This window comes from Schistocerca cancellata, chromosome 2 (assembly GCF_023864275.1).
Source record: "Schistocerca cancellata isolate TAMUIC-IGC-003103 chromosome 2, iqSchCanc2.1, whole genome shotgun sequence".
NCBI classification, from domain to species: domain Eukaryota; kingdom Metazoa; phylum Arthropoda; class Insecta; order Orthoptera; family Acrididae; genus Schistocerca; species Schistocerca cancellata.
Genome location: NC_064627.1, coordinates 814,323,751 through 814,467,929, shown reverse-complemented (window position 1 = coordinate 814,467,929; position 144,179 = coordinate 814,323,751). Strand labels below are relative to the sequence as shown.

At 43.7% G+C, this 144,179-nt stretch overlaps 1 protein-coding gene and 1 non-coding gene across 2 annotated transcripts; one reads left to right on the top strand and one right to left on the bottom strand.

Moving 5' to 3' along the window:
• Nucleotides 1-9,642: 9,642 nt before the first annotated feature.
• Trnas-cga (transfer RNA serine (anticodon CGA)) lies at nucleotides 9,643-9,716 on the bottom strand. Its single transcript has one exon. It is a non-coding gene; the product is annotated as a tRNA-Ser (tRNA).
• Nucleotides 9,717-43,629: 33,913 nt separating this feature from the next.
• On the top strand, nucleotides 43,630-103,655 carry LOC126158859 (acyl-CoA Delta-9 desaturase-like). Its single transcript, XM_049916472.1, has 5 exons — nucleotides 43,630-43,843; nucleotides 48,492-48,622; nucleotides 86,404-86,609; nucleotides 91,550-91,735; nucleotides 103,322-103,655. Exons 1-5 carry the CDS (start codon nucleotides 43,630-43,632, stop codon nucleotides 103,653-103,655), a joined length of 1,071 nt encoding a protein of 356 aa, XP_049772429.1.
• The last annotated feature ends 40,524 nt before the right edge of the window (nucleotides 103,656-144,179 follow it).

Below are 144,179 nucleotides of genomic sequence, written 5' to 3'. Positions count from 1 at the left end.
ACCTTATCTGCATCGTCATGAATAACACAAAGCAACACGCTTCCCACACTCAGTATTACCAACACGTAATACACTGAAGACACACAACATGCCAGAATGAAAAGGTGGCAATGTGTGTGAAGAAAGATAACCATTCCAATGAGACGATTGAAACTATTCCTTTTGGTCCTGGAAGTTAACAATACCATTCGATCACACAGCGCAAGCTTTCACGATCGGTTTTTGTATTCTTGTTGGCTTTGTTCAGTGGTCCCGGGACTAAGGCCCGTATTACACTGAAAAAGATCTTTGACAAAGATCTTTGTCAGAGATTTTGTCAAACTTTTTTGACCAAACTACTTCTCTGGAGTCAACATTATATAGTAAAATTTTTCGTCGTAGGTATTCGAGGATGGATACTAAACAGTTAATGCCCTGTACAACAGAGTATGTTGGTGGCGAGCCCATTGCTTGAAAGGAAAAAGAAATAGGAACAATTGTGCGTGAAACCGTGGACAGTGGGAAGAGAAGCTCGAAGTGCTTACAGAATTGCTTCGTGAGCGACAATGTGAGGACATAAAGAACAACGAAACTTATTTGAGAATGGGAGAACAAACATTTCAATTTGCCATTTGCAAACACGAAATTCATTTGAGAAATATCATTTCTTAATTTCATTCAACATAATCGATGTTTTTAGAAGGCAAGTAACCGTGTCATTTGTGATTTAAATAATGAAACACTGTATTAGATACGTATCTTTTCATATTCAATATCACACCTTTCGAGAATTTATTCTTATTACCAAGAGCAAATATTTACATAGGCATTTTAAGTGGAGTTTGTATGTTGTTGCCATGCAGCTGTATTTCTGTGATTTTTGTTCTCTCTCGATATATCGCATAAAATACCTTATAAATAGTTGTGATTGTTAATGAGAATAACTCTTACAAAGCATCGTTCAGAGTATGAAAACATATGTAACTGGTGCAGTGTCTTTTTATTTAAATCATGAATGCCATTTCTACAAAAGATCTTCCCATGGTAAAAAGCAATAGGCGAAAGTTATTCCATCTTTCAAAAGAGTACTTGAACCCCACATGGTACCATTTCACATATTATTCCAGAACGTCCGCAGCTCGTGGTCGTGCGGTAGCGTTCTCGGTTCCCGCGCCCGGGTTCCCGAGTTCGATTCCCGGCGGGGTCAGGGATTTTCTCTGCCTCGTGATGACTGGGTGTTGTGTGCTGTCCTTAGGTTTGTTAGGTTTAAGTAGTTCTAAGTTCTAGGGGACTGATGACCTCAGAAGTTATGTCCCATAGTGCTCAGAGCCATTTGAACCATTTTTTTTGTACACTTTGATAATATTTGGTTTTTCCCATCTCCATGTCCTTCCACATCCTCTTGTTCTATAAGTAAGCTTAATATGAACCACAGGGCTGCCGCTTCGAATACAGATGATTGATTCAGCTATTTCTTCACAAGATTCTAACCGTTTTTACAGTTTCCGCACTCAGCATGATTTATGCTACGAAGAATGTCGTATATTCATACTTTACAATGATCACTATGGCGGTAATTATCAAATATACTTAGACGTGATTTTATACACTCTGGTGAAAAAAAGTCATGGAATAGCGATATGAACATAGACAGATGGCGGTACTATCGCGTACACAAGGTATAAAGGGCCAGTGCTTTGGCAGAATTGACATTTGTACGGAGACGATTAACGTGAAAACTTTACCGGTGTGATTGTGGCCGCACGATGGGAATTAACAGGCTTTGAACGCGGACAAGTGGGACATATCATTTCGGAAAGCGTTAGGCAATTCGATATTCCGAGATCCACAGTGTCAAGAGTGCGCCGAGAACACAAAATTTCAGGCGTTACCTCTCACCACGGACAACGCAGTGGCCGACGGCCTTCACTTAACGACCGAGAGCAGGTTAGTGCTAACAGACAACCAACACTGCGTGAAATATCGGCAGAAATCAATGTGGGACGTACGACGAACGTACCTGCTAGGACGGTGTGGCGAAACGTGGAGTTAATGGGCCATGGCAGCAGATGACTGACGTGTCTTTGCTAACAGCACGACACCGCCTGCAGCGCCTCTCCTGGGCTCGTGACGGTACCCGTTGGATGCTGGACGACTGAAAAGTCGTGGCCTGGTCACATGAGTGCAGATTTCTGTTGGTAAGAGCTGATGATAGGGTTCGAATGCAGCGCAGACCCCATGAAGACATAGACCCAAGTTGTCAACAAGGCACTGTGCAAGCTGGTGGTGGCTCCATAATGATATGGACTGTGTTTAACGGAATGACTAGGTCCTCTCGTCCATCTGAAGCGCTCGTTGACTTCAAATGGTTATGTTCGGTTACTTGGAGACTATTTGCAGCCTTTCATGGACGTAATGCTCCCAAATGACGATGTAATTTTTAGACATGGCAAAGCGCCCTGTCACTGGGTCACAAATTATTGTTGGCCGTTGGTTTGAAGAACATTCTGGACGATTCGAGCGAATGATTTCGCCATACATATCGCCCGACATGAATCCCATCGAATATGTAAGGGACATAATCGAAAAGTCAGTTCGTGCACAAAATGCTGCAGCGGCAATATTTTCGCGACAGTCGACGGCTCTAGAGGCATAATGGGGCAATATTTCTGCAGAGGATTTCCAACGACTTGTTGAGTCCATGCCACGTCTAGCTGCTACACTACGCCAGGCAAAGCAGTTCCGACACGATGTTAGGAGATATCCTTTGTGTATCTCAGTGAATAGAATGCATCACTGGCACAGGTAATTTTTATAGACGGGTTAAAATATGCAATCGTTAAACCTCTTATTAAGGAAAGTGACAAGACAGACTTAAGCAATTACCGACCTTTTTTTCTAAGTGACATCTTTTTCTAAAATGTTCGAAAAAGTATTGTACTCAAGAGTAGTCTTACACTCAAGTAGAAACAAATTGCTTGACATGCCACAGTTTGGATTCCAGAAGAGTTTCCTAACTGAGCTATTTATACATTCACTCATAATATAATATAAGCCTTAAATAATAAAATATCGACAGCTGGATTTTTTGTGATCTTTCCAAGGCGTTTGATTGTGTAGTTCATGTTACTCTCTTAGAAAAAGTCAAGTTTTATAGGAACGATGTCTTTACACACAGCTGGTTTGAATCATACTTAACAAATATAATTAGAAAAGTTGTGTTTGATAATTCAGACAATGTTGAAAGGATAGAAAATTTTAGTGACTGGGGAGAAATGACACTGGAGTCCCACAGGAGACTACTCCTATTCAATAAATATGTGAATGACCATCCACTAAACATTCAACAAGCAGAATTGATACTTTTCTCAGACGATGTTAGTGCTATAATAAACCCTATTAGAGAGAAAGTAAAGAAAGGGGATTACAAAGACTTATAAAGTGGTTCTTAGAAAATCGACTCTCCTCGAATTTTGAGAAAGCACATTTATTCAGTTCTGTACGAGAAATAGTCATACTGACAACTGAGGAAGTACATGAGCAGGAGTCAATAAATAGGGTACAATGTTTCAAATTTTTGGGTGTACATATTAATGAAAACTTGAACTGGAAGCAGCATGTTACTGAGCTACTCCGACAAAAAGTTCAGCTACTTTTTTTCATCGTATAACTGCTAATGTTGGAACCAAACGTATTAACCTCCTGACATATTTTGCATATTCCACTCAATAATGTCTCATGGAATAATTTTGTGGGGTAACTCACCACTTGGAAAGAATGTATTGATTCCACAAAAGCTGGCAGTAAGGATAATATGTGTTGTTCATCCACTTCATGTGGGTACCTCTTCAAGGAGCTAGGAATTTTAACTGCGCCGTCACAATACGTATATTCGATGAAGAAATTTGTCATTCCATCACAGTTTAAGAAGAACAGTGAGGTCCAAAAAATAACATGAAATGTCTGAAATGTAACAAAATAATTTTTAAATATAATTTAGCAGCATTTCTCTTGGACAACTCTTTTTATTCCGTGGACGAGTTATATATTGTTTTTAACTGCAGATGCATGAGTAGGACAAAGAAATTGTGTATTCATCAATGTTATCTCTAAGTACGTATACATATCCTGTAAACTGACTCGTTTCAGCTTATTTCAATAAAAGAATCGTTCAAATGATCTATGGAAGATGTAACTAACTAACTAACCACATCTCAGAACCTTTCAGTTTCGCCCTCTTCTATTTTTCTTGTGACCCGTACTGTACATTCATGCAATGACGTGCTCCCCAAACCTACAATCTTATAAACGTCTTCCACAGTTCTAGGTCAATATTGAATACCAGAACAGTGTCTTCGGTGTAAAGTGCTTTCTTCTACACGCAGATTATCTTCTGGCGCCTTATTCGCTTCTGCCACACGCTGCAGTCACGCTTCTTCGATGTCGATACGTCCACTTCTTTCGATATTTTCCACAAATTTTAATGTTTAGCAACTGTCATTCTTATTTCTGCAACTATTTACGCAATTTATCCATACTTTCGTTCAAAATTGCTTTAACGATTGCTTTGTAGCTGTTTTCTTCAACGCTTACGCCTTTTTGAAATTTTCTTTCAGTACAATCACTACTTCTGCAGAGTAGAACGTAAACAACACTATTTATAACCTGCAACACATTTTAAACTTGCATTTTTGTCAAGTAAAGCACGCCTCAATTGATCAAGAGAAATAATGTATATTACTAACATGTTTTCATCCTTTGTCTCACTATTCTCCCAATTTATAAAATCTTATTGCGACTTACACGTTACAGAACACTAACGGTACGAAATTTAAGAAAGAAAATACTCGTCCAGTATGTCAAGAATTAACGCCACTTCGTCTCGTCATAGAAAGAAGGGCGCCTTTCTTGTGAATCCTTTTTACTTCAACCGCCAGTAGTAGGACATTTTTAAGTTATACTGCGCAATGATTGTCCATATTCCACAGCAATAGGTATAATTGACTTGCGATTTCGTATACAAGTGCCTTAACAAGCAATACCAGCGGTACATGACAAACGCGGTATTGTTCGGTTATTTGACGTGTTGAAGCCCTGTTCGAGATTTATAAAGTGTACCTGTACCTGTTCGTTTATTTCTTACTTTGCTGAAATGGATGATATTGTGAAGTTTCTATTGCAGTGAAGTTAAACATTAGTCACTCGATTTGTGAAACCGAATCTAGTTTTGATACCACGTAATATGGACATTCAACCCATTCCTTCATTCCTTACGTTGTTAAGTGGATTTCCGTTTCCTTTTTTTTTTTCTTTCTTTTTACAGTTCGTAGGAGATAAGGGGGCTGTTCACCTATGATGAATCTGGGAACAGAATGTGTCTTGTGGTGTGTTTTTGACCTGGGGATGCGAACACAGCGCATGGTTAAACGAGTATACCATCGAAATTTCACATTCAGTTCGTCAATCCAGCATGCTGATTCCTACGTGGCAAACGTGCGCTTCACCTGATATATTCTGTGAGCAGTTCTGTGTCACTCAGAAAAATGAGAGGCACTGGTTAAGGCAATGGACTTTATTTAGGGGGAGTATGGTTAACATCCCATCAGACCGTCCAGACTTACAATGTCTGATCAAAAGTATCCGGACAGCTCAGTGTATAGCGTAATTGGCAACTAGATGACGCGAGAAACGAACCCGCCAGTACAAAAGGAGCAGGGGTTGCGTTATCAGTAAAGAAGCAGTAACTGAAGAATGATTTGGTCAGAAGAGTACACTGTCTTCTGACGTGGACTAGTCAGTGGATGTTACCTCTGTAACAGATCCATCTTGGACATTTTAACTCTTCTAAAGCTGCCCAAGTCGACAATTGGTGGTGTGATTGTCGAATAGAAACGCGAAGGAATCACCACAGCCAGACCATGACCCGGCACACGTTATGCACTGACGGACAGCAACCGTCGAGAGTTGCTGAGGATGGTTGCAAGAAACTAGACTATGTGATCAAAAGTATCCGGACACAAGGCTGAAAATTTCGTGGCACCCTCCATCGGTAATGCTGGAATTCAATATTGTGTTGGCCCACCATTAGCCATGATGACAGCTTCCACTCTTCCAGGGATACATTCAACCAGGTGCTGGAAGGTTTCTTATGGAATGGCAGCCCATTGTACATAGAGTGCTGCACTGAGGAGAAGTATCGATGTCGGTCGGTGAGGCCTGGCACGAACTTGGCGTTTCAAAACATCCCAACGGTGTTCTTTAGGGTTCAGGTCAGGACTCTGTGCAGGCCAGAGCATTACAGGGATGTTATTGTCACGTAACTACTCCGCCACAGGCCCTGCGTTATGAACAGGTGCTCGATCGTGTTGAAAGATGCAATCGCCATCCCCGAATTGCTCTTCAACAGGGGGAAGCAAGAAGGTTCTTAAAACATCCATGCAGGCCTGTGCTGTGATATTGCCACGCATAACAACAAGGGTTGCAAGTCCTCTCCATGAAGAACACGACCACACCATAACACCGCCGCCTCTGAATTTTACTGTTGGCACCACACACGCTGGCAGATAACGTTCACTGGATATTCGCCGTACCCACTCCCTCCTATCGGATCGCCACATTGTTTACCGTGATTCGCCACTCCACACAACGTTTTTCCACTGTTCAATCGTCTAACGTTTACGCTCCTTACACCAAGCGAGGCGTCGTTTGGCATTTACCGGCGTGATGTGTGGCTTATGAGCAGCCGCTAGACCATCAAATCCAGGTTTTCTCACCTCCTGCCTAATATCATAGTACTTGCAGTGGATCGTGATGCAGTCTGTAATTTCTGTGTGATGGTCTGGATAGATGTCAGCGTATTACACATTACAACCTTCAACTGTCGGCAGTCTCTGTCAGTCAACAGACGAGGTCGGCCTGTACGCTTTTGTGTTTTACGTGTCCCTTCACGTTTCCACTTCACTATCACGTCGGAAACAGTGTACGTAGGGATGTTTAGGAGAGTGGAAATCTCGCGTACAGAAGTATGACACAAGTGATACCCAATCACCTGACCACGTTCGAAGTCCGTGAGTTCCGCGGAGCGCCCTATTCTGCTTTCTCGCGATGTCTAATGACTACTGAGGTCGCTGATATGGAGTACCTGCACAATGCACCTAATATGAAAAACGTATGTTTTTGGGGGTGTAGGGATGCTTTTTATCTCATAGTGTATATGGATTGGGTTGGGTTATTTGGGGAAGGAGACCAGACAGCGAAGTCATTGGTCTCATCGGATTAGAGAGAATGGGGAAGGAAGTCGGCCGTGCCCTTTCAAAGGAACCATCCCGGCATTTGCCTGGAGCGATTTAGGGAAATCACGGAAAACCTAAATCAGGATGGCCGGACGCGGGATTGAACCGTCGTCCTCCCGAATGCGAGTCCAGAGTCTAACCACTGCGCCACCTCGCTCGGTCATAGTGTATATGCAGTCAGCGCAAGGAATCACTCGTGAGTTAGAAATTGCTTGCTACCAGCAGTCCATCTAGCACAAAGTGCGTGCGTACGTAATAAAAGAAATTGGAGTGCAATGATCCTGCATCTCATCATGATCCACATGTTTCTATAGTTAGTGATCAGCAAAGCTTGAGGTGACATAAGTAACGAGGTCACTGGACAGTGGCCAGCAAGAAACGAGTAATCTGGAGTATATATTTCTCCGTAGATTTTCTTGGTCATTTCACCTGAATGACAGGATGATTCCTTCAACTAGGCCACAGTGGATTTCTTTACGCTTTGATAACAACCAAGCTTATATTCCGTCAGTTTGACGATGCAGAGGAAGGGTTAAAATTTAAAACTTTGTTCCATTTCCTTGCTTCATGAAGTGACCTTGCGACATTGAACATACCAGTTTCCGTCAGAATATTGGAAGTTAAACAACGTCAGACTCGAATGGATAAGCCTGAGTTACGGCACCAGCTTTTAGCAGCTTTCCCTGTGCCTTTACAGCATGGGTGAATTTCCTGATCGCTACACTTTGTCCCAGTGTCCTGGATTAAATATCAAACCTCAGCGCAATGTCTGATGATATGATGGCACGTGACACTGTTGATGGTGAATAGTCCGTCGGATGCAGACATTGTATCAGCGGCGCACTTGTTGCTGTTCGAGAGGAATAGGCTTTGTGCCGGCGCCGGGTCTCACCCCCTCCCTTCTCTCATCGTCATCCAACAGAAACATGACACCTCACACACACTCACTAAAATCACCTGTATTTATCAGGTACACCCAAACACACAACTTTCACAGTTCGCGAAGGGAAGATGCCACTGTGCGCGAATGGAAACCCTTTATAATTATGTGGCTGAACCTGCCCTTCGCGTTATCCCTGTCAGCGATGCCATACGACTTAACGTGTACCAGAAGTCGAGCGTGAATTTTGTACGTCACTGATTTTTCTCATGAAATCGAACTGCTGTATTTGGAAATATACAGACGTTTCCATTGTTTCACTGTGAGCGACTCACACGGAAACATTCCATTTCCTTGTATTCAGTCTTCTATGCGTTGTTCAGCTATCGCCTGCAAGCTAAGCTACTTCTTTATGAAGCGCATAAAATTGAACTACCACATCTCTACAAGTGGAAAAGTGGTAACTCGAATGTGGTGTTTACATTGTATTTTTCCATTATACGTGCATAACATAGGAAGTGCTTCATTGTGAGCGTACATAAGCTTACTCAGTTCCGCTGAAAAAAAAATGCTCATGACACGGCTTTTATTCGTAATACCTCAAAACCGTTACACAATGTCTACTGTTATTTCGTTACCGACATGGAATTATCAGATATCTGATAGGCATTCTCAGAGTGCGGAAGAGTACTAACATATGCTTCTCTCTCTATTGTTGTCATGATTTTAACCGAGGAGAATATAGTGCTTGCAAGACCCGGTTTACTACCTTAATAGCTTTTCAGCTAGTTAAGCTGTACATTTCCCTTAGCGAAGCGCTGTCTGTGTCGAGAATCCGCGTCGAAAGAGGCTGCACACGGACCTGCGCTGTTCTCGTGATGTTTTTCACGCTCGTTTGGGCGAGTAATCGCTCGCCACTCTCCTGTCCTTCTCAAGAACAATATAAACAGGATGTGTGTTAAAGAGTCACTGAACGTGTTTTTGATGGCTACTTGAAGACATTGAACTTTAAAGAAAGTAAAAACATAGAGAAAAAGGGCTCAAATATACGTATATTCTGTCTCCTTCTTTGGTTATTAAATCAATTACTCTTAAAAAAGGTCTATCTCCTTGTTTTAAAATAAGCATAAATTCAAAAGTCAGAAACAACTCGATCTATTCGTTACTGAATCCATCTCGATTCACGTGCTGAAAATACGTTTATCGAAAGTTGCGGTCCTGAAACGGACACCATGGCAGAAAGCAGCATGTTAGTAATCAGGTAGAATTCATGATTAGGAATACTAAATAAAATTACTGTAGTAGTCATAGTGCTACTAAATCACAGCTTTGATATACAAGTGAAAAAGTTTATCATTATTATATTTTTCAACATTCTTCGTGTTGTATTACATTGCTTTACAAATAATATATAACAATCATTCCAGAATGAGATTTTCACTCTGCAGCGGAGTGTGCGCTGATATGAAACTTCCTGGCAGATTAAAACTGTGCGCCCGACCGAGACTCGAACTCGGGACCTTTGCCTTTCGCGGGCAAGTGCTCTACCACTGAGCTACCGAAGCACGACTCACGGCCGGTACTCACAGCTTTACTTCTGCCAGTACCTCGTCTCCTACCTTCCAAACTCTACAGAAGCTCTCCTGCGAACCTTGCAGAACTAGCACTCCTGAAAGAAAGGATATTGCAGTTTTAATCTGCCAGGAAGTTTCATATCAGCGCACACTCCGCTGCAGAGTGAAAATCTCATTCTGCAAACATCCCCCAGGCTGTGGCTAAGCCATGTCTCCGCAATATCCTTTCTTTCAGGAGTGCTAGTTCTGCAAGGTTCGCAGGAGAGCTTCTGTAAAGTTTGGAAGGTAGGAGACGAGGTACTGGCAGAAGTACAGCTGTGAGTACCGGCCGTGAGTCGTGCTTCGGTAGCTCAGTGGTAGAGCACTTGCCTGCGAAAGGCAAAGGTCCCGAGTTCGAGTCTCGGTCGGGCACACAGTTTTAATCTGCCAGGAAGTTTTAATATATATAACAATGTTCACCTGCAGATTATACTTATACCTAACAGTCGGGGTCATTTTTTTCCGTTTTATACAGATCTCCAAAGCATTATGTTTATTTTAAAGTAGTCCGCCCCAGTAGCTGAGTGGTCAGCGTGACGGATTGCCGTCCTCCGGGCCCGGGTTCGATTCCCGGCTGGGTCGGAGATTTTCTCCGCTCAGGGACTGGGTGTTGTGTTGTGTTCCTCATCATTTCATCCCCATCCGGCGTGCAGGTCGCCCAATGTGGCGCCGAATGTAATAAGACCTGCGCCAAGGCGGCCGGACCTGCCCCGCGAGGGGCATCCCGGCCAATGACGCCAAACGCTCATCATCATCATTTTAAAGTAGACACAATCGGCGACTATACTACCAGTATCAGAAACATGAGTAATGATTCTGTGCGATAGATATTTTCACTTTCATGTAGATGAATGAAGATTAAATTGTTGTTGTGTTGTTGTTGTTGCTATGGTCCTCAGCCCGAAGGGTGATCTGATGCAGCTCTCCAGGCTACTCTACCCTGTGCTGACCTCTACATATCTGAATAAATTCCGTTTGAACCTTCTTACTGTGTTATCTCTGGTCCCCCTCGACAATTTTTATTCCACACACTTCCCTCCATTACTAAATTGATGATTCCTTAATGTCTCAGAATGTGTCCTATCAAATTATTCCTTCTTTATTTAAATTACACCACAAATTTCTTTTCTCTCCAGTTCCATTCTGTGCTTCCTCATTAATTACGTTATCCACCCATCTAATATTCAGCATTTTTCCGTAGCGCCGCTTTCAACAGCTTTCGTTCTCTTCTTCTCTGAACAGTTTATCATCCACGTTGTGCTTCGACACAAGACTACACTCCTGACAAATACCTGTAGAAGAGGACTCCTAACACTTAAATTTATATTCGTTGTTAACCTATTTCTCTTCTTCGGAAACGCTTTTCTTGGCATTGCCACTCTACTCGCGCGTTTTATATCCTCTCTACTTCGGCCATCATCAGTTATTTCAGTGCCCAATCAGCAAAACTCATCTGTTACTTCTAGTATCTCATTTCCTAACCTAATTCGCCCAGCAGTGCCTGAGTTAATTCGTCTACATTCCATTATCCTCGGTTTACTTTTGTTGATGTTCATCTCATGTCCTCCTTTCAAGACAATGTCCATTCCACTCAACTGCTCTTCCCTTTGTTGTTTCTGGTAGAACTTTACATTGTCATCTGCAAACCCCACTTTTTATATTTCTTCTCCCTAAACTTTAATTTCTGCACCAAATTTTTCTTTTGTTTCTTTGTAAATCTACAGAGGGTACCAGAGGAATTTCAGTCGTTATAAACATGTCGAAGTGTGATAAATCGCTAATTTACTGCGTTTCATAGTTCCAGATTCTATGTTTTTCAGGCGTTTTTTTTTCTTACTTTTGCGCACTAGGAAGTCCTGTCGCAATGCTGTAGCAGCGTATTTTCCGTAATACAGACATGTTAGTACGATCAGGTGCAGCACAAAACCTCAGAAATGGTGTTGGCTGTCCCTTCTTTTCCTACAACGGAATAGGAAAAAATTATGATATCTAAATAGTGACACTTATCTCAAACCAGCTAAATGGCCTTACAATTACGTCTTCCAAGCTTTAAGGTTCATTCGAGATATGCAATACAATTGTTAAGATGCCTATGAAACGCTTGTACCGAATCCACAATACTCTTGGACGCTACCTGTCTGCACCAGCGGTGTATTGAAATTCAGGTGGGGCTGGGAGATGACCCCAACAGTGACGGATGAAATGGCTGTACGAAGGTCAGGACGAAGCATCGCTTCCTTCAATTGGCCGTGGGTTTAGTGTTGTGATGGTGACTGGAATCGACAGGCGGACCACTAGTAAGACATCCCTGAATAAATAGCACTTCTATTCACGTTATGTACAGAGATGTGGTCGCCAATGGAGTGGTCTTTGGCTTCAGAATGACGTAGTGAGCCACAGAAACTCAGCAAGCCACCGTCAGCAGGACCGCCCGGGTATCGGCGTGTATAGGTGGCGTCACCCGCCGATGCCAGCAGTAGCTGTCAGGGACACAGACCAGAGCGTAGCGACAGGGCACCCAGCCAGCTACCATCCGGACTCGATTACATGGCTCGCTACGAAGTTGGATGCTGACTCAGCAGTGTGAAGATGTCAGGTAGCTTGCATACAATGTTCTGTTCAGACGGGTGCCTGTAGCTTCTGGAGCCCAAGTTCAGAGCAGATGACTCGCTGCATCGCCGTGTACTACGAAAGTCTTCATCTCAGAACTGGACTGGCGGCGTAGCTCGGCGTCATGTACACCCGCGGGTACTACCAGAGATCATCAGAAAGCAATGAAAGAGAGGGTATGAATGAAGTAGCATTTATGCAAATCAGGGCAGCTAGAATTTTCCTCTCGCCAGTACATTCACCCGGAAGCCAAAAAAAAAGACAGTGCAGTCGTTCGTCGCCGTAAAGGAATACCGACATCTCTTGGTCTGCTTCCCTCATTCACTCAGCTTTTCTGGATGCCCCGCCATAGATGAAAAGTGTTTCAACTTCATTTTTCAGAAGCGGTGGTGGGTGTATTTTGTAATGCCATTGTACTAAATAAGTATTCTTGCACTTTTAACATGTCTTCTTACTTCATGGAGCATCGTCACCGTAATAATGGCACCTCTCTCCCTATAACGACATTTTGCTACATTGGCGCCAGATATTTCAATGTTACAGACTAGGGCGTGGCGCAACAGCTCTCCCTCTGACAACGAAATCCAGCCTCTGGATTTGCACCCGATTACATATCTTGACAAAAAATATCTGAACCTATGTTGTACAAGTTGATATAATAATATAAAATGATTATAAGTTTTCTCCTCTCCCTCTTTCTCTAATTTAGCATCAACCACATGGTTCCATGGTTACTCCTTAACCTACCTTATCCCACATCGTCATCTAACCAACTAGTGAAACAAATTGCTAGAACTCTTCTTTCTCAACGAATCCCTGTAACCAACAATTTAATAGCGAAGAGTTTCACTCAGTTGTTTCTCACGCTGGCATTCCTCCTTGTTTATTAGGTGGCTTCTCATTTACTTCTCACTTCACAAATCATTATTCGCTACAGGCAACCCAATCCATTGGTAGTACATAAACTGGGAGTTCATGGATTGGGATGCTTCTCACCTGAGGTAGATGCAGGTCACACAAAGCAAAATGAGAACCGCAGCAGAACCACAAACTGAGGCACTCAAGGTTGTATTGTTATTGCGCTGCCTATTGCATTACCCAAGGAGACCTTTTCATAGGGCACCCACAAATATACATGACCATTCCCACAAAATGAAGAAACCGCAACGGTTGTTGGTTCAACAACTGTTGCGATTTTCTTCATTTTGTGAAATGTTTCACTACTGCCGAGCATGCTAAAACATTTGTTCAGTAGTAACACGTTCCTTCTACGAGGCTATAAACTTATACGATGAATGTAGGAGGTCTGGCTTTAAAGTGTTACTTAGATACATCTTGCTCTGGCTTAATGAGTTGGCTAATGATCTTTCTGGCCAATACAAAGGGGATTCTGTCATATTTATTATAGTTCTTTCACTGATGATAACTGGGAGACAGAACGGCGTGCTCACTATGTAACACGTTATACCATTGACCAGTATTCCACTACCTTGTAATTCCAAACTACTCACTTCCTTCCCTTGAGCTTTCTTTCTTCCTAACAGTTCACAACTATTACCCCTGAGTAAACACAGAACAAAACAGATCTGTCATCAGAATGTCCCTTTGACATCCTTCCTGGCAAAGAGCAGTCCAGATTTGAGTTGTTGGTTCCATAGCGCATCCACTACTTCATCCCCAAAGAGATGCAATATCATCAGAATTATCATACTCATTCTAGAGGTTCTGAGTGGTAATAAGTGGGGAAGAAATTTCCAAAATTAACAAAGTGCTATGTAACCTCACCGTAATAAGATGACATCATTGTCATATCAGAACAGACGGCTACTTCATTCATCCCAGTCCATTAGTACCTACTGGCATCATCTGAGTGCGTAAGGCACTACATGTACCTTCCATTAATCAGATTCCTTTTTCTTCCTCTTCTTCTTAACTTTAACTTTCCTCACTGGTAACAAAACTGTCACTTGTGGTGAAGTGTCTCAAATACCCTTGGCTTAAAAAGTCCTATGTGAAAAATAGAAGCTCTTGTCAGTAACTGTAATTTCAAATCCATAGGAGATGCCATTTCTATGACTTGCTATGGTCCTTGACACAGAATAAGAAACATTTTCGTTTTGCTCTTTGATGTGTTGAGGACCACCCTCATAATCCACTGACTGGTTTCATACTCAGGTAGCTTAACAGCAAGTCGTCCAATTTGTTCTTTCCATTCAGGCACTTTCGTATTCACTTTCTTCACCCATTTACACACATTCCGCAATGTGTTCGCAAGTTCTTTTCTTGATTCCCCATTTTTCCCAGCTTCAGGCTAAATCACTTTGAAATGTGACGCCATCTTTCTTCCATATGCCATCTCAGTACAGCAAAGGCCAACACTGTCAAGTACTTTAGAATTGCACAAACTTATGGCAAAAAGGCACATAAATTTCCCATTCATTTTGATGACTGTTTACGCTGCTCAATCAGCTTGGACATGAAGTTGGTGCCTACACTGTAATTATTGTGACAGGAATATTAAACTTTAATAACCAGTAGTTTATCATTGCATGTGCCACTATACTCGCTTATTGATTCAGGATTGCAAACCATTGCAATGTAATGTGAAGAGTATTGTGTGACGGTTAATAAATAGTGGTTACCCTATGATGTTAGGTTGAAAGGACCCATAATGTCCAACACCACCATTTCAAACTTCTTTGATGCCTCCAGTAATTTTTGCAGTGGTATTTGTTGATGACTGAGATCATAAAGTTGTGCACATAGTATGCAACTCCTCACATACTGGTCAACGTCCAGCCTTCTTGTCGTCCACCTGTGAGGCTCAGCTATTTGAGTCAGTTGACCTGTGCCTTCTGTGTCCTGCTAATGCTTGATCAATCTCTTTCTTCAACTCTTTGCCTTTCAAAGCTATGAGTACCACAATGCTTGGCATAAACTTCCTAATCCTACAAAACAGCTCATTGTGCATCACAAAGTGCAGCTGTGTACTAAATAACTGGCTGTCTGTGTCAGCAATATGCACCTCCTGCCACTGTGCTAAGCTTCCAACAGGCACTTCCACGATCCCAATATTTTTGCTCAAGCCATCAGCACTGCTGTTTCCTACCAATTTGTGTACTTCCACATCAGCGAATTCACTCGATCTTAGTGCTTAATGAGTTAATCAGCTTGAAGGATCTTTCTATCTTAATAATCACTTTAATACTGCATGGTCCGTTATATGAGGCTCTGAATTTCATATCATACAGGCAACAATAGAAATAGGTAATAACATATATATAACACTCAACTTCTATGTGGCTGAGTAATTCCGCTTAGCTTTATTCAGCTGCTTTGATGGATATGCCAGTGTGTGTTACTTGCCATTTATATCCTGACCCAGCATACATCCGGCTGCCTGGTTACTTGGCTACAGGGTAGGATGAATTTGTTTTCATACTTCTGTAAATTTAATTCTGGGCCTGCTACTAACGTCTCTTCCAGTTTCTTGAATGCAGTTTGGGAGCTGGTTGTCCACTGTGATTTCACACCTATTTTAACTGGTGAGTTAATGGTTCAACAATTTCAGGAAACTCCTTGACAATTTTCTATAGCAATTACATAGGCCTAAAAATGATTGATGTTGTTCTACTGTTTGTAACAGTAAGAAACCATGGAGAGCACATATCAGTCTTGAGCCAGTCTTCACACCATCTCAGCTGCTCAAATGACCTAGATAGTTTATCACTGTTGATGTGGAACAACACCTTCTGTACTTAATGTTGACTATGTCAAACACAACGTTTTAATCACTTCTTCTAGATGCTGTGCATGCTCCTCTGAATCTTTAGAAAACATAATAATATTGTCTAACAGGTCTAAATAGATTATGTCCAAATGAACATCACAATAAAGTACCACTTCTGTCATTTGGATGTGGGGTGAGAATGGTAGTAGTGAGTGGAATCGAACAGCAAACTAGTAGTAACACATTCCTGAATAAATTAGTTTTCTATTCATGTTAGTCACTGAGATGTGATCAGCGCTGAGGTGAAGGCTGTTGGCCCGGGATAATATTGTGAGCCGCTAAAGCTCAGGGAGCCACCTTTAGCTTGACTGTAATAAATGGCAACCATGTCCCAGCTTCTCCCCACCTCAGGCCTTGAAACTGGAATACAGCACAATGAAGGGTAGTACTTCAGCCATAGCCTCCAGCATGATCAATATCAAAGGCATGCACCCACCCTGCCTAGTGGCCAGTGACAATGCAATCCACATGGACCCAGACTGCAGTGACACGGTACCCAGGCAGCTGCTAGCCCATATGCAAACTAATATCTCATCAAGGAGGTGGACAACCTCATTAAGTAGTCACCCTGTAGGTCAGTCAGCAATCTGAAGACGCTGGATAACCTGTGTACTATTTTCTGCTCAGGCCACCTATAGATTCTGAAGCCTAAGTCACAAGGAGGTGACTGTTTGCGTTACACACACTGAAAACAGTTTCTGTCTTGAAATTAGAGGCTGACATTGATGGTGTAGATCTGCATCGTGTATATACCTGGATACTGTTGGAGAACATCTGAGCATGCTGAGGGACAGAGTCCAGATCAAGTACTACACTCCTGGAAATGGAAAAAAGAACACATTGACACCGGTGTGTCAGACCCACCATACTTGCTCCGGACACTGCGAGAGGGCTGTACAAGCAATGATCACACGCACGGCACAGCGGACACACCAGGAACCGCGGTGTTGGCCGTCGAATGGCGCTAGCTGCGCAGCATTTGTGCACCGCCGCCGTCAGTGTCAGCCAGTTTGCCGTGGCATACGGAGCTCCATCGCAGTCTTTAACACTGGTAGCATGCCGCGACAGCGTGGATGTGAAACCGTATGTGCAGTTGACGGACTTTGAGCGAGGGCGTATAGTGGGCATGCGGGAGGCCGGGTGGACGTACCGCCGAATTGCTCAACACGTGGGGCGTGAGGTCTCCACAGTACATCGGTGTTGTCGCCAGTGGTCGGCGGAAGGTGCACGTGCCCGTCGACCTGGGACCGGACCGCAGCGACGCACGGATGCACGCCAAACCCGTAGGATCCTACGCAGTGCCGTAGGGGACCGCACCGCCACTTCCCAGCAAATTAGGGACACTGTTGCTCCTGGGGTATCGGCGAGGACCATTCGCAACCGTCTCCATGAAGCTGGGCTACGGTCCCGCACACCGTTAGGCCGTCTTCCGCTCACGCCCCAACATCGTGCAGCCCGCCTCCAGTGGTGTCGCGACAGGCGTGAATGGAGGGACGAATGGAGACGTGTCGTCTTCAGCGATGAGAGTCGCTTCTGCCTTGGTGCCAATGATGGTCGTATGCGTGTTTGGCGCCGTGCAGGTGAGCGCCACAATCAGGACTGCATACGACCGAGGCACACAGGGCCAACACCCGGCATCATGGTGTGGGGAGCGATCTCCTACACTGGCCGTACACCACTGGTGATCGTCGAGGGGACACTGAATAGTGCACGGTACATCCAAACCGTCATCGAACCCATCGTTCTACCATTCCTAGACCGGCAAGGGAACTTGCTGTTCCAACAGGACAATGCACGTCCGTATGTATCCCGTGCCACCCAACGTGCTCTAGAAGGTGTAAGTCAACTACCCTGGCCAGCAAGATCTCCGGATCTGTCCCCCATTGAGCATGTTTGGGACTGGATGAAGCGTCGTCTCACGCGGTCTGCACGTCCAGCATGAACGCTGGTCCAACTGAGGCGCCAGGTGGAAATGGCATGGCAAGCCGTTCCACAGGACTACACCCAGCATCTCTACGATCGTCTCCATGGGAGAATAGCAGCCTGCATTGCTGCGAAAGGTGGATATACACTGTACTAGTGCCGACATTGTGCATGCTCTGTTGCCTGTGTCTATGTGCCTGTGGTTCTGTCAGTGTGATCATGTGATGTATCTGACCCCAGGAATGTGTCAATAAAGTTTCCCCTTCCTGGGACAATGAATTCACGGTGTTCTTATTTCAATTTCCAGGAGTGTATTTATGTGAACCAGGCAGGCGAGTGTTTACCTCTTGACGCCATTTTGGCCATGAAATGAAAACAAGTTAGCATGCTTACTCGCCTCTGTGAATACAACTGCTAGTTACTTCACTTGGCTTGCTTTTCTGTAAGGTTAAAAATGGCTCTGAGCACTATGGGACTTAACTGCTGAGGTCATCAGTCCCCTAGAACTTAGAACTACTTAAACCTAATTAACCCAAGGACATCACACACATCCATGCCCGAGGCAGGATTCGAACCTGTGACCGTAGCGGTCGCGCGGTTCCAGACTGTAGCGCCTAGAACCAATCGGCCACACCGGCCGGCTTTTCTATAAGGTTAGCTATACTGGACGTCCTGTCGCAAGCGAAAGATGTCTCAACTTCAATTTTGAGAAGGGGTGGCAGGCGTATTTTGCAGCATCAGTCTACTGAATAAGTACTCTTGCACTCTGAATCTGTGTTCTTACCTCATATTTTGAGGTCCCCATAATGACATGACCTCTCTCCCTATTATTAACGCGACTGCAGATTGATTCTCAAATGCCGGACGGGGTGGCCGAGCGGTTCTAGGCGCTACAGTCTGGAACCGCGCGACTGCTATGGTCGCAGGTTTGAATCCTGTCTCGGGCATGGATGTGTGTGATGTCCTTAGGTTAGTTAGGTTTAAGTAGTTCTAAGTTCTAGGGGACTGATGACCATAGCTGTTAAGTCCCATAGTGCTCAGAGCTAAGAGAATTAACAACTTATAACAATTACCGCACATTAGTGCAGGCGTCTGTATGTGATAGATATATGCTGCAGTGCCTCATATCGAGGGAAAATAAAAATAAAATAACCACAGCTTGAAATTTTGGGTGACGAATTTAATGAAATTCGGCATAAAGAACGAAATTGCACTTACAAAGAAAGAATTTATTTTGCAAATTATGGCATGTTTCAAACGCAGAAAATGCTTGTATCAGTTTGATGCAGAACCAGTAACGCCATTGTGTAATTAAATTACCCTGAGCAGCAATACAGTGCTTATGGCAACAGGGATGTCATTTATATCGACCTCCTCAGTCAATTCCACTCGAAAACGACCTATAACAACAGAGACAGGACAGCCTCTTTCTAAATGATCCAATTCATGGACTTCTTAAGGTTTAAATCGAGCTGTGACTTAACGTGGGTCAAAACACTTCTGTTATCAACTTTCAGGATCAACAGGGACGCATCTGTGAAGAGAAAGGTTGTCCACCGATCTGCAGTTCAGTGTTGATGTTGACGCGTCCACTGCGAACGTTACTCCTACGACTGCTGGCAAAAGGTGCACATGTACCGATCGACTACCACTCTCTACGTCACCTCTTAGTGCTTTCCTCAGCGTCTGCAGGTCAAATGTGCCTTGATTGGCTCAAAAACAGAACCAGAAAAAAATTTTTGTTACCTGCCGACTGACTGTAACTGGACAACGCTTATCCGCCAAGTGTAGCACAGCCTCAGTTGGCCTTGAGATATCACACAAATTTTTAATCATTGAATTTGACGATTTTCCGTCATAGACATACTCGTGTACTACACTCCTGGAAATTGAAATAAGAACACCGTGAATTCATTGTCCCAGGAAGGGGAAACTTTATTGACACATTCCTGGGGTCAGATACATCACATGATCACACTGACAGAACCACAGGCACATAGACACAGGCAACAGAGCATGCACAATGTCGGCACTAGTACAGTGTATATCCACCTTTCGCAGCAATGCAGGCTGCTATTCTCCCATGGAGACGATCGTAGAGATGCTGGATGTAGTCCTGTGGAACGGCTTGCCATGCCATTTCCACCTGGCGCCTCAGTTGGACCAGCGTTCGTGCTGGACGTGCAGACCGCGTGAGACGACGCTTCATCCAGTCCCAAACATGCTCAATGGGGGACAGATCCGGAGATCTTGCTGGCCAGGGTAGTTGACTTACACCTTCTACAGCACGTTGGGTGGCACGGGATACATGCGGACGTGCATTGTCCTGTTGGAACAGCAAGTTCCCTTGCCGGTCTAGGAATGGTAGAACGATGGGTTCGATGACGGTTTGGATGTACCGTGCACTATTCAGTGTCCCCTCGACGATCACCAGTGGTGTACGGCCAGTGTAGGAGATCGCTCCCCACACCATGATGCTGGGTGTTGGCCCTGTGTGCCTCGGTCGTATGCAGTCCTGATTGTGGCGCTCACCTGCACGGCGCCAAACACGCATACGACCATCATTGGCACCAAGGCAGAAGCGACTCTCATCGCTGAAGACGACACGTCTCCATTCGTCCCTCCATTCACGCCTGTCGCGACACCACTGGAGGCGGGCTGCACGATGTTGGGGCGTGAGCGGAAGACGGCCTAACGGTGTGCGGGACCGTAGCCCAGCTTCATGGAGACGGTTGCGAATGGTCCTCGCCGATACCCCAGGAGCAACAGTGTCCCTAATTTGCTGGGAAGTGGCGGTGCGGTCCCCTACGGCACTGCGTAGGATCCTACGGTCTTGGCGTGCATCCGTGCGTCGCTGCGATCCGGTCCCAGGTCGACGGGCACGTGCACCTTCCGCCGACCACTGGCGACAACATCGATGTACTGTGGAGACCTCACGCCCCACGTGTTGAGCAATTCGGCGGTACGTCCACCCGGCCTCCCGCATGCCCACTATACGCCCTCGCTCAAAGTCCGTCAACTGCACATACGGTTCACGTCCACGCTGTCGCGGCATGCTACCAGTGTTAAAGACTGCGATGGAGCTCCGTATGCCACGGCAAACTGGCTGACACTGACGGCGGCGGTGCACAAATGCTGCGCAGCTAGCGCCATTCGACGGCCAACACCGCGGTTCCTGGTGTGTCCGCTGTGCCGTGCGTGTGATCATTGCTTGTACAGCCCTCTCGCAGTGTCCGGAGCAAGTATGGTGGGTCTGACACACCGGTGTCAATGTGTTCTTTTTTCCATTTCCAGGAGTGTATATAACCATGTATCCGGATACCCATATACTACGACGAATTGACCACTAGACGTCACGAGAAGCGAACCAGACATTACAAAACGAGGCGGGAAGCACTGTGTTGTCAGCAGACACGCGGTAACAGCAGAACGGGTTGGCCGGGAGAGCTCAGTGACTTCGAATACGGATAAGTCATTGGATGTCACCCCGTCGGTGAGTTGATTATGAAGTGGAAACGCGAAGGGAAAACCAAAACTACATTGAGACCAGGCAGACCTTATGTACTGACGGGCAGGGACCGCCGAGCTCTGCGACAGCGTGTGCTGCCACGTACTGCCAGGAACTCCATATCAGCGAGCTCAGTAGTCATTAGACATCGCGAGAGAGCAGAATGTGGCGCTCCACAGAACTCACGAACTTCCAACATGGTCAGATGATTGGGTGTCACTTGTGTCATACGTCTGTACGCGAGACTTCCACACTCCTAAACATCCCTAGGTCCTTTGTTTCCGATGTGATAGTGAAGTGGAAACATGAAAGGACACGTACAGTACAAAATTGTACAGGCCGACATCGTCTGTTGACTGTCAGAGACTGCCGACAGTTGAAGAGGGTCGTAATGTGTAACAGGCAGACATCTATCCAGACCATCACACAGGAATTGCAGACTGCATCAGGATACACTGCAAGTAGTATGACAGTTAGGTGGAAGGTGAGAAAACTACGATTTGATGGTCGAGCGGCTGCTCATAAGCTACACATCACGCCGGTAAATGCCAAACGACGCCTCCCTTGGTGTAAGGAGCGTAATCATTCGATGACTGAACAGTGGAAGAACGTTGTGTGGAGTGACGAATCACGGTACACAATGTGGCGATCCGGGTAGCAGAGAGTGGGTACGGTGAATGTGCAGTGAACGTCATCTGAGAGCGTGTGTAGTGCCAACAGCAAAATTCAGAGGTGGTGGTGTAACGGTGTGGTCACGTTTTTCATGGAGGGGGCTTGCAACCCTTGTTGTTTTGCGTGGCACTATCACAGCACAGATCTACGTTGATGTTTCAAGCACCTTCTTGCTTCCCACTGTAGAAAAGCAATTCGGGGATGGTGACTGCATCTTTCAACACGATCGAGCACCTGGTCATAACGCCCGGCCTGTGGCGGAGTGGTTACACGACAATAACATCCCTGTAATGAACTGGCCTCCACAGAGTCCTGACCTGAATCCTACAGAGCACCTTTTGGATGTTTTCGAGCGTCGACTTCATGCCAGGCCCCACTGACCGACATCGTTACCTCTCCTCAGTACAGCACTTCCTGAAGAATAGGCTGCCATTCCCCAAGAAAACTTTCAGCACCTGATTGAACGTATGCCTGCGACAGTGGACGCTGTCATCAAGGCTAAGGGTGGGCCGACACCATACTGAATTCCAGCATTACCGATGGAAGCCGCCACGAACTTGTGTGTCATTTTCAGTCAGGTGTCCGGATACTTTTGACCATATAGTGTATCACGTATCTCTATGAAGTCTCTGCGTGATACTGAGATACTCCTGTAGGCAGCAAGATCCTCAGAATAGCTGTGGGACCAGCTTGGATGTCAGTTCCGGCATAGTTCCAGTATTCAGGATATCAAGGTTCAGTTGCAGCTGTAGCCCTTCTTGTTTCAGGGGAGGATGGATCAGCTTTGTGACACCTATCTGCGAAAAACATCTTCTAACGTAGGCTCGCAACAGCAGAAGTTATAAAGCACACTCGAGTTTGCGACCAGTGACAGCGGCATAAACTCGCTGATGTCATTTCTCTCTGTTAGTGGTACTGCATCATATGAGGGAGTGTAATGCGCGCTGCTGAATCAATGCATGCATCAAGACCAGACGTGGTGCAACGTCATACACATAAGTGAGCCCACACTGCCAATTCCTTTGTTAATTTGACCAAGACACCAAGGAATTAATGGCATTTAGTTGCTAGTGAGCATTGACTTACATCAACAAGGAAAGTTGAAAAGCTGTGCTGGGCAGGGATTCGAACCAGAGTCTCCTGCTCACTAGGCAGATGTTGTGACCACCAAGCCATCCCGCCGGCTGCGGTGGCCGTGCGGTTCTGGCGCTGCAGTCTGGAACCGCGGGACTGCTACGGTCGCAGGTTCGAATCCTGCCTCGGGCATGGATGTGTGTGATGTCCTTAGGTTAGTTAGGTTTAATTAGTTCTAAGTTCTAGGGGACTGATGACCTAAGATGTTAAGTCCCATAGTGCTCAGAGCCATTTGAACCAAGCCATCCGGACACAGTGATCATCGCAAGTGCACGGACTACCCTAGCAAGTCTCCAGTAAGATCAAAATTCTCAGTTTGTCCACATACTATTAATGTAGTGTGCTGAAAATTATCCACATTACTCGCAGTGACTCGCCGATTCCCGTAAAGGTTCGAGCGAGGGATCATTGGCCAAGCTCACTTAATTAATTATATGTGCCGTCTGTTCTTTCGGACATGGCTAAAAGAAGAGACACAACATATAACATGTTTATCTGAACTGAGTTTTTAATCAATGAAGTAACATCACATAACCTCTTAACCCGTGAAGCTTCATTTCGTTTCTCCCTCCCCTTCTCAATGCTTCAATTTCAAGTATAGCGCAATAGGTCTCAAGAATGATAGCGCCACGGGCTTATTCCTTGAATAGTAAGTATTCGTCTTTGATGCGTCTCTTAGCTCTCGGACGATCTCGGTAAATCCCTTTCGATGTCTAGTCACTGAAGCAACATAAAAACAATAGAGGTATGAACATTTAGTATAGGACGTCTTGCTATACTGCATGAGCTGCACTTCAAAAGTGCTTATTTGCCAGACCGGTACTGTGCCTTCCAGGCCGTCATCAGTGATATCTGCTACAGAGGATGAACCACAAACGTATGCATACGTATGTCGATGACACGAGAACGTTTTGTACACATTGTGCCAAGGTTGGCACTACGTGTCTTTCGTAAGCGCTATGTTAAGTATGAAAGTGGAGCGAGTTGTTTGTTGCGCCTCGAGCCGGTATATAACGGCCATTTGGAAAGGCGGGAGGAGATGGTTCTTAGCCGTCAGCCGGGACAGGCGGCCGTGTTTTCTGTGGTTGGTTGTGGCGTGTGAAGTAGTAGCCGTGACGTGTGCAACGGAGTGCTCAGTTATACTGTATAGGCGCAGTGGTCGTCAAAGCGTCTGTCTACCAGAAACACCTTCCAACGCAGCGTCGTAGCAGCAGAAGCTGTAAGCATATTGGTGTTTGTGGCCAGTCGTAGCTACATAAGAAGGTATGTATCATTCTGTCTGTATTACAGTGTACTGCTGAATACTGTATAGCATACTGACAGATTACTGTACTCCGATTGAACAAGGATGGTTGTGATAAGCATACGCTTTTTCATGTCGAGTTAGATAATCGGTGATCACCGCCAGTGGTACGGATGCAGTGTTTTAAGCCGGTCTCTGACTAAGCCCGTTTTTGTTTATGTTCATATTATTGTTGACTTCAAATGGTTCAACTGGCTCTGAGCACTATGGGACTTAGCATCAGAGGTCATCAGTCCCCTACAACTTAGAACTACTTAAACTAACCAAAGGTTCAAATGGTTCAAATGGCTCTGAGCACCATGCGACTTAACTTCTGAGGTCATTAGTCGCCTAGAACTTAGAACTAATTAAACCTAACTAACCTAAGGACATCACACACATCCATGCCCGAGGCAGGATTCGAACCTGCGACCGTAGCAGTCCCGCGGTTCCGGACTGCGCGCCTAGAACCACTAGACCACCGCGGCCGGCAACTAACCTAAGGACATCACACACATCCATGCCCGAGGCAGGATTCGAACCTGCGACCGTAGCAGTCGCGCAGTTCCGGACTGAAGCGCCTAGAACCGCTTGGCCACCGCCGCCGGCTATTGTTGACTTCCGAGTCCTTTCTTATTCCTCTAGTATGTTTTAGTGATTTTTTTTTTCAATTTAATTGTTTCTGAACAATAAATATTGTGATAACTGCCTTTTCCGGTGCCTGATTGTGACCCACCTATAGCCGTTAAGCTTACATATGGGGAACGTTAAGTTGGTATTATCAGTTAGTTTCTAGATATTTTGAAACTGGCAAGTACGAAGGTGAATACAAACTGCGACGATTTAAATACGTTTCAATTAATTTAAATGGGCGCGTGACCAAGAAAGCCGAATTCCCGATTTGACACACAAGGTGAGGCTGCTAAGACAGGCCACCCAACAAACATCCAGACTAAATAAGTAGTGGGTGAGTCAGGAGGAAAGATGATAGTATCAGTGATTTTGAACAAAAAACGTCAGATGAAGGTATTTCCCGTTCTTAACAGTTTCCGAGGAAACAGGTGATAACAGTGGGATGCAGGAGAAATGCAGGTGATGCTCAATGTAGCAGTGTGCTCTAATGTTTTGTTTGATTGTGCACATGATGTTCAAAAAGTCCATCAATTGCAGTGCTTTTTGCAGTTCTATGTACAACTGCTGTGTTGTAGATCTGATTTTACTCATACGGTCCTCTACTTGAACACATGCATGTAAAATCGGGCCAAAAGGTTCCCCCTTTGTGTTCACTCTGCGCTTGTAGACTTCGGTCTTAAAAGAACCCCGTAGACAGTAATCTAATGGAATAAGGTCGAGTGGCCTCGGTGGCCAAGAAATGATTTCTCTGTGACCGATCCAACGCCCAGGATACGTTTCGTTCTGTGAGCTCTCATGGAATTAACAACTTTCTGTTATACTGGGGTAATCCAGAAGGCATGTTTCTGCTTCTCGCTTCCGTTATATTATATGTGAATTCTGGTGAAGAAGGGCGTGCTACTGACGTTCATTCTTTTCAAACAGCTGTATGTCTAATACGGTTAAGGAGAGAGCAAACGTTCATTTAAAGTTTCTTTTGTTCAGAATCACCTGTCATCCTCAAAGGACATACATTTCCTCCTGACTCACCATGTATATCGAGGTGTGATTTTCACGAAGCTATAGCGGACAATGCGGTGAATTACCAAATGTTCGAAAGTAATTTTTATAGTTTACGGTTGTCGAATTACGACGTCAAGTTTTTTTTATGGAACCATGTGCTTTTTCTGTGGCATTTGAAAGTAGTTTCTAAGAGAACTTCAGAGACATAACTTGCGCGGCACTTCATCAAATAGCAGCAAGATAACGGCGCCGCAAGCCACAGTCCCTCCATAAGGAGAAGAGATTGCATAAACGCGTGCCCTATTATACTTAACGTAAGCAAACACGTAACCTTGATGCGGTACGCGTGTTTCTTATCACAGCTGTCGTACCAAGTGCTCAGAATGTTTATCCTTAGCACTGCCACACTGTGTAAAGTAGTTCTCGAGAAAAAACGCTGAACGTTGAATCTCATCTGGAGTTAATGGTATTATAAGCCCGTGTTATAAGGTTGTTCATACCTTCGGGAGACGTCGGTGTTTCCTAATAGGTCTCTTGTTTTAATTTTCGCCTCAGATAAAAGTACAGAAATGTTAAGTTTGCTGAGCGTGCGGATCACTTTACGTTTTCTGTACGCCCGTCCCATTGGTCTCCAAATGTTCTAATAAGAGAGTCATTAAGTGCATCTGCGTATGTGAAGTACATCCACCTTGTTCGTGTACGGTCGGAAAAAGACCGGCCTCCGTGACATTACCGAGAGGGAGACCATCGTGTTCGACATATTGCTCTGGTGCATCGTAGCGCATCTTCAACAGCAATCTGACCAGCAGTTGGCACCGCAATGACACAACGAACTGTTACAGATCGGTCACTTCAAGGGCAGCTCCAAGCCAGACGCCCTGTAGCGCGCACTCCACCGAGACCAAACCACCGCCATTTCCGAATTCAGTGGTGTCAGGTGAGAGCTCATTGGAGGGCAGGATGGAGGTATGTTTTGTGGTGAAATTTGGTCCTGCCTCGGTGCCACTGATGGTCGTTTCTTGGTTAGAAGGCCTGCAAGCAACCGGTCTTCGTGCTAGACACAGAGGACCAACACATGGGTTGGGTTGTTTTTGGGGAAGGAGCCCAAACAGCGAGGTCATCGGCCTCATCGGATTAGGGAAGGGCGGGGAAGAAAGCCGGCTGTGCCCTTTCAAATGAGCCATCCCGGCATTAACCTGGAACGATTTAGGGAAATCACGTAAAACCTAAATCAGGATGGCCGGACGCGGGATTAAACCGTCGTCCTCCCGAATGCTAACCACTGTGCCACCTCGCTGGAGTTACGGTTTAGGGTGCAAATTCGTATGACAGCAGGTGCAATTTTATGGTCCACCCTTCACCAAATCGTGTAAAATAATGAGTAAAATTATTGAATAAAAATGTGAAAATCAAATTCATCACTTTTTTGTGTGAAAAACGTGTACATTTACTTCAGGTCGTGTTCCCAAGCAGCGTTTGCGGTTCCTAAGTGAGAACGCATACACAGTTTAGTGCCGGAGAATGCGGCTTCTCTGATTGTTTCGCAACAATACGGGGGTCGTTTGTGCGCCGGCTCACGGCGGTAGATGCGCTGAAACCTTTTAAGCATGTGCGGAGCAAGTTTTGTCGACCAATCACAGCGCTTGCTGGTACGTATGCGACCCCAGGCATCATTAAATGTTAAACTTGCTTTGTCAGTGCACTACCTATTTCATGAGTCGATTTTTGACCTTCAAGTTGTTTTAATTCATCTCTAAACCAAAGACTATTGATACTTCGGAAGGGGGGGGGGGAGGGGGGTTATTGGGAACATGGAACTTGCATTAAAGAAGCTTTCAGTTCCCATGGGTTTCCCTCTAAAATTTAAAGTTACTGTGCTCTTGACTGACTAGGGGTCCGCCATTGATTTTCGACTGAAGAAGGGGTCCACCAGCTGAAAAGGTTGGGAAGCCCTGCTCTACAGAATTTCGACATATTGCCTTGGCCTGCTCGATCAGCAGATCTGTCTCCAAACGAGCACATATGTGACATCATCGGACGACAACTGCAGCGTCAGCCATAGACAACATTAACAAACTTGACCGACCAAGTGCAAAAAAAATGGTTCAAATGGTTCTGAGCACTATGGGACTTAACATCTATGGTCATCAGTCCCCTAGAACTTAGAACTACTTAAACCTAACTAACCTAAGGACAGCACACAACACCCAGCCATCACGAGGCAGGGAAAATCGCTGACCCCGCCGGGAATCGAACCCGGGAACCCGGGTGTGGGAAGCAAGAACGCTACCGCACGACCACGAGATGCGGGCGACCAAGTGCAACAGACATGGAACTCCATGCCACAAACTGATAAGCGGCAAATTTGCAACACAATGCATACTCGTTTTTGTGCTTGTAGTCAACAGTCTGGCGGTAACACCGGTTATTTGTGTGCCAGTATTTGATATTCGCAATGGCTTATCTCGCACTTATGTTAAACTATGATCTTGCAATATTAATCGCTTAAATGTGTAAAGTAAATTAATTTATTCCCTAAATTTCATTACTCTATATTAATTTTTTTTTATTTTTTTGGGTTTCGTTTTTTTATCCGTCAGTGTATCTTATCAAGTCCCATACACGTTATGTCGTTGAAGTTCTCATAGGAGCTTCTTTCAGATGCCACAGAGTAAAGATATAGTTCCATTAGGAAAAAAACAAAGTATGGAAATTTGCCATACTGTCCGCTATAACGTAGCGAAAACTGGACCTCGATATACTTATTCATGATGGGTATATTTCGGGTGGTCTGTCTTAGTTGCCACACTCTGTACTAAGAGAAGTTGTTGAAAAGCTGCCCTGACAACAATAGCGGCAGAGAAGGAAATTTAAGTTGATTGTTCAAAATTGCTAACGTTTTCTTTAATGTTTTAAGCTGTTGGTCAGCCATGTAAAGGTTTATAACTGGTGTGTTTGAACTGAGCCCTGAACCAGCATATGTTAACTAGGTAAATAAATGTTCACATACAAAATTTTTTCTGTTGACCGGAGAAGCGCTTGAAAAGTTTAAGTGTTGTTTGTTCTAATTGAGCCACGAATCGTCAGACGTTAAATGTCTAAACAATTGTCAAAACATTTCCATATCGATAAGCTACGTAATGTACCGATGCTCATTTTACATTTGATTCAAAGTCAAAACATAACTACTATGTCTCTGAATGGTGGTAGTCAAGTCAGTGCGGCTAGACATGTAGGCAGTATATTTCTTTGTCGACGAATTACGTGATGTACGATGGTCATTTCATATTCCATGACGGACAACAATTTTATCAACCAGAGTACAGAACTATTCTTAATTTTCGTGCCGTTGCATAAAACCGCAAGAAAATGATTCACAACCAGTTTTTTCACCCTGAGTCTTATAAGAGTATGGTGTACAGCCTTTTTGTTGTTCTGTTAGCGCCAAATTACTTATTCATATTGCTTTCTACACAAATACGTGTCACTGCATAATGATTATTCGTTGTATATACAGCTCGTGTTCAACCTGCATTTAATATGTGAAATACCTGAAGATGGTTGTTATTTATGACCGAAACTAGATAGCGGTCATACATTAATTTTCTTACGTAAATGCGATCTAGTCACTAAAAATTTTTGTAAAAAAATTTAAATTTTAACAAATAACATAGCGATCCTTTTCACCACTCTTGATAATGTCAGAGATTACTACTGTTAAATAAATCTTTTTATTTATTTATTTTAAATTTTTTTGAACCAATGGTCAAGTCAGGCTAAATTATTTCTATATGCACGTGTTATAGTAGCAGTAGTAGGTCGCAATAATTGTGTCGAACATACCTCTCCTTGTTTTGATGACACCATTTTTTCTTCTTTCTCTCTTATTCACGTTAAGCGAAGCCGAATCTACCACTTTACAGCTACATCATCATGTGAATACGTGGGCAGAAAATAATCAAGTAGCAGAAGATATATCGGATACTTTTTGGTAGCTTTAAAGGACCAATGTTGTCGTTTATTCTTTTTCACAGCTCAACACAACGTCGTATACCGAAGACAGAGTTCCTGAAATAATATCCCGATTCGGAATTTTTATTTTTTTATTTTGGGAGTCATAGCCAGAACTATCAGTCATTCGAGTTTCAAAGAATGACGTATGTGGAAGAAATTCACTATTGATTGATGCTGCTGCTCATTTGATCTGGAGATGGTCCACACATTTTTGCACTTGTTATCTGGAAATAAACTTACATGTACGGTATCCCTAGAGGACTGCTTTATTACTATTAAGATCACATCTTTATCCGTTGAACACACTCCCTCAGGGCTAAAGTTTTATGCAACACCGCTCCTGTCTTCCATCCCCCAGCAATTCTAGAGTCTATAAGCCATCACAAAAAATATTCTAGGACTGGGCGGTGGGCGAGCCTTGATGGCAGTGAAAATATACTTTTAAAAAATCAGACGTCCTCTTTGCTTTTGAACCAGGAGTGATATGTCCATACATAATTATTATAAAAGTTTCTAGGTAACAATAGATTTAGACTAGTAATTACGTGAAACCAGCAATAAGGCTAGAGACAGATTGAATGTGTACTGTAACTATAATTATAAAGACAGAGAGGGAAGCAGAAAGTCAGAAAATTATATACAGTACATGTTGTTGTTGTGGTCTTCAGTCCTGAGACTGGTTTGATGCAGCTCTCCATGCTACTCTGTCCTGTGCAAGCTTCCTCATCTCCCAGTACCTACTGCGGTCTACATCCTTCTGCATCTGCTTAGTGTATTCATCTCTTGGTCTCCCTCTACGATTTTTACCCTCCTCGCTGCCCTCCAGTGCTAAATTGGTGATCCCTTGATGCCTCAGAACATGTCCTACCAACCGATCCCTTCTTCTCGTCAAGATTTGCCACAGGCTCCTCCTCTCCCCAATTCTATTCAATACCTCCTCATTAGTTATGTGATCTACCCATCTAATCTTCAACATTCTTCTGTAGCACCACATTTCGAAAGCTTCTATTCTCTTCTTGTCTAAACTATTTATCGTCCACGTTTTACTTCCATACTACATGGCTACACTCCATACAAATACTTTCAGAAACGACTTCGTGACATTTAAATCTATACTCGATGTTAACAAATTTTTCTTCTTCAGAAACGCTTTCCTTGCCATTGCCAGTCTACATTTTATAACCTCTCTACTTCGACCATCATCAGCTATTTTGCTCCCCAAATAGCAAAACTCCTTTACTACTTTAAGTGTCTCATTTCCTAATCTAATTCCCTCAGCATCACACGACTTAATTAGACTACATTCCATTATCCTCGTTTTGCTTTTGTTGATGTTCATCTTATACCCTCCTTTCAAGACACTGTCCACTCCGTTCAACTGCTCTACCAGGTCCTTTGCTGTCTCTGACAGAATTACAATGTCATCGGTGAACCTCAAAGTTTTTATTTATTCTCCATGGATTTTAATTCCTACTCCAAATTTTTTTTTGTTTCCTTTACTGCTTGCTCAATATACAGATTGAATAACATCGGGTATAGGCTACAACCCTGTCTCACTCCCTTCCCAACCGCTGCTTCTCTTTCAAACCCCTCGACTCTTATAACTGCCATCTGCTTTCTGTACAAATTGAAAATAGCATTTCGCTACCTGTATTTTACCCCTGCCACCTTCAGAATTTGAAAGAGAGTATTCCAATAAACATTGTCAAAAGCTTTCTCTAAGTCTACAAATGCTAGAAACGTAGGTTTGCCTTTCCTTAATCTTTCTTCTAAGATAAGTCGTAGGGTTAGTCTTGCCTCACGTGTTCCAACATTTCTACGGAATCCAAACTTTTCTTCTTCGAGGTCGGCTTCTATCAGTTTTTCCATTCGTCTGTAAAGAATTCGCATTAGTACTTTGCAGCTGTGACTTATTAAACTGATAGCTCGGTAATTTTCACATCTGTCAACACCTGCTTTCTTTGAGATTGGAATTATTATATTCTTCTTGAAGTCTGAGGGTATTACGCCTGTCACATACATCTTGCTCACCAGATGGTAGAGTTTTGTCAGGACTGGCTCTCCCAAGGCTGTCAGTAGTTCTAAAGGAATGTTGTCTACTCCCGGGACCTTGTTTCGACTTAGGTCTTTTAGTGCTCTGTCAGACTCTTCACGCAGTATCATATCTCCCATTTCGTCTTCATCTACATCCTCTTCCATTCCTATAATAGTGTCCTCAAGCACATCGCCTTTGTATAGACCCTCTATACACTCCTTCCACCTTTCTGCTTTCCCTTTTTTGCTTAGAACTGGGTTTCCATCAAAGCTCTTGATATTCACGCAAGTGGTTCTCTTACCTCCAAAGGTCTGTTTAATTTTCCTGTAGGCAGTATCTATCTGACCTGTAGTGAGATAAGCCTCTACATCCTTACATTCGTCTTCTAGCCATCCCTGCTTAGCCTTTTTGCACTTCCTGTCGATCTCATTTTTGAGACGTTTGTATTCCTTTTTACCTGCTTCACTTGCTGCATTTTTATATTTTCTCCTTTCATCAATTAAATTCAATATTTCTTCTGTTACCCAAGGATTTCTACTAGCCCTCGTCTTTTTACCTATTTGATCCTCTGCTGCCTTCACTATTTCATCCCTCAAAGCTACCCATTCTTCTTCTACTGTATTTCCTTCCCCCATTCCTGTCAATTGTTCCCTTATGCTCTCCCCGAAACTCCGTACAACCTCTGGTTCTTTCAGTTTATCCAGGTCCCATCTCCTTAAATTCCCACCTTTTTGTAGTTTCTTCAGTTTTAATCTACAGTTCATAACCAATAGATTGTGGACAGAGTCCACATCTGCCCCTGGAAATGTCTTACAATTTAAAAGCTGGTTCCTAAATCTCTGTCTTACCATTATATAATCTATCTGATACCTTTTAGTATCTCCAGGGTTCTTCCATGTATACAACCTTCTTTCATGATTCTTGAACCAAGTGTTAGCTATGATTAAGTTATGCTCTGCACAAAATTCTACTAGACGGCTTTCTCTTTCATTTCTTACCCCCTTTCCATATTCACCTACTATGTTTCCTTCTCTCCCTTTTCCTACTCTCGAATTCCAGTCACCCATGACTATTAAATTTTCGTCTCCCTTCACTACCTGAATAATTTCTTTTATCTCATCATACATTTCATCAATTTGTTCGTCATCTGCGGAGCTAGTTGGCATATAAGGGTATTTGAAAATTGTTTTCCCAAGAAAATAGTTAAACATAATTCCAAGAAAACATATAAAAAACCTTGGCCAACTATCTAACAGCAAGAGGGAGTACTGACCCCAAAATTGTGCAATATTATAAAAACTATTGTGCGGTACTAAGAAAAGTTATTTAAAAGTCCAGAAGCATGTGTATCATGTCTGAGATCAGTAACTCTGATAATAAAATTAAAGCAATTTGGAATATTATTGAAAGGGAAACAGAGCAACCAAGAGCACAGGAAGACTTTAGTCCAATAAAACTGAATTATAAGTGTACTAACAAACAATCAGAAATTGAAAATATTTTCAATAATCATTTTTTAAATGTTGTTGAGAAAATAGGATCTAGATCTTCACTAGAAGAGGCAAGGCTACTAACAGAAGAGGCCATACCTGTGCAGTTTGAAACAACTGTATTTCCACCAACCTCTCCCTCTGAAATCAGTATGATAATAAACTCACTGAAAAGTAAAAGCTCTTACGGAATTGATGGCATTTCCAGCAAGGTACTTAAAGTTTGTTCCCCACAGATAAGTAGGATTCTCAGCCACGTATGTAATAGCTCTTTGGAGCAGGGTGTTTTCCCCGATAGACTGAAATATGCCATTGTAAAACCATTGCATAAAAAGGGGGATACGTCGGATGTCAACAACTACCGCCCAATCTCTCTTTTGACAGCTCTGTCAAAAATTTTTGAGAAAGTAATGTATTCAAGAGTAGCCTCCCATATTTGTAAAAATAAAGTACTAACAAAATGTCAGTTTGGTTTTCAGAAAGAGTTTTCAACAGAAAATGCTATATACGCTTTCACTGATCAAATATCAAATGCTCTGAATGACCGGACATCACCCATTGGAATTTTTTATGATCTCTCAAAGGCCTTTGATTGTGTAAATCATGGAATTCTTTTAGATAAGCTAAATCATTATGGTTTGAGGGGGGCAGTGCACAAATGGTTTAATTCATACTTAGCTGGAAGAATGCAGAAAGTTGAAATAAGTGGTTCATGTAATGTTAAAACAACAGCTGATTCCTCAAACTGGGGGGCTATCAGATACGGGGTCCCACAGGGTTCGGTCTGAGGTCCTTTACTGTTCTTCATATACATTAATGACTTACCATTCCACATTGATGAAGATGCAAAGTTAGTTCTTTTTGCTGATGATACAAAAACCAAGAACTAAGTTATGTAATTGTAAATGATGTTTTTCACAAAATTATTAAGTGGTTCTCAGCAAACGGACTCTCTTTAAATTTTGATAAAACACAATATATACAGTTCTGTACAGTAAATGACACAACTCCAGTAATAAATATAGACTTTGAACAGAAGTCTGTAGCTAAGGTAGAATTTTCAAAATGTTTAGGTGTGTCCATTGATGAGAGGTTAAACTGGAAGCAACACATTGATGGTCTGCTGATACGTCTGAGTTCAGCTATGTATGCTATTAGGGTTATTGCAAATTTTAGTGATAAGAATCTCAGTAAATTAGCTTACTATGCCTACTTTCATCCACTGCTTTCGTATGGCATCATATTCTGGGGTAATTAATCGTTTAGTAGAAAAGTATTCATTGCTGAAAAACGTGTAATCAGAATAATTGCTGGTGCCCACCAACAGTCATCCTGCAGACACCTATGTAAGGATCTAGGGATCTTCACAGTAACCTCACAGTATATATATTCACTTATGAAATTTGTTGTTAATAATCCAACCTAGTTCAAAAGTAATAGCAGTGTGCATAGCTATAACACCAGGAGAAAGGATGATCTTCACTATACAGGGTTAAATCTGACTTTGGCACAGAAAGGGGTAAATTATGCTGCCACAAAAGTCTTTGGTCACCTAACAAACAGCATCAAAAGCCTGACAGATAGCCAACCAACATTTAAAAATAAATTAAAAGAATTTCTAGATGACAACTCCTTCTACTCATTGGCTGAATTTTTAGATATAAATTAAGGGAGGGGAAAAGAAACAACTTAAACATTAGTGTCATGCAATATTTTGTGTAATGTAATATCTTGTACAGAAATCTTTTATTAACCTGACACGTTCCACATCATTACGAAGTGTCGTATTTATGTTCTATGGAACAAGTATTAATCTAATCTAATATAATCTAATATAATAAACTTGTACTACTGTAGTAGCCGTGGGCTTCGTGTCTATCCTGGCCACAATAATGCGTTCACTATCCTGTTTGTAGTAGCTTACCCGTACTCCTATTTTTTTATTCGTTACTAAACCTACTCCTGCATTACCCCTATTTGATTTTGTATTTATAACCCTGTTTTCACCTGACCAAACGTCTTGTTCCTCCTGCCACCGAACTTCACTAATTCCCACTATATCTAACTTTAACGTATCCATTTCACGTTTTAAATTTTCTAACCTACCTACTCGATTAAGAGACCGGACATTCCACGCTCCGATCCGTAGAACACCAGTTTTCTTTCTCCTGATAACGACGTCCTCGTGAGTAGTCCCCGCCCAGAGATCTGAATGGGGGACTATTGCACCTCCGGAATATTTTACCCAAGCGGATGCCATCATCATTTAATCATACAGTAAAGCTGCATGCCCTCGGGAAAAATTACGTCTGTAGTTTCCCCTTGCTTTCAGCCGTTCGCAGTGCCAGCACAGCAAGGCCGTTTTGGTTAGTGTTACAAGGCCAGATCAGTCAATCATCCAGACTGTTGCCCCTGCAACTACTGTAAAGGCTGCTGCCCCTCTTCAGGAACCACACGTTTGTCTGGCCTCTCAACAGATACCCCTCCGTTGTGATTGCACCTACGGTACGGCTATCTGTATCTTTGAGGCACGCAAGCCTCTCCACCAACGGCAAGGTCCATGGTTCAAGTTAATATACGGAGGTCGATAACTCGTGATAGTGCAATATCACTAGGTGCAGAGGTAGCTGGTTCGAATGCTCTTGTTGGATAAAATCTTTCATCGTTATACTCTATATCTAATATGTACTCAGTAAGCCTCCGTATATTGAAATGGGAAGGCTACTTTGCATCAATGTTAGTAATTTCCGTCCTACTCCATTAGCGTCGGGAGCGAGGAGAAAATTACTGTCTACAGACCTCGTAACGCACCCTGATCTGTACTGTACAGTACCTTGAAGATAAAAGTGACCCCCAACCCATAGGCATCACGTTGTGAATTTATTTTTTCCTCTGTTGCTCGATATTCCGGTAACGTGACTGAAAGTGCCCTGTCTTTTCGCCGTTATGTGAGTTATTCAAGTAAACTATACAGTATTTTGTGAACAGATGTGTATGTGTAGAGGAAATTTCAATCCGTAATAATTCGCTTAAGAAGACTCACGGAAAACATCGTGAACGATTCGTAACGCATCATTTCCTGTCTGACCATGTCTGGTAGCCCATTTCGCTACTGTAGTCGTCTCGGGCAGTTTCTGCTCGTTGGGGTACGGTGGACTTTGTTCGCCCTCAAAATGATGGGCTGGCATTCCCATTCTTAATCTTCCTAAATGGGTGGCGGTCGGAGGCGAATAGGCCGATATTAAGTGCGAGCATTTTACCGACAACGGCGAATATTTTCCAAGATAGGTGACAGAGTAAGTTCTAAAAGTGCTGTCAGGAAGCAGCAGCTTAGAGAAGTGCTGGAAGGGGTAAAAGGACGTGGCCAATAAAAAGGGTTATGTCCTGTTCTAGAGGCGGGCTGGCTGAGAGACTTGTATGTTGAATAATTTCGTGGAGCGGCATGGAGGTCAGGAAATGGAACGTCGACCGGCAACCATGCTGAGCTGTAGGAAATCTTGTGCCCTCAGTCACTTTTGTAGTGTATTTCAGACGTCTGGAGAGGGTGGTCCTTTGTGGTCAACCCAAGTTCTGAAAACTGGGATATTCCAAAAGCTCCTTCCCGTGAGCGGGCGTGGACTTCGGGTTTAACTTTCCGGTGCTCTTGTTGAGTCTTGCTGTAAGTGATCGTTCATGTACCCGTAGTCACAGCCCTTACAGCCGACCATTAATTAATTTTGCAAAATGAAAACTTTTGTTACAGCACAAATTAAAGAAGTTTTCATGATACATCGATCTACGTGTAATGACGCTGGTTTCTGAAACGCTGTTTTTGGGAAGGAACTTATTCACAACGTGCTGTAAGAGTTTTCAACACACCTAATTATTCGAAAAATGTCTAAACGCTATTTATTATTATAATTATTTGTTTTACACGTTTTTGGTTCAGTTTTGAAGTGTTATTTTAATTTTTAAATTAATGTTTTTTTGTTTTTAGATTACCATTTGACATACATGTATTTTGTTAATTGAAAATAATAAGTAACTTATTATTATGATACAAAATCATTACATCGGTAACAGGTAAAGAAACGCTTAAACCATTACGTTTATTTGCACCATACACATAGACTCCACGATATTTCTTCACACAACGAACAAACAATATGAAACAAATTCAGCACGATTCTCAAATTGTGGAGGGCGATACTCTAAGTATGTTGATTTTTACCAGCCACGTTTGAGTACACTGGGAAAACTCCACGAGGAGAACTGATTATTTACTAGTGACTGCAGCTTAATGGTACTCGTATTGTTTTCCAACTGGAGACTGATCTTGTAATCTTTCAACAGAACTAAATCTGAAAATCTTCTCACGAAGTTAATCTGGCATGGAAAGCTATGTATGTCCAATGGCTGTACCTGCTCCGTCAAGCCTATTGGGATAACCTAATGAACAAGTTCCTTGTCCTAGGTACGACGCTCAAAGCTGTTTTTCACACTGACATCCCAAGAATCTAACGACAGTACAGATTTTTGTTACGCACTGGGAAAGAAAACTTCTGTTAAAAATCTTTTGACGGGGACGGATTTCAATGCCACCACAAGAATATTTTGAGGCTTAAAAAAGAGATTCTCAATTCTGGGTCTAATCAGGATATTTAGAGGATCGCCCGCCACAATTTAAGATTCCTATCGAATTTTATTTTATATTATGTTGTCCGGCGTGTATATTATGTGAAAAATTTTCGTTCATTTTATGTGCATGGTGTAAAAAAAGGTGTTTTTTAACCATTTCTTTACAGATTTCATTACTCTAATGATTTTGTATCATAATGGTGAGTCATTTATTACTTTCAGTTTAAAAAGTAGACGTATTTGAAATGATAAACAAAAAGAAATATTAATTTAAAATGTAAAACAGCAGTTTAAAACATTACACAAAAATAAGTAAAACAAATAATTAGAATAACAGTCAATGATTAGATATTTTAATTACGTGTGTTGAAAATATTCTGAATGTACATTGTGTGCAACTTATTTTCCAAAATTGGTAATTCAAAAAATGGTTCAAATGGCTCTGAGCACTATGGGACTCAACTGCTGAGGTCAGTAGTCCCCTAGAACTTAGAACTAGTTAAACCTAACTAACCTAAGGACATCACAAACATCCACGCCCGAGGCAGGATTCGAACCTGCGACCGTGGCGGTCTCGCGGTTCCAGACTGCAGCGCCTTTAACCGCACGGCCACTTCGGCCGGCCAATGGTAATTCAGAAACCAGCTTTAGTCCTCAGTGATCGATGCAACATGAAAGCTTCTTTAATTAACGCTTGAAAAGAAGTTTTTATTTTGCAAAATTAATTCATGGTAGTTGGATAGTTTGCAAATTTTCAGTTATTACAAAAGTTAATTTTCCAGTATTCAAGACCATTTATCTCATTTCAAATTTTATATGAAACACATTTTTTTTATTTCATTGTTTCAAAGACACTTCCTCTAAACTCAATATGCGAAATTACCTTTTGGTTGCCCACCAAGTTTCAAGATCATGTATTTACACTTGGCTATGTTTCCTTGTAAGGACCTATGGCCGGACAACTTCTCTGGAGTAGTGGGAAATTTTTTGTTGGCCACTGCATAGGGTTGTGCATAATATTAAGAAAACAATGTCAGGCAACTTTCATCACTTTCCTACAACATAAACGGCCTAAATAGTGCACACCAGGGAACTTCTTAGGAGAGATGAATGTTACATGTTTCATATTCAATTGGCGTGTGGAGTGCCATCTTGTGGCACAAATGGGAACAAATCATGATTTAACTGATACGTTACAGCCCATGTAAATATTCTATGTAAATTATCAGTGTGTGTGTGTGTGTGTGTGTATGTGTATGTGTGTATGTGTGTGTGTGCGTGTGTGTGTGTGTGTGTGTGTTGATTGAATGAGTCTTGTAGTATATCATGTTGGCTAAGTGAATGATTATTGAAGAGGGAAAAAAACACTTGACATAGATGTATGGCCTGTTACACCAAGCCTCTTGCAAACTTTAGTATACACTGATTCATTGTTCAGACTCATTGCCACAATCCTTTGTTACAAACTCTTTGTAATAGACTTTTCCGCCCTTTCATGCAAAATTCATCTAGGTTTGATTCAAAGAGAGCAGAAAGCTGAAACATGTGTCATTTTCTGTGCTGCTGAAGAAACTTCTTCGTGTAAACAAATCAAAGCTCCACCCCTTGCTAGAGTAATTTTTTGGAAAATATTTTACTGTTGCATAAAAATTAAAAACGATAGGTTCTGAAATCACATTTCGGAATCCCATTCAGTCTTCTGTTTTTAACGTGGCAAGCAGGGCGTGGCTGTCTGTTCCCTCGTTTAAGAGAATCAAGAATGCAACAACATTTATAATCAATGCTGCTACTTTTCAGTTGATGCGCTTTAAGCTATACATTAATGCACACGATATGTGGGTAACATGCACAAACATTTTTATGGTTATAAAACGCCTATATTCTTTTTACGCCAGGGGAGATCCGTTTACCAGTCTCACTTATAAGTGCAAGGTGTCAAAACAAAGGTTACGTGAAAACATTAAGTCGCGTCCACACTGACTGCATGTTCCACTTATTGTCGGTACATCAAACAAAGTGCATAGTTTGTACGCACTCAGTTTGACCACGGCTGCATCATGCCATGCTAAGTTGAACTTCAAGTAGTTCTGCCATCCACCTCTAGATGGCAATTTCATCGTTACCACAGCGACAGGAGAGTAATTAATCACAGTTCAGATGGTCTGCACGACGTATATATAAACATCTTCATTGTAAATCAGTCTATCTATTAGAGAAAACTGTAGCAAAATCCATGCAGTAGTTCCTGAGATTAGCCTGAAAATACAGATAGAACTACGGTAGGCGACTTCAATTCATATAGAGTGATGGAAGAAAAAACGCAGCACCAAAAAATAGAGTAATGAAGTTTCAGGAACACATTTCTCTAGGTAACAAATTTAAGTGGTTGAACTGCATTGCAAGATCACAGGCAAATGTAGTAAGCCATTGAAAATGAATATTGCTGGTACGTTAACGACCAGTACAACGACCAGCTGTGAGGACGAGTTGTGAGTCGTGCTTGGGTAGCTCAGATGGTAGAGCACTTGTCCATGAAAGGCAAAGGTCCCGGGTTCGAGTCTCGGTCCGGCACACAGTTTTAATCTGCCAGGAAGTTTCATATCAGCGCACACTCCGCTGCATAGTGAAAATCTTTTTCTACCCCATGGAATGCTGTTCATGAATGGCAGCATAACAAGTTGAATCACAAGACCAACGTAAATTTACCAGTCGGGGTGCGTGGGATAACCACAAGAATGCTCCTTCTGTCAAACGAAATAGCACGCTAGACCATAGCTCCATGTGCAGGTCCACTGTGTCCAGCACACAGACGGGTTAGTTGCAGGCCTTCAACTGGCCTCCACCTCACGAAGACACGACCGTCACTGGCACTGAGGCAGAACCAGCTTTCATCACAAAACACAACAGACCTCTACCATGCCCTCCAATGAGCCATCGCTTGACACCACTGAAGTCGTATAACGGCGGTGGTTTGAGGTAGGACTACAGGGCTCTGACTTGGAGCTGTCGTTGACGTAACCGATTTGTAACAGTTGTGTCACTGTGGTGTAAATTGCTGGTCAGATTACCGCTGCAGATGCAGTACAATGCGTAAGAGCCATACACCGAACACGATGGTCTACCCTCTCGGTAATGTCACGTGACCGTCTGGAGCTCAGTGTACTTGTGACCGTACATTCTCGTCACCATAGCTGTCAGCAATCATGTACAGTGGCTACATTACTGCCAAGTCCTTCATCAATATCGCAGAAGGAACATCCAGCTTCTCATGGCCGTATCACAGGATCTCTATCAAACGTGCAGAGTTGATAATGGTGTGACAATTGGTCTGAAAGACATTCTTGGCTAACATCAACTCTCCACGTCCAATCCCAAAGGTAACTAACACTCGCGACCGTTCCAGCGTGTGTTTAAAGCAAACCTGATTCGTATCTTGGTAGTGGCGCTACTATGGCCTCTTATGCGGCAGGGGCGAAATTTGAACAGGCATCATCTTTCAGATGTACACTACTGGCCATTAAAATTTCTACACCACGAAGATGAAGTGCTACAGTCACGAAATTTAACCGACAGGGAGAAGATGCTGTGATATGCAAATGATTATCTTTTCAGAGCATTCACACAAGGCTGGCGCCGGTGGCGACACCTACAACGTGCTGACATGAGGAACGTTTCCAACCGATTTCTCATACACAAACAGCAGGTGACCGGCGTTGCCTGGTGAAACGTTGTTGTGATGCTCGCGTAAGGAGGAGAAATGCGTACCATCACGTTTCCGACTTTGATAAAGGTCGGATTGTAGCCTATCGCGATTGCGGTTTGTCGTATCGCGACATTGCTGCTCGCGTTGGTCGAGATCCAATGACTGTTAGCAGAATATGGAATCGGTGGGTTCAGGAGGGTAATACGGAAAGCCGTACTGGATCCCAACGGCCTCGTATCACTAGCGGTCGAGATGACAGGCATCTTTTCCGCATGGCTGTAACGGATCGTGCAGCCACGTCCCGATCCCTGAGTCAACAGATGGGGACGTTTGCAAGACAACAACCATCTGAACGAACAGTTCGACGACGTTTGCAGCAGCATGGACTATCAGCTCGGAGACCATGGCTGCGGTTACCCTTGACGCTGCATCACAGACAGGAGCGCCTGCGATGGTGTACTCAACGACAAACCTGGATGCACGAATGGCAAAACGTCATTTTTTCGGATGAATCCAGGTTCTGTTTACAGCATCATGATGGTCGCATCCGTGTTTGTCGACATCGCGGTGAACTCACATTGGAAGCGTGTATTCGTCATCGCCATACTGGCGTATCAACCGGCGTGATGGTATGGGGTACCATTGGTTACACGTCTCGGTCACCTCTTGTTCGCATTGACGTCACTTTGAACAGCGGACGTTGCATTTCAGATATGTTACGACCCGTGGCTCTACCCTTCATTCGATCCCTGCGAAACTCTACATTTCAGCAGGATAATGCACGACCGCATGTTGCAGGTCCAGTGCGGGCCTTTCTGGATACAGAAAATGTTCGACAGCTGCAATGCCCAGCACATTCTCCAGATCTCTCACCAATTGAAAACGTGTGGTCAATTGTGGCCGAGCAACTGGCTCGTCACAATACGCCAGTCACTACTGTTGATGAACTGTGGTATCGTGTTGAAGCTGCATGGGCAACTGTACCTGTACACGCAATCCAAGCTCTGTTTGACTCGATGCCCAGGCGTATCAAGGCCGTTATTATGGCCAGAGGTGGTTGTTCTGGGTAGTGATTTCTCAGGATCTATGCACCCAAAATGCGTGAAAATGTAATCACATGTCAGTTCTAGTATAATATATTTGTCCAATGAATACCCGTTTATCATCTGCATTTGTTCTTGGTGTAGCAATTTTAATGGCCAGTAGTGTATAAACACGCCTACCAACTTTCATTTATGCCGCACAACTCCTGTTTGGTGTTGCGACTTTTATTCCGTCAGCGTATGTATGGAAGAAGATAGATTGATAGAAGATAGGAGATGAAGTCACTGTCTCTAATAACAATCTTGGAACATCCGTTAGCCTTTGCCGGTAGATGCGATATTCTTACACTCACACAGATAATAACAGGAAGCCTTACGTGTTTTGCTGCAGCACGTTGCTGTTCCGAGTATGCCGCCCAACGTGACGTCTCCGGACAGGTCGCCATGTGACGTCGGCGATCACCACAGCCCTCCACCGCAGAAGGAGGACGCCGACAAGCAGCCCGAGTACGAGTGGCGGATCGTGTGGCGCAACGTGGTCGTGTTCATCTACCTGCACGTCGCCACCGTCTACGGCCTCTACCTGGCGCTCACCGCGGCCAAGTGGGCCACCGTCTACTGGAGTGAGTAACCGCCACCTTGCTGCTCACACTTCTCACATAATCTAACACTAAACTTTGTCCGCAGCTCAGTATTTCTCCAGGGGATTCGAACGACTTGCTGAGTCCATGCCACGTAGAGCTACTGCACTATGCCGGGCAAATGGAGGTCCGACACGATGCTAGGAGGTACCCCATGACTTTTGTCACCTCGGAGTACACAGTTTCTGGAAGATAATTCGCCTCTGAAATCAGATATAATTTCAAAATTTCTGTACCGGCCTCAGTTTTTATATACTAGTGCGCCTCCGTAGTTGAGTGGTCAGCGTGGCTCAAAGCCCTACCAGGGCGTTGGCTCGATTCCTGACAGGGTCGGCGATCTTATCACCTTGGAGACTGAGTGTTCCGTTGTCCTTATCACAATTTCATCACCACTGGCATGCAAGTTGCCGAAGTGGCATCGAATAAAAGAAGACTTGCACCGTGCTGCTAAACTCCCAGAAAGGGAACTCCCAGTCATTAGTACATTTCATTTCATAATACAATGCTTATTGTAAACTGGTGCAGGTATTATATGAATGTGGCAAGATGATGCCCTCTCGTAATAACACTTAACAAGCGCAAGGGATAAAAGTCTATCATAGCACAAAGGAAACAAAAATAGTATAACAGCAAAGAGTGAATAATCATACTTAAAAACATTTTCTTGCGGATCTGCTGCGATAATTTGCCTCAAGAATGTCTCTTAGTAAGGACCAGGAGCAGTCGAGAGACATTGCGATACCCCTAATGATCGAAGCAGACGAAATGAATTGAAATTTGTGCTGCAGCCGGGACTCGAACGCGCGCCTTCTTGCGTGCTAGGCAGAAATGCAAACCGTTTCTCCACCGCAGTACGATGGTCAACATTGCTGCACGAAATACCTAGGCTGATTGACCATCGTACTGCGGTGGTGTAGTGGTTAGCATTTCTGCTATTTTCTTGAGATCTCCACATGCACACCAATTGTATTTCTCACATTGGATAAGTGTGAGTAGCTGTTTAAAGTCCTCATATGTTTCCTTAAAATTAACTGCATGAGCATATTGGAACAGAAAGTAATTTGCTTCCAGAATGAGATTTTCACTCTGCAGCGGAGTGTGCGCTGATATGAAACTTCCTGGCAGATTAAAACTGCGTGCCCGACCGAGACTCGAACTCGGGACCTTCGCTTTTCGCGGGCAAGTGCTCTACCAACTGAGCTACCGAAGCACGACTCACGCCCGGTACTCACAGCTTCACTTCTGCCAGTACCTCGTCTCCCACCTTCCAAACTTTACAGAAGCTCTCCTGCGAACCTTGCAGAACTAGCACTCCTGAAAGAAAGGATAGTGCGGAGACATGGCTTAGTGCTAGTTCTGCAATGTTCGCAGGAGAGCTTCTGTAAAGTTTGGAAGGTGGGAGACGAGGTACTGGCAGAAGTGAAGCTGTGAGTACCGGGCGTGAGTCGTGCTTCGGTAGCTCAGTTGGTAGAGCACTTGCCCGCGAAAGGCAAAGGTCCCGAGTTCGAGTCTCGGTCAGGCACACAGTGTTAATCTGCCAGGAAGTTTCAATTTGCTTCCATTCCGGAGGAGTACTGCTTTCACACTAACTTTACTGGGGTCTTTGAACACGTGCCCCTCATTTTCACTGTAATCATGGCCAAGAATCTCCCTAAAGGACTCCATATCAAATGAAAAAGTAATGTCGCCTTCCTTCTCGAAATATTCAGAAAAAGGCAGCTTAGTGATCACGGTAAACACTCACTTTCTTATCGCTAAGAAGTCTTTAATCGAGAAGCTACTAGTCGAGCGTGTTGCTTCAACAAATGTAAATTACGATCAAGATCGTTCAGATCCTCTTGACACAAAAAATGTGGCTTTTTGATTCACAGAGGCCTTGAAATGTTGCGTCGACACGCTCATCTCCTTCACCGCCTTCTGCACGGTCGTCACTGTGTTGGCCTTCACTCGCTGTCATTCTCATAGCAGTCACTGCTATCGGCAGTTCTCCACTGTGACATAGAATGAAGCGCCAAGGAAACTGGTATAGCCAGGCGTATTCAAACACAGAGATACATAAACAGACATAATGCGGCGCTGCTGTCGGCAACCCCCATATAAAGCAACAAGGGTCTGGCGCAGTTGTTAGATCGGTTACTGCTGCTGCAATGGCAGCTTATCAAGATTTAAGTGAGTTTGGAAGTAGTGTTATAATCAGCGACGAGCGATGGGACACAGCATGTCCGAGGTAGCGATGAAATGGGGATTTTCCCATATGACCATTTCACGAATGTACCGCGAATATCAGGAATCCGGTAAAATATCAAATCCCCAACATCAGTGCGTCCGGAAAAAGATCCTGCAAGAACGCGACCAATGGCGACTGAACAGAATCGTTCAAAGTAACAGTAGTGGAACCCTTCCGCGAATTGCTGCAGTTTTCAATTCTGGGCCAGCAACAAGTGACAGCATGCGAATCGTTCAACGGAACATCATCGACATGGGCATTCGTCTACTCTTGATGGCCGCACGACACAAAGCTTTACGCTTCGCCGGGGCCCGTCGACACCGACACTGGACTGTTGATGACTGGAAACGTGTTGCCTGGTCGGATGAGTCTCGTTTCAAATTGTATCGAGCAGATGGACGTGTACAGGTATGCAGACAACCTCACGAATCCGTGGACCCCGCTTGTCAGCAGGGGACTGTTCAAGCTGGTGGAGGCACTGTAATGGTGAGGGGCATGTGCATTTGGAGTGATATGGGACCCCTCATACGACTCTGACAGATGACACGTACGTAAGCATCCTGTCCGATCACCTGCATCCATTCGTGTCAATTGTGCATTCCGACAGACTTGGGCAATTCCAGCAGGACAATGCGACACCCCACTCGTCCAGAATTGCTACAGACTAGCTCCACGGACACTTTTCTGAGTTTAAACACTTCCGCTGGCCACCGAACTCCCCAGACATGAACATTAAGCATATCTGGGGTGCCTTGAAACGTGCTGTTCAGAAGAGATCTCCATCCTCTCGTACTCTCACGGATTTATGGACAGCCCTGTAAGTTTCACTGTGTCAGTTCCCTCCAGCACTACTTCAAACACTGGTCGAGTCCATTCTACGTCGTGTTGCGGCACTTCTGCCTGTACATGAGGAGAGGTTGATATTAGGCAGGTGTTCCAGTTTATTTGGCTCTTCACCGTATGTCTTTGTACTATATGATAAATTAGGTTATTGCACACTTTTCATTGTTTTCAATGGAAGTACACCTCTTTTTTGCAGACAATAATAACAGTCCGTTGTGTATCCACTAGTTGCATCCAAATCATGCAAACAGTAAAGGACATGTGACGTGATCTTTTTAACTACCTTATCGGTAGTGTCGCACATGACGATCAGCATATTTTGGGGTCTGTCCTTGTCCTGGTCAACAACACTACAGCAAAAGTTAAATTGGTAGTCCTTTCTCAAAAGAGGGTTAATTCCGTTTATGCAATTTCGGATCTTGCTCTCCGCACATATAACAGAAAGAATTTTCGTTGTTTTCCCCAATACGAGACGTTTCTTCCTCTGAATAAAATAAAAGACAAACCACAAACCTTCACGAACTTATAGCCACTTCTACAAGAAGGTCTACGCCGTTATCTGTATGAAATAAAAGACTCTATTATAAAGATACGTTTACGTGAAAATACATGTTATTACTAATCGCACAATCGCCGTCATTATCGGTTATAGCTTGGCACCTTAACCCTCTCTCCGGTAAATCATCCACGTTTCCTACCTCTAAATATCGTTTGACCAACTTTGCAAAGAACGTCTTTAACACTGCTGTAGAGTCATGTTCGAATGCGTAGACTCGTGATTTGTTTGTTGCCATGTCTATTTGAGCATGGGCTTTTCTGACAATTGCTAGAATTGACTACTTGTTGTTCTACAGTCAGTTCCATAAGAAAGTGTACACCATAATTTTAAATGTCAGTCCGCAGCGACAACTCTGACAGTGCTCTCGAATCTGTAATCACTGCACTTTTCCACAGTGTATAGATAAACAGTGTGAGAGTTGAATGTTTTGTTTTGTCGTCGGTATGGCCAGGGCAGATGGACGGAAGAGGGGCTTCAGGACAATTCGTATACATGAGTAGCTATGCATTGAAGAGGGAGGAGGGATGGATTATGTTTAGCTGGGAAGTCGGATGTGTAAGGGGAGGGAGAAGCAGGAAGGCGTGATGATGAATGGAATCTGGGAGAGGTATTGAAGCATCGACTTGAGAAAAGGATATGAGACTTTTAATGTGCATATCAGGACGGGTTTCTCGGTCAGGAAGGGGAATCCTTTCGATGTTTTCTTCCGACAGTATATGAGAGGCTTGGTAAAATGGACGGAGGGAGGAGGATTGTGTTGATACGGCAGCCGGTCGTAACTAGGAAGGAGATCTGCTGCCCGTGGTGGCTGTCTTTACAAGGCGTTGGCATTCGGCTGGTGGTGCTGCTTGACGCAAAGTTTGTAGTCACGGCGGAGAGCAATTCCACTAGTTGGGTTCGCAGCTTCACCACTTCTGGACTTCGATGACCACGTCGATTTCGGCATCGACTGTATCGCACTTGTCCACAACAGACGGTATAAAGATGTCTACTTGTTGCAGCCGTGCTGGTGGGCTGGATGGCGACCACGGGCGTACAGGCGGGTGCCCACCGCCTCTGGGCGCACAGGTCGTACAAGGCCAAGCTGCCGCTGCGGCTCGTGCTCGCCGTGTGGAACACCATCGCCTTCCAGGTGAGTACCACCTCACCAAGTCTTTCCACTCCACTGTATACACATTATAGCATCAAGTCTTTCCAATCTGCTGTGTACACATTTGCTGGTGGCCTGGAACACTGTTTGTAAGGGTCGCCCGACCGGTCAGTTACTTCCATAACCATCGTTAGGGTGGGACGATATTCCACCGACCAGCTGGTCAGCCTAAGACGGCTGAGTACGGCCGACAAATCCCAAGATAGGTGATGTTGTTGGTAAGTGCTAACTGCTCACGAACATCACGGCCGAATACGACCGACTGACCGATAGATGTGAGTGAAATGGAGTTGGTCGGACGTAGCGGGTCTGTGCAGACACCAGTCGCTACTTGCGTCTGATTGCGTTTCACATCTACTACGTCATTCTACAAAAAAAGCTGTTTATTTCTTCACATATTGTTATTCAAGATAATGAAACAAAATCTACACTCTAAGGCAAGAAAAGAGCATGTACCACGAAGGAGTTATCCAATTTGTCACAAATTGATATTCATACAAGTACTGACGGAAAATGCAAAACTGTAAACACAGCCGGCCGAAGGACGAATGCATGAGGCTGCAGCACAGTTCTATCCCGCATCTGGCACGGATAACGAACGAGGAACATGTCGATATCACGGCATACCCAAGACTGAGCATTTCATACCGTGACCTCGGCCGGACAGTAACTATCTCTTGCAGACAGGTGCTTGAACAATATATGTAGATGTCAGCGTTTGAGAGACGACATTTAGTTGCGCTCAAAGAATCCAATTGGAGCAATCAGCATATCGCTCGACATTTGAAGAGGAGCGGCGCCACTATTTGACGATGTTGGCAGCAGTGAGTGAACCCTGAGCGAACACGATGTGAAGAAGGAAGCGGTCGACCGAGAGAGACGACAGAACGCGCGGAGCGAGCGATCATCAGAGAGGCACTCAGAGCTCTGGATTGATCATTTTCAAAGATGCGACATGCAACTGGTGTTTCAGAGACCACAAGGACCATTAATAGGCGGCTCATAGAAAGGGGGTTGGGCTCACAGCGCCCCTTGTGCCGACTATCACTGACTTCTGTACAGCAACGACTCCTTTTGCCGTAGTGTCGGGCACATTCTGACTGCAGTCACATGGACTGGAGTGGAGTTGTCTTCAGTGATAATTCCTTATTAGAACTGGGCCCCGATGTCCAGCGAGGACGTTTCTGGAGATGCTCCGGCCAGTAGTGGGATACCAACCCAATAACCATTAGTGATAATCTGCACCTGCGATGTCATTTCACTTCACTGGAGTGGAGTTGTCTCCGCCACACACCGTCAGGTGGCTTGCGGAGTATGGATGTAGATGTAGTAGATGTAGTGATAATTCCTTATTAGAACTGGGCCCCGATGTCCAGCGAGTTCGTTTCTGGAGATGCTCCGGCCAGCAGTGGGATACCAACCCAATAACCATTAGTGATAATCTGCACCTGCGATGTCATTTCACTTCACAGCAGGACCCCTTTGGTTGTCATCTGTGTCACCTTTACACCACAGCTGTGCGTCGACGATATTCTACGTCCCGTTTTATTGCCCTTCATGGCAAGCCATCTTAGGCTTACATTTCAACAAGATAATGCCCGGGCCGGCCGCAGTGGCCGAGCGGTTCTAGGCGCTTCAATCTTGAACTGCGCGACCTTTCCAGTTGCAGTTTCGAATCCTGCCTCGGGCGTGGATGTGTGTGATGTCCTTAGGTTAGTTAGGTTTAAATAGTTCTAAGTTATAGGGGAGTGATGACCTCAGATATTAAGTCAAATAGCGCTCAGAGCCGTTTGAACCACTTGATAATGCCCGGCCGCCTGCGGTGAGAGTTTTTACTGCTCGTCTTCGTTCTTGCAAAACCCTACCGTAGCCAGCAAGGTCACAGGGTGTCTCCCCATTTGGGAACGTGTGGAGCATTATGGGCAGAGCTCTCCAACCAATTCGGAATTTTGACAATGTAAATCGCCAATTGAACATAATATGGCCCAATATCCCTCAGGAGGGCATCCAACAACTCTGCCACTTGGACAAGGGCCAGAGGTGGATCAACGCATTATTGACTTTCTAGGTTTGTGAAGCTTTTTATTTTGAATAAATCATCCAATAATTCTGAAACTGTAATCATTTGCTTGTTTGTACAGGCACATCCACATCACATCTACTGATTTCTGTGTCATTCAGACAATTCCTTCGAGGTGCGTCGGTTTTTTTTTTCTTTTTTTTTTTTTTGTCTTGGAGCGTATTTTACAACATACATTCGTATCTTAGCTCTTTCACTACATGGTCGCCGTTCATAGCGCCCCAGATGGTTTCCGATTCCTTATGTATTCTCAGTTGCCGCCAAGTCGTTGTACCAGTCACTAGCGTCCTTGTACAGTTTGTAATGTTGTTGCATTAATTCGCTATGAAAGCGGTGCTGATAGACAATAAAAGCGGGTTAAAAGCTGTGAGCTGTCTGGGGGAGTTAACCTTGCATTACTGAGCAACTGTTTCACCAGGTATCCAGTCTAGCTTACCAAATTCCCAATCAGACTAACATTAATTATAATCTTTTAAATACACTCCTAGAAATGGAAAAAAGAACACATTGACACCGGTGTGTCAGACCCACCATACTTGCTCCGGACACTGCGAGAGGGCTGTACAAGCAATGATCACACGCACGGCACAGCGGACACACCAGGAACCGCAGTGTTGGCCGTCGAATGGCGCTAGCTGCGCAGCATTTGTGCACCGCCGCCGTCAGTGTCAGCCAGTTTGCCGTGGCATACGGAGCTCCATCGCAGTCTTTAACACTGGTAGCATGCCGCGACAGCGTGGACGTGAACCGTATGTGCAGTTGACGGACTTTGAGCGAGGGCGTATAGTGGGCATGCGGGAGGCCGGGTGGACGTACCGCCGAATTGCTCAACACGTGGGGCGTGAGGTCTCCACAGTACATCGATGTTGTCGCCAGTGTTCGGCGGAAGGTGCACGTGCCCGTCGACCTGGGACCGGACCGCAACGACGCACGGATGCACGCCAAGACCGTAGCATCCTACGCAGTGCCGTAGGGGACCGCACCGCCACTTCCCAGCAAATTAGGGACACTGTTGCTCCTGGGGTATCGGCGAGGACCATTCGCAACCGTCTCCATGAAGCTGGGCGACGGTCCCGCACAACGTTAGGCCGTCTTCCGCTCACGCCCCAACATCGTGCAGCCCGCCTCCAGTGGTGTCGCGACAGGCGTGAATGGAGGGACGAATGGAGACGTGTCGTCTTCAGCGATGAGAGTCGCTTCTGCCTTGGTGCCAATGATGGTCGTATGCGTGTTTGGCGCCGTGCAGGTGAGCGCCACAATCAGGACTGCATACGACCGAGGCACACAGGGCCAACACCCGGCATCATGGTGTGGGGAGCGATCTCCTACACTGGCCGTACACCACTGGTGATCGTCGAGGGGACACTGAATAGTGCACGGTACATCCAAACCGTCATCGAACCCATCGTTCTACCATTCCTAGACCGGCAAGGGAACTTGCTGTTCCAACAGGACAATGCACGTCCGCATGTATCCCGTGCCACCCAACGTGCTCTAGAAGGTGTAAGTCAACTACTCTGGCCAGCAAGATCTCTGGATCTGTCCCCCATTGAGCTTGTTTGGGACTGGATGAAGCGTCGTCTCACGCGGTCTGCACGTCCAGCACGAACGCTGGTCCAACTGAGGCGCCAGGTGGAAATGGCATGGCCAGCCGTTCCACAGGACTACATCCAGCATCTCTACGATCGTCTCCATGGAAGAATAGCAGCCTGCATTGATGCGAAAGGTGGATATACACTGTACTAGTTCCGACATTGTGCATGCTCTGTTGCCTGTGTCTATGTGCCTGTGGTTCTGTCAGTGTGATCATGTGATGTATCTGACCCCAGGAATATGTGAATAAAGTTTCCTCTTCCTGGGACAATGAATTCACGGTGTTCTTATTTCAATTTCCAGGAGTGTATATAAGAGAATTTAAATAAAAAGAAATAAATCAGTTTATATTTGGAAATTTATTTTAACATTGATAATTGAAATTTCAGCATATTAAACTTGATTCATAACTAAACTGGTGTCTTATTTAGGATTGTGAAAATGTGAGTTTGTAATCTTACAGAACACATCAAATATGGACCCAAGATTGGGAGACTGCATACAACACTGCATTCATAAAATAACACACGAAGAACGTTGAAACATATGCAACAGGAAATTAACCGCAACCAACCGATTCAATTTTCACTCAAAGAAGTTACGTTCGTAGCGCAATCCTGTCCGTCATGTAATTACCACACACTGGTATACTAAATTCATACTAACTCTCTGTGAAATCTTCCACAAAAGAATAGCTGAGGGCTACTTTGATGATTACACCACATGCTTCACGTGGTCAACTTGGTTTACACAAAGAGTGTAACTCCACAATAATTTTGATAATTAAAATAAATTAGATCGAAAAGTAATTTACAAAAGAAAAACCTCGAACTGGTTACTACCGTCTTACTATTAACCTGATGGGTCAAACAATTGTACAAACACGTGGTACTGGTCTCACAAAGTACACCCCACGTGGGTTAAACATAAAGAAAAGTTGCTATATTGAAAACTATTGTCAAGACGACACCTTATAATCTCACGCACATTTGCATTTAAGATTGATGATCTTAGTTAGAGTTACTGATCAACACGTGGTTCACTTTACTCACAAAGTAGTGACAAAGCAATTACTGGAAGATATTCTGAACTTCACACGCGAATTACACTGTGTTGCAATTTAAGATAACATTAGATACTTTAGAGCTAAACCTGAAATAAAGGTGATTAAATTTTCAGTTAGGCTGAACTTAAGAAATCCATTGTCCTACGGACTTAGCAGACACGCGCTTAGACAGAGATCTTACCACTTCAGATGCTCGCCGCGGACAGACTGACCTGGGTTCCTACCGAGCGTGCATAACAGATACAAACGGAAGTGACCAGAGAGGCAGCTTCCTATACCAACATGACAAGGGACGGACAGGACCATACTAAGAATAGAAACCTCTCTGCTTTTAGAAAGCATAGCTACCTGTTCCGACGTTGGTCCTACTGTTCTCTAGCAGACAGGCTTGTCTGCTACCATCAAGCATGCAACTAGAAATACATTTGCTCATTCATCCTCTCACACAGATGGGAAGGGGGATGACAGTATCTTATCATATACAGTATATAAAAGAAAGCGGATGTAGGTTCCGTATGAGACTGTGTGACATGAATTACATATAAACTGTGTTTTAAAGTGTAGTAGTGTGACAGATCGTTCTTGTTTATGTGTAAAAGTAACACGTTTCACTGCTCAGTCTCCTCCCAGATAGTCAGAAAAACCACAGTAAATTTAGAAGATGAATTTATGCTGTAAATGACAACAGATTTAAGAAATTAACGTGAAAGGAAACCAACAGAGACCTTTCAAATTCTTTACCATTTCCATACAACTTTCTGCCAAAAATTCCTTCAGTTTGGGAGTAAACTTGCTGATCATTGGTTTACAAGACGTATGTTCAAAAAATTTCTATTCAAACTGCCGAAGCAAATCCTTCTTTAAGCCAGACATCTGCAGGCTAGTGTTTGACACCAATCCACGCAGTTTGTTTTGAAATATACCTTTTTGATCCAGAAACTGTGTTCTTGGTTCTACATCTGCATCTACGTGATTACTCTGCTATTCACAATAAAGTGCCTGGCAGAGGGTTCAATGAACCACCTTCAAACTGTCTCTCTACCGTTCCGCTCTCGAACGGCGCGCGGAAAAAACGAGCAGTTAAATTTTTCTGTGCGATTTCTGATTTCTCTTATTTTATCGTGATGATCATTCCTCCCTATGTAGGTGGGTGCCAACAGAATGTTTTTCCAATCGGAGGAGAAAACTGGTGATTCAAATTTCATGAGAAGATCCCGTCGCAACGAAAAACGCCTTTGTTTTGAGAATTGCCACTCAAATTCACGTATCATGTCTGTGACACTATCTCCCCCTATTTCGCGATAATACGAAACGAGTCGTTAGGGATCGTTGAGGATCGTGAATGATGCCATTCCATTGACCGCCGCTTCATTTGTGACTTTTATGCCCAACCCCCCACCCCCACCCCCTACCACCGCCCGTCACGAGTAACAGTATGATTATAAAACTCCTCAGCATCCTTGTCACAGGTAGTGAGAGAGCTCGATGCAGATGTTTTTCGTGTCCTTCCGTCAACAACCGAGGAACCCTACTGACACACACTTTTCTACGGCCCAGATCAGCGCAAATTAGTTTTAATAAAGACCTGATCGTGAAATATCAGGAAAGGCCAAGTTCAGTGTATAATTGGTGAAACGTCTATCCTGTTGAATTTTCCTCCTCAATCCCTGATTGGAGTTTGTCACTCACAACTCCATTTCCACATGATTGTTGTTCATGATGAATATTCGTTCTCTTGCCATTAAACGTGATGCACGATTTTCGAACTGGAGCTTCATTCATCACATTTCCGTGAACTTCGGTCATGTCTCTTTAAATTTTGACAGGGTACACATTTTGATTTTGGTTTTAAACCGTGTTACTATATGAAGCACACAGCTGGTGCGATCCTTAATTCTGTCACACATTTAAAACTGCTCAACTAAACAGTGAATGACCAGTCCTGTTCACTGTTAGTGTCATACTGGCGCCAAAGATTAAGGTGTGCGACATGGCAGGGGTTGCGTTGGTGATGGCGCGACTCGTCATATCAAAACGTTGTTTACGTTTAGAATGATCCTTACAGTTACTATTATGGAGACTGAAAAGCTTATACACATTTGACGGGCCATTTATGGCTGTACAAAAGAAGCTGAAGTTGTTTATCAGCCGAGATGCTGCGAAGGAAGGCAGTGATTATTAAGTTTTCAAAGTAACTGTTACCTCATCTTGCAGAATGTCATTATTTACAAAATCTAGCGCTCAACAAGTTCCTATTAATGACGGATATCTGTTTGTACTTACCAGACTCAGGCTGCTAGGTCACGATCTGTTTGATTGTTGAGCAGATCTGGCTACACGTAACTTGGAAACAGTATGTTTCGTGAAGGCGGAAAATCTTCTCAACAATTCAGTCATACAGATAAAACAGACGTTCACTCCACTAACTGAAGTGTAACAGATCCTATGCAGAATGCGGTCGTCTACAGGGGGTGGACGAAAATATGGAAACACATTATCATGCGCAATACGGTGTAGGAATTCCATTGGCATTCAAAACAGCTTCCAGTCGTCTCAGAATGGATAAATAGAGGTAACATACGGTTTTCAAGAGAAACTTGTACAATTCTTCCTGCAAATTAGCGACAAGTCCAGATAACGGTGATGTACTATATTAAATGTATTCGCAGTTGTGAATATGGACAACCAGCAGCTGTAGAATGGAGCGACGACAATGAAAATTTGTGCCACACCAGGACTCGAACCCGGATTTCCCACTTATCGCCAGCGGTCGCCTTACCTTTGCCTATCCATACACTACTCACAGCTAGGCCCAGACTTCCATATGTCGTCAACCATTTGTCTACAGTCCACACTCGTACATCCATTATTGTAAGGTGGTGTGGTCCCCTGACCTTCATTTCTTACATATTCCGTCCTCACAATCGTATTCTGCACATCAAGACGCTTCATTCGAACCCAAACTCGATATGGTAGAGTCAATTTTGTACGAATTCATGTAAGTGATATGCAAATCTAATAAGTAAATCGCAAGTTTGCACCGAGGTTAAAAAAGTCGAGGCTGGCGTACACAACATGATGGCCACAGGAATTTTCGTTCTATAAGAGGCAACCAGCCCGCTGGGAGGCTTGTCCCTTCAAGGGGTGAGTCAACATACCTACTTCGGCCAGAGCGATCGCCCAGAAAGAGGACAGCTTTTGCAAGAGCGAAGGGATAATGACTCCCATGTTCGAATTAAAAGGAAATTCCGCTACATTGTGTGGGAGCGCCCAGAAGATGCATTTTTTCATGGACTGACTGCGTAGTTACGGAGTTCTCACAGGAGGACAGTAGACGCCTAATGGAGATCTACACATTTCTGCATTGGTCGACTTAAACGAAACGTCATTCTCCCGTTTAAAAGAGCAATGATGATTGGCGGAATATTTCTGACGCAAAGCGCCAGAGGAGTGAGAAAAGACAGCGAATGATATACCCTTGCAACTTTTCCAGAAAAAGGAGCTGTTCCGTTGTCGCTCTTGAAGCGGGAACACGTAATGAGAGCAAGTGCGCTCGTACAAGTACGCAAAGAGCAAGGAACAAAGTCTCTCCTCAGTACTTCACTGAGAGAGCACCGCTGTCGCTAGCGAATCGGAGTGATACTCAATATTGAGTCGCTCGTGATTAAGCATTGTTCACTGTGTTGGCTACCACACTTATTGCGCGGTGTGAACACGGAGAGAGTACTAGTAAAACGCCTGCGAGCGAATATTGAGTAGAATGGCGGTGGACTGGTTATCTGACCGGTGTACCACGCCAATAGTTAGACTAGGGGCGGATAGGAGTCCTTGACTTCATCAAGGCGTAGGGAGAGTTTGATTGGCGAAGGTCAATCCAGATAGAAAGAGATAGTTGAGTTATTTGTCAGTAGCGAGCGACGCAGGCAGCAGTCATCGCAGCTCACGGTATTGTGCGCTACAGCCTATGCGAGTCCCATCTGTCCTCCATAATAGTACACTCCATTACATTTCTCACACGACAGCCTTGACCGTACCTAGAAAAGTTATTCAAGTTGTGTAGGTGCGGCTCTCAGCCATTCTGCTGAGTAAATAACATTCTTAAAGAAAAGGGAGAAAAGAAGCTTTCCATACTTCGTAAAATAATAGCATTCCTATCCATAAGAGGCAATCTACTGTTCCGAAAAGAACCCGGAAATTTATTATTATTTTATAAGAAAAGTTTCACTTGATTTCTCAGAATTTTTTGCAATAAATAAAATTTTTGTTCGTTTAATGCTTTTCTTACACTAACTAGCAATACTCCAGTACCCAAGTATTCCACTAGTTACGTAAGAATATAGAATATTTTTGTGTCTTTTCCTTGCAGCGGACGACTCCAGAAGATATTTATTGCTGAATGTTTTTCAAGCAGTTCTCATTGGTACATTAGGACCTTCTGCCTGACTTCTGTAGTAGTGTGAGGTGGAAATTGTTTCTTGCAGGAACCAAAGGGTACTTGTTGGATCAATCCATTCTGCAACTTGACAAAATAAAACCCACACACTTACATTACGTATGGGGAGACATTTTACTTGAAAGTCGCTTGTTCGGTGTCGACGGATAAGTACGATATTGGAGTGCCTGTGTTATTCTGAATACGATGCAAAGTTCCTTTGGACATGCACGCACCGTATTCAGAACAACACAGGCACTACAATAGCACATTTATCAGCCGACACAGGGCAAGTGACTTTCAAGTAAAATGTCGCACCTGTACAGGAACGTACATAATGGATGTACGAGTACAGGTTACAGACGCATGGTTGACGACATATGGAAGTTTAGGTGTGGCCGTGAGTCGTACACGGACAGCCATGGGTAAGGCAGCCAGTGGCGACGAGCGGGAAATCCGGGGTCGAGTGCCGATCCGGCACAAATTTTCACTGTCGTCATTCCATTCTGCTGTTAATGGTTGTCCATATTCGCAGTTTCGAATACATTTAAAGTATTTCATAAAAACTTCAGTCGCCGCACTACCTGTTCCTTTGGACATGCATGTACGTCCAAAGGAACTTTGCATCGTAACAGCATAACACAGGGACTGCAATATCGTATAACGATGACGGAGACCGAAAGCGGTTACGGAAACTTCTACCTCAAGAAGACCACAAGGGCTCAATAATATTGAGATGTGGTGACTATGGCGGCCAGGAGAGATGCGAGAGATGCCGGCCGCTGTGGCCGAGCGGTTCTAGGCGCTTCAGTCTGGAACCGCGCTGCTGTTCGGTCGCAGATTCGAATCCTGCCTCGGGAATGGATGTGTGTGATGTCCTTAGGTTAGTTAGGTTTAAGTAGTTCTAAGTCTAGGGGACTGATGACCTCAGATGTTAAGTGCCATAGTGCTTAGAGCCATTTGAACCATTTTTAGAGATGCGACAATTCATCCTCGCACTATCAAAAGCAGTCCTAGGTGATGTGACTTTTGTAAACAGGGGACCCGGCTTCTTGGAACACAGACTTACCACTGGGAAAGAAATACGGACCACAGAATGGACCTGATCGACCAAAACGGTCACATAATACTTAGCAGTATTGCGGTCTTGCAGAGTAACAGAATACCACAGTATCGCTGCCCAAATCATCACTGAACCCCCGCCATGTTTCAGTATTGGGACGTAAACTCGGCAACTAGTTGGAAAAAGTATGAAACTAGACTCATCCGACTGAGAAACTCTCTTCCATTGCTACATAGTCAAGGTTTCTATGGCTTACGCACCACGTTTTCCTGTTACGAGTATTTGCATCACTGGCGGGTGGTTTTTGAATTCCAGATAACCCTGCAATTGCCAGCTTATGTTGTTGGACTGGTTGAATGTACATCTTTTGTTTAGTCAGTTAGTTAGTTACACGTTCCATAGATCATCTGAATGATTCTTTTATTTAAATGATGTGGAATGAATCAATTTACAGGATATGTATATACGATTAGTGTTTAATGGTTCAAATGGCTCTGAGCAATATGGGACTTAACGTCTGAGGTCATCAGTCCCCTAGAACTTAGAACTACTTAAACCTAACTAACCTAAGGACATCACACACATCCATGCCCGAGGCAGGATTCAAACCTCCGACCGTAGCAGTCGCGCTGTTCCTGGCTGAAGCGCCTAGAACCGCTCGGCCACCGCGGCCGGCCTTAGTGTTTAATGGACACATTATTATTTTATTCCTCCTAATGCAACTACAGTTAAAAATCAGGTTTGCTTCCTTTTTTAAGGTGTTTTATAGATGTTAGTTCAAGCTGTCACTGTTCCTAGTGAGTTGACGTCGCTTATACACGAGAAATAAAATCAGTCAGAAAATTTTTGGGCGGACGGTTTACGTACTCCGGAAGGTGTATGATGGAGGTACATTGCGCCCTACGAGTCATTTCCTTTCCCGTTACACTCTATTATGACGTGAGGGAAAACAACTGCCTATATTGCGCTGTAATAGCCCTTATTTCTCTTATCTTGTCTTCGCGATGCGTAAAAGAGATGTGTGTTGGTGGCAGTAGAATCGTTCTGCAGTCTGTCGCAAATGCCGCTTCTCTAATCTTTCTCATCAATGTTTCGCGAAACGAACGTCTTATTTCCTCCAGTGATTCCCGTTCGAGTTCACATAGCGCTTCTCTAACACTCGCAAGTTAATTGATGCTATGATGATATGTCCAGAAACCAATTTCTGTTCAATGTAGACCAATCTGTCCTCTCATTCCCAACTGTCTGTTGAGTAGAAATGGTAGAGCTGCACAGTGCACGTATAAAGAACGTTTTCCGTTTCTCCTCGGTCCATCACCCACAACTTTTGTCCGTCTACAACAAAGGGTGCCAGAAACCGTTACGTTCACAAACAAGTGGACGCACACTAGATGAGGGTTTGTGGATCTTGTGTATGAAAGCATTCATCGCAGATACACCTTGTGCAACGGACGTTAGGGTCGCCACGAGCAGCAGCTGCTGCAGAGCACACAGATCAGGGCTCACCTTCTCTGCTGTATGCGTACCTTGATGTGGCAGATTTGGAAGTGATCCGATGTTTAAACTTATTTTAAATCCAATCTGTACACTTCTGGACTTAAGTTTATCATCAAAACACTATTTACGAAGTCCCCTCTGCAATCAGTATCACTGTCTACATGTACATGATTACTCTGCAACTCAAAATTAAGTGACTATCAGAGGGTTCACCAAATCACCTTTAAGCTACTTCTCCGCGTTCCATTCTCGAACACAGCGCTGGAGAAACGAACACTTAAATCTTTCCGTGAGAGCTCTGATTTATTTTATTATGATGATCATTTCTCCCTATGCATGTGGGAGGCAACGAATATTTTCACACTCTGAGGAGATTGAGCTTTCATGAAAAGGTACTGCCGCAGCGAAAAATGCCGTTGTTTTAATGACTGCTACCCCCTAACTGTTTATCATATCTGTGGCACTCTCTCCCTAATTTCTAGATAATACAAAACGAGATGCATTCTTTTAATTTTTTCGACGTCCTCGTCAATTCTATCTCATGTGGATCCCACACCGCACAGCAGTACTCCAGAAGAGGGCGGACAAGCGTAGTGTAAGCAATCCCTTTGGTTTGATTCCCCCACATTATCTATGTGATCGTTCCAGTTTAAATTATTCGTAACTGTATTCCCTAAGTATTTAGTTGAGTTTATAGCTTTCAAATTTGTGTGGTTTATCGTGCCACTGAAATTTAGCGGATTCCTTTTAGTACTCATATGGATAACTTCATACTTTTCATTTTTTGGAGTCAATCGCCACTTTTGGCACCATACAGGTATCTTGTATAATTATTTTGCAATTCTTTTTGGTTATCTGATTACTTTACCTGTCGGTAAATGGCAGCATCATCTGCAAACATTCTAAAAGGTTTGCTGAAATTGTCTCGTAAATCCTTCATGTAGATCAGGAACAGCAGAGGGCCTATATCACTTCCTTGGTTTGTAGTAGAAATTATGAAACACTATGTACACTTCTACTGCCACGAATTGAAAGATGCATTGCTAACATCCTAATAGATCGCTGTACCTCAGACGAAAACCTAACAGATATACTTGTGGAACTTCTATGTGAGTCCTTAGTACTAGTAGTAGTTTTACTTATTCCTAGATCTCATTTCCAAGGATATCGGACATGTCTCTGTACTACAATTTAAGAAAATCAAAAATAAATTAATTCAGGTATACAGACGTTTTCTTTCTTACTGCCAAGGATGGGACAGCTAGTCGGCCGTGCCATTATAGTAGGGACCATCCCAGCATTCGCCTGAAATAATTTAGAAAAAGCCACGGGAAAGCTAAATCGTGATGTCTGTATGAAGATTGGAACCTACCGAACACAGGGCCACTTTGTTTAAAACAATGCTCCTCATTCGCTTTACCCTAGTGTACAATATTGTTATAAAAATGATATTTTTAATAATGATAAAAGACTAATGGTACAATGCTAATTCATTTTGTAGCCTCAGTCACTGCACACATTACACACACACACACACACATACACATTGTTTCGTAACACTACACACACACTATCACCTGATACTACCTTGGAAGTGTCCGCCCCTGGTAGCTGAGTGGTCAACGCGACGGAAGGTCATACCTATCGGCCCGGGTTCGATTCCCGGCTGGGTTGAAGATTTTCTCCGCTCAGGGTATTGTGTTGTCCTTATCTTCATCATTTCATCCCTATCGACACGTAAGTCGACGAAGTGGCGTCAACTCGAAAGACTTGCACCAGGCGAACGGTCTACCCGACGGGAGGCCCTAACCACACGGTATTTCCATTTACATTGGAAGAAAGCGACTTACTTCTCGTGAAACCCATTAAGGTAAATTTAGATAATTTTTATTGGCAGGCGAATGTGGGAGGTTTATGCTGCAGACCATCGCACACCTCCCCAAGGGACCATGGGAATAAGATAAGAGAATTAGTGCTCTTTCAGAAGCATAAAGACAGTCATTTCCCTCGCATAGTAAGAGAATGCAATAGGAAAGAAAATGGATATTACAGGCACGCTATATCATTGTCATGCTCTTCCCAGTTGCTTGCGGGGTGCAATGTGACATAAGCTATCAGGAATATTAAAATGAAAGTATTTCATCAGGTTTCATAAGAACTTATCACAATATAGAGTCCAAAATTGCAATCTTGCCATGATCCCCTACTTAGCCTCATTTAGTAAGATTGTCTAAGGACACATATCTCCTGAAAACTGGAAATTTTTTAACGAGGTATAATAATGAATAGACAAACAAAATGGTTCAAATGGCTCTAAGCACTATGGGACTTAACATCTGAGGTCATCAGTCCCCTAGACTTAGAACTACTTAAACCTAACTAACCTAAGGACACCACTCACATCCATGCCCGAGGCAGGATTCGAACCAACGACCGTAGCAGCAGCGCGGTTCCGGACTGAAGCGCCTAGAACCGCTCGGTCACAGAGGCCGGCAATAGACAAACATGCAAACAAGTGATCATAAAATGCATTTTGGTCCTTTATGTCCTCTCCTGCTGTGTGTTGCAAGTTAGGCAGTGTGTGGTATGGGTTTATTTAAGAAATTAGGAACTAATGACAGGGCCCACACAGAAACAAGCGTTATAGGCGAGGCGAGTGCTCGGCAACCATGCCGAGCTGGTCGGCGCTTGTTGGCAGAGCAGAGCGTTCGCCCTCCGCACGCCATAGCGTGGAAGATTCCTAAACGGCTGTTTCGCAACGGACTCCGACGAACCGCTACAACACCCTGGCTCGCTTCAGCAAGGGAATGTAGTTGCTGTTGATATTCAGTTTCCACTCTGTCATAATGCGTCTGTCTCTGCTAGCTCTCGAGGCGGCTTCTGGACGGTGGAATACATTCCACATTTTGTCTGTTACTTTCTCAAATAGTAGACAACTGTCATTGCTTAATGACAAGACTTAAAAAGTAACTACGAAAGTAGGAGCACGTCGAGTCTGTAATAAATTACGCAGTTGAATTATTAAATACATTAGGTGAACAAGCAAGTGGCAACACAAATGGAATTTAATATGTCAAATAAATGTAGCCAGTAACTATTTGTTAATGTACAATTTTGAAGAAATGTTTAATTATTAAATTGCTAGTTATAAAAATATTTTATATACAACAATAGTCACTAAAAATGCCTTATGCCTCCAGTAATTAAAATCTCCTGCATTTCAGCAGACTGTATCTGTATTATAACAATAAAACTCCTATAAGTGAAGTAGAATTTCTACTTTGGCCCATCAACAGGAGAATGGATCCTACAACTTTCCAACAATTCAAAAAATAGCTGACAAATACCAAGGATATGGCCAAAGAGCAGCGTGATAAGTCTTCCTAAAGCAGGCAAAGAAAAAAACCATGTCAAGAACTTTAGAGCAGTTAGCGCATTAAGCTATATTTGCAGGCTGCTAGGAAGCATGAGTCTGGATGGAATTCTCCCCGTAATTGACCCTCTGCTTACACAAGAGCACGACATGGTAAAAGCTGCACAGAGAAGCTCTTGAATTTTTCTCGCCGGCCGGTGTGGCCAAGCGGTTAAAGGCGCCACAGTCTGGAACCGCGCGACCGCTACGATCGCAGGTTCGAATCCTGCCTCGCTCATGGATGTGTGCGATGTCCTTAGGTTAGTTAGGTTTAAGTAGTTCTAAGTTCTAGGGGACTGATGACCTCAGACGTTAAGTCCCATAGTGCTCAGAGCCATTTGAACCATTTGAATTTTTCTCACTAACAGATGACGAAAATAAAACTCGTTACGTTACTGGTGTAGCTTTCGTGAACCTGACGGAAGTGTATGTTACTCTCAGTCACCGACTACCACGTGTCAAATGCTACAACCAGCCAGGTGACCTCCATCTCACCGAATTTAACGGAACTCTGCAAAATCGCAGATTTTTTGATGACTTCCAAGCACAGTGTAGTCGCTGTAGAGCAGAGAAAAAGGCCTACCTAAGAGAAGTGTTCTAGTTTCACTTCTGTTCAACATCTACAATACTGACCAAGCACTGATTCCAAATACAAGAAGCTTCGTGTACAGATGAACTAACCTTGTAACACACAGCAAAAACTTTGACTCCGTGGAGAGAAACTGATCACTGCATTCAGAAATATTGGAGTGCAATAAATCTCTCAGATCTGGTGCAGGTCGCCGCGTACTGGACACGTATATACAGCAGTCAATGAAACACGCAGATTGATTACAGGTGGCCTGAAGCCTACTCCAAGAGCTTAACTTTACTAATTATCAGGAACAGCGCTGAACTATGTACGCATAGAAATGGTTCTGGTAATGGGAAGCTTTAAAGTGACCCGTTGCTTCGACATGTCGTTCCTCTGCAAAGGTTGAGAGCAAGGAGTGGTTCTTACAATCACCTAAACACGGCGTTTCCCTAGGAGCAGGAATTTTATGCCACGTAATGCGTCATGCGCCTGGCGTATTGCATTGTTCCCTCGAGAGTGTCAAAATTCGAAGATGTTTTTCAGCAAAGCGCAGTATGTAGTGCGCCAGGGCATTACGCCAGGCGTGACAGCCAACTGCTACTGGACGAGTCTAACGCGCTGTACGCAGCGTTCTAGTGAAGCAGTTGCTTCAGGTCAGCTAAGTTTTCGTTTGCAAAATGCTGCAAAGAGTGTTAAAAAGTTACAAGTGTTTTTCAGTAAGAAGAAGATGAACTGTTAATTGGGGCAGTGAAAGAAACATATGCTGACTGTTACTCCGAGCTTCGCGTAAGTCTGGAGTAAATAACGCTCTTCTTCATTGTCCATTGTATTGAAACCTTCCCGTCGAATAAATAAAAGAAATAAAGATTGAACTTAATGCGTTTAGAGGATAGCCTTCCTGTCTAGAATAAAATAATTTAACTTAATTTCCGTCTAATAGAAGAAAGAAAGCCGCGCGGTCTAGGGCGTCTTGCCACGGTCCGAGCGGCTCCCCCCGTCGGAGGTTCGAGTCCTCCCTCGGGCATGGGTGTGTGTGTCGTCCTTAGCATAAGTTAAAGTTAGATTAAGTAGCGTGTAAGCTTAGGGACCGATGACCTCAGCAGTTTGGTCCCATAAGACCTTAACACAAATTTCCAAAGAAAGAAAGAGTATTGAACATTGTGTGCCTTGCAGCTTTCCTGTCTGGACATGCTTTTGACAACGTGTCTGATCTGATAGTCTTTAGCGTACACAGTGCTATACACCTTGTGCTTTTATTCGTAGCAATATTAATGTGACATCAAAAGAAGATTACTTCGACGTGAACACAGAAGCTTACGCCGTGGCCCTTAGTACTGGTTGTCTATGCAGTGAACCTGAAAACATACATATATTTTCCCTATCTTTTATTTTACGGGTCGCCTCTGGAAAACGTCATCTGACTGCATGTCTGAATACACTCACTTTGATCTGTTGCTGATAATTATTTGGGTCGGCATTCATTTACTAGGGTTGCAAATATATAAGCTAAAACTGTACCTATTATTCATTTGTTTTTTTTATTGTTACTGCTCCAAAATTCAATGTCATCATTAAATTAAAAAATTGAAAAAACTCAACTTAAGTTAAATCTTGTGGTTACTGGATTCAGTGAAAAATAATACGATACTGACTCGAGATAAACCTATTCTGAAAACGATTGAAAATGAATCTTTAACTCTTCATAATGATTCAATTTATAAAACTTTAGTTTGGTGATCGCTTACATAAAACAGATTAAAAATGTGGCAACGAACTTACAATATGAAGTTAGCGCTTGGATACCTTTGATGTCTTCATGACGTCAATTTTTAATAATTCATAAATAATTACAATTATATAATTATAGTATTCTTCAAGTAATATATAGCTGGTGGCGAAGAGGCACACCGCTGTGTCTCTACACACAACTTCACTGCACAAAGGTTGACTCAAGAGTGTCCTATCGACTATGCTGCGCGCTTCTCGCCGCGCTCCCTGTGTATCAATGCGCGGGCTCTCCCGCCAACAAAGAGCTTGGTGCGGATACTTCACTGTCGCCATCAATATGCAAAGAACTTAAATAAATTTTACAAAATATTTTTCTTAACATTTTTCTTACAGACTGTAATTGTTATTTACATATTTCTTAGCATATAAATATTTTTTATCAGTTTATTACTTTGATTTATTTATGTTTTGGCCTGAATGATTTTCTACTGACATATTTCAGTATATTTAGTTATCAGCAAACCCAGGAATTTCATTTTGTTTTCTTCTACTCTTGCCATGAATACGGAACAGTATATTAGCACTTCGGTTAATGTAACAGCACTTCGTTTGAACACCCTTCACAGACTGCACGTGTGGGCTGGACAGTTAAATGCGCTCGCGATTTCATTTTCTGGGAAAACACAAATGTGAAATGCACAATTAATAAGTTTTGCCTCCCTGCCGATGCAAAACGCCCTGTCCTGTTCGTGCGACGCCAAATTTCTCCTTGTAGCAAAACCCGGCTTAGGAAGCCTACAACGTCCCCCGAAAAGCTGGTCGGTATGGAAGTCGCTAAACAGATTACAGGCCGGAATGGGACGATCCAAAGACAATAATGAAAGATGGTTCTTGATACGTACTGCGAATGTGGACAAGAGCCAACCGAAAGTCATACGCTTCGGTGCCTTCTGTGCCCAAAATCACGTACAGAGGAAAATATCATCCATGCCGTCTCAAATGCCTAGAAGGTTGCGAGGTTCGCAGAGTTACAAGTACATGTGTATCGACCGTACATGTTCATCACAAGTGCAGTATTTTAGCAGTCGTCTTTATCTGGAGTGCAAAACCTAAGAACGAAACTAACTTCTACATGATGTGCCACTGCGAAGTAAAATAGCTCGATGAAACTTGGTGCATTCACAGAAAGTTGAGCTACAGTATAGTACAGAAGATAACTGAAATAAATACAGAATGAGGAGGAACAGAACTGATACTTTTATTCAAAGGTAATGATTATACTAAAGTCACCGCGATTTATGATGAACCTCTGGATATGAAAAAAGGTGGGATATAGTTTTAAATAGCGTGTGTGATCACCACGAGTGGTAATGCGTGCTCTGCAAGGTGATCCCTTGCTGGTGACAACGTTGGTAAGGAGTTATTGTAGTAGGCTGTTCCATTCCTGTAGCTGCGCGATATACAACTGCTGCAGCATCGTTGGTGCACGTGGACTTGCCACAATACGTCTTCCCAACGAGTCCCAAACGTGTGCGATGGCATTTAAGTTGGAGGAAGGGTCAGGCCGGTCCATTAGTCTAATATCCTCTCGTCCAAAAAGCTCTTCCACCTGCGCCGTCCGATGCGGTCGTGCATTGTCATCCATAAAAAAACCTGGCCAGCTATGAGTAGGACTCGCACACTGTGGGTTCCATACAGACTTAATTGTGTACGAGGGTTGCCCAGAACGTAATGGACCGCACTTTTTTTTCTTCAGCAAATCTTTATTGAACATAATGAGATTTACACACGTGAAAGAATGGTGTTTTATTTATACATCCTATTTTTCCACGTAATCTCCATCCCATTCTATGGCCTTCCTCCAGCGTGAAACAAGGCCGTGTATGTCCTGTCGGTACCAATTCTTGTCCTGGTGGCGGAGCCACTGATGCATTGTATGAATCACTTCCTCATCGTCTTCAAAATGTCTTCCACGAATGGCATCCTTTAATGGCACAAACAAATCTAAGTCCAAAGGGGCTAGGTCAGGGCTGTAGGGTGGATGGGATAACACTGTCAAACCCTGTTTTGCGATGTGTTCAGCAATCCTCAGACTTGTCTAGGGCCGAGCGTTATCGTGTTGCAGCGAAACATCTCCTGGGCTGCTGTGGGGCCCAAGTCGCCAGAAGCGCGTCTTGAGTTTTGTTAATGTGTTGACATGTGCTTCTGAATTAATGGTACCGTCTCTTGGCATCGCATCAACGGGAATCGCACGTTCACAGTCCCAGAACACGGTGATCATGACCTTACCGGCGGAAGCAGATGCTTTGAATTTTTTTTCTTCTGTTGGGAGTGGGAATAGCGCCGTTCCATCGACTGTGGTTTTGTTTCGGGTTCAAAATGGTGAATCTAAGTTTCATCACCTGTCACAATCCGGGATAAGAAGGCCTCCCTCTCAGCTTTAAAACTTTACAACTAATCAAGACAAGTGTTTTTTCTGTTCCATTTATGATTCACCGTTAGACACCGCGAGACTCATCTTTTGAATATCCAAGAATGCCGATAATTGCATCCACAGTTCCTTTGCTGATTGACACATGAAGCTCCAACTGCCGAGTCGTAATGCGTCTATCCTCGCGAATGACAAAATCAGCTGGCTGCAATATGTCAAGTGTGACAGCCGTGGATGGTGTTCCCTACCGCTGCAAATCGTGGAGCTCCTCCAAACCGCCTTCTGATGACCACACCCTCCTTGCCCAGCGACTAATTGTATTTCTGTCGACAGTAAATGCTCCATAGTCTTTACACAAGCATTTGTGAATATTCCCCACGGTTTCTTTCTCTGCAGTGAGAAATTCAGTGACGGAGCCCGTTGCTTGTAACGTGCATCACCTACAGACACCTTTTTGGAACTGTCCTGCAGCTACACTGTCTGTCGAAAATGACGGAAACTTGGCGCGCTCGCTCAGGAGACTTCAAATAATGCATACGTAACGTTTCGCATTCGTAGCATTGTTTTCGGCTTCCTGGGTAAGCCTCGTATATAGACGGTTCATCCATTCCGGGAATCGAGACGATTTTTGCCTGTTATCTATATTGAGATTCGCAAGATATCAATTCGGGGGTTCCTGCTCTTTCGAGAATGTTTTAATTTCAAATTTGAAGTCTGATAATAAATGACAAAAGAAATATTTTTTCGTGTGATATGAGTACATATTAACAATTTCGGATTTTTTTTTTCTTTTACTTGAACTGTGAGACCTTTCTTCTCGTCAGTGTCGTTGCTCTAGACCAGCGGGGAGTTCTGATTTGTACCTATTCCTGATGAAAGAGTTTTTAACAGTCGGAAAGACAGGCAGACAAACAGAGAGATGGACAGCAAAGCGCCACTAGAAAAGGTTCCGTTTTCATCGATAGAGGTATGGAACTCTAGAAATGAAGGCAGGGCCGAATTCATGCCTGAAGAGACACACATGTGGTAGAAGTACAGTGTCTGAATGTCGGTGACCGGTGAGTGCACCTGTAAGTACGCTGTTTAGGTTTTTATGTTGGTAACGCCACATAGCGCTCTGTATGAAATTCACTGACTGCGCTGTGTGCAGTCTGTGGCTGGTTGGCATTGTTGGAATATTCGCTATTGTAGTGTTGGGCAGTTGGATGTGAACAGCGCGTAGCGTTGTGCAGTTGGAGGTGAGCCGCCAGCAGTGGTAGATCTGGAGAGAGATATGCCATAGTTTTGAGCGGATAATATCCGTCAGAAAAAGGAAATTTGTTTAACTTGATGTTTTATATATATATATATATATATATATATATATATATATATATATATATATATATATAGGGTGAGTCACCTAACGTTACCGCTGGATATATTCCGTAAACCACATCAAATACTGACGAACCGATTCCACAGACCGAACGTGAGGAGAGGGGCTAGTGTAATTGTTTAATACATACCATACAGAAATGCACGGAAGTATGTTTTTTAACACAAACCTACGTTTTTTTAAGGTTCGCCGATGACACTGTAATTCTGTCAGAGACAGCAAAGGACTTCGAAGAGCAGTTGAACGGAATGGATGGTGTCTTGAAGGGAGGATATAAGATGAACATCAACAAAAGCAAAACGAGGATAATGGAATGTAGTCGAATTAAGTCGGGTGATGTTGAGGGTATTAGATTAGGAAATGAGACACTTAAAGTAGTAAAGGAGTTTTGCTATTTGTGGAACAAAATAACTGAAGATGCTCTAAGTAGAGAGGATATAAAATGTAGACTGGCAATGGCAAGGAAAGCGTTTCTGAAGAAGAGAAATTTGTTAACATCGAGTATAGATTTAAGTGTCAGGAAGTCATTTCTGAAAGTATTTGTATGGAGTGTAGCCATGTATGGAAGTGAAACATGGACGGTAAATAGTTTGGACAAGAAGAGAATAGAAGCTTTCGAAATGTGGTGCTACAGAAGAATGCTGAAGATTAGATGGGTAGACCACATAACTAATGAGGAAGTATTGAACAGGATTAGCGAGAAGAGAAGTTTGTGGCAAAACTAGACCAGAAGAAGGGATCGGTTGGTAGGACATGTTCTGAGGCATCAAGGCATCACCAATTTAGTATTGTAGGGCAGCGTGGAGGGTAAAAATCGTAGGGGGAGACCAAGAGATGAATACACTAAGGAGATTCAGGTTGCAGTAGGTACTGGGAGATGAAGAAGCTTGCACAGGATAGAGTAGCATGGAGAGCTGCATCAAACCAGTCTCAGGACTGAAGACCACAACAACAACGTTTTTTTTTTAATGGAACCACGTTAGTTTTGTTAGCACATCTCAACATATAAACAAATACGTAATCAGTGCCGTTTGTTGCATTGTAAATTGTTAATTACATCCGGAGATATAGTAACCTAAAGTTGACGCTTGAAACCTCCGACGTTCAGTTGCGTGTTGTAACAAACACGGGCCACGGTCGGCGAGCAGCATCTGCAGGGACATGTTTACGATGACGACCGTGTTTACGAGTGTGGCTGTAGTGCACTGTTGTGATTTGGCCCAGCTGTCGCAGTGTCCGCATGTAGCGCTTGCTGCTATTGTTATTCTGCATTCGTCTCCGCACGCAGACCAACTGTAGTACACCGTGTTACCAGACGTCTGTGATAGTGTAGTGTTGTAGGAACTGTGACCATGGTGTATTCGAACTCTGAAAAGGCGGACATGATACTCATCTATGGCGAGTGTCGACGAAATGCGGCTGCAGCCTGCAGGGTGTATGTAGAACGGTACCCGGACAGAGAGCATCCAACGTGCCGCACATTGCAAAACATCTACCGCCAACTGTATGCAACAGGTATGGTCGTAGCACGCAAACGGGTCCGAAACAGGCCCGTCACAGGAGAAGCGGGTGCAGTTGGTGTGTTAGCTGCTGTTGCCATGAACCCACACACGAGTACACGGGACATTGCGAAAGCCGGTGGACTGAGTCAAAGTAGTGTCATGCGCATACTACTCGTCACCGCTTTCACCCGTTTCATGTGTCGCTACATCAGCAATTACATGGTGATGACTTTAATCATCGAGTGCAATTCTGTCAATGGGCATTAACAGAGAATGCGTTGCAGTTCTACCTGTTTACCGATGAAGCGGGTTTCACAAACCACGGGGCAGTGAATCTAAGGAACATGCATTACTGGTCCGTGGACAATCCTCGCCGGCTCAGACAGGTAGAGCGACAGCGACCGTGGACTGTAAATGTATGGTGCGGAATCATTGGCGACCACCTCATTGGTCCTCACTTCATTGCAGGGGCCCAAACAGCTGCAACATACATCGCGTTTCTACAGAATGATCTGCCAACATTGCCCACTGGCAACGCGTCGACGTATGTGGTATCAGCATGATGGTGCACCTGCACATTCCGCAATTAACACTAGGCTGACCCTTGACAGGATGTTCGACTTGCGTTTCATAGGACGTGGAGGACGCATAAATTGGCCAGCCCGTTCTCCTGATCTTAGACCTCCGGACTTCTTTCTGTGGGGTACGTAAAAGGAGAATGTGTACCGTGATGTGCCTACAACCCCAGAGGATATGAAACAACGTATTGTGGCAGCCTGCGGCGACATTACACTAGATGTACTGCGGCGTGTACGACATTCATTACGCCAGAGATTGCAATTGTGTGCAGCAAATGATGGCCACCACATTGAACATCTATTGGCCTGACATGTCGGGACACACTCTATTCCACTCCGTAATTGAAAACGGAAACCACGTGTGTACGTGTACCTCACCCCTCATGGTAATGTACATGTGCGTCAGTGAAAAAGACCAATAAAAAGGTGTTAGCATGTGGACGTAATGTGCTGTTCCAGTCTCTTCTGTACCTAAGGTCCATCACCGTTCCCTTTGGATCCCTACGTAATTCGGTGCTCTCCGATACACACGATCGAACAGCGGAGGAGTGGTACTCAAGCGTCAACTTTAGGTTACAATATCTCCGGATATAATTAACATTGTACAATGCAACAAACGGCACTGATTACGTATTTGTTTATATGTTCAGATGTGCTAACAAAACTAACGGGGTTCCATTTAAAAAAACGTAGGTTTGTGTTAAAAACATACTTCCGTGCATTTTTGTATGGTTTGTGTTAACCAATTACACTAGCCCCTCTCCTCACGTTCGGTCTGTGGAATCGATTCGTCAGTATTTGATGTGGTTTACGAAATATATCCAGCGGTAATGTTAGGTGACTCACCCTGTATATATATGACTTTTGAACGCTATGAAGATAAATACATTGTTTGTTCTCTATCAAAATCCTTCATTTGCTAACTATGCCTATCAGTAGTTAGTGTCTACAGTACTTAGAATCTTTTATTTAGCTGGTAGTACTGGCGCTAGCTGTATTGCTGTAGTTCGAGTAACGAAGATTTTTGTGAGATAAGTGATTCGTGAAAGGTATAGGTAATTGTTAGTCAGGGCCATTCTTTTGTAGGGATTATTGAAAGGCAGAATGTGTGTCAGTTTAGTGATGATCAGAATAAATAAAGAAAAAACTGTTCGAGTACGTTGAGTTTTACACAGCTGTCTTTGTATCAAATAACGTAATTCATAATTTTTCTAAGGGGCGGTACACACCGTTTTCAAAGGTTGGATACCAGAACGTCCATGCAACATTACGCCTCCTCACACGATAAGAGCTGGACCGCAAAAACGATCATGTTCGAAAATCCTGGACGTATCCGCATATGGCGAAAGGTGGGAACACATAATGCACCCAGGAAATTTTTACACGATACTCTAAGAAGCGTTCGGACGGACTTACGCTACAGATTACCTTACCTGAGAAACAAAGGAGATCGATTGTTTTAATCGTTGTTAGTGAGTATAGCGCGTAGTGCAGGGCTGTCTAATATGACGCTGCCGAAGTGTTTCCCCATCGTCCTGGTGACAACACGTCAGGGAGTGAACGTGGCGCGGGCGCAGCGGCTTTGGCCTTGAGCCACCGCCCCCTCCGCAAGCGGCCGCCACCATGTCTGCAGCAGTGAGCGCAGGCCGCTTTTCGTGTTGACCTCGGCCGCTCGTGGTTCTTCTGTTCCTCAAGGCTGGAGTCAGCTGACGCACCTTAACTTGTCATCGATGTGACGCTAATGGACGACGAGAAACGCAGCTACCGTAGGATGCTACAGCCATCCTCACCGGGTCGTAAGAGCTGATGTAGACGGCGACCCGTTATTTCATGTTGCGGAACCATTGCCGCACGTGAAACACGAAACCAATATCGTGATATTTCAGCAACGTGGAACGAAACGTTTACTCAGTAAGTGGCAAGAACGCGCTTTACATCACTAGCAGGTCTTGGCAGACGTCATACTGGAATTCATAATTATCATTTGAAGTCATATTTAATGAATTTTTAATTGTAACTTACGACCTATGAGTGTATGCTGTTTCGAAGCACCTGCACACTGGCGATCTCTCGAAAACGCGACGTTAATTGTATTAAAATGACAGGAAACGTCTTATTGGAGGTGAAGAAATTTTCGTACCGAATTATTTATTTGCTACTTCTGTATTATGAAAGTATGCCGGTTCAAGGCAACGGTATTTTTGAAATTCAGGAAAACGTGTGGTTGTTGGTATGCTTTGTTATAATTAAATATCAGTTAATAACATATCGGTGATGGAAGCCTATAGGAGATCGTAACATAGAAGACACGGTCATGTTTTGCACACATTTTGCATTGTACAGAGATGTAGAGTTGTGAAGTAACGTGTAGTTTGTTTGGGTTTCGATATATTCTGAAAGATTTTAATTCATCTTGGAATTTTCTAAAAGGCTCTGGGCTTTATCATTACTTTCATAGGAACACGTTCTGTAATATTGGATGTTATGTAAATATAATTTTACGAACATGCCAGGGAACATGGACCAACGAATTGCAACATTGCCCTCGTCATCACTGTCTGATCGATTGTGATTCAGTGTTTATTTATTCATATAATAATCGTTCTGGACTTTGGGATACACAGTCCCTATATAAATACTATTTATGATTGTGTGCATGGACACACACCCATTCATCCAGACCCACCCACCCCCCACCTACTCACACGCACACACACACACACACACACACACACACACACACACACACAAAATACAGAAAATGCAACAGTGGCGCTGCAGCAAACAAATGATTCTTCGGCTTTACCTACAAGAGAGATTGCACTAATTGTAATAAGATTTTTTTCAATTTCTTCGTTTCGACTTGTGTGTTTCAAATGCTCTAAAAATAATGGTACTGAATAGAAACACTGATAAAGTAAGAATGACTCTCGAGTTTTGCTAATAATTGATAATTATGAAATAATTTATCTCACGTGGGAGACTGTTACAATCTTGTATCACACTACTTGCAATGGACTTTTTATAAGCCGATATCCTTACTGACTGAACATGGGAAGTTGTTTTTTTGCCTTACGACATGTTCATGTATATCGAAGCTTTCATTTATGTGTCTCACAGGCAGAATATGATTAGCTTATGCGCTAGGAGGTAAATGTACATTTTAATACACCTCACGTAGGAAATTTACGTCCGTCCATTCTCACAAATAAACTCTGTGATTTGTGATCTAGACACAGGCGATCACTGTCGCTGGAAAGTGCGGAAGGCCACCAGAAATCACGTGTACCGGCTTTGGCGTGAGAATGAGTTAAAAAGAACTAGCTCTCTTTTATTGTATAGCATACAAGAGAACTGTATCGAGCCACACTACATCAATATTTTATATATTTTCTTTTTATAAATTACATAATGCAGCAATCAGTCCTTTTTTAGATTTTATTACACAAATCCAGATTTCGGCTACTAGCTATCCATTCTCAATGCACTATTTTCTATTCTCAGTGCGTATAGGTCCCTGTTGTTTGGGCGTCAGTCACAGTTCTTTGAATATTACTGTAGTATTCAAAGAACTGTGACTGACGCCCAAACAACAGGGACCTACATGCATTGAGCCTTATGAAGAGATATCACGAAAGAAATACTTGTTAAGATTTGGACCATTATACTTGCATTAACAACTGTGTTATAGTGGCGCAGGCCGTCTTCCTATTTCATTATTCATTTTTTACTAGTTGTATTTGACTGCGTACTTAGTCCTCGGCCTCTCATGCTTTTGTTAGATAGAGTTTTAGCCGCGCGGAGATGTCGCGTTGTTTAAGGCTCCATGTCACGTATTTCGCGGCCCCTCCCGCCGGAGGTTCGAATTCTCCCTCGGGCATTGGTGTGTGTGTGTGTGTGTGTGTGTGTGTGTGTGTGTTGTTCTTCATAAGTCAGTTTAAGTTAGTTTACGTAGTGTGTAAGTGACCTGCCAGGTTACCCGAGGGCGCTAATGCGCTGCTTCCTGGACTTGGGTAGGCGCGCCAGTCCCGATCGAATCCGCCCAGCGGATTAACGACGAGGACCGGAGTACCGGCCAGCATGGATGTGGTTTTTAGGCCGTTTTCCACAGCCCACTAGGTGAATACCGGGCTGGTCCCCACGTTCTGTCTCAGTGACATGACTCGCAGACATTTGAAAAACGTTCACACAATTTCTTGGTTTACACTAGACGCAGACAGCTGGGGTACACTAATTCCATCCCGGAGGGTACAGGGTGGTGACAGGAAGGGCATGCTGCCACCCTCTGACACTAACTTCGCCAAATCCATAGTAACAAGGCCGACCCCATACTGACGTGGGACAAAGGCCCAAAGAAAATAAATGATAAAATGTGTGTCTTGGGACCGATGACCTCAGCAGTTTGATCCCTTAGGAATTTACACACTTGAACAGAGCTTTTACTGCCTCCAACACAGCCATTTATTTTGACGTTGTGCTGGCATCAAGAAAAGATTACTTACTCCATAGACTGCAGACAACGTAAACAGTGAAATGTAGGCGTATTAGTCACCTAAAGTTTAGCCAATGGCATTAATCGATAGTCTCCTATCATGCATATCTAACGACAACCTTTACACCCCATAACATCTGAAAGGTACAATGCATGACGAAGAAGGTGACGCACTCAGAAAGCGTGGTAGAATGTCAACGTAACTTCGTACACGTATACGTCATCGGCGGGTATGTGAATGATTGAAGGTGCAGTTCTCTGTGGTAGGTAGAATGGTCATATGCATGCACAGCGAGCGTTAGTGTAGTTCGTTTTTAGTGTTGTTACCAGGCCTGATAGAGGGGTGGGAACAGCATCAGACGTTGAGTAACCACTGTGGAGGAGGAGGAGACGCCGCGTTCTCTTGTCAGACAGCGTTATCAGCACCTGATAGAGTATGAAAGCGACTTCATTGTTGGTCTCCATTTGACCGACCGGCGGGGCACTGGGATGTGACAATGGTACGATGCTGGACGGCATGGAATCGCCGAGGTCCCGCTCGACCACGTGCGCCGAGCTGGGAACATAAGTCTGATGTTGTTCCTAGCTAGGCACATGTGCCAAAGGCCGGAACGTGTTTTATTTTATTTTTTGACTTGAGCTTATCTGCTCTTAATTCTGACCATTGCTTTCTTGCAGTGTAATTTTATGGTTCCTCAAAACTGCATTCTGATGAAGATATCCGTAGTGGTGTCGAAATCTAGGTCAGTGAACCAAACAGTTATCTGCAACCGGTTGGCTGTATAATATTATATTGAAACTAATATACAGTTGCTGAGAAACAGCCATGTTTAAAACTGTTCATTAAATTTCCTTCAAAAAAGTTCCTATTCAGTTTTTCTCTAGGTCTGATGTGTCCTGTGTTGCAAGGGATAGAATAATCGTGGATTATTAAAAACACTATCTTTTATGGTATAAACTTAATGTTTATTTTTGACTCAAGTGGGTTAAGAACAAATATTAAATTATGTACCACAGCTATAAATTGTTTTCCGTGGGGGTCACGGGCTGGAGAGAGAGATCAGAGTATTTCAAGAAGTTACAGCGACCCTTCCCCAGCGTGCCTTATGAACCACTGACGAAGCAGTGCACAGTCACTCCTTGGAGAGGGGGGACGGAGTTGTGTTTATTTTCTACAAATTGTGTTAAAACTGCAGAGAATAATATACCCTTTCCTAGAGGGTGAGTCAAATATAAGCCTTAAAAGTGCTATAATAGGTTGAATTGAAACAATGAACAAAATTGAAAATATAATTCTAAATAAATTTAAGGTAGTCTTAGATATATACATCTTTTAAAAATAGGGCATAATACTCAGTTGAAAAATACCTATAAAGGGATTTGAAAGACTTGTCTAATAGGAACCTTTTTGCAGAAAATTGAATGTAGTTTAATTTTATACTGCGAATAATTTCGAGGTATTCATGAAAAACTTTAAAAAGTTACTTTTAAACGCCCACCCATCCACACTTACACATCATCGCTCAGAAAATTTACTATTTTGTTCATGACATTCCCTCCTTCCAGTATACAAAAATTTGCGACTACATGCATTTTTTTCACCTATTCGACCTTTTATGGTCTTCGTTGACTGGACCATCTATAATGTGAGGCTGGAAGTGTCTGCACTGCATTAATTGATTTGCAGATATTCAATGGAACAGACGATTCATTTATTCATATATAACTGTGTCCATAAGTAATGAGATACGCTGGAGAAAATTAAAGCAATTTTCTAATTGCACCTACAATGGTGATCTACATATACATATACTTACATTTTTTCGCGTTGTTACACTTAAAAGTTCAGGGGATCAGGGAATCAGGTAGTATGCTCAACGAAATAAAAAATGATAAGCAATTACAATTTTTATTGCTGTTCGTTGAGCAGATATCCTATAACGCGCGAGGCGATAATGGAAATTATCATATGACTTGTGCGTCGTGAAAATACGCTTTACTTGATTTTTGTACAATACTTTCGGTGTTGCTCATACTCTGGTGCATATTGGACACTGGCGATTTTCGTATCAACCATACGTAATGTATCACTGTGCAGAGTGCTTCTACACAGCGAATCTCTATGTTTTTGTAGGTGATGTAGATGAGGAAATGGAGAAGGGAAGAGTTAGGTACCAAGTCGTAAACGACACATCTCTCAGATAACTACGGGTACCACTCTTCACTGGCCGACTAACAAATCACCATTAACAGCATCTCATTTCAGAAGACGTCGAAGATAGGTTTGGAATTTAATACAGTCTGGTTACCACAAAGGACTCGCCAATTGTTCCTTCGCCATCAGGTACCCAGTTTAGTTATAAGACTGGTACCATCGCTACTCCCTTTTCTTTTGTTCTTTACCTTTTTGTGTTTTCTGTCTTTATTCTAAACCAAAAATCGTTTGTTGTGCAGGCTATATTTATTATCTCTATCAACAATCTTTGATAGTATTTCCAATTCAAAAATTTACCTTCATTGCTTTGTGGATATGTCAGGTGATAAGCTACAAAGTTCCAATTCACGCTCTTAAGACAAACTAGCATTTCCCAATTTTTCATTGTATAACTGTCTTTTGTCTTGTAGATAATATATGTTAAACCGTGATGTGTGCCATTAATCCGATAATTTCTCCGGCTTTTTGAACAAAACACAATTTTGCAGTCTCTGAAGAGGTACTTCATGTTTATAACGGTCATCCTCCGATATATAAAGTGATTCTGTAACATTAGGCCAAGGGCTTATTATTTTCAGTTAGTCTCAGGTACAAAGGTTTGCGGCCACTATTTCTGGCTTGCTGAAGAACCTTTTCCCATTTGGACTTCAAAATTCATGAAGTTTCTCAGTGGAAATATGACATTTTCCTCAAGCTCTATCGTCTGTGCCTCTCCGTGGTAGTCTTTTCTACAACTTTGCACTAATTAATTTCATTTGTAGTTATCAGATCATCTCGCAGTCGAGAGAACTAAAGACTTTAATGAACTGACTGAATCGTATTCACTGACTTTGTGTCTTGATATGTGAGCTACAGATACTCATATACCGGGTTTCTTAACTACCCGTCAGTAATGTTATACTTGCATCGGATCGTGTTCGAAAAGACAGTTAATATTACACACGAAACGATCCCCAGCTTAAAGTAATTATTGTCAGTTATTTTCAGGTTCCAAGGTTCGCATCACTATTTTTCTTTTGCTGAAAAACGTTTTGCAATTTGGACTTCAAAATTCAAACAGTTTCTCAGTGGAAATATGACATTTCCGTCATTTACATGAGGTTTTTTATTTAATTTTATACAACGTTTGAGCTGTGTTTCTACGAATTGTCAGAAAGCGCAATATTCTGAGTACCCTGCGCCCACCATCTGTTTATGCTCTGTTGGGGTGATAACTAAGAAAAGTCAGATTTTTTGTTTGATCTTGTATCGATAAATGAAGAAAAGAGCTTGTGAACTAGAAATACTACGTTGCCAATCAAGAGGTCACAGTGATACGAGATGAAGAAATACAATTGCCACCTACTCATTTGTGTATTCAATAGTTCTTATTTACATTGTCTCGAGAATTAAATATCTTGAAACCTGTCACTTAGCTCGTTTAGTAGAATTCTAACCAGATTCATTAAGAAGTAATATTTCCCCAATTTTAAAGAACACAAAAGAGAATATTAAACGCCTGATACCTTCTCAATCTATCTGTTAATCTAATGCTTCCTTCATGCTCATTGCACTGAAACATCGAATTAAGTGTTATTTCTCACAACTAGCTTCATAAAAGAAATAAAATGGCGCAATCCTCAAACTTTTTCAAGCATGGAACATTTAGTGAATTATTTCTGCTCTTTTGCCGCTTGTACACTTTGCAGGTTATTTCAAACGGTTTGGAACAGCTCACTTGCAGTGAATGGAATAGGTCTTTTAAAGCTTTTTCTTAACTTTCAGTTGTTGAAATATATTGTTCCCAGTTATTAGTTTATGTGTTTTCAGTATAGCTCTCAGTCATTTTAACGGAATTCTGGATTCCACTTAAGTAATGGAATGAAATATATCACTCACAACCAGCACAATACAGTATATGAAGTTATTTCATTACTGTAGCTTATCTGAGATATAAGTAGAGCATAATTTTCGGTAAGCATAATTCACAATTATTCCGGAAGCCCCTTCCACCGTCGTCTCATTTATCTTCTCCAGCTGGAATTTTTCTGTTCCTTCCGTTCTGACAACAAATCTGTTCCTAATGGCCACAATGATCGTTAGCTTATCGCTTGGCAGGCGAAGAGGTCGTTACATTCAGTGTACAGCTCTAGACTAGAACTCTTTTCTCTCTAGAGCACGTGCTTTCTGTCACATTAGGTGATTTTCTTGCTGTAGCTAGAAGCTTTCAGATAGTTTATATAATGGTAAGACAGAGATTTAAAAACCAGATTTTAAATTGTAAGAGATTTCCAGGGGCAGATGTGGACTCTGTCCACAATCTATTGGTTATGAACTGTAGATTAAAACTGAAGAAATTGCAAACTGAAAGAACCGGAGGTTGTACAGGGTTTCAGGGAGAGCATAAGGGAACAATTGACAGGAATGTGGAAAAGAAATACAGTAGAAGAAGAATGGGTAACTTTGAGGAATGAAATAGTGAAGGCAGCAGCGGATCAAGTAGGTAAAAAGACGAGGGCTAGTAGAAATCCTTGGGTAACAGAAGAGATACTGAATTTAACTGATGAAAGGAGAAAATACAAAAATGCAGTAAGTGAAGCAGGCAAAAAGGAATACATACGTCTCAAAAATGAGATCGACAGGAAGTGCAAAATGGCTAAGCAGGGATGACTAGAGGACAAATTTAAGGATGTATAGGCTTATTTCACGAGGGTAAGATAGATACTGCCTACAGGAAAATTAAAGAGACCTTTGGAGAAAAGAGAACCACTTGCATGAATATCAAGAGCTCAGATGGAAACCCAGTTTTAAGCAAAGAAGGGAAAGCAGAAAGGTGGAAGGAGTAAATAGAGGGTCTATACAGGGGCGATGTTCTTGAGGACAATATTATGGAAATGGAAGAGGAGGTAGATGAAGGTGAAATGGTAGATATGATACTGCGTGAAGAGTTTGACAGAGCACTGCAAGACCTAAGTCGAAACAAGGCCTCGGGAGTAGACAACATTAAATTAGAACTATTTACAGCCTTGGGAGAGCCAGTCCTGACAAAACTCTACCATCTGGTGAGCAAGATGTATGAAACAGGCGAAATACCCTCAGACTTCAAGAAGAATATAATAATTCCAATCCCAAAGAAAGCAGGTGTTGACAAAGGTGAAAATTACCGACCTATCAGTTTAATAAGTCACAGCTGCAAAATACTAATGCGAATTCTTTACAGACGAATGGAAAAACTGGTAGAAACCGACCTCGGGGAAGATCAGTTTGGATTCCGTAGAAATGTTGGAACAAATGAGGCAATACTGACCCTAGGACTTATCTTAGATTAAGGATAGGCAAACCTACGTTTCTAACATTTGTAGACTTAGAGAAAGCTTTTGACAATGTTGACTGGAATACTCTCTTTCAAATTCTGAAGGTGGTAGGGGTAAAATACAGGGAGCGAAAGGCTATTTACAATTTGTACAGAAAGCAGATGGCAGTTATAAGAGTCGAGGGGTTTGAAAGGGAAGCAGTGGTTGGGAAGGGTGTGAGACAGGGTTGTAGCCTCTCCCCGATGCTATTCAATCTGTATATTGAGCAAGCAGTAAAGGAAACAAAAGAAAAGTTCGGAGTAGGTATTAAAATCCATGGAGAAGAAATAAAAGCTTTGAGGTTCGCCGATGACATTGTAATTCTGTCAGAGACAGCAAAGGACTTGGAAGAGCAGTTGAACGGAATGGACAGTGTCTTGAAAGGGGGGTATAAGATGAACATCAACAAAAGCAAAACAAGGATAATGGAATGTAGTCGAATTAAGTCGTGTGATGCTGAGGGAATTAAATTAGGAAATGAGACACTTAAAGTAGTAAAGGAGTTTTGCTATTTGGGGAGCATAATAACTGATGATAGTCGAAGTAGAGAGGATATAAAATGTAGACTGGCAATGGCAAGGAAAGCGTTTCTGAAGAAGAGAAATTTGTTAACATCGAGTATTGATTTAAATGACAGGAAGTCGTTTCTGAAAGTATTTGTATGGAGTGTAGCCATGCATGGAAGTGAAACGTGGAAGATAAATGGTTTAGACAAGAAGAGAATAGAAGCTTTCTAAATGTGGTGCTACAGAAAAATGTTGAAGTTAGATGGGTAGATCACATAACTAATGAGGAGGTATTGAATAGAATTGGGGAGAAGAGGAGTCTGTGGCACAACTTGGCTAGAAGAAGAGATCGGTTGGTAGGACATGTTCTGAGGCATCAAGGGATCACCAATTTAGCACTGGAGGGCAGCGTGGAGGGTAAAAATCGTAGAGGGAGACCAAGAGATGAATACACTAAGCAGATTCAGAAGGATGTAAGATGAAGAAGCTTGCACAGGATAGAGTAGCATGGAGAGCTGCATCAAACCAGTCTCAGGACTGAAGACCACAACAACAACAACAAAAAAACCTTCAGCTGCCTCTGCTTTTGCTCGGAATTACGTAACTCCGATCAGTTATCTGCAACTCATTTCTACAGAAATGTTTACTGCATCCTTTCCGATATTTCCCATGAGGTCAGGTTATCTTCATTCTATGTGATCTTTGTTTTTTCAGCGCTAGTCGACGAATGTTGTTTTCCTAGATTCTCATTCATGACGCTGACAAGTTTGATACTAAATTGTGAAAATGTAGCCACATAGCTACGGTGTGCGATGCCAATCAGTTTTTCATGATGTAGTAAGATATTTTATTCCATGCGCCAGCCATCACTTCTTGCACGAATCGACTGCTGCTTACTATGATCATAATTCATCCGCTGAAGACAATATCTGCATAATAATTTAAAATTCGTTCACTGCAAGAATGAAACATATCTTTGAAATTAACCTTTGAAAGTAATTACAATCAACGAGCCCAAGTCTGGAGGCGGACTATATCGCCATAAAGTAATGTTATTACCAAGATTCCTCCATTGCGTAACATAATGAGATACATATTACACTCGCAATGTATAAACAAACCGACAGCTGCTTCATGTTTATCGAGTTAGGAAATCATAATGTGGACATACAAACACTGTATTAATGTTTTGGTTCCTGAAGATGGTGTGAAAGACAGAGACTTGCGTAGATACTTCAGTTTACCTAGATTTTGTCGATGGGTCTATATTTTACCAGTTTCATGCAGTAACTATCAGCTGTGGAGTAGAAGCTTCAAGATATGTCCCCTGGGGGTGAGATGTACTTTTTGAAACCCCCTGTACGCTGGTGTAGGTTAGGCTGCCAGACCTCCCTGGAGCCATTCATGGAAGTGGGCCTTCCTTTGCGCCTAATCGACAAAAGGAATTTCACGTGATACCCAAAAGCCTTAAGAATAACAGTTTTATGCTGAGTGGCAGTGCTTAAGATACATTCCCGACATGCAGAAGACTGTAGGTTCCGATCCTGTCTGGTGTTTTCAAATATTTATGGAAATGACTCTGATGATGATTTTTATTCAATTAATTGGTTTAAATGTAATTTGTTTATTTATTATCCTTTACCGCGGCATTTTGAGCGTGCCCAGCGGGGTAGCCGCGCGGTCTACGGCATCTTGCCACGGTTCGCGCAATCAGTTTTCGAGTCCTACCTCAGGCATGGGTGTGTGTGTTGTCCTTGGCGTAAGTTAGTTGAAGTAGTGTGTAAGCCTAGGGACCGATGACCTCAGCAGTTTGGTCCCATAGAACTTATCACAAATATCCAAGTTTTCAGCATAATATGGAGTTTTTTATTTGCTCTTTTTTTATTTCTATCGTTTTTTTAACGTGGGTCTTTGTGCATGTGATAACTCTCGTTTTTATTTATATGTCATAAACAGGGTGTCCCATCATCCTGTCCGTTATCACCTCCATGGTCTGGTTATTAGCGTCGCTGGCTATTGTTGACGTAGTTTAGCTGGCCAAATTGATTTTATGGGATGCGACAGATTGCACTCTCGTAAGCCAAATTAGAAACGTATGGAATAATTAAACAGTAACATGTTGAAGCGACATCAAAGAGAAGCAATATTGGAACCAGACATAAAATGTGTACATTTTATATTTTAAACACATTTTTTGTTGTTATTACAGAAGTTTATTCTCCCAGGTTGCACGTAAATGCACAAAGATTAGCTAGTTTCAGCGAAAGTAAATCGCCATCATCTGATCATTTGTATAACAATTTTTTTTTTTCGTCGACTGTTCACATTAATTGGACACAGCTTATAGAGATGACATTACAGAGTACCGTTTCTGTTCATACAATAAAAGAATAGCTTTGCTGAGATAAAACATGCATAAAATGTTTTCAGGTTGTGTCCTTGTTGAGCCTGCCGTGGTGGCCGAGCGGTTCTAAGCGCTTCAGTCTGGAACCGCGCGACTGCTACGGCCGCATGTTCGAATCCTGCCTCGGGCATGGATGTATGTGATGTCCTTAGGTTAGTTACGTTTAAGTAGTTCTATGTTCTAGGGGACTGATGACCTCAGATGTTAAGTCCCATTGTGCTCAGAGGCATTTGAACCATTTTGAACCATTTGTCCTTTTAGACACCTGATACAGTTTCCTGTCGGATGTCAACAAGGAAACAACATGAAAAGATTGTACACACGTATTACGCATTTTATTTGTAACTACTATGCACTGTTCGCATGGTCTCTCTATAAGTTGTGTCCAATTAATGTGAAAAGTCGACGAAATGGATCTGCCCTGTAAAAATTTTTTCTATACGAGTGATCTGTCCGATGGAGCGTAAAACGTGATTCATCTGAAAAAGCCACCTGTCGCCCATCCGTCGACGTCCAATTCCGGTGTTCGCGTACAAATTCCACCTTTCGTCGCCGTCAGCATGGGTGCCCCAACCAGGCGCCTGCTGTGGAGGCCCAACGCTTCATGGTTCACTGTACGGTCGCTGAGGAACACAGATGGTGGGCCCTTGGTTCATCTGGACGGTCAGTTGCTCAACAGCTACATGTCTATTCACCCATACACCTCTCCACAGCCGCCGTTCACCTCTGTCAATTATGGCCCCATGATGCAACACAGTTACCTCGGCGGCGCCGGTTTTGGATACCGTCACTTTGCCATTTTCAATATACTTCAACCGCCGCGGCACGCTTTATATACCGTCCACTCCGACTGCTGCCATCTGCCATCTGTGAGTGGTTATTGCACGCTGACGTCCAACATTGGAGGTACTCACGTTAATGTGAGTAGACCGTGTCAATCGTGAATCACACCTTCAAACTTTCTCTGTTACTACTGAACCGTCTATGGCAATTTCGCTGAAATTAGTATGCATAGGGTATTTTTGTGCGATCAGGACGAATCAACTTCTGTAATAAGAAGAGCAAACGTTTTTAGATTCTGAGATCATCTCCAATACATTTGACAGTATCAGGTAACCATCATTTTATATTTTGACACCATCCTGTAGACATTGTCCCCCCCCCCCCCCCCCCCCCCCCGATAGCTGAGTGGTCAGCGTGGCGCTCTGTCACGCCAAGGGGCCCGGGTTTCATTCCCGGCTGGGTCGGACATTTTTTCCGCTCAGGGACTGGGTGTTGTGTTGTCCTCATTATCATTTCATCATCATCAGTGGAAGGCAACGGGATACCGTCATTGGAACCACTTCCCTAGGCGCTCATGCGGTGGACCTCTCTGACGAGGCTTCCCCCATGACAAGACCTGCCGTAAGGCAGACCACAAAGTTTTTTTGTAGACATTGTGTGCGGAAATTTCTGGCTACCATTAGTACTTGTGTTTCAGAACCACATCTACGAGTGGGTGCGCGACCACCGGGTGCACCACAAGTTCACGGACACGGACGCGGACCCGCACAACTCGCGGCGCGGCTTCTTCTTCTCGCACATCGGCTGGCTGATGGTGCGGAAGCACCCGCTGGTGCGCGAGAAGGGCCGCCAGCTCGACATGTCCGACCTGCGCCAAGACCCGGTCGTCATGTGGCAGATGAGGTGAGCCGCCGCCTCCGGCACTGCGCGCGTCCCTCTCACACTCGCCTCGTCTCGCTTGTATTCCATCACAGCGAGCAAAAACTTTTTCATTTATTTTCTTTTAAAATCTCCAACCTAGAATTTAATATTGGCCACTTTGCGCAATATGCTATAGGATACATGATCCAGTCGCAGTAATGTGACCACCTGTTAAAAGCCTGAATAAGCACGTTTTGCAACGCGGACGTGCTAGAAGAGAGTCAGCGAGGTTCTCGAAGGTACCGACACAGATGTGGAGCAATGCCGACCCCTGTACCGTGGGCAGGTGCACTATATTTCTCGTCTAATGATCCATGGCCGGCCGTTGTGGCCGAGCGGTTCTAGGCGCTTCAGTCTGGAACCGCGCGACTGCTACGGTCGCAGGTTCAAATCCTGCCTCGGGCATGGATGTGTGTGAGGTCCTTAGGTTAGTTAGGTTTAAGTAGTTCTACGTCTAAGGGACAGATGACCTCAGATATTAAGTCCCTTAGTGCTCAGAGCCATTTGAACCATTTTTTTTTATTCATGGCGCTAACAGCTGTAGCGAAATGCTCCCACAGACTCTATGATGCGTTTAAATTTGGAGACTTTGGTAGCCAGGGGAGTGCGGCGAACTCATCGTGGTGGTCTTCGAACCACTAACGTACACTGCTAGCTATCCGACAAGTTACACTGTCCTGCTGGTAGATGCCATCGTGCTGAGGAAAAACAAACTGCATGTAGAAATGCAAATAGTCCCCAAGTATAGATGCATACTTTTATTGATTCATTATGCCTTCCAGAACGATCACCCACGGAGTGTCACGGGAACATTCACCAGATTGTAACGCTCCCTCCTCTGGCGTGGATCCTTCCGACAATTGTTGCAGGTTGCACACGACAAAGGCCATCTGTCTTAGGATGTATAGAACATGATTCATCTGAAAAAGGCACTGAAACCTGGTAGTCTGGGGAAGACAGGATTCGGTTCAAATGGCTCTGAGCACTATGGGACTCAACATCTTAGGTCATAAGTCCCCTAGAACTTAGAACTACTGAAACCTAACTAACCTAAGGACATCACACACACCCATGCCCAAGGCAGGATTCGAACCTGCAACCGTAGCAGCATCGCGGTTTCGGACTGCAGCGCCAGAATTGCACGGCCACCGCGGCCGGCTACAGGATTCTGTTACGATCCGTAATCAGTTACTATTGGTTGCCTTTTATAGTTGCATACACTTTATTTTAAATCAATAATTCCAGACTCAACAATAAATAAAAAATACAACACGTTATGAACGAACGAATACTCAACTGTGAAAAAATAGTGTTTTCAATGAGTTACAATTTAGCAAATCACCATTAAATATAGATACAGCAGATAATGTTTTAAAAGCAAGCCACCTTGACCTGGGCAGAAGGCCCTACACGCCATGAATGGCAATAAATTAAGAATTTTTTTAAACTTGCTGCAACTTACAAATTGCAGGAATCGAAATATTAAAAGCAAGTCGCCACAAACACAGCAGAAGGCATCAGACGCCAGGAATGGCAGTAAATAAGGTTTTAAGGCTTACTGCGTAAATACAAATACCAAATTAGAATTTTAAGGCAAGCGACCACAATCACGGCTGAAGGCATTACACGCCAAGAATGGCAATAAATTAAGATCTGTTTAAGAACTCGCTGCAGTTTACAACTTACAGGTATTGAAATATTAAAGGTAAGTCGCCACAGACGGTGCTCCAGGAATCGACCTCTGAGAAGGTCCGGAAACAAACACTTTCGCGAGCTATGAGATAGGCAGCCAAGAGTTGCATTCACTTCACAAGAGGGTAATTCAGACTAGCGGCAGTCTAACGAATGACTAATGATAATCTTGCTGAAGCTACATGACGTCCGATAAACCAAACGCAAAAATGGAACAATACGCCAAAGCCAGAACCGGCGGTCTGCACTACGTCTAGAATACTGTGTTTAGAGCGCTTGGAACGAGAAAGGAATCATTACCACCAGAGTAGAAGAATCACTAACCTGCCTAAAATCAAGAAAGCTGTCAAAACTACACGCCTTACCGGACAGCAGCGGCAAGGCGAGGAAATGTACACTGCAATTACATACACTAACATCCAGGACAGGCAAATTGGGCGTTAGCGGCCACTAGGCAAGAAAAATTACTGCTGGTTGAACTTAACAAATTGTAACAAGTTGAACGCAGTAAAGTCCAGGAAAGCTAATTAGATCCGCCTTCCCCAAGCACTCCACTCCTGCTCTTTGCCTCGCTGACACTATGAGCAGCAACACGAACCCAAGTCTCTGGAGAATCGCGGGATATCAAAGTGGTGAGGGTTCCTCTACCTGCATTGAAATGCACTCATCTTACGTCGAGGTTGTGCACCCTCGTGACCACAGCCCTTCCATCCGGCAGTCCACGCGTGCCGCCAGCAGTCCTGGCGTGTTCTTGCACTGCGGGGACCTGGCTTCTCCCGAGTCCCCAACGGAACACGCACACTCACACGATCCGGCAGAACAACGACGTCGCCCGAAAGATAGGGCAACAGTTACTACATATCGATAACTGCCGCTGCTGCCACTAACGGACAGGCAACGCTTGCGAAACCGAATGGCGCCAGTCAATACGAGAAGGATGCAAACAACCACCACCATGCCAACTAAACGATACCGTCTGGCCTCCAACAGAGGGCGGAAACCTACAAACAGCACCAACGCGAGCCGCAGCACGGCTCAGCCACCTGTGGCGGGTCGGTGGACGTCCAATTGCAGTATTCGCGCGCAAATAGCAGCCGTCGTTGCCGACAAACAATAGTCATCATGGGTGCATGAACCAGGCGCCAGCAGCGGAGACTCATACACGTCAACATTCGCTAAACGGTCGTTGAGAAGACGCTGTTGATAGCCCCTTGGTTCATCTGGACGGTCAGTTGCTCAACAGTCACACGTTTAATTCGGCCGTACACACCTCCGCAGCCGTCGTTCACCCCTGTCATCTATGGCCCGTGGCGCACCACAGTTGCCTCGGCGTAACTTTTGGGTAGCGTCATTTTGCCATTCACGATATACCATGGAGCGCCAAAGAAATTGGTATAGGCATGTCTATTGAAATACAGAAATATTTAAACAGGCAGAATACAGCGCTGCGATCGGCAATGCCTCTAAATAAGACAAGTGTCTGGCGCAGTGGTTAGATCGATAACTGCTGCCACGTTGGTAAGTTATCAAGATTTAAGTGAGTTTGAACATGGTGTTATAGTCGGCGCACGAGCGGTGGGATACAGCATCTCCGAGGTAGCGATGAAGTGGGCATTTTCCCGTACGACGATTTCACGTGTGTGCCGCGAATATCAGGAATCATGTAAAACATCAAATCTCCGACATCGCTGCGGTCGGAAAAAGATCGTACAAGAACGGGACCAACGGCAACTGAAGAGAATCGTTCAACTATCGTTCAACGTGGCAGAAGTGCAACCCTTCCACAAATTACAGCCGACTTGAACACTGGGCCATCAACAAGTGTCAGCGTCCGAACCATTCAACGAAACATCATCGGTATGGGCTTTCGGAGCCGAAGGCCCACTCGTGTACGTTTGATGACTTCACGATAGAAAGCTTTTCGCCTCGCCTGGGCCCATCAATAGCGACATTGAACTGTTGACGACTAGAAACATGTTGCCTGGTCGGATGACTCTCGTTTGAAATTGTATCGAGCAGATGGACGAGTACTGGTATGGAGACAACCTCATGAATCCATGGACCCTGCATGTCAGCACGGGACCGTTGAAGTTGGTCCACGCTCTGTAAATGTGTGGGGCGAATACAGTTGGACCGATGATATGTGAAGACACGACTCTGTCAGGTGACACGTACGTGAGCATCCTCTCTGATGGCATGCATCCATTAATGCCTATTGTGTATTCCGACGGACTTGGGGAATTCCAGCAGGACAATGCGACACGTCCAGTATTGCTACAGAGTGGCTCCAGGAACACTCTTCTGAGACATGAACATTATTGAGCATATTTGAGATGCCTTGCAGTGTGCTGTTCAGAAGAGATCTCCACTCCGTTGTACTCTTACGGATTTATGGACAGCTCTGCAGGATTCATGGTGTCAGTTCCCTCCAGCACTACTACAGAAATTGGTCGAGTCCATGCCACGTCGTGTTGCGGCACTTCTGCGTGCTCGCGTGGACCCTACATGATATTAGGCAGGTGTACCAGTTTCTGTAACTCTCCAGCGTACTTTAACCACGGGGGCTTTATACACCCTCCACTCCTAGTGCTCCCAGATTCCTTCTGTGAGTGGTTATTGCACGCTGACGTCGAACCTATGTTTGGTGGTCACGTTAATGCGACGGGACGGTGTAAATGTTGCTGTAGCTATGTGAGTCACACCTTCAAACGACTTTCCCTATTACTGCTGAAACACCTACGTGTTCTCCTACAGTAAGAAGGGGAGGACGCAGCGCGCGCGGTTAGAGGCACCATGTCACTGACTGCGCGGCCCCTTTCAAATGGCTCTGAGCACTATGCGACTTAACTTCTGCGGTCATCAGTCGCCTAGAACTTAGAACTAATTAAACCTAACTAACCTAAGGACATCACACACATCCATGCCCGAGGCAGGATTCGAACCTGCGACCGGAGCGGTCACGCGGTTCCAGACTGAAGCGCCTTTAACCGCACGGCCACATCGGCCGGCCGCGGCCCCTTTAGAGTCCTCTCTCGGGCAAGGGTGTCTCTGTTGCTCTTAGCATAAGTTAGTTTAAGTAATGTATAAGTCTAGGGACCGATTACCTCAGCAGTTTCCCTTATAAACTCACACACATTTGAACATTTTTGAAGGGGGGACAGGAACGTAGTGTACCAGATGCCGCCGTATGCGCTACTCCTAGACTTGACGTTACTGTGCCTATGCCGCAGGCTGTACCCAGTAATCATGCCGCTGTTCTGCTTCGTGCTGCCCGCCTGGATTCCGGTGGCTCTGTGGGGAGAGAGCGGCTGGGTGTCGTGGCACCTGGCGTCCGTCCTCCGCTACACCGTCTCCCTCAACATCACCTGGTGCATCAACAGCGTGGCACACGTCTTCGGACATCGACCGTTCGACAAGTAAGTACAGATGCTCTCGTAGCATGTACACTATCTGATCAAACGTTTCCGGACGCATATTAGTCGACATTAATATGAGGTATTTCACCCTTCGTCTTTATGACGGCATGAACTCTGCTGGGAACGTATTTTATAAGGTGTCTGATTGTCTGTGGAGGAACAGCGGTCCATTCTTCAAGGGCAGAAACCGTAGAAGGTAGTGATTTTGAACTGTGAGTTCTGGAGCGAAGTCGACATTTTAACTCATCCCAAAGGTTTTCCACTCGTTGAAAATTGGGACTCTGAGCAGGCCAGTCCATTTCAGGAATGTTCTTGTCCACAAACCATTGCCTCGCAGTTGCTGCTTTATGACAGGATGCACTGTCATGCGGATACAGACGATCATCGTCTCCGAATGATTAATCTGTCACACGCAGTACACAGCGTTGTAAAATATGTTCGTCCCTTCTGCATTTAGAATTTTCTTAAGAGCATTAGGGAGCCCAACCATAATCACAAAAACAGCTCTTTACTGCGATCCCACCTCACCTCTACTTCACTGTTGGCACTACACACGATAGTAGGCAACGTTCTCCAGGTATTCGCCAAACCCAAACCATTTCATCGGATTACCAACCGGTATAGCATAATTCATCACTCCAAATCACTTATTTCCAATCATACACTGTTCAGTGGCGTTGCTCTTTACACCAGCTCAAGCGTCGTTTACCATTGCCTATAGAAGTACACACATCAAAATAAGTTTTGCATCACCCCAGTTCGCAGAACTCCTGAAGATAACCGCTGAATGTGGATATGGTATCACAGACTCAGTCCCTTTGACTGTTCAGAGGTGTCACTAAACCCACCCACAGATGTAGACAACCATGCATGAGCAGCGCCTATTAGACGGAGGGGGTCCGACAGCCGATCAGTTCCAGTCGTTCCACCGGGAAGGAAGTACATGGCTCATGTTGTCTGTAGTGTTCAACCACGCCTAGGCGGTCAATACCGTGGTTCGCATTGTTACTTTATGCGAGGAAGGGCTCTCAACAACGGAAGTGTCCAGCTGTCTCGGAGTGAACCAAAGTGATGTTGTTCGGACTTGGAGGAGAACAGAGAAACAGGAACTGTCAATGATACGCCTCGCTCAGGTCGCCCAAGATCTACTACTGCAGTGGATGACTGCTACCTACGGATTATGGCTCGGTGGCTCCCTGATAGCAATGCCACCATGTTGAATAATGCTTTTCGTGCAGCCACAGGACGTCGTGTTACGACTCAAACTGTGCGCAATAGACTGCATGATGCCCAACTTCACTCCCGGCGTCCATGGCGAGGCCCATCTTTGCAACCACGACACTATGCAGCACGGTACGGATGGGCCCAACAATGTGCCGAATGGACCGAACAGGATTGGCATAACGTTCTCTTCACCGATGAGTGTCGCATAGGCCTTCAACCAGACAATCGTCGAAGACTTGTTTGGAGGCAACCCGGTCAGGCAGAACGCCTTAGACACACTGTCCAGCGAGTGCAGTAAGGTGGAGGTTCTCTGCTGTTTTGGTATGGCGTTATGTGGGGCCGACGTATGCAGCTGGTGGCAATGGAAGCCACCGTAATGGCTGTACGATACGTGAATGACACCCTCCGACACAGTGCAACCATATCGGCAGCATACTGGCGAGGCATTCGTCTTCATGGACCTCAATTCGCGCCCCCATCGTGCAAATATTCTGAATGACTTCCTTCAGGATAACGACATCGCTCGACTAGAGTGGCCAGCATGTTCTCCAGACATGAACCCTATCGATCATGCCTGAGATAGATTGGAAAGGGCTGTTTGTGGAAGATGTGACCCACCAACCTCTCTGACGGATCTACACCCAATCGCCTTTGAGGTGTGGGACAATCAGGAGCAACAATGCCTGGATGAACTTGTGGAAAGTATGCCACGACGAATAGAGGCATGCATCAATGCAAGAGGACGTGCTACTAGGTATTAGAGGTACCGGTGTGTACACCAGTCTGGACCACCACCTCTGAAGATGTATGGTGGTACAACATGCAATGTGTGGTTGTTATGAGCAATAAAAAGGGCGGAAATGGTGTTTATGTTGATCTCTATTTGATTTTCTGTAGAGTCCGAACCGAGGTGGTGCTAAACGTTTTTTGGTGTTTGTATGTGGCTTATCACCAGCTGCTCAACCTTTTTATCCCATTATTTTTAACTCCTCGTCCACGGTCATTGAGCTAGCCGGACTGCTGGAATGCACTTTTGAACTCACGAGTGATTCCTTCCACTGATTTAATGCGATTTCGTGCAGCCAGTCCAGCGGTCGACTGTCGCTGCCCATCATTGCATGAGGTCTGCCTGGTCATGATTCAGCTGCGTTATTCCTCCACGTTTCCACTTCACAATCACGTCACCAACAGTCGAGTTGTTCAGCTGTAGAAGGGATCTGTTACTCAGATGATGTCCAACGACAAGTCTACGTTCGGAATGACTGAGCTGTTACTGCTTCTCTACTGACAGTACCGTTGTCCTCGCCCCCTCTTACACTGGCAGGTCAACCTGTCGTGTCATTCAGTGGTCAATACTGCATACTGGATATTTTTGGTCCGATAATATAGATGGACAAACCTCAGCTAGAGCAGAATATCCCAAACTGCGTCAAACGTAATTATGTTGCTACTCAAAGCGTGCTCCTATGGATGTTTAAAAAAAGGGTCGTACAAGCGGGAAGGGGCTGCGATAGTAAACAGTAATGTTGAACTTGAACGTTCATACCCACTATGTATCATTATCTATTCCTATAAACATTCCAGCATCACTTTAATAGGCTTCCCTATTACGTGTCTTAATTTTACACGTGACCTCATTTCTACACAAATCTTATCGATAGAATTCCTCATCTCTTTCTTCTCTGCACACAACTACCACGAATACTAGCGGCAGCTAGCCGTTTCTTTTTCTTCCACTCATTTGTACCTTAACTTCTCCTACGTCTCTCTTTCTATCTGCACATTTCACTGACTTCAGAGAGGGAATTGCTTAACGTAATGGTTCCTACTATCTGCGAGTTATCATTAAGTTTTATCTGTCTTGTAATTGCGTAGGCTTCGGCCGCCAGACGGTTGACGTAAAAGTTTTCTGAGTATCACACCGCGTCAGAGCGCAAGAAACTTTGCTGGAGAAACCAACGTTTTACCCACTTTTACACTGGAGACCCAGAAGAAGGCCACTGCAACCGTGACCGAAACGTTGGTTTCTCCAGCTAATTTTTTTACATTACAAAGCGGTACGATACTCAGTGAAAGTTTATGTCTACTTTTCTCTATCAGTTTGGCGACATCATGATGTACTGACAAGGTCAACTGAGAAGGACAGTCGTTGCTCAGATGTGGGTATCACAGCGCATCCATACCGCGTCGGGATTTCTGTAGTAGTATTTTTCATTGTGATAGTAACGATAAGGCCTCAGACCAGCAATGAGTCAGAATCAGTATCAGGACTCATCGTACTATTAACTAAAGATGATTTTGAAGTTTAAATTTTGTAGACAGAATGTTAGTGCAAGTGTCTAAACTTTGTGGGCGTTCGCACGGGATGAGGTATCGGATGTAATTATCACTAATCAGTTTACGTCCTTCCTTTGTTTGATTGTATCACTCTTAGCCCAAACTACATTATTTGTTTATTTTTCATGAATAGCCCTGCCGCTGTGAGCAAGGAAGGCCATCATCCTGTAAGGGAAAAGGCACTGCTTGTTTTTACGGCTCAATGAGGAAGACTCGGACTTTTTTTTTTCTTAATGCTACATCCCACTGGACAATAAAATCACTCAATAAATGTAGTACGATGCGTTGAGTGCCGTTCAGACTAGGAGGGAGGTTGCGAAACCTTTGATGTTGCACACAGCCCGGATAGCTGTGCAAGAGATAGTGAAATATGACAACATTACGGACTTGAGGGCTACTGTAAATGAGTAATTTGTTTTCAGGGCTGTATATTTTCTGAAGTATCAAGTGTACAAATATGCGATATGTATAGATACGTGGATAGAACCGTAAAGTCACCAAGTTTGCAGTTTGAGCTCTACGAATGTTCATCGAGAGCCTCTCTTGTCACACGTCACACGTCCAAACGTTAATCCATACCTTATGCAGCAACATCCTGTCTGTGATCATCAAAGCAACACTGTTGTGGTCTTGGAGCTGTTCCGTTATTCCTGGCAGTGGGATATATACACACGGTTCTTAAAGTGCTCCCAAAGGAAAAAGTTACAACGCATTAGGTCAGGAAATCTGAGAGGTCAAAAGAATAGAGCCACTTCTTCTTCACCACTACGCCCAATATAGCGTCCATTTGTAGTTACCCACCGAAGGACATCGATGGTCCAAGGAAGGGATTCCCCTTCTTGTTAGAAGATGAAATTCTCGAAATCAGCAGACTGCTTAGTATACAATCACAACTGCTATTTCGAGGTAAGATGTGCCCATTACAGTTTTCTCACAGACGAAAAACCGACCATACAGGTTCATCTGTGATACTGCGCGGAAAAGATTAACCGTCGTTGAATCAGGCTCATGAGCCATAGTTTCATGAGGATTTTAAGTGAACCACATTCTCACATTGTGCCATGTAAGCCCTCCAGATAAGTGGAAGTTCGCTTGGCGTTGAATATCAGACTGAATGTTCACTCTCAAATGCTTCCCGCATTGTGCTGCAAAACTGAAGGTGCCAGCCATATTTTATTTTTAATTTTTACTTATCGTATGAGCTGCAGACGGTACAGTTTGAAATGAAACCGCGGTCGCAAAATCTCCCACACAGTTTGCTGTATTGTTCCATGTTCGTGGCTTGTGCGAACCATTGATTTTTTTTGTAATGGGTACAGAACTTCCGTTCCCCCTCCTCACGATTCCCTCTGGCACACTTGATCGATCGGTACTTTTCTCTTAACTGAGACAACCAAAATACGATGCTGTTTGCATGGCAGTTCTTTTCCATACCATCTTCTGAATAAATGCTGCACTGTTGTAACAGATAAATATCTCACACATTCCAACACATAAAAATTCCTTACTCCTTCGTCGCCATTTTGTCAAGGCACTGCACACGGAACGCCAATTCGTGGGCACAATGCAAACTCGTTGAGTTTACGGTTCTATTCAAGAATCAATCATGTACAAACGAATGAATCATTTATAAAAGCCCTTTACCGCACACAGACGTTTGTCGCCAACTCTGACATACCCCTCTGGGACTCCCAGCCAACAACACGCTACGACTTTGATCATGAAAGACAAAGTATAGAAAGAGGTCAGCGATAGTGACGCACTTAAATACAAATCACAAACAAAAGTTCTTAGTTATTCTGTGCGATGGGGTATGGCATTGAAAATTAATGCATCTTCCAGTTTCTTGACAAGAAATTATCGGACCAAAAATATCCAGTATGCAGTATTAACCACTGAATGACACGAGTGGTTGACCTGCCAGTGTAAGAGGGGGCGAGGACAACGCTACTGTCAGTAGAGAAGCAGTAACAGCTCAGTCATTCCGAACGTAGACTTGTCGTTGGACATCATCTGAGTAACAGATCCATCAGAGATTTTCATCCCTTCTACAGCTGCGCAACTCGGCTGTTGGTGACGTGATTGTGAAGTGGAAACGCGGAGGAATAACGCAGCTGAATCACGACCAGGCAGACCTCATGCAATGATGGGCAGCGACAGTCGACCGTTGGACTGGCTGCACGAAATCGCATTAAATCAGTGGAAGGAATCACTCGTCACTCGTGAGTTCAAAAGTGCATTCCAGCAGTCCGGCTAGCTCAATGACCGTGGACGAGCAGTTAAAAATAATGGGACAAAAAGGTCGAGCAACTGGTGATAAGCCACATACACACACCAAAATCATTTTCTTGATGTGACCCCATTGTCTTCAAATGGTTCAAATGGCTCTGAGCAATATGCGACTTAACTTCTGAGGTCATCAGTCGCCTAGAACTTAGAACTAATTAAACCTAACTAACCTAAGGACATCACACACATCCATGCCCGAGGCAGGATTCGAACCTGCGACCGTAGCGGTCTCGCGGTTTCAAACTGTAGCGCCTAGAACCGCACGGCCACTCCTGCCGGCGCCCATTGTGTAGCAACCTCATTCATTGTAGAGTAACAAGCCACCACTGCGTGAATACAAGCCTACGCTCTGCGCGTCATGCGGCATACGGGTAAGTTAACCACCGCTGGTCTAATTTAACTTATTCTTCTGTGGCAATCCTGGACGCTCTCCTAGGTTTTCGTGATGCGACAGGCCGTGTTCACACGTCTCTTTTCGATCGAACCCAAGTATGTTCCATGGGGTTTATATCTGGAGTGCACGGAGGCCAATCCACGTACAATAACTACACGACTGACGAAATCTTTGACGATGAATGCAAGATAGACTGGCGAGTTGTCATCGGTAAACTTGAATTCTTATGCCACATTCTGATGAAATAGTTCAACGGTGGGGTGGGAGATGTTATCCCTGTATTCGTGAGATGTGGTGGGTTTGCCCTGTAGACGCAACAATGGCGTCTGACCCCCTCACATGTCGCCCCCAGGGAACGTCACTGATTCTCCACCTTGCTGTTTCAACTGACAGGGCGTGACTGCAGCACTACCATGTTCCCTGAAAAACGTCGACTACGGTCAACTGGTATCAGATATATTCGGCATACATCTATGAAGCGATCTTTGTGCCATGTTTCAAAAGTTTATCCTTGATAATTTTGTGACAGTTTGTACCGTTCAGCATGATGTCTGCGTTCCAGGGCCAAATCTCTCCATGGTCATCTAGAATACAAAGAGGCGTTGTGGAGCCTGTTTAGCACAGTTGAGATGTACACGTCCTTCCGTGTCATTGTTTATCGTAGTGGCAGTCTGGTCGGAGTTCCTTTGGGCTAGAAGTCGCATATACCGGCCATCTGCCGTAGCTGTTACCCTAGGGCGAAACAAGCCACGAACGATATGTGTGTTTAGGAAACTTAAGTGTACCATATCAGTCTGTGTCACCACTATTCGCTTCGCACATTCTCTTATTGACAATCGTTGCTGACATAAAGCAACAACACGCCTGCGATCAAACTCTAGTACCTGGCTTCTTAGCATCGTAGAACGTCCATATACTGCCTACAAAAGTCACTACACTGTTTTCTGAACGAAGGTACGTGTAATTGCTTCACTGATGTGCAATGAAATGAACATGGTTGCCATTTATGCTGCTATAGGCAAGGTTGTTTACATGTTTAGTCAGTTGAAAGAAGATGATTTTGGAATCACGTCACCGTAGGTCGAGGAGGAATGCGTTTGCGGCATACACATGTGAAGCAAGACTTCTTCTGAGCCGATGCAGAATTTATTTATGATGTACACTAAAATAACTGCTTAGGTATCATTTTATTTAATCCACATCAGCTGTAAATTACTCGTTTGGCCATATTTTCACTATCAGATTCCCTTTGTGGCTCAACTAGCCACAGCTCTGACGAATTCATTTTTTCTTTTTTTCTAGCAGTGTTTGGTATGCATTGTAATGAGGGTACAGATATACAAAGCAGACATATCTAAATGTGCGAAATAAGTGAAATAACGTGATCTTTTGTGCTTTAAACTAAATTTGAAAATGTTTAGTCAAGTGGTTTTGGATATGCAACGTTTTTGTCCTTCAGTTTTCTGCAAAAACAAATACTGTATTTCGACTGTCATACTTTCTATCCATCGCTTCGGCCGCGTAATATATGTCTGATATGCTCTGTATCTGTAACTAATATACTTTTAAGATATTTGTCACTTATCTATACATACAGGGTGAGTCACCTAACATTACCGCTGGATATATTTCGTAAACGACATCAAATACTGACGAATCGATTCCACAGACCGAACGTGAGGAGAGGGGCTAGTGTAATTGGTTAATACAAACCATAAAAAAATGCACGGAATTATGTTTTTTAACACAAACCTACGTTTTTTAAGTGGAACCCCGTTAGTTTTGTTAGCACATCTGAACATCTAAAAAATACGTAATCAGTGCCGTTAGTTGCATTGTAAAATGTTAATTACATCCGGAGATATTGTAACCTAAAGTTGACGCTTGAGTACCACTCCTCCGCTGTTCGGTCGTGTGTATCGGAGAGCACCGAATTACGTAGGGATCCAAAGGGAACGGTGATGGACCTTAGGTACAAAAAATGGTTCAAATGGCTCTGAGCACTATGGGACTCAACATCTTAGGTCATAAGTCCCCTAGAACTTAGAACTACTTAAACCTAACTAACCTAAGGACATCACACACACCCATGCCCGAGGCAGGATTCGAACCTGCGACCGTAGCAGTCCCGCGGGTCCGGACTGCAGCGCCAGAACCGCTAGACCACCGCGGCCGGCCCTTAGGTACAGAAGAGACTGGAAGAGCACATTACGTCCACATGCTAACACCTTTTTTATTGGTCTTTTTCACTGACGCACATGTACATTACCATGAGGGGTGAGGTACACGTACACACGTGGTTTCCGTTTTCAATTACGGAGTGGAATAGAGTGTGTCCCGACATGTCAGGCCAATGTTCAATGTGGTGGCCATCATTTGCTGCACACAATTGCAATCTCTGGCGTAATGATTGTCGTACACGCCGCAGTACATCTGGTGTAATGTCGCCGCAGGCTGCCACAATACGTTGTTTCATATCCTCTGGGGTTGTAGGCACATCACAGTACACATTTTCCTTTAACGTACCCCACAGAAAGAAGTCCAGAGCTGTAAGATCAAGAGAACGGGCTGGCCAATTTATGCGTCCTCCACGTCCTATGAAACGCCCATCGAACATCCTGTCAAGGGTCAGCCTAGTGTCAATTGCGGAATGTGTAGGTGCACCATCATGCTGATACCACATACATCGATTCGTTTCCAGTGGGACATTTTCGAGCAACGTTGACAGATCATTCTGTAGAAACGCGATGTATGTTGCAGCTGTTTCGGCCCCTGCAATGAAGTGAGGACCAATGAGGTGGTCGCCAATGATTCCGCAACATACATTTACAGTCGCTCGACCTGTCTGAGCCGGCGAGGATTGTCCACGGACTAGTAATCCATGTTCCGTAGATTCACTGCCCCGTGGTTTGTGAAACTTGCTTCATCGGTAAACAAGTAGAACTGCAACGCATTCTCTGTTATGCCCATTGACAGAATTGCACTCGATGATTAAAGTCATCACCATGTAATTGCTGATGTAGCGACACATGAAACGGGTGAAAGCAGTGACGATGCAGTATGCGCATGACACTACTTTGACTCAGTCCTCCAGCTCTCGCAATGTCCCATGTACTCATGTGTGGGTTCATGCCAACAGCAGCTAACACACCAGCTGCACCCGCTTCTCCTGTGACGGGCCTGTTACGGACCCGTTTGTGTGCTGCGACCATACCTGTTGCATACAGTTGGCGGTAGATGTTTTGCAATGTGCGGCACGTTGGATGCTCTCTGTCCGGGTACCGTTCTGCATACACCCTGCAGGCTTCAGCTGCGTTTCGTCGATACTCGCCATAGATGAGTATCATGTCCGCCTTTTCAGAGTTCGAATACACCATGGTCACAGTTCCTACAACACTACACTATCACAGACGTCTGGTAACACGGTGTACTACAGTTAGTCTGCGTGCGGAGACGAATGCAGAATAACAGTAGCAGCAAGCGCTACATGCGGACACTGCGACAGCTGGACCAAATCACAACAGTGCACTACAGCCACACTCGTATACACGGTCGTCATCGTAAACATGTCCCTGCAGATGCTGCTCGCCGACCGTGGCCCGTTTTTGTTACAACACGCAACTGAACGTCGGAGGTTTCAAGCGTCAACTTTAGGTTACAATATCTCCGGATGTAATTAACATTTTACAATGCAACAAACGGCACTGATTACGTATATGTTTATATGTTCAGATGTGCTAATAAAACTAACGTGGTTCCATTTAAAAAACGTAGGTTTGTGTTAAAAAACATACTTCCGTGCATTTTTGTATGGTTTGTATTAAACAATTACACTAGCCCCTCTCCTCACGTTCGGTCTGTGGAATCGGTTCGTCAGTATTTGATGTGGTTTACGAAATATATCCAGCGGTAACGTTAGGTGACTCACCCTGTATACACACAACAATAAAAGCTTTGCGTAACATCGGTTCCGAGAGTTCCAGAACCTGTACAGAAAATTGGAATAGATATCAACATAAACATCATTTCCGCCCTTTTTATTACTCATGAAAACCACACATTGCACGTTGTACCACCATACACCGACACCTTCAGAGGTGGTGGTCCAGACTGCTGTACACATCGGTAGCTCTAATACCTGGTAACACGTCCTCTTGCATGGACGCATGCCTGTAATCGTCGTGGCATACTATCCACAAGATCATCAAGACATTGTTGGTTCGAATCCTGCCTCGGGCATGGATGCGTGTGATGTCCTTAGGTTTAACTAGTTCTATGTTCTAGGGGACTAATGACCTCAGAAGTTGAGTCCCATAGTGCTCAGAGCCATTTGAACCATTTTGAACACTGTTGGTTCAGATTGCCCCACTCCTCAACGGCGATTCGGTGTAGATCCCTCAGAGTGGTTGGTGGGTCACGTCGTCCATAAACAACCCTTTTCAATCTATCTCAGGCATGTTCGATAGGGTTCATGTCTGGAAAACATGGTGGCCAGTCTAATCCAGCGACGTCATTATCCTGAAAGAAGTCATTCACAAGATGTGCACGATGGGGGCGCGAATTGTCGCCCATGAAGACGAATGCTTCGCCAGAATGCTGCCGATATGGTTGGACTATGTGTCGGAGGGTGTCATTCATGTATCGTACAAGCCATACGGCGCCTTCCATTACCACGAGCTGCGTACGTCGGCCCCGTATATTGTCACCCCAAAACAGCAGGGAACTTCCACCTAGCTGCACTCGCTGGACAGTGCGTCGAAGGCGTTCAGCCTGGTCAGGTTTCCTCCAAACACGTCTCCGACGATTGTCTGATTGAAGGTACAGGGTGGCGCACGAAATGTGTTATCATTTTGTTTTTGAATATAAAGTTTATTGTCAATACAATATGAAAGGAACGTATACTATAATGAAGAGCCGTCCACGGAGATTTGTTCTAACTCAGCACCTGCTCAATATGTCCACCATTTCGTTCCCTAACTTCCTTCAAACGAACACTGAAGTTATTGATTACCCTACGGCACATGTCTTCCGTAATTTCACTGCAAGCTTGAAGAATAAGTCTTCTGCAGATTCCAGTGGAAGATGCAATTCTCGTTGGTACTTACACTCCCAAGTTTAGTAACGCATTTTGTCTGTTGAGCTGAGCGAGCGAGTTCAGGACTACCTTCGTGACGTACACGCCGCGGCCTGTCTTTCTCGTGGGCCTCGGGCCCGAAGTCGGTGACGTCACACCGAGCGCGCCACTATCTCCGGGTTCCGAGATACACGTTTAACTGTACAGACTTGTTTATTTTTTAAGGTGGTGGAGTTTTCGGATGTGACGAGTGGGGCGTTTGCCGCAGGTCGATCAGCGCGACGGACAGCCTGGCGATGGGCGCGTTCGGGCTGGGCGAGGGCTGGCACAACTTCCACCACACGTTCCCCAGCGACTACAAGGCGGCCGAGCTGGGCGGCGGCGCCGTCAACGCGACGGCCGCCTTCATCCGGCTGATGGCGGCCCTGGGCCAGGCGTACGACCTGCAGACGGTGCCGGCGGAGGCGCTGCGAGCCAGGGCGGCCCGCACCGGCGACGGCTCGCACCCCTCCGTGGCCGCCGGCAGGCCGGCGCTCAGCGCGGGCGGCGCCGACCCGCGCTACAGGGCGGGCATCCGCCGCGCAGCCGGAGCCTGCAGCTAGCCAGCCGCGCCTCCGGGCTGCCATCTAGCCCACAGTTAACGTCTCCTGTCCTCCGAAAACGGAGCTGAAAGACGACTAGCCTGTCTGCTGTACACCAAGTATTTTTAATAGGTCTAAACTTGTAAATACTTTGACATGTCCTATATCCTTGTAAAAAGAGATCTACGGACGAATAAACCTACTACTACTACTATTACTAAAGTCAGCAGTACCTTGCTCTTTGTCCCACTTGCAGAGCGTACAAACATCATGCTTCTGACGTGCGGTAATTTCTTTTTCCGTGTTTTCGTCTCGTGTTGTTCGTTATGATCCGGTAGGAACCATAAACCAGTTATGCGATCTGAGGTTTTCCGGTGTATTTCCAATTTGAGCAGTTCTCGGGTATCCGACCGGGTAGCGTCGTAATTTCTCCACAATACTTCGGCAGACGTACACGCTGCCATCTTCAGGTGGTTCTTGACGAATGCTGTGCTGTTCCCCTCGGCGCCCTATATATACTAGCCGTTACCCCCTCCACCGTTGCCGGCCGGAGTGGCCGTGCGGTTCTAGGCGCTACAGTCTGGAACCGAGCGACCGCTACAGTCACAGGTTCGAATCCTGCCTCGGGCACGGATGTGTGTGAAGTCCTTAGATTAGTTAGGTTTAATTAGTTCTAAGTTATAGGCGACTGATGACTTTAGAAGTGAAGTCGCATAGTGCTCAGAGCCATTTGAACCTCCACCGTTCACCTCCTGGTGTCTTCGGTGCGGCCGGCGCGGCGGCTACTGGAGGTGGTGGGGGAAGCGGCGCCTGGGGCTGAACTTGGGTCTGCCTGCTGCCGCCGTCGGGGGCGGTCATCGCTCTATGGGACCGCATCCTCCTACTTCTGGGACTGCGTTATTAAAGAGGCCATCGAAATCCGACTACAGGACGATCTAATTACTAAAGACAGCGGCCTTCAATTTAGTCAGGCATGGAACCCTGCGCTCAGCCTGGAGAGAAAGATGCGGTCCCAGAGATGGAGGACCGCCCCCGACGGCGGCAGCAGCGAGACTGCAAACCCCAGTTCAGGCCCAGGCGCCGCTTCCCCCACCACCTCCAGTAGCCGCCGCGACGGCCGCACCGAAGACATCAGGAGAGGAACGGTGGCGGGGGTAACGGCTAGTATATATAGGGCGCCGAGAGGAACAGCACAGCATTCGTCAGGAACCACCTGAAGATGGCAGCGTGTACGTCTGCCGAAATATTGTGGGGAAATTACGACGCTACCCGGTCGGGTACCCGAGAACTGCTGAAATTCATAAACCTGTTACTGTTCTTTGCCGTTTTGGTTCCTGTTACATCCAATATTATTTAATATTTTCACTGTGGCCTCTTTTTCTTATCTCAGACCACCGAACAACACTACTGTCACCAGTTGCTCCTTAAAATCTTTCTAATTTTAATACTTTCCTTCCAAAAACGTTTATTTATGCTGTTCCTTCTTCTTTTATTATATGAAGTAGGAAGACATGGTCACCAGCAAGCTGCAGTTAGACATATTCTCTGAAATACTTCTTTATTTATTTTATTGATATTTCGTCCGTAACACCTTAGAGTCATTCAGTTTGGTTCTTTGTAGCTGCACCTTATAGGTTTTGTTCTTGTGTTCACGATTAGTTTTTTTTTTTTTAACTAGTCTTCCAATAATTATCATTCCATGAACCAGCTAGAATAGTCAATAGACATTAATAAATATTAACTCCAGCAGTGTACACTTCTCAAGTCACACGAACTGTACACGAGGATCACTGTGATTCTCAATTATTTGCTGGATGTAGAGTATTTTATACTTCAACTGGATTCTCATATAGTAAACGCTTTTCATTTCACCTCTGTCATGTACTTTTTCAGTCAATATTAATATTAATGCGTCCAAAATTCGAGACTAAGTAAGAACTGTCGTGGCAGCTTTTGAACGATGAAACTTGAGAGTGATATGCACCTAAAGACTTTATTTGCATTTTAATTAGATGAAGATGCTATTCATTTAATTAAATGTACGTATGATGCAAATATTTTGAGGTGTTCTCAATTACTCATAAATCCATTCATTCATTACAGGTATTTCCACACTCTTGTAATATAGACTACATTATTATCAGCAACTGGCCGACCTCTTCTATTAGGAACAGCTGTGTTCCAGAAACGACCATTCTTACCGTGTACGACTGTGTTTTCTTCATCGCTGTCTGAAAGTTCGGCGGACTGATCAGTTTCTCCAATAACCATAACTGCTGCAGGAGCATCAGCTTCGGAATGACATTTCACAAAGACAGTGATTTATGTCACGTTCACAATTGAGTTGTTCTGACAATACTTTCCATACGTCGTCTTCCGTCATTTCAAAGACCCATTTTCGCATACATACACTTCACACTCACCGACAGGACAGTTACGCGATATGTTCTCCAGCGTTACAGTGACCCCTCAACATTTCTGTTAAATTAATTAAACAACGATGTTTCACAGCTTCCAACGTCCTTCCTCTACAACGTCTCACTCAACACTGAATTAAAATTGTTGGCAGCGGACTGTGTATGTGCGGTGGTGCAGACACAGCAAAGAACAAAAAACGCCAGGGTCAGGCTCACCCTGGTGTACACTTCTATGATTAATACTCAGACCACATCAAACATATTTAAGAAGAGCACAGATATCATATCCCAAGGTGCTATAGCTACAAATTAAATTACTCTCAAATTCAAATAGTAAAAATGCTCTTCGAAATGAATTTTCAGTGATTGCTGTAAGAACTAGCACACTCTTTCCATTGAAAAGTGAAACAATGTTCTGTGTGAAACGGAGACCTGATGAGCGTAACTGCTGTATAGATATTTTCCTCGTAACTTCATATTTGCAGGAAGACAATAACACATGGTTCACAACGCTGACCACCTCACCCTCACAATCACAGAACACCACTGCACTGATGTCAGTTCTGTTCTGGTGTTACACAAAAATTTCATGTCCAAATCACGCGCCACAAACCGTCGCGATGCTTCGTGTTGACGAACTACAACCATTAAACCAGATCTTGGTAGAAATGGTACGATTTCTCTCCACACAGTGCCCTCCCCGTACTAGTTTTTGATGTCTTCCATTGTTCTTGCCACTTCGATATCAGGCGGATAATTTTTTTCTACGGAAACGCAATACAAAGATTTAATCCATTAATTATTGCTTCCTTTACCGGCAACTCAGTCTTCTCATTATCATACACCTCTACCTCTATTGTGTAATTGCAATTACTGCAGTCTATACCATAACCACGGTATTATTTTAACTTAGAAGCTGTGAAGCAACGCCTGCAAAAATGTATCCATTACTCTTTTGTTGTATATTTCTGAAACCTTAACGTCTCGGATCTAACCAGTTAATTTCTTTAATTGGGTCTGTTAGCCTGTTTTCATTCATTTTTTATAAATGTGCAAACAATACCGACCTTCATTGCCTTATTGTTACTGTTACTTCTGTATGTTTTCATACATTTCTTTATTACTGCTTAATTTCCCTCATTCATTTTCTCTCAGATACTTCTTGCTCCTCCCGTGTATTATTCACCGCTAGGATTCGTTTGTGTAGTGACATTTTGACCTTATTCATGCTTATCTCGATGTGCACTCTTTATTCTAAACATTTTTAGTTATTCCACATTATCTCTCCGTTTCGTCAGTCATCTTATCTAAGGCAGATTCTTCTAACTGATCCTCTCGAATTATATCTTCTAGCTAACTCGATTTACTTTCTATTTGAGCAGTGTTCGTTATTAAAAATCTCGGTGCATTTTGTATGCCAGTAGAAGCGACACGAGAGTGAGCATACCTTAAATTATTAAATTGATCTCAGTAGACCTTCACCTGCAAAAGCCAAAAACTCATATCCAAGTCCCCGTCCAGAATATGCTCATAATCAGCAAACACTCGCTGAAGTATGAATGTTTCGCTCTAGAGCGTAGGTAAGAAATTACACCGTCGCCTTCGAGTGACTTAGCAAGTGTGTGTTTTCCTTGATTTTCTTAACTTTTAAGACTTTCTTCATAATTTCGGTCGTTTCCGGCCATTACGCTCTTTGTCAATTAATGACACACCACTACAGAACAGACAAATATCATTGGATATCCACACGTTCTCTGGTATTAAATAATGCTCGTACAGAATTTCACCTGCGGGGAGATGAAAACTCTAACACACCGAGATTGTCTTACAACTATTCGCTTCTACATTCGTAATAATCTGTATACTATAATTAAAAATTTTAAAAGCTCATGTAACGAACATAATTAGTTTACTACGAGAATTCACTGACAAAGTGAACAACAATAGTACAGACGATCTTTTGTCAACGCCAATAGACACATTAGAGAATACAAAACTATTTTATGAGGGGAGTTTCACGGGACAGTATTATCTCCAAATATTTATTCCCTCGCGTGTCGTAATATGAAGAATCGAGGTCCACAGTACAAGGAAGTTGTGAAAAAATAAAATAAATTCCGGAAAGATAAGAATCTCTCGCTTGGTACTACTAACACTAAAGGTTGTGAAAATATCAGTCGTCTTTTTGATCCCGATAGCATGAATCTGATGTTCATCAAGATCGCCATGTGTCAAAGACAGTTGTAGCAAGAATAATTGTTTGCAACAGCGTCTTTCTCTTTATGCTTGCAGAGTCATATGAACAACGGATTGAGTACAAACAGTTGTTCGTAGCAAAGAGATTACGACTATCATTAAACAGTGCTGTGTTGTGTGATCGTGATAGCCTCAAATCTTTCGAGTTCCGAGTAGTACAACAGCATATTACCAGAAATAAAAATAGGATCATCTGCTGCTGATTTCAGAAATAACTGAATCTGATACAGGATTCGATGAATGCTGTCAAGTTAATAAGTTACGGCAGCAAATACTTGACACTGGCAGCGTCTGCGTTGTATTGTAGATTCGAGCCAGCCGAACTACTAGAAGTGTTCAGTGAGTGTACTCCTGCAACACTAGTGAATGCAGCAACAATACACACCACGAAGAGCAACACGTATGTTTTATTTGGCTTTTGTTATGTTTTTTTGCCTCCCTGTCCACATGTAAGCCAATTAATGATAAGACTAATAATGATATGAAGCATGATAATGATAATATATCTTGATAATCTTAATCTTATATCTTGATAATGTTGATTAATTCAATGAAGGAACCTCCTATACAGACGTTCAGTTTACAAAAGAATTCCGTTAAAGAAACTTCCTTGGCAAACAACATACCGCCTTCTGTGCTGCCTTATAAATAAGATAGCGTACAGGAATTTAAACTATATCAGCATTCAAAAGAGGCTAAACTTTCTCTCCGAAGGTATGGATGCATGGCATCAAGGGTGACAACTGTGGCAAAAGTCTGTAGAAAATCATGAGGAATGGTACTTGAACTCCTTATGACTTATTGTCACTACAGATAGAAAATTTAAATACGAAAATCTAAACGAATAAAGTTCCGATGTAAACATGCAATAAAACGGCACGTGACACCCCTCGTAACGAGAGGCAGAATATTGATGCCGTTCTTCTGCCAGAGATGTCATAGATATCTGTTGGCAGCAAAGAATTACATCATTTTTTAGTGTTTGTACCAATAGATGTAGTGTGAAATCTGTACATAGTTTAGTTATGTATTACCAAAGACAATGTTGTTTTATTTCGTAAATATCTTCAATACTAAATTTACACCTTTATACGAAGATTTTGGGATTTAGTAATGTTTCATATATCTTTGTTTTTTTAAGAGCTTGGTAACATGCAGGATTCTTTAAGTCAAAATTGGTCAATAATTGCTAATTTGAATCAGTTCCAAAAATTACAAATGTTTCCTCATTTTATATGAAACAATCGGTTTTACTTGTTAATAATATGCTAATAGAATAAAAAATTGATACATCAAGATCAAAACCAGTGAATATTTGAAGTAAATAATTGTGATGTTTAATGATGTGTAACTATGATATGTGTGTAACTATGTAAATATATTATATTACAATAAAACTAAAAATATGTCTAAAATCATTCTGATGTTTTCAAGAAAGAATGAGAGAGAGAGAGAGAGAGAGAGAGAGAGAGAGAGAGAGAGAGAAAGAAGAAGCGAGAGTGAGGAGGAGTGAGGGAGAAGTTAATAAAATTTTCTATTGTTTATATGTGATATAAATCTACTTGTGAACACCACAACAGCATCCCTGTTAATAACTAATGGAGGATTGTAGCATTGGAATGCTCGTTTATGCTGGGTGAGATTTACTTAACAAAAGTTGCAAAATTCATGTTGCCACCATTCGTCGCTAAGAGACGCATAGATCTTGTAGCTATTTCACATCCTCTAGCTTTTCGAGGGCTAAGTCGTCCATCTGTTAACTTTACCACTCTTAGAGATACTTGTTAACTCTTCGATATTCTTGTAAAATAATACAATGGTATAACTTTCGCTGATAGCTCTTATTGGAAATCAGTTAATGGTCCCCAGTTGGTTCTATTTTTAACCAATTTCTTTATTCATTTGTTCCCTTCTTCTCAAAATTCACGTGAATAGTGATTTATGTGGTTTCAGATCTTCACACTTTTTCCTACTTTTACTCACCAACCTACCAGCTTCTAAGGACCTCGTTGACGACAGTACGTGGTGCCGTAACTCAATCGGACCCATCCACAACAGAGCCATCTGGTTCTGGTCGACTTACCCATCTATATTTTTCCTTCTTATTTCTAAGCTGACTGGTATTCATTCAGTAGATTTCAAAAATGCATCACTTGAAATCATATATGACGATGTAGCGTTAATAATTTGCTGTGCACAGTGCTTTATAAACTCTTAATGTTCATTGATGGCCAATGCTCAACGTTACTTGGAAATGTTCTGACTGAATCGATTGTAACGCCTAATGTCTTGACCTTGATTTAAAGTCCCACAGCCTTAGCTACACACTCTAATTTTGATCTTTATGTACCTGAGGTTAAGTGTGTGTAGAAAGCGTCTTCATCAAAGTCTAAATCTCCACGATATGTTTTAACCATGACTTCCACCATTTATGACATGAATGTATGTAATGCAATGTCACAAAATTATTGTGCTTGAGAATGATATAAAAGTGGACCGTGACCCAGGTACACAAAAACGAAATAGCAGAATGCAACATTTTATGCAGCATTCAGCACCAGCTTTGGTTCCACTAGGTCACAGATTATCCAAAAAAAAAAGGCTCTGAGCACTATGGGACTTAACTGCTGTGGTCATCAGTCCCCTAGAACTTAGAACTACTTAAACCTAAATAACCTAAGGACATCACACACATCCATGCCCGAGGCAGGATTCGAACCTGCGACCGTAGCGGTCACGCGGCTCCAGACTGTAGCGCCCAGAACCGCACGGCCACTCCGGCCGGCCAGATTATCCAGCATCGGTCTTGACGTTATGAGTAAATTTAAAGAGTGACATCTTGAAATACGACCATAAGTTTCTGTTACTATAAGGCGTTATTGGGGGATCGAATGCACTCTACTGAACATTAGATAGGGGTACACTACAAATGCCATCATATACGAGAAGCTTAGTTAGGATAAAACCAATAATAAAAATAATAGTGCAAAACATACAAGAAATATCCAGTTTTTTGTTCAATAGTGTATCCTAGATATGCAAAACAGTGACGTCATGAAAGGCAAGTGGGGCAGAAGTCTAGCACAGAAGTAAATCTAGCCAAACCCATCTGCAGTCGTATAGTGTTTTCTACAAATACGCTGAATGAGCACCAATACTCGTTCGGAAATCTAACTTGTTCTGCATCTTGCTATGCAGTATGAAGTCCAACATGTTCACCGCAAGCCGGCCGCAGTGGCCGAGCTGTTCTAGGCGCTTCAGTCCGGAAACTCGCGACTGCTACGGTCGCAGGTACGAATCCTGCCTCGGGCATGGATGTGTGTCATCTCCTTAGGTTAGTTAGGTTTAAGTAGTTCTAAGTTCTAGGGGACTGATGACCTCAGATGTTAAGTCCCACAGTGCTCAGAGCCATTTGAGCCATGTTCACCGCAAGTCAAATACACCAGACGCAGCAAATGAACGTGGCATCTGCAACAGCGTAATGATGTGCTATGTCATTCTTACTCAGTATACTGGCAGAAACGGAGCCACGTGTCGGAGCCCATCCTTTAAGGTAGATGGTAATGCTAAACCACACCAAACCAAGCTTCCACAATTCACCATTCTATCGACAAAGATAATAATAGTCTAGAGTCAACTAAAAACATGCTGCAGTAAATGTGACGTCGTTGGATATCAACCGCACAAAAAGGAAGTCGTCGCAATAAACTCTGCTGCTATCACACCTGCCATGGCTATACTTACTCGTAAGAAGTAGCAACCAGTCACAGTGTCTTTTCAGATAGAAACATTCCAAACAAATCTAACGATGTTTGTATCGCAGTTGCAGAATGTTCGTTAGACTCCCACCAGTTGCTAAATAAAACATAATTTTAACATCAGAATTTAGTGGTATTTGTAAAACGTAATTCCATAAGTTTGTTACAGCCTAAGTATACATGCAGCAAAAAATATTTTACTGTCAGTCAACTAAATTGTACGTCAATATCACAGAGGAAAGAAGCGTGGTTTAGGGTGGTTTGATTACTAGCACGTCAATCTTAGACTCATCCTCATTTGTTTCCGTGAACATGGCTGAAGCATTTCTGTATGTGCAATATAATTATAAGTTACTGTTGACGCCCATATAATGCCAGTGTGTAAAGGGTTCCAGACAGTCTATATACAATGCCAGATTAAGAGAGGAAAAACGGAAGATCAGGTTTTAACGTCCCGTCGACGACTAAACATTAGAGGAAGAACAAGCAAGCACTGCAGAAGGAAATCAGTTTTGTCCTTTTAAAGGGAGACGTTCCAACATTCACCTTGTACAATTTCGGGAAAACACGGAAACCAGAGTCTGTATATCTGGACGGGAATTAAATCCAGTTCTTCGAGATTGCGAGTTCACCGTCTTACCACTGAGCCACATATCTCAGCATGTTAGAGATGGGCAGGGGCAAAATCGGAGGAGGCCTATTCAAAGGAACCATCCTACCATAGGCCCGTGGTGATTTTAATATGTTTTTTTACATAACATTCAAACAGGAAGTAATTCCAAAAAAAATATACTCCTGGAAATTGAAATAAGAACACCGTGAATTCATTGTCCCAGGAAGGGGAAACTTTATTGACACATTCCTGGGGTCAGATACATCACATGATCACACTGACAGAACCACAGGCACATAGACACAGGCAACAGAGCATGCACAATGTCGGCACTAGTACAGAGTATATCCACCTTTCGCAGCAATGCAGGCTGCTATTCACCCATGGAGACGATCGTAGAGATGCTGGATGTAGTCCTGTGGAACGGCTTGCCATGCCATTTCCACCTGGCGCCTCAGTTGGACCAGCATTCGTGCTGGACGTGCAGACCGCGTGAGACGACGCTTCATCCAGTCCCAAACATGCTCAATGGGGGACAGATCCGGAGATCTTGCTGGCCAGGGTAGTTGACTTACACCTTCTAGAGCACGTTGGGTGGCACGGGATACATGCGGACGTGCATTGTCCTGTTGGAACAGCAAGTTCCCTTGCCGGTCTAGGAATGGTAGAACGATGGGTTCGATGACGGTTTGGATGTACCGTGCACTATTCAGTGTCCCCTCGACGATCACCAGTGGTGTACGGCCAGTGTAGGAGATCGCTCCCCACACCATGATGCCGGGTGTTGGCCCTGTGTGCCTCGGTCGTATGCAGTCCTGATTGTGGCGCTCACCTGCACGGCGCTAAACACGCATACGACCATCATTGGCACCAAGGCAGAAGCGACTCTCATCGCTGAAGACGACACGTCTCCATTCGTCCCTCCATTCACGCCTGTCGCGACACCACTGGAGGCGGGCTGCACGATGTTGGGGCGTGAGCGGAAGACGGCCTAACGGTGTGCGGGACCGTAGCCCAGCTTCATGGAGACGGTTGCGAATGGTCCTCGCCGATACCCCAGAAGCAACAGTGTCCCTAATTTGCTGGGAAGTGGCGGTGCGGTCCCCTACGGCACTGCTTAGGATCCTACGGTCTTGGCGTGCATCCGTGCGTCGCTGCGGTCCGGTCCCAGGTCGACGGGCACGTGCACCTTCCGCCGACCACTGGCGACAACATCGATGTACTGTGGAGACCTCACGCCCCACGTGTTGAGCAATTCGGCGGTACGTCCACCCGGCCTTCCGCATGCCCACTATACGCCCTCGCTTAAAGTCCGTCAACTGCACATACGGTTCACGTCCACGCTGTCGCGGCATGCTACCAGTGTTAAAGACTGCGATGGAGCTCCGTATGCCACGGCAAACTGGCTGACACTGACGGCGGCGGTGCACAAATGCTGCGCAGCTAGCGCCATTCGACGGCCAACACCGCGGTTCCTGGTGTGTCCGCTGTGCCGTACGTGTGATCATTGCTTGTACAGCCCTCTCGCAGTGTCCGGAGCAAGTATGGTGGGTCTGACACACCGGTGTCAATGTGTTCTTTTTTCCATTTCCAGGAGTGTAGAAGCTAAATTATAATAAGAATGCAACAGCATTACTCACTTTTGTGAAGATTAAATCCCCTTATAAGGCCTGCCGGCGAGAGACGATATCATTAACATATGAAGTACATATTAAAAGTTGAAAGAATTCGGGAATGAAGTATACGCAACGGGCAATTTTCTAACGCTGAGGAATGCCTTTGGCCATCTCAGCTGTCTTCAGACAACAAATGTTAACACTTTGCTCTTGGGCCTATATGCTGACAGTTATTTTGTAGGGAAAATACACTGAAGAGCCAAAGAAACTGGTACACCACCCTGATATCGTATAGGACTCCTCGAGCACGCAAAAACGCCTCAACACGACGTGGCATGTTCTCGACTAATGATGGCTGAAGCAGTGCTGAAGGGAATTGACACCATGAATCCTGCAGGGCTGTTCTTAAATCCGCAAGAGTACGAGGGGATGGAGAACTCTTCTGAACAGCACCTCACAAGGTATCCCAGATATGCTCAATAACGTTCATGTCTGGGGAGTTTGGTGGCCAGCGGAAGTGTTTAAATTCAGAGAAGTGTTCCTGGAGTTACTCTGTAGCAATTCTGGACGTGTGGCGTGTCACATTGTCCAGCTGGAATTACCCAAGTCCGTCGCAATCCACAACGGACATGAATGGATGCCGGTGATCAGACAGGATGCTTACGTACGTGTCACCTATCAGAATCGTATCTAGACGCAGCAAGGATCCCACATCACTCCATTTGCACACGCCCCACATTATTAGAGAGCCTCCACCACCTTGAACAACCCATGCTGACATACAGGGACATGAGGTTGTCTGCATACCTGTACACGTTGATCCGCGCGATACAATTTGAAACGAGACTCGTCCGACGAGGCAACATGTTTCCAGTCATCAACAGACCAATTACTGTGCTGACGGGCCCAGGCGTCGTGCAGTCATCAGGGGTACGCGAGTGGGACTTCGGCTCCGAAAGCCCATATCGATGATGTTTTGTCGAATGGTACGCACGCTGATACTTATTGATGGCTCAGGATTGAAATCTGCAACAATTCGCAGAAGGGTAGCATTTTAGTTACCTTGAACTATTCTCTTCAGTCGTCGTTGATACTTTTCTTCCGGGGTCGTTTTCTGGCCGGAGCGAAGTCGGAGATCTGATGTTTCACCGGATTCTTGATATTCACGGTAGACTCGTGAAATGATCATACCGGAAATCCCCACCTCTCTGCTACCTCGGAGATGGTGTGCCCCGTCCCTCGTGCGCCGACTGTAACACCACGTTCAAGCTCACCTAAATCTTGATAACCTGCCATTGCAGCAGCACTAACCGATCTAAGACCTGCGCCAGATACTTGTTGTCTTATACAGGCGTTACCAACCGCAGCGCCGTATTCTGCCTGTTTACATATCTCTGTATTTGAATACGCATGCCTATACAATTTCTTTGGCGCTTCAGTGTATATTCCAGCAGAACAAGCAAAAGTTATTTTTCATTTTCAAATACCGAATTGTTCTCCCAGGAGCGACATATGATGGAGATTTGTATAAAGCATTTACTGCGGCATATTCTCCTAGTGTAACTAGAAATGTTCCAAAACTGTACTTTGCAAAAATTAATATATGACTAAAATAATTCAGTACCCGACAAAAAAGTGAAGCAGGCAGAAGTAAGGAAGAAACGAGATGAAACTTCACGGGTTGAGAGGATACGTGATGTTATTCCAGTGCTTACAAAATCGAGGCAATTTGAGTATGAGCCCAGTTATGAGTATGACGTTGCACCTACTTTGCCCTGGATGTATCCACCCATACCATTGGGAAGGGTGTTATAAGATGTTTTATCCACTCTGAGGCAAGCTGGCCAAAAACTGTACTAACATTAGGATGGAGTGCGAGTTGGTTCCACACATCTTCTATTGAGGACAGACGTGGTGGTCTTTCTGGCCACGGGAGTACATCAGCATGACAGAGACAGTTCATAGAGACACGTTCTACGAGGTGCATTCAAGTTCTAAGGCCTACGATTTTTTTTTCTAATTAACTACTCGCCCGAAATCGATGAAACTGGCGTTACTTCTCGACGTAATCGCCCTGCAGACGTACACATTTTTCACAACGCTGATGCCATGATTCCATGGCAGCGGCGAAGGCTTCTTTAGGAGTCTGTTTTGACCACTGGAAAATCGCTGAGGCAATAGCAGCACGGCTCATGAATGTGCAGCGACGGAGAGTGTCTTTCATTGTTAGAAAAAGCCAAAAGTCACTAGGAGCCAGGTCAGGTGAGTAGGGAGCATGAGGAATCACTTCAAAGTTGTTATCACGAAGAAACTGTTGCGTAACGTTAGCTCGATGTGCGGGTGCGTTGTCTTGGTGAAACAGCACACGCGCAGCCCTTCCCGGACGTTTTTGTTGCAGTGCAGGAAGGAATTTGTTCTTCAAAACATTTTCGTAGGATGCACCTGTTACCGCAGTGCCCCTTGGAACGCAATGGGTAAGGATTACGCCCTCGCTGTCCCACAACATGGACACCACCATTTTTTTCAGCACTGGCGGTTATTCTGTGTGCTTCCATTGAGCTGACTGGTGCTTTGTTTCTGGATTGAAAAATGGCATCCACGTCTCATCCATTGTCACAACCGACGAAAAGAAAGTCCCATTCATGCTGTCGTTGCACGTCAACATTGCTTGGCAACATGCCACACGAGCAGCCATATGGTCGTCCATCAGCATTCGTGGCACACACCTGGATGACACTTTTCGCATTTTCGGGTCGTCATGCAGGATTGTGTGCACAGAACCCACAGAAATGCCAACTCTGGAGGCGATCTGTTCAACAGTCATTCGGCGATCCCCCAAAACAATTCTCTCCACTTTCTCGATCATGTCGTCAGACCGGCTTGTGCGAGCCCGAGGTTATTTCGGTTTGTTGTCACACGATGTTCTGCCTTCATTAAACTGTCGCACCCACGAACACACTTTCGACACATCCATAACTCCATCACCACATGTCTCCTTCAACTGTCGATGAATTTCAATTGGTTTCACACCACGCAAATTCAGAAAACGAATGATTGCACGCTGTTCAAGTAAGGAAAACGTCGCAATTTTAAGTATTTAAAACAGTTCTCATTCTCGCCGCTGGCGGTAAAATTCCATCTGCCATACGGTGCTGCCATCTCTGGGACGTATTGACAATGAACGCGGCCTCATTTTAAAACAATGTGCATGTTTCTATCTCTTTCCAGTCCGGAGAAAAAAAAATCGGAGGCCTTAGAACTTGAGTGCACCTCGTATGGGCGGACGAGCATTCTCCACTTGAAAAATGGCATCACTATACTGTCTGGATACAGGCATTAATTTGGTTGGGAATGCGTGTCACACATCCGTTGTATCCTCTCCCGAGGCAAGATGGCTCACAGCTGTTGGAACTGGTCCTTGATATCGTGACTTCAAGTACATACAGTTAAGTAAATCCTCATATCTGTCTTGTAATAAAGTGAACTAATGTTTTACGTGTTCCAGTTTCCACTCGTTCTCCTTTCGGAGCAAGTAAAGAACCCACAGTTGCACTGACCATCGTATATTCGTGAGGTACAACACTTTCTCCGGTTGAGAAATAGCACCACAATACAGCTGCATGAGAGGTAATGCATGAGAAAGCAGGACGTCCGAGACGTATTGCTGTGCCTGCAGAGTTCCCTCAGTCACCGGTAATCCTGTGCTGCAGTCATACCCAACGGCTCTCCAATTCACGGCACCAGGAGAAACACTATTGTGCCTCTCCATAACGTAGGAAGAATGGGACCTCTCCCCACGTCGCCGCCACACTTGCCGATGCTATTCATCAGCAGTCAGTGCTTCCTGGTCATTACATCACTTTACACGCAGCTGTTTCTGTTGTGGTGTTAACGACAGCCTACGCGTAGGAATGGTAATTCGCTAATGCGGCCGCTGCTGGTCTCCCACCAATGGTGTGCGATGACAAGAATCTGATAGGGAGTCCATAGAACTAAAGGTACCCGGATCCCAGTACACTAGTCTTCGAGACTATTGTAGGAACAGAGTGGCTGAGTGACAAAAGGGCAATCGCCAGGTTGTAAAAAGGATTACCAAAGAATGTCCACAAGGGTCTATCTGCAGACCCATCTTCTGGGATATCAGAATTGAACCGCTCTTGAATTTAATCGAGGGAGATGAACGTTCAGACGGGATCGTTGGGTATGCTGGCTACCTGTTGGTTGTGACAGCAGCCACCACAAGAGCAGTGTTGGAAAACAAGGCCTGTGGTATGCTACACACAATACAACAACGGTGCAACCGAAGTAAATTACCCACAGCAGCACAAAAACAGCGTACATAATCCTTAAATGTTCACTACAAAGACACCCGGCAATTAAAATAAACAACACAAACATAAAACGCAAAGTAGTAAGTAGATATCTTGAGGTACACATTGACGAACGACGTAGCTTCAACGAAAACACACGACTAATCTCAAACAAAGCGGAAAGTATGTTTCACAAACTAGGGACATTAAATTCGACACGATACAGGCTGCAACTCACACACATAACAATGTAACACAGTGCACTTTTCTAGTCGGTATTGAGCTTTGTAACTAGTACATGGGCACATAGACTCACTCACGTTAGCCGTCCGTGGTGGCCGAGCGGTTCTAGGGGCTTCAGTCCGGAACCGCGCGACTACCACGGTCGCGAGTTCGAATCCTACCGCGGGCATGGATGTGTGTGATGTCCTTAGGTTAGTTAGGTTTACGTAGTTCTAAGTTCTAGGGGGCTGATGACCCCAGATGTTAAGTCCCATAGTGCTCAGAGCCATTTGAACCATTTTCACTCTCGTCATGAACAGGATCACTGTTAAGCGCTGACAGAGGAGCGTCGTGCTACTTAGACTGTCTGGGTCGCTCCGCATCACATCATTCGATTCGCTGTATGTGGTGCTCGGAATATACTCGATCGATGTAACCACCAAATATCGGGCTGCAACATACTGGGTGAAGATGGGTAGACCTGAGGCAGGGTTGTAGACCAGTTAATGGGTCCACTACATAAAAAAGTTCTGGATTTATTCTACAAAAATGTTTTTAAAAGATTGATAATAAGTTAGTGGTGCCTTTCATTTCTCCTATAGCTGTGTAGGAACAGGAACTTAATTAGATTATATTGAGGCAGGATATTGTTCCAAGTCCATGCAGAATTATTTTAGTAAATAATGTAGTACTCGGAATTGTTATGTAACCTAACGAACATCAGCTCACACAGCACTCTAACAAACAACACCAACAGCGGGTTAGATGCGCATGGACTCAACAAATAGTGTTTTCCCGACGAGCGATGTTCATGTGGATACTTACTAAAATGGGTAGGATCACACCAGGACGCTGGGCTTGAAGTTCAATACCAAGTCCCCTTCCCCAAGTGGTATAGGTGAAGGTATATCTGTATCTACTCTTTCCGGTTTTCTTTTATTCTCTTCTTAAATTGTACTATAACTTTATAATTTCCTACTTCCAAATTTCTGTATTTTTCTTTAAAAAGTAAATGTAATTGCTGAAAAAAAGAAGAAGAAGAAGTCCATTAGTTGTTCTCGTATTGCAGGTGCAGACGTGAAGAGGTTACATTATGCTTGGTCCACAGTACTGTGATCAGTCCTTGTCGTGGTCGGAAGTAGTCGACCAGAACATTGACGATGAGTATGCCTGCCCTAGCATTTCCATGTAGTCCAACGTAGAGCCGCTTTCATGCCCGAATGACCCACAAATCTGGATAGTGCACAATGCGACCAGTAGAGATCCACAGTGAGCCTCCTTTCAAACTCTGTCTCGTGCTGATAACGCTGTCTCGCACGAGTGTGCAACATCTCTGTTTCCTTCAAAGTGATCAGTCAACGCCCGCATCTCGTGGTCGTGCGGTAGCGTTCTCGCTTCCCACGCCCGGGTTCCCGGGTTCGATTCCCGCCGGGGTCAGGGATTTTCTCTGCCTCGTGATGGCTGGGTGTTGTGTGCTGTCCTTCGGTTAGTTAGGTTTAAGTAGTTCTAAGTTCTAGGGGACTGATGACCATAGGTGTTAAGTCCCATAGTGCTCAGAGCTATTGATCAGTCAACATCTGACGCTGTTGATGCGCCTGACGTCTCTTACATACCCTACAAAGCCTCGTAAGAGCACTAAAAACGAACAGCACTAAAGCACTGTGTTGACCATTCTGCCTGTCACACAGACCACTAGTCAAATAGATACCCACCAATGGTGCCTACGTATACGAAGTTAAATTTATGTCCAGCCATGGCTGCTGGGTTCTTAATTTTTTTGACAGGCACTTTATAAAATACTACCTCCCACATTTACACTTTGAAATTATTATAGTAGAGAGAAGCTTCATTTACATTCTAACCAGACCGTGCCTCACACAAAAGTGGAGCGTTCGTCCTCTTTGATACTTTCTGCAACGCATCATTGGCATCAGCGACAAATTTTATATTATAGGATATGCTGCATTCATATCCTGTACAATTATCATTAAATGTAAGGATACTGTATCCTTACATCCTCACTGTATCGTGAGAAAGACCGCCTATGTTGTGGTCCTTCTCCGCGATTGGCTGCTGCATTCGGAAGTTGCGCACCAAAATGATGATTTTCTGTTATTAATATTAGACAAACTAAACAGCGTATTCATTTGCAGTTCAGATTAAAGCGTCTCTCAGTAGCTTGTTATCATTCCATTATTTCACAAACATTGATAACCAGCACAATAATAAACAACTGGTAAACGAAACGGCAGACGAAGCACTTTGGTGATCTTCGGATGGAGCCTAACTTGCATGGCGGGCGAAGTGGTTCAGCTGTAAGATCATAGCTAGTTTGGCAGTCTCGGAGGACGGACACGTTGTCTGCCACGGTCGGCGTCAAGTTGAGGCTTTATTAGCATTGTATGGTTTGTAAATCAGAGCTGATTCGGCAGTGTCGGAGAACAGACATGGTTTCTGCCGCGTTATAAGTCAAGACTTAGTTTGCAATATCTAGTTTGTAAATGGGAAAGCCGTAATTACGGAGATATGCAGTTTATTAATTTGTTGAAGAATAGAAATTATTTGTGACCCTAAAATGGAATGGAATGTGCAGTTTTTCGTGTTCTGCCAATAAAAAGCGAGTGGCATCCCGTATAAACAAACTGATCGGAAATTTTATTTTTTCTAAAATAACAGTTCCTCGTGCGAGCTAACATCCCGAAAGTGTTCGGGCTCACATATGGTTCCTCTTCGTCGAAATAAACTGCGCAAAAACTCAGCGGCATCACATACGTTACAGAAGCTGCAACTGTTAACCATACGTATCAGTCTCTTGTTCAACCAAAGAAAACGTGGCTTTTCTAATACGAAATAAACAAGAAGTCAACAATTGTTGAGAAGAAATAGACTTATATTACAATAGCTCAACCTGGAGGAAGTGCGCAAATGATTTCACGTACTAGTTACCGGCGAGAATCCAAAGTCTACACAGTTCTCGTTCGGAAATTACTTTTTCCCTTTCGAGTTGCATGGCAGGGAGTCCTACACAGGAATGAAACGATATGATGTGAAGGCGGAGCCCAGCAGAAATTCGAATATCACACAAATTATTACATACGTCGGGCACTGAAGGTAAAATAGCTAATAAAATGACAAAAATACTGAGTCTATAGATGTTATTCAACAATAATCAAATTAAAAGAATGGAAGCGTACCACATCTCGGTCACGATAGAAATAATATGTCTTAATGTTCACTTTCTTTACAATTGCTTTAGTACGGTCTATGAAGTTTGGTAAATAATTTCCATGTAATTGTTCTTCACTCTACTATCTTTTACCAATATCCGTCATTGAATTACATACCAGTACTTCCAAACACTTAATAAGTACTCAGAGTTTAGAGGCAGGAGTTCGTTGCCGATCATTAACATGAGTAATTGTACTATTCTATAACACGGTTCATTAAAAAGTATTTATATGTTGTGTTTCCAGATGAAGTAACAAAAATAAGGGAATAAAAGGACAAACTGATTCTTTACCTAACACGACACCATCTCAAACATCTAGAGGTATGGGTAAGGAACCGCCTAAGAGGAGTGAGAAAAGGGCACAAAGTAAGGAATTACAAATCGTCAAGAAATGTAGTCGCTTACAAATTATTCGTCGGTCTGGAGGTGCTTCGTGATGCCAACTGAAGGAACGAGTGGACAACATTACGTGACCTAAGCGACTTGTCGTGGAACTTGTGATGTAACAAAATAAAAGTGATGTTGTTATTCAATGGGAAAGTTGGAATTTGAGATTTCGCTTACTGTTTTATCAATCACAATTGGCGTAAGAATCATGGATTGACCTTTGTCATAAAATAGTGCGTTATGAAATGTGAACAGTCTTTACTTGCAGTTTCGCGTGGCTGGAAGCAGTCACAGCTAGCGTGCTATTGATTAAGAAATTGCATTATCGTCTTTCTAATTACTTCATGATCGTAGATACGATCATACCCGGTGGTGAAGTTATTGTTATGACAAAACAATTTCCTAAGGGACCAGAAAGTTCTTAAGGGCGAAAAAACAACTGTAACATCACACAAAAGGGAAATTCAGTATTAAAGCTTATGCAAGAAGACGATAAAACAGTTTTCTTTTTGTCAATGTAACACGCACATTGGACTGCTGATCTTGGTGTCTGTAATCTTAGCAAAATGCATAATTGAAATGAAAATAATACTGAGGAGATGATAGGAATGAGCACTGCTAAATATTCAATATTCCCAGAGCAAATATTTATTATAACTAAAACATATATCGTACCTTAAGCTTAGTACTACAATCAATGACAGTAGATTTTTATGTCCGTTTCATGTTCATTGAGCGCTCTTTTATACAGACATTGTCCTCTTGAGTTGCTCGTGCGTCGTCAAGATAAGTTATAACAGTTCATCTTTTTACACTTCACTCAAACCTAGACGGAACTCGTTTTTATTTATTTAGTAACAAATTAGATCAGACCGCCACAAATCTGCGTCCGTCTTACTTAAGAAAAACAGTAAGAGTATTTTTAGCGCTCAAGGATTCATTTGTTCTCCAGCGAACAAAATAGTTAAGGATCGCATAACTATCCGTATTTTTCTGTTTATATTTCCGCCCAAAGACGACGAATTACATTATTTAGAAAATACCACCGTCGCTATGCGACGCCTTATTTTACATTAATCATTCTTTATAAACAAGTATTTGCCTTCTGGCTGAAAGTATTAACTATTTGCTGTTTTAATGAAGCCAAAAATAGCGAATATCACATCACCTCCCATGAGGAGAGAGGGAATTCCGAAAGATTACCTCGATCCTCATGTCATCATCAGATATTCGTGATTTTTGGTATGACACTTACATAATGTTACTGGCGTACTAAGTACATGAATTGATATTACATTTATAAACATATATCAAAAAGAGAGCCACTTGTATGAATATCAAGAGCTCAGATGGAAACCCAGTTCTAAGCAAAGAGGGGAAAGCAGAAAGGTGGAAGGAGTATATAGAGGGTCTATACAAGGGCGATGTACTTGAGGACAATATTATGGAAATGGAAGAGGATGTAGGTGAAGATGAAATGGGAGATACGATACTGCGTGAAGAGTTTGACAGAGCACTGAAAGACCTGAGTCGAAACAAGGCCTCGGGAGTAGACAACATTCCATTAGAACTACTGACGGCCTTGGGAGAGCCAGTCCTGACAAAATCCTACCATCTGGTGAGCAAGATGTACGAGACAGGCGAAATACCCTCAGACTTCAAGAAGAATATAACAATTCCAACCCCAAGGAAAGCAGGTGTTGACAGATGTGAAAATTACCGAACTATCAGTTTAATAAGTCACAGCTGCAAAATACTGACGAGACTTATTTACAGACGAATGGAAAACTGGTAGAAGCCGACCTCGGGGAAGATCAGTTTGGATTCCGTAGAAATGTTGGAACACGTGAGGCAATACTGACCTTACGACTTATCTTAGAAGGAAGATTAAGGAAAGGCAAACCTACGTTTCTAGCATTTGTAGACTTAGAGAAAGCTTTTGACAATGTTGACTGGAATACTCTTTTTCAAATTCGAAAGGTGGCAGGGGCAAAATACAGGGAGCGAATGGCTATTTACAATTTGTACAGAAAGCAGATGGCAGTTATGAGAGTCGAGGGGCATGAAAGGGAAGCAGTGGTTGGGAAGGGAGTGTGACAGGGTTGTAGCCTCTCCCCGATGTTATTCAATCTGTGTATTGAGCAAGCAGTAAAGGAAACAAAAGAAAAATTTGGAGTAGGTATTAGAATCCAGGGAGAAGAAATAAAAACTTTGAGGTTTGCCGATGACATTGTAATTCTGTCAGAGACAGCAAAGGACTTGGAAGAGCAGTTGAACGGAATGGACAGTGGCTTGAAAGGAGGATATAAGATGAACATCAACAAAAGCAAAACGAGGATAATGGAATGTAGTCGAATTAAGTCGGGTGATGCTGAGGGAATTAGATTAGGAAATGAGAGGTTTAAAGTAGTAAAGGAGTTTTGCTATTTGGGGAGCAAAATAACTTATGATTGTCGAAGTAGAGAGGATAAAAAATGTAGACTGGCAATGGCAAGGAAAGCGTTTCTGAAGAAGAGAAATTTGTTAACGTCGAGTATAGATTTAAGTGTCAGGAAGTGGTTTCTGAAAGTATTTGTATGGAGTGTAGCCACGTATGGAAGTGAAACATGGACGATAAACAGTCTGGACAAGAAGAGAATAGAAGCTTCCGAAATGTGGTGCTACAGAAGAATGTTGAAGATTAGGTGGGTAGATCACGTAACTAATGAGGAGGTATTGAATAGGATTGGGGAGAAGAGAAGTTTGTGGCACAACTTGACTAGAAGAAGGGACCGGTTGGTAGGACACGTCCTGAGGCATCAAGGGATCACAAATTTAGCATTGGAGGGCAGTGTGGAGGGTAAAAATCGTAGAGGGAGACCAAGAGATGAATACACTAAGCAGATTCAGAAGGATGTAGGTTGCAGTAGGTACTGGGAGATGAAGGAGCTTGCACAGGATAGATTAGCATGGAGAGCTGCATCAAACCAGTCTCAGGACTGAAGACCACAACAACAACAACATCAGGTATTTATCATTTTTCAAAATAAAGTTTTTCACTCTTTGTTCATCAGTCACTTCATTCCTTAATATCAAGATTCACATTTATGTGGATATTTAAGTTTGGTCCATATCTGCTTATAACAATAAGTGAACGTTCATTTCTCACTTCAGGGGATAGAATTCAGAATTTACATTCTCTTGAGCTCAACAGCTAATAGATTAGTACAGTGAGTGTTTATTTTTAATAAAGTAGAGTGGACAATGTTCGAGCCTCTGTTGACTCATTGTGGTTCAATTACAGTTTAATAACGTAGCACTACACTTCGTGATAATTTCACCTTATGTGTTAGCTGTCTACGGCGTTCATCATGCAGTACATCTGTACTTTCCACTGTGGTGCCAGGAATTCAAGTGGCTTCCCGGGTTTTTATTTACAATATGAAAGAGAAGAAGTGGAAAATTATTAGTATAGCTTACAATCTATTGGATACCTTGGTTAAGGATCGGGACTGGTCTGGAGTTCAGAGTCTTCCTATAGAGCACATTCGTTTTCCTTGCCCATCAAGAGACAGGATTATAATTCATTTTAGCAGTGTTCAGGAGTGCCGGTATTAATGGCTTTAAGGTCTGAGTAATCTGACAATCTACTTCTCACTCATCTTAACTCCAACTCAAGAAAATTGCTTAATTTACGTATGAAAATGTAGTCACACAAGTCTGCAAATGTCTTTCCTCCAGTGTGTACGATTGAAGTCATGGCGGTTAGCAGTTTAAAGTTCGGATTGTTTCGTCACCCACACGTCAGCCACTCACAGCGGCCGCACAGTGTTGCGTGAGTTATAATAACACAGAACTTTGCGTTGCACCTATTGTCGTAGCCTTGACTTCTTTTTAAACTTGCAGTACAACATTACCACTAATACACACTGAACAGTTATTTTTATTATACACGTCGCACTTTAGTGTGCATCTTCACACAGCATTCGTGCTCAGATGCTTCGTCGACAGCGTTTATTTACAAAACAATCAATTTTGCAGGTTTCCTCCATTAGTACAGATAGACTTAAATTCTACTATTTACAAAAGATCACTTACGAGATAATATTTACAATTAATGGTCACTCCTTTCGTTAAGTCCAGTGAACAACTGCATTATGAATGTACTCTTTATATGTCAAGGTTTACTTTCACTAGTGAATCTAAAAATGTTCTTTCAAACTTTCTTCTAACGGCTCATCTCCTCATTATGAAAACTACAGATTTCGCAACACTCGTTGCATTTATTCTTTAGTGTACCCAAGATCATTTTCTACTGCCAAGTAGCATATCTACTACTTAACGAATACGCATTTAACACTGAACCTTTTCTTTTGTGCTTTCCTTTGTGCTTGCCAAAATTTTTATATTAGAGGCCAGACTGGATAACAATAGGTCTCCCTCTTCGCTTCATGTACTCAACAATCGCTTTCTGTAAAAAAAAAATAGGGTGACACGTGTCTACTATTTTTCGCATGAATGGAATTACCCACATTTCACTGGGTTTACGCAACCTGTCCATAAAAAACATTACCAAAGCTAGCGACGTTCATCGCCCTACGTGTATCATTTCTCATAAGCATTGCTTTGCCTCCAAGCACACGTGCCTTTTACAAGTCGACCCTTGGTCTGGGTTAATGAACCAGGATTAAAAGGAATGGGCACAAGGAAAATGGATTTCATAAGAGGTGTGTCTTAGGAGACATTTTTACAATAAAATCTGCATGTAAATAAAATTATCATTATAAACATAGCCACATATATAAATTTTTAACCTCTTTCAGTACAGCATGCTTTGCTACTTCTACGTCTTACTCTGGTTATAGTCAGTATTAAGTTTAAATATCACTGCATTGCTTGTTCTTTAGATTAGCCATCAATTAGGGCATTGAATGGTCGCTAGATTACACTACAAAACTTCTGAAGATCTTTACTTGGACTTATTTATGATACAGGGGGCTTGCTGTGTGGTTATTTAGTACCTTGATTCTACTGAAATCAATTCGTCAGCTAACATTCCTCATATACTCTTTAGATTGGGCTCAGATCACAGGGAAACAGTTTACTTCCATAGCAATTAATGGCCTCGTGGAGTACTTACGCTACATTATTCATGCTACATGGTTTGCCTCTCTTTTTGTACTGTACTTCAACTGACTAAGTTTACTACAGCTTATCGTCCCCTTGCGTGAACACATGTAGGTTACCACTTGTTTTCTCATTTAACAGCACGCTTTAACTGAACATTAAGCTAAGATATTTCCTCCACTCCTGTTCACTGTCTGGACGTTTTGAACATGTATTTTTTTAAGCAGGTAATTTGGGCTTTTACAACAGAACTTCAAGTACTTACATTACTAAAAATAAATCTATAAATCTTCTTGTACCTTGAGAGAAATGCTTATTTACGCATCCTCTTCCATTTCTCACCTTTACATATTTATACAGCTCCGGGAAATCACCTCGCAAGCACTTTTTTTTTAATACTAACTTATAGTTAAATTGAAATTCTTTCTGCAACCTTAATTTCCTGCTTCAGCTTGTTGAAGAAATATCAGTTCATGTCCATCACTATAAACAATTTTTCCACACTTAACATTTAATAGTTAAAGTTTCCATGTAGCAACCGTTACCATGTAGTCCGGACGCTGTTCAACGCAATACTTATCATTAACAGTTCACACAAGGAAATTTCCAGTACTCAGGAGGAAAGAAAGCAAAACAGATTCTATCTGCAGTTGAAGCTGCGTCTGTAAACTAACTCTTTGTTTCAATAGACCAATCGCCCCCGATATGGAGCAACCCAGAATCGGAAATGATAAAACTTTTGAAACAGAAGACACCTGTATGAAGAGACATGATGACATGACATTGATGTTTGCTCCTGTACCAACAATGCTGTGACAGGAATGTTGGTAATATAAATCTTAATCGAAGCCTGGACCTGTTCATCATAAATGTCATTAATGTCTTGAGCTTCTTTGTCAGGTGCGAGGTCATCTCGTAAGTCGGTCTCATGGTCGTACCGAATCGCATTAACATACTCAGAACCAGAGGATTCGTTAGTGCCCCCACTCAAAATCCGCAGCGACCTCTAGGAGGCTGAAAGGCGCTGCCTCTAATTTTCCGCAGGATGTTTAGTCTGTTTGTCATTCATGGCCTTAAGTGTTTGTTTCGTTTCATATTGTGCTGGTTATGTGGTACAAATGCTGGTGTAAAGGGGTAAAATCCACTGGGTGCATTTATTTGTGAATAGAATACTTGAGACGTCTGCTGTCGCCCCATCTTTTGGCTGCCGGCAAAACCATTTCCTTGTGAAGGAAAGTTCGCATTTGGTGCCGTTTTAAAATTGTTCCGCGGTCCTCTATCCTGTGAAAAGTTGTTCTGATGTTGTTCAGGGTGGCCTCCGCCTTGCCCATGCCACTTGCTATTTTTCGACCTATAACTTTGATTGTACACTTGCCCATTTGAAAAATTACCACTCGTTTTTGGAGAATTTCCATACTGCTCAGGCGCAGAATTAAATGGCCGGTTTCCATACTGCTGTACTGTACCTGGTGGTTATAAATTGGGTGGTATCTCTGCTGATTACTGTAACTGGTTTTCTGCCTCCGTTTAAAGTTATTGCCGTTTGCGTTTTCATAACGGCTGGCAGGTTGGTACCAGCGATCGCAGTAGCGCGCTCTCTCCGGCGCATTGTTGTCCGCGTGCGATGCATTCTGCTGGCTGCCAGGGAAGAATTTTCCGCTGCCAACCTTGGAACGCACATCCTCGCTAATTAAATCTAAGGAATCCAGCAGAAAGGAATGCATCCGTGTCTTCTTCGGACACATTTACTAGTTTCTCTCTGATAGACACAGGGAGTTTGCTTTTGAGAATCATAATTACGTCGTTGGAAGTAATCGGAGAATCACAGAATTTAATTTTTGCCAGATACTTCTCGAAGTATCGCCGGACACTTCCATGCTCATTGAAAATTTCCGTACAATACACCTCCCTCCTTAATCTCTGCTGTACCACATTACTCCAAAATTTTGCCAAGAACATTTTCTCAAACTCTTTGTAATTCCTACACGTGTCCACCATTTCCGTTCCCCATAATGATGCATCACCGGAAATAAATCCAGTGATGAACTGAATACGCTGTCTATCTGTCCAGCTCCTGGGAAATATGCCGGAAAAATTCTTTAGCAGCACGATGGTGTGTATTTCTCGCTTCTGCGGATGAAAAACAGGAAAAGTGCGATGCTTAATCACACTTTCCTCTTGCATTAAACTCACAATTGTGGGCGGATCATTTATTTTCCCCACTCGGGGCTCAACAGGACTGTTGGTTTGCATGTAATCAGGTGGTGAACCATAAGGAGTTGTTCCCTAAAATTTGGGTATGCGTGTGCAGATTTTCTACCCAGTTTCTCAGCATTCTGACTTCGTCCACTACTTGCTGCTTCCACTCGGGAAGATCCCGTGTAAGTGTCCTTCGAATCTGTCCCAATTCAGAAACCACTATCTCCCGACTTACCAGGAGCAGCTAAGATTTCATATGTTACATCCTTGACAGTCTCCCTAAGCTCCTCCCTGACCCTCTTTTCGAAAAAAATGTCTTTATCCTTTATCCATTCACCGTAGTGCTCCGACAACGCCTCCGCGTGTGCTTTCACGGTGATCTTAACCTGCTCTTCGATATTGATTGAGTCTATCTGCCTCGACAGATCCTCTACTACACCTTTAATGTCAGATACCGTATTTCTGAGTTTATTTCTTTGGTAGCTGCCTGAATATTTGTGTTTAATGTTCCAGATACTTCAGCTATTTCACTTTGCAGCTGTTTCTGCATTTTCTGAATTTGATCGCTGATCTTAGTTTGCACCTCACCCAACTGGGTATTTAATTCAGCCATAATTTCTTTATGCAGATCTGTTTTGATTGTGCCTAGCCGTGTTTTTACTGATTCGCTTACAGCATCTAATCGGGCGTTAGCAGTCTCATTTTGTGTTTCTACTGACTCGCTTACAGCATCCAATCGGGCGTTAACAATCTCATTCTGTGTTTTTATAGTCTCATTTACTGCGTCAAACTGTTGTTTCAGCATTTCCACTAACGCACGAAGGTCATTTGTAGCTGCATCGGGAAGAGTTTGGACTTTAAGGTCACTTTCCCCTGTTACAGACATAGTTAGTTCAGTTTCCACACGGGAACCTACCGTTCGCGATCGTAAAGGGTATGGAATACTGTTAACGTGTTCATTCCCGTCTCCTGTTGTCACCTGTCTCTGTTTACTATCTGCCATTTTCGTCAGTAAATCACGTACTACGCAAGGCTTTCGTCGTTTGTCAGTGGCGTGGTGAGTCCGCTAACAGCACAGCACTCGCGTGAGCAACAAATGAAATTCTTTCTGGCGAGAAGACAAGGTGGAACCTAAACGTTTCAGACAAATGAATGAAGATGCTCTTCACAGCAAATAGCACACAATATCTACCACGTTGAAAATCTAATACAGCTATTCTAAAAATGGAAAAAAATTTCTATTATCAGACTACGAAGAATTTTACTTTGAAAGATAAAATAAAGCAGATTTTCTATAGCGGGAAGGAGATAGAAAGGATGTGGATCGACTTGGAAAAGCAACGTTGCTACTGAAGCACTACACTGCGTATGCAAAGTTCTGACTTGCTTTTTGATGGCTTGATTACCGCTATGTTGTCTCAGCAAATTCGCGTCTCTTTTCTTTTCCTTTCTCTCGGTAACTAAACTGCGTTATCGACCAGCATACTTTCCGTCTTTCTCACAGAGAGATGATGTGTACATGAAACGACAGAACATTTATTAACACTAGCACATAGAAACTTTTCCAAGAATTTGAACTAATTTTTGGTCAGGCCCCATGCTCGGGCGCCAAGTGTGATGTAACAAAATAAAAGTGATGTTGTTATTCAATGGAAAAGTTGGAATTTGAGATTTCGCTTACTGTTTTATCAATCACAATTGGCGTAAGAATCATGGATTGACCTTTGTCATAAAATAGTGCATTATGAAATGTGAACAGTCTTTACTTGCAGTTTCGCGTGGCTTGAAGCAGTCACAGCTAGCGTGCTATTGATTAAGAAATTGCATTATCGTCTTTCCAATTACTTCATGATCGTAGATACGATCATACCCGGTGGTGAAGTTATTGTTATGACAAAACAATTTTCTAAGGGACCAGAAAGTTCTTAAGGGCGCAAAAACAATTGTAACATCACACAAAAGGGCAATTCAATACTAAAGCTGATGCTAGAAGACGATAAAACAGTTTTCTTTTTGTCAATGTAACACGCACATTGGACTGCTGATCTTGGTGTCTGTAATCTTAGCAAAATGCATAATTGAAATGAAAATAATACTGAGGAGATGATAGGAATGAACACTGCTAAATGAGTCAGTATTCCCAGAACAAATATTTTTTATAACTAAAACATATACCGTACCTTAAGCTTAGTACTACAATCAATGACAGTAGATTTTTATGTCCGTTTCATGTCCATTGAGTGCTCTTTTATATAGCCATTGTCCTCTTGAGTCGCTCGTGCGTCTTCACGATAAGTTATAACTGCTCTTCTTTTTACACTTCACTCAAACTCAGACGGAACTCGTTTTTATTTATTTAGTAAAAAATTAGATCAGACCGCCACAAATCTGCGTCCGTCTTACTCAAGAAAAACAGTACAAGTCTTTTAGCGCTCAAGGATTCATTTGTTCTCCAGCGAAAAAAATAGTGAAGGATCGCATATCTATCCGTATTTTTCTGTTTATATTTCCGCCCAAAGACGACGAATTCCATTATTTAGGAAATTCCACCGTCGCTATGCGGCGCCTTATTATACATTAATCATTCTTTATAAACAAGTACTTGCCTTCTGGCTGAAAGTATAAACTATTTGCCGTTTTAATGAAGCCAAAAATAGCGAATATCACAAACTGTTCAAATGTCTCTAAGCACTATGGGACTTAACATCTGAGTTCATCAGCCCCCTAGACTTAGGACTACTTAAACCTAACTAACATAAGGACGTCACACACGTCCATGCCCGAGGCAGGATTCGAACCTCCGACCTTTGCAGCTGCGCGGTTCCGGACTGAAGCGCCTAGAAGCGCTCGGCCCCAGCGGCCGGCTAGGACGGATGGCGTCACAGGTATTCTCACGTAACTAAAGTACGGGGATGTTAGAAAAAAAGGCGTTGGGAACCACTGAAAGGAGTGCCCGCGAGCTTCGCAATAAAGGAAAAGACTGATGGTCAAGATAATCATGTTTGTTGTACCTTCAGAATTTTTCTCTGTGAAGGTAGTGCGAGAAAAAGACGGTTAATTGTTCGTACAGTTACCAGGTTTGAAAAGACATAAGTTCGCAAGTCAATGTTGAGGACATTGACCACATATGTCTAATTCATTATTGCATTGTGGGAAACTCTCTGGACAGAAAACCCAAATTTAGCAACACGGATACGTGTGGGCTGCTTGGAGGGTGTGTCATTACGTCCACATGCGCCAATGACCATCCAGCCGTTGTGGAAGGCGCTGATAGAGGAATGAAACGCTGTACCACAAGAACTTCTTACGGACCTTGTAATCAGCTTAGGAGCATGCAGTGTGGTCTGAAGTCACCACACACCCTATTAAGTACATTGTTATGCCTTTTCCAATATACAGGGGGTCATCAATAATCGCGGTGACTTCAGCGTAATTATGGTCTTGGAGAAAAGTGTATTTTCTGTTCGTCTCATTGCGTATTTCTATCAGTTAATCTGTACTGTACTGTAGGAGTCCTTTTTAGGTGTGATTTAAATTTAATCTATCTGTGGTACTTGGCAGTGATACGTGATAAATCATCCGGAAGTTTTGCATACCAATGTATTGTTAGTTATACCGAACGATTGTGAAATCTGTAAGCGAGAAGTTTTAATTTGAATTCGAGCATCCGTTTCAGGCACAAAAACAGTATTAAAAGCTCAAGAAGCGCTCGTGCATAAAATATCCGTCTTCCGATTTACGATCTCATGCCACAACGTCAACAAGATTATTTTCATCTCTCTGTCACGAGAATTGAAATCAGTCAATCGCGGCGGAGAAGAATAGAATAGGAGGGACTGGATGCTGGATCATCAATCCACCAGGGATTATGAAGTAACATTCATCGCACCGCTCCATCTACGTAACTCCCGAAGTGGTTTGGATTTACATGTAAACTGTCCGGACACGAAGTTGACGCGTATGTCCTCTATCAGTTTGCAGTCGAGCGTAGTAGTGGTTGTGGGAGTTGCACGAGTTAGTACATCTCATTACGGCGATTTTATGTACCAAACATATTGTGTGTCTTTAATGGATTTTGCTCTGACTCAAACATTTAATTATATTGATTTACAGAAATAGTATACAATTATTCTGACGTACAGAAAAGGGGGCAAACTGTTTTCAAGAACTTCGAGAGATGATAGGGTACATAAAGAACTAGTTTTGTCAAGTAATCACAGTCAAGAACAACTTAATTATTTCTCTAGAAGTTACAATTCGTGAAACGTCCAGCATGAGCAAATCAAACAGACATATCTAATGTATAGCGAGTAGTTTTTTTTTGTCCTGGTGAAGGCGGCGATTATTATTTTATATTTTCAAGTCTCTTCACATTTAGGGGTAGAGAGACAGTGCCATCTGTTTACGACGCCTAATTCCCGATCTAAATTAGTTTATTTACACGCACTTGAGAACTTTTCGATGTATCTAAACGTAGTTTCTCCACGCCCTGTCTAGTTTCTCGCATTTGCCATCCGATAAATAGTAGTAAGTAAGAAATACGTACTTCTATTCCTGTTTTTCTACAGAGAATTTTCGAATTTTATCGACGTGACAAACGGTCACACAACATATTCACCTGAAGAGAATGTGCCGAATGTAGGGTCAGTCTGTAGAACACCACTGTCGTTGGTGACAGTTGGGGAGCCATTTACTCGTGTATTTAGTGCCTCAGTAATATGGAGCAGCTTTTCGAGGTCATCCGTCAACCTTGTGCGTCAGCAAGGTCGCTCATCAGATAGTGACTTCTGGCGCGAGTCATAGCAACCATTCGTTGTGTGACTCCCCAAGTATGAAACTACGTACAGGAACCACAGTTAAATCCCCTCAATACTTCCCCATCTCTGGTTAAAGAAGTTACAATGTGCTCCCAGATTAGAGATGGGACCTCTTAGTTATTTACATCGCGCGCAATTACCGGCAACCTTTGGAGTTAGTTTAGTTGATACACATTTTCTGAGTATGTAACTGCAACTCATTCTGAAGATTTTTTCGGTTTTATCGTGGGAATTTGACCGCCAGGGGAGCGTATTTTGCCTAAAGCTGTTGGTCGTCAAACTATTTGGTAGTGTTTTAGAGTGAAAGCCACGCACCTCCAGTCACGATGCAGGAATATCAAATTCGCCAGTTCCATTTTAAACTTAGAAAATAGCACCATTTATGCTGAAGCCGGGTTCCACTCCCTGTGTTTATTACCCCTCACTGGAGTCTATCCGCAGCCATCACGACATTGAACGAAATAGCGAAGCCAAATGAGTTTCGAGTTTCTGGTCTATCGATATGCTTTCGTTTCAATACTACACCCACTCATACAAAAAAAATCATTCGCACAAGACACGTAGCGAGATTTACCCGTCGACTGACAAATTACAGACATGCAGAACGCAACACTCCATTATCGTTAGGGAGTAATGTTCACTCACTCAGAAATGATTCGAGTAATAGCCCAGTTAGTATTTACTATGAACATAATGTCCCAAATGCTTTAGGAACAAACTTATACAGGCACTAGAATACCGTAAACAGAGCAGGCAGTTAATGATCACTTGAAAAAATGCAACGAATACAGGACCGAGCCAGGTGGCACAGTGGTTAGCACACTGGACTCGCATTCGGCAGGACTACGGTTCAAACCCGCGTCCGGCCATCCTGATCTAGTTTTCCGTGATTTCCCTAAATCGGTTTAGACAAATGCCGGGATTGTTCCTTCGAAATGGCACGGCCGACTTCCTTCCCCATCCTTCCCTAATCCGATGGAACCGATGACCTCGCTGTTAGGTCCCTTCCCCCCCCCCCCCCCACCCCCCACCCCCGCCCAAATCAACCAACGGATACAGGGCGGTTATAATTAAAGGGCAGCTATTCACAGAGGTGAAATTTAGTAGATGTCCTAATGAGTTAACGCGGAACCATATACGCTGGAAAAAAATTAGTTCCGATTTTGACCAGCAGGTACAAACCTGGCACTGCCAATGCAAGAAAGACGTGTAGAAATGTTTCCGTATACAATGGATTAGGATCGTGACGTGGGCAGAAATGGTCAAACAAGCGAGAAAGGCGTTATGTCGATTTTATTATGAACCACCAGTTGCACATTTTGTACAGTACGAGCACCACAGACGTCGACGAGATGCTGCATTCGTAAAGTGACGGGATCTACAGTTGCTGGCAGAACTTCCGGTGGAATGTGAGTAACGTGTTTCCGTATACTGGCCTACAGATCAGGTAGAGATCGAACAGGTCCCTGATAAATGCTTTGTTCTTGGTAGATATTCCCAGAGCCAAAAGTCACACCGATTCAAATCACATGACCCTGCAGGCCCGGCACTTGAAAAACCTCTGGAGACAACACGTACGTGAAGATGATCTTCCACTGGGCGAGCGACATGAGGTGTTACCCCATCTTCCATGAAAACAAGTGGTTTCCGCTCAGTTGCGCTCTTCCAGAGCAGGAATCATATGCTATGAAAAGAAAACTCGATACCGTGTAGGCGTCACGGTACACGTGAGAGGCACTCTCGGTGTATTCTCTTCAAAGAAGAAAGGTTCTTGTGAATCCACAGTACACAGTCATATACGGGAAGTGCGGTAGCTCTTCGTGCACAACACGTGGTTGTTACGTAACGGGCGAGCTGTGGCGCCCTGGAAATATTATATATTCGGAATTGGGGCGGCCGCACAGGCTGCTCGTTAAAGCCGGGGCCCGGCAGCAAACACGTGGTGGCAAACATTAGCCGGACGAGAGGGGTAGCACCAGCGCAGGGTCCAGCAGCGTGGCTGGGAATTCCACTGTGATGAGGACGGTGCTTTGTGTCGATGAAGGAGATGGCTATGCTGGGAGTGCCAAAGATTGCGGACTTTGTGAAACCTTAATGGCAGACATTTCACAGTTCGTATAGAAATTAATAGTAGCCAGATTAATCACGATACTTCAAAAAGAAACATGTACATTACTATTATTTGCACGACCATTTCCGGCCTTGTGGCCGAGCAGTTCTAGGCGCTTCAGTCTGGAACCGTGCGACCGCTACGGTCGCAGGTTCGAATCCTGCCTCGGGCATGGATGTATGTGATGTCCTTAGGTTAATTAGGTTTAAGTAGTTCTAACTTCTAGTGGACTTATGACCTCAGATGTTGAGTCCCACAGTGCTCAGAGCCATTTGAACCATTTTTGCACGACCATTCTGATAAAATTACAGGCATGTAACTTGAATAGTACATTAGTTATTGGAGGTCAAAGTGGCTGATTACTATCGATCGCGTCAGGCCATAAGTACAGCACAGTGACACGAAAAAACGGTAGCAGCATGCTTATAAATATATTTATTCGTCTACGTCTTTGTTTATGTCCGATACATACTATTCATGAAGAAATTGGTTAAATATTTACTCTGTGTTAGAAAGCACAGAGACTTTAGGCTCCTGGCCTACCTTTTGCTTCTTTTCTTTTGATATATGTTTATTTAATTGTTTATGTATTTAATAATGCGTGTTGGAGCGTGTTTATGGTCCAGCCGTAGGAATATTTATTTAATTTCAAGTATTTAAATGTAAATACAGTATTTCGAATATGTTTCATTATTTTTGTGTGACTGTGCGTTGGCATGAAGACATGGCGCGAGCGCTCTAGCCAATCACAGCGCTCGTGAATGGGGAGATTGGATGGAAGCGAGTTTCCGGGGAGGACACAAGGGGAGTTCGGGGGCAGTTCTGGACAGAACGGCACAGGACACGGGAAGTGCCGGGACGGTACGGCGCGAGGGACGCACAGTCGGCGGAAAGACTTGGACAGTGGAGCACTTTGCGCGTGGTCATGGAGGATAGAAATGTTTCGGAGTGCCGACCTGTGCTCTTGTGTGATTTCCGTGGCTTCCGCAGTGAAGACGTAGACTGCGATAAGAAGTGAACGTCTCGCGAGCTATGTTGTTGTTCATAACTAATCACGTGCTGTAGGAATCTGTTGTTTCCCTGTTATTCAACTTATATTTTATTTAATTAATGGACCATCGACAGCAATAAGTGTTTTGCACCGCCACCACCTCGCTCGTTATGTGGTGTTCTCGAAAAAAGTTTTCCTACGCCGGTCAACTACTGTTTGTGTATGAGAAATCGGCTGGAAACTTTCCTCATGTCAGCACGTTGTAAGTGTCGCCACCGGCGCCAATCTTGTGTGAATGCTCTGAAAAGCTAATCATTTGCATATCACAGCATCTTCTTCCTGACGGTTAAATTTCGCGTGTGTAGCACGTCATCTTCGTGGTGTAGCAATTTTAATGGTCAGTAGTGTACGTTGCAAAAGAACGATCTTGATAAAGTACCACAGAACATTAACTGCACCCTTTTTTTTTTTAAGTACAATTACGTCTACTGACATCGGTCTATTCCTTCTAATTGTTTGACTTCCCTAATGCTTTCTGAGACCAACTATGATTCTACACTCCTGGAAATGGAAAAAAGAACACATTGACACCGGTGTGTCAGACCCACCATACTTGCTCCGGACACTGCGAGAGGGCTGTACAAGCAATGATCACACGCACGGCACAGCGGACACACCAGGAACCGCGGCGCGGTGTTGGCCGTCGAATGGCGCTAGCTGCGCAGCATTTGTGCACCGCCGCCGTCAGTGTCAGCCAGTTTGCCGTGGCATACGGAGCTCCATCGCACTGGTAGCATGCCGCGACAGCGTGGACGTGAACCGTATGTGCAGTTGACGGACTTTGAGCGAGGGCGTATAGTGGGCATGCGGGAGGCCGGGTGGACGTACCGCCGAATTGCTCAACACGTGGGGCGTGAGGTCTCCACAGTACATCGATGTTGTCGCCAGTGGTCGGCGGAAGGTGCACGTGCCCGTCGACCTGGGACCGGACCGCAGCGACGCACGGATGCACGCCAAGACCGTAGGATCCTACGCGGTGCCGTAGGGGACCGCACCGCCACTTCCCAGCAAATTAGGGACACTGTTGCTCCTGGGGTATCGGCGAGGACCATTCGCAACCGTCTCCATGAAGCTGGGCTACGGTCCCGCACACCGTTAGGCCGTCTTCCGCTCACGCCCCAACATCGTGCAGCCCGCCTCCAGTGGTGTCGCGACAGGCGTGAATGGAGGGACGAATGGAGACGTGTCGTCTTCAGCGATGAGAGTCGCTTCTGCCTTGGTGCCAATGATGGTCGTATGCGTGTTTGGCGCCGTGCAGGTGAGCGCCACAATCAGGACTGCATACGACCGAGGCACACAGGGCCAAAACCCGGCATCATGGTGTGGGTAGCAGTCTCCTACACTGGCCGTACACCACTGGTGATCGTCGAGGGGACACTGAATAGTGCACGGTACATCCAAACCGTCATCGAACCCATCGTTCTACCATTCCTAGACCGGCAAGGGAACTTGCTGTTCCAACAGGACAATGCACGTCCGCATGTATCCCGTGCCACCCAACGTGCTCTAGAAGGTGTAAGTCAACTACCCTGGCCAGCAAGATCTCCGGATCTGTCCCCCATTGAGCATGTTTGGGACTGGATGAAGAGTCGTCTCACGCGGTCTGCACGTCCAGCACGAACGCTGGTCCAACTGAGGCGCCAGGTGGAAATGGCATGGCAAGCCGTTCCACAGGATTACATCCAGCATCTCTACGATCGTCTCCATGGGAGAATAGCAGCCTGCATTGCTGCGAAAGGTGGATATACACTGTACTAGTGCCGACATTGTGCATGCTCTGTTGCCTGTGTCTATGTGCCTGTGGTTCTGTCAGTGTGATCATGTGATGTATCTGACCCCATGAATGTGTCAATAAAGTTTCCCCTTCCTGGGACAATGAATTCACGGTGTTCTTATTTCAATTTCCAGGAGTGTAAATACCATGTACGCTAAGCTGCATATATTTCCTAAATAGATGATGAATAATACCTTAAAATGCCACTACATTAAAAACACTACTGTTTAACTACTTATTAACATTTAGGAAAACGTTCAGGTGCCGCCGCTACGCTGACTGTTACTGGTCAAAGTCATCGAGTAACTAATATCTGAGCTTAGACTGAATTAGCAGAGCGCTGCGTGAGAACCGCAAATGTCCGCATTTTCCACTTAGGAATGTTGACTCTTACCTATCTGTTCCCACTATTGAGTTAGTTTACTGAAGCACCAGTAAAACAATACATTATCTGGATTCTATCACACGTGCATAATGTATGCACGTAACCTAAAGCCATTGTCAGGAACTTACTTTATCTTTCACACAAACGTTTTTTCTTTCCTCTGTTTATACTACTTACGTCAATTCTATGCAGGCTGATGATTATTTATGCAAACAAATATAACCTTTTGCCATGTGTGGTTACATTGTTGACAAGCAATCACCGGAACAGTCAGAACTGTAGAAGATCTTGGAGAATGAGTCTGAACCGATTTAACACACTAGCAGGAGCGTTTTAGTATGAAGTACCAACAGATTTTGTTTTCCAGGCGTTGTAATTCTTACGAACAAATCACGGCGATTTTGCTCCAGCTGTTTTCTTAAAGTCGTCTTAAACGTTGAATGGGGCAAAAGTTTGTTCTACTAACTGTAAATTATTTGTTGTTTTGCTGTGTTATTGTGAAGATGACGCCGCTGATGCATATCAAACATGGCGCTCCTGTTCACTTTATAGTTTAGCGTTAAAGTATTATATTGTTGCAACAAGCGTTATTCGCTGGTTTTAGTGAATCCGTTGGACAGTTACGATGGTTTCACTTTAACAGAAGACAACGTCCTGATGAAGTAATGGAAGTATTTGATGAACTATTCACTGAAGTAGAAGCTATAGACAGAAGACAAGGTAGTCTAGAATGAAATTTTCACTCAGCAGAGGAGTGTGCGCTGATATGAAACTTCCTGCTAGGTTAAAACTGTGACCCGGCCAGAGAATCGAACTGGGGCAATTTCATTCCGGAAAAATCCTCCTGGCTGTGTCTAAGCCATGTCAGCGAGATGTCCTTTCTTCCAGGAGTATTAGTCCCGCAAGCGTCGCAGGAGAACTTCTGTGAAGTTTGGAAAGTAGAAAACAAGGTAATGTCGGAAGTAAAACTGTGTGAACGGGTCATGAGTCGTGCTTGGGTAGCTCTGTTAGTAACGCACGTGCCCAACCAGGCAAAGGTCTTAATTTCGAGTCTCAGTGCACTACACAGTTTTAATTTGCCAGGGAGTTTCAGAAGATACTCTGTTGAAGAGGGAGATATGATGGAGGGAGATCCTGTTACCAATACATGTCAGGTACAAACGGATTACGATTCTTTGACTCTCTACTCTCTTCATTGCTGGAGGACGCAGGTAAATGACGAAAAAGAGAATATTCAAAAAATGGTACGATTTCAAGCAAAAGGGGTGTGAAAGCCGCTGTTAGAGACGTCAGTAATAAAATCTCCGACTTTCAAACAGTAGCAGATACACCCTTAGTAGGACGACAGCATTGCGCATAGAACAGTTGTACTCAAAATGACTGTGATACTGTACAGTATTCCCGAGCCAGGGTTGCCAAAGAAACAGTTAGAATTAAAATGACTGTGCAATATTCTCGAGTCGGGGATGCCAAAGAAACAGTAAGAATTGATTCCCCGTAGCTACGTGAATCCAGCCGAACGATGGAATTCCGATAGGTCGGGTACAGAAATCGCTTCTAGCTCCTGTTTATAATCTTACAAAATTAAGCTGATAACTTGATTAAAAACAAAAAATAAAAGTAATACAGTTGAGAGGTTCCATGCCCTCTTTTGCATGTCGCCTCTCATTTTCATCAATTTTATTAATGTTCTATGTCATTGCACAGTGGTAACAGACCAAATAAGGTTATTCCAATGAGAGTATTTGTACCGAGAGCTCAAAAATACTTTTGACTTTATTCCTATGCATGATGAGTTACTTCCGTGTGTGGCCTGTGTGAGGCGAGCATCGGAGGACGCGGCACACTGCACTTCCGGCTGGGGGCTGCACTTCCCCGAATTCTGAAGGGTTCATACAATGGGCTTAGGTGCCTGGCGGAACGACTGACGCCGGTCGAGTTTCGCCTATTTTACGCAGGGCGAAACGACCTGCGAGACGTCTGAGTGTTGTCGCAGTTGATGTGTTTACCACTCCGGCGCGTCTGGAACGAAGACTCCTGGCACCGACTGACTGCATTGTCCTCTTGATTCTGAGAATGCTTGTGGACCGTGCCCTGCTGGATGCGACTGTCTGGCGCCGGGTGACAGGTTGTTTTCGTAGCCGGTCAAACGGCAAGTTCAGTGCCCTCAGCTGAATAGCAGAGGCATGATTGGTCAGCTTAAACTGAGGCTAGTTGACATCATAATGCCCTGCTCGAAACTGGAGGGAACCGTCGCTACTGGCGTGAACGATATTCTGAGACAGTGTGGGGGAATTTTGGAACCAGGACTGAATGCTGATTCGCGGTTTTCGAGAAGAGTAGGGAGTTGGGCAATGTTGGCTTTGCTCTTGCGTTGCGCGGGCGCAGGGGATTCGGGATCTGATCTTCGTCGGAGTCGGACGGTCTTGCAACTTAGTCGCACCTTTTTTCAGCAGAACTTAGAATTCTCGGACAGCCTTCGAGGCCAGGGGTTGAAACAGAGTTTCTGCACATCAGAAGTCGGCGCCTACATCATCAGAAAGCTGCCTACCGACGACCTGCTACAAATTACAGGATTGGTAAAGTATCTTGCAGCTCTGACATTGTAGGACCTATCAATTTTACACTGAAGTCCTCAGCAGCATGGGCGCACGCTTTGCCGCAAGTCCACCTTGCTTGTTTCTCCATGTGACTCCATGTGAGCTCTCACTACTAATCGCGATACTGCAATATAGTCGAGAGAGTTGTATTTGATTGATTAGGACCTCCAGTCATTATCGTCAAGCTATTGCAAAACAGACAGTAGGAGCCCTTGTTATCGAGCCAACTCTTATTCGCATAATAGTTCAGAACACCCTGTCCTTCAACCTACTGTTTGTGTCGATAATCATGTGCCTTTATGTTCTGATGTACAATAAATCTCACTGTAATATTTTACACGCATATCGTTTCATAGATATATGCAGAATCTCACTCCCTGTTGTTTATTATGATTCAGTTTTTTTTCTCTGAGTAGATTACGGTTTGTATGAAATTATTGTGCGTGTGCACTCCTTATATTACCAACTAGTAGGGTCCAGCATCATTTCCCTTCGTTAACGTTGTGCGCATAATTAATTAGGTGGTAGGTAAGGAGGGGGTCTAGTGCATGTTTCGTTCTCATGCAAAATTCGTCAGAATTAAAGAGGTACAAACTCTTCTCCACCCTGGCAGGTGGAAGACGAAAGTAACTTTCGCATAATGTATCACTGCCACCTTGATTTATTTCCACCGAGCAGTTAATGTTTTGTGTTACTTTATCAAGATCGTTCTTTTGCAACGTACACTACTGACCATTAAAACTGCTACACCACGAAGATGACGTGCTACAGACGCGAAATTTAACCGATAGGAAGAAGATGCTGTGATATGCAAATGATTAGATTTTCAGAGCATTCACACAAGATTGGCGCCGGTGGCGACACTTACAACGTGCTGACATGAGGAAAGTTTCCAACCGATTTCTCATACACAAACACTAGTTGACCGGCGTAGCCTGGTGAAACATTGTTGTGATGCCTCATGTAAGAAGGAGAAATGCGTACCATCAGGTTTCCGACTTCGATAAAGGTCGGATTGTAGCCTACCGCAATTGCGGTTTATCGTATCGCGACATTGCTGCTCGCGTTGGTCGAGATCCAATGACTGTTAGCAGAATATGGAATCTGTGGGTTCAGGAGGGTAATACGGAACGCCGTGCTGGATCCCAAAGGCCTCGTATCACTAGCAGTCGTGATGACAGGCATCTTATCTGCATGGTTGTAACGGATCGTGCAGCCACGTCTCGATCCCTGAGTCAGCAGATGGCGACGTTCGCAAGACAACAACCATCTGCACGAACAGTTCGAAGAAGTTTGCAACAGCATGGCCTATTAGCTCGGAGACCATGGCTGCGGTTACCTTTGACGCTGCATCACAGACAGGAGCGCTTGCGATGGTGTACTCAACGACGAACCTGTGTGCACGAATGGCTAAACGTCATTTTTTCGGATGAATCCAGGTTCTGCTTACAGCATGATGATGGTCGCATCCGTGTTTGGCGACAACGCGGTGAACGCACATTGGAAGCGTGTATTCGTCGTCGTCATACTGGCATATCACCCTGTGTGATGGTATGGGGTGTCATTGGTTACAAGTCTCGGTCACCTCTTGTTCGCACTGACGGCTCTTTGAACAGAGTACGTTACATTTCAGATGTGTTACGACCCGTGGCTCTACCCTTCATTCGATTCCTGCGAAAACCTACATTTCAGCAG

Excerpts from the sequence above, each read along its gene's own strand:
- LOC126158859 (XM_049916472.1), top strand. The coding sequence starts at position 43,630 with ATGCCGCCCAACGTGACGTCTCCGGACAGGTCGCCATGTGACGTCGGC. Across the intron at positions 48,623-86,403 it reads GGAACACCATCGCCTTCCAG|AACCACATCTACGAGTGGGT; the intron begins GTGAGTACCACC and ends CTTGTGTTTCAG. Across the intron at positions 86,610-91,549 it reads GTCGTCATGTGGCAGATGAG|GCTGTACCCAGTAATCATGC; the intron begins GTGAGCCGCCGC and ends CCTATGCCGCAG.